The sequence below is a fragment of the Mytilus trossulus genome, chromosome 6 (assembly GCF_036588685.1).
Source record: "Mytilus trossulus isolate FHL-02 chromosome 6, PNRI_Mtr1.1.1.hap1, whole genome shotgun sequence".
NCBI lineage: Eukaryota > Metazoa > Mollusca > Bivalvia > Mytilida > Mytilidae > Mytilus > Mytilus trossulus.
This window is the reverse complement of record NC_086378.1, coordinates 3,081,268-3,184,318: the sequence shown is the minus strand read 5'-3', so window position 1 is coordinate 3,184,318 and position 103,051 is coordinate 3,081,268. Positions and strand designations below refer to the sequence as shown.

Sequence of the window (103,051 nt, the reverse complement as noted above, 5' to 3'; positions counted from 1 at the left end):
TATGTATAAGTCTATTATCCAAACAATCAATTGTTACTAAATGCACGAGATACCACAAATAATAAATTAACAATCCAAATATGTTACATTTTCCAAAATATGTAAATACAATGATGTTGTTTGTTTCCCCCTCTTTCTTAAATGCTAGACACCTCTAAAACAGACAAGGTGTTGGAATGTGCAAACATTTAAATTAAGGCAACAGTAGTATGTCCGCTGTTCGAAAGTCAAAAGTCGATTGAGAGAAAGCAATTCCGGGTTACGAACTAAAACTGAGGGAAAAACAAATATAAGAGGAGTACATCGAAACAACATAAACATTTACGTGCAACAACAAAAAAACAACAATGTTACACACAGTGAAACGAACTATAAGATAACAACTGTCATTGTCCTGACTTATAATACTGATACCCTTGATAACTATTGGTACAGGGCATTTTAAGAAAAAACAAACAATTGTGGGTTGAACCTGGTATTGTGGCTAGCTAAACATGGCGCTTTTATGGCAGTGTTAGATACAACACTAAAATGACAACATTACATGACAGGACTACAGTACAAATGAGCAATACAATATAATATTTCGACATGCTAAAAGTAATCAAAGATACCAGCCTTATGATTTAATACGCCAGACGCGCGTTTCATCTACATAAGACGCTCAGACCAAAAAAGTAAGAAATCCAAACAAGTACAAAGTTGAAGAGCATTATTGAGGATCCAAAATTCCAAAAAAATTGTGCCAAATACGGCTAGGGTAATCTATGCCTGGGATAAGAAAATCCTTAGGTTCTCGGAAAATTAAAAGTTTTGTTATCAGGAAGTTTAATAAAATGACCACATAATTGATATTCATGTTAACCCTAAGTATATGATAAAAACTGCCATATTCTTGACTTTGAACAGGACATTTAAAGAAGAAAATAGAATAAAAGTGCATATTAAATTTATGTTCACAGCTGTAAGGGTGGTAAAGGGACGTTTATCTTTCTTCAGACAATCTCTGTAAATGTCAGATTCCAAACTGTCTAAGAAGACTAAAGAATCGATGGACAACTGGGAAATATTTATTCTGGTCAGATCAAAGATGAACAATGTGAGATCTTTCGTTCATCAGACAACCATTCCACCTACAAAATGACGTTTACAGTCTACACCCAAACATTTATTTCAGTCTAAACGAAAGTGATTAATATGAATAAATACAAGAAGAGTAAAGGTACAGACAACAGTAAGGAGTATTACTGGAATGTTTACCATCTTTTGATTATCTAACACATAACAGGATAGAATGTTTTGAAAGATAGCCATGACTCATCATCACCAGCATCAGTACACAGCAGTAATAGTTTCTTTCTATGACTTTTAATAATCAGGTTGAACTACATTTTGTTCCTTGATCGGAACCTCCTATTCTTAAAAATAGTTCCACCTTTGTTTTATCGATGCGCATTCTTATTTGATGTAGTTTAATCCATTTATTACGATTTCAGTGGGTGTTTTTATTTCTAGACAGCCATTAAGTTTTATTTCTCCAACTTTTTGTTTGATTGTTTTTTAAGACAGATTAATTATATAGTTTTGCTAGTTATCATCCATCTTTAATGAAGAATGTTACGTCTGTTTGTTTGATAAGATGTCTGAAAGTGGAAATGAAAAATGGAATCATCCGCGAAGAGATTAATTCGCACTGTAAATAATACTTCTAAGGAAATTATTCCAAATCAATTAAAAAACAGAACATTGCAATCAGTATTTTTTTTTAAACACATTTCATAGAGAACATCAAACAGAGTCCGTGAAATAATACTGAGCATACAGTCATCATAAACCTAGGATTTGATCTAGATTTTAACGAATAAATGTTCGAAACCAACATCAGAACTTAAAACTTCAAAAAATAAATCAAAAACCATAAACAGAGATAGATAAATGTGACCTACCGAATAAGACTATTTACTGGATTTGATATCTCATAAGCCACACGATGGGTGTCACATGTGGAGCAGGATCTGCTTACCCTTTCCGCAGCACCTGATATCACCCCTAGTTTTTGGTGGGCATCGTGTTGTTTAGTTTTCTATGTTGTGTTGTGTGTACTATTGTTTGTCTGTTTGTCCTTTTCATTTTTAGTCATGGCGTTGTCACTTTATTTTCGATTTATGAGTTTGACTGTCCCTCTGGTATCTTTCGCCCCTCTTTTAGTAGATTAATGTTATATTATGAAATAAGAACAATAACGAAAATAAAATGCTCAGCATAATTGATTTTTTTCAAAATCTTTATTAAAGGGGCACTAGCTACGAGATATATAAAAAAATTCTAAAATGAGATATTTTTTGTTCAATCATTAACAAAAGTGAAATAGTGAAATATTTATTCGCTTTTATCAGCCAGTATAGGTTTTTTTTGTCAAAATAAGCCAAGAATCATTGATAATGATTATTCACTTGAAAGTGAATAATTCGACCTCATTAAATCTGTATTCATGTGATCTTCAATTTAATCCCTTTGCTAGTGATGGATAACACGTGATTTGTGTGTGTATAATGAATGAATGATGAATGAATATATTTTATTACAGAAGCAAACATAATGCTATAGTAAAATAACATAATATACAATTACAACAATGACAGTAAACAAACAGAGAACAACACAATATTGTCATAAGAAAAACATAATTACAACTGTTATGCAATGATTATTTGTGATCTTAACTTCCATGCCGCATTAAGAAATTCACACAATTGTATAGTTAATTAAAGGAAAAGAATGTCAACATTGAAAATTAAACAAAGGTAAATCATTTAATTGACTTTTTCGATCCCCAAAAACTCATTCTTATACAGATAAAAAGGATGATTAATTTATATCTTTAATCTTTAAATTAAATTTAACAAACATAGAAATATCCACTTACACGAGTTCGCTTTATCTATTTATATCTTTATTTATGTTTATATCACTTATATGGTCATCGGAAGTATTCGGAGGCTAACTTGATAATTGATTAGATAGCATCTAGACTAAAAGACACACGAAACAAAGCTTCATAGTCTCGACCCTATGCTATGTAAATTGCTTATCTTATATTTTTTATGATATGGATAAATGTTTTACATTGTTATTAATCAAATACTTGAATTTCAGTCAAATCGGTGACCATGAATTTGACAGCTAGTGACCATTTAAGGATTAATGCATTTTATTCTGTTTACTTATTATGAAAATTTGTTTTTAGACAGCATACATGTATTTACGAACTTAGCATCTGCTTACTATTTCATTAAAAAAAAAAAACAAGAACAAAAACAAAAACACAGAAAATACCAAAAACTAGATCAAGAAAAATAAAACCCGAAATCTTTTCTTTGGAACTTTTTTTTATTTCTATGTAGCAATGTTAGAAAACACCTTTATAATTAACTAAAGAATGTTTATTTTAGTAAACTTAGTTTTTTGATGTCATGACACGGGTTATGTTCTTTTCATATTTTCATGATGGTATAATACTAAACCCCAAACAGGAGGGATTGTGCCTGATATTCATATGATGAAGACATAATCTTTCAATCAGTTTAATTGAGGTCTGGAGCTGGCATGTCAGTAATTGCTAGTAATCTGTTGTTATTTATACATTATTGTCATTTTCTTAATTTTCTTTTGTTTCAGATTCTGTCATCAGACTCGGACTTCTCTTAACTGGGTTTTACTGTGCGAATTGTTGTGAGTTTTTTCTACATTGGCTAGAGGTATAGAGGAAGGTTGAGATCCTTTAAACATGTTTAACCCCGCCGCAATTTTTGCGCCTGTCCCAAGTCAGGAGCCTCTGGCCTTTGTTAGTCATGTATGATTTTTTATATCAGTTTCTTTTGTAAGAGTCGGAGTTTATTATGACGTCAATTATCACTGAACTAGGATAAGGCCGTTAGTTTTCTCGTTTGAATTGTTTTACATTGTCTTATCGGGGTCTTTTATAGCTGAATATGCAGTATGGGCTTTGCTCATTGCTGAAGGTCGTACGGTGACCTATAGTTGTTAATGTCTTTGTCATTTTGGTCTCTTGTGGACAGTTGTCTTATTGGCAATCGTACCACATCTTCTTTTTTTTTTTTTATAGAATACATATTTGTTAAGTGGCCAGCTGAATGACGCCTCCGTGTGCGGTAGTTTCCCATTGGTGGCCTTCAGTTGTTGTCTGCTCTATGGTCGGGTTGTAGTCTCTTTGACAGATTCACTATTTCAATTCTCAATTTTATTCTGTATAATTATCGATGTTCACTCTGTGCATTCTAGTACGAACGGCTTTGATTATGAACTTATGCTCTGTATCTTTAAATGTTACGTTTTTGCTGTTGGACCTGGTATTCGTGATGTTATGATTTATCTAGATGTTCATTTGTCTCTCTTCTATAATGATGGTATTAGAACATAAACCAGAACCTAATCTGACAACCATTCCTAGAAAACGTAAATTATTAATCAGCAAATGTCTGACAAAGGGAATTGAACACCATTAATTGTGTTGACATTATAATGACACTGTCTTCCTATGAATAGTATCTTCTTTTTGTTTAATTTATGTAAACACACACACCCACACATAGTGCATCATGGCATTTTATATTTTTATCGAGAGATTGTATTAGAACATATATTATCTGTACTGCTAGCTTGATTAAAATATATGACAGCCTTTCCAGGAGAATGTAATATTATTAATACAATTTGTCTGGTATAGGAAATAGTACTTGAGCAGACTATTAAATGTCTGACATCATTTACGTAATATGCCTCTTTACAGCATGCTTCAATGATACATCAATATTATTTCTGATTGATACCTACCCGTTTCATTTAACTTTAATTAGTCAAGAATCCAAACTTACAACACCATATGTCTTTTACCAATGTGCGAATTTACGTCATTTTCAATTAATTTGATAGTTTGTTCTTATATTGCACTGTTAAACATTTGGCCCATGTCAGCAAGAAGGGAGGGGGTGGCACTTCAAACATGATGTACATAGTCAAATTATGTATGTGTCTATCTCAAGTCAGGAGCATGTATATTGTGTTTGCCGTTATTTAATGTATATTATTTTTTTGTAAATTGATTTTATTATAATTAGTACCAGGATGATAATTTCATACGCCAGACGTGCGTTTCGTTTACATATAACTCACCAATGACGCTAAGGTCAGAATAGTTATTAAGCCAAACAGGTAAAAAGTTGAAGAGCATTTATGACCCAAATCCCCCAAAAATGTGCCAAATACGACTAAGGTAGTCTATGCCTGGGATAAGAAAATCCTTAGTAATTCGAAAAAATCATATTTTTATAAACAGGAAATTAAATAAGTCCGCTAGTTATATCATTTGAATTTTATCAAATTTTCATGTCATGTTCTTTTAAAGCCGACTATACGGTATGTTTTTGTTCATTTTTGAAGGTTGTACGGTTGCAAAGTATTTGCTACATTAACTTGATTTAAAATTAAGTGGATAGTTGTCTCATTGAAATCTCTTTTTTTTAAGAAAAACACTTCCCCTTTCCCACCTGATTTAATGATGCGATATTATTATGTTTCTCATATTTTTGTCCCCATGACATTGGGACATCAAGTTCCTTTGAAATATATCTAGTGATAGATAATTGGTTTTTATGTGGTTATTTCGATATCAGTGTAATATATTCTACATGTAGCCAACCAGAAAAGCTACAGGGCATGTGTATTTCCATTTTTTCATTTGAAGGTTAAGCACCAAACATTAATAAATCAATCAATCATAGATGTGAAAATTTAAAATTTGAATTATGTGATTATTATCACAACCAATCAGGCATAAACTTTACTTTTTTAAGGCTGAAGAAATTTGAGTGAATTTTTGATTTTGACGTATATGTGTTGGAAAATTGGATATGAAATCTGATTGGAATTAAGCCATACGTTAACACTGGTTAACATTATTACCAGCAATTATTTATTGTTTAAATGATGAACATTTGATGAGATGCTTTATCGAAATTTAAGATCACTCTCAGTTTTTGTCGGGGATTGTGTTGCTTAGTTTATAGCTAGTGTTCTATTTTTTTTGTCTTAGATATAGGAAGATGTGGTGTGAGTGCCAATGAAACAACTCTCCATCCAAATAACTATTTTAAAAAAGTAAACCATTATAGGTCAATGTACGGTGTTTACTACTGTTTTTCTATTTGACTGCTTAGTTTGTTGTCCTTTTAGCCACGGCTTTGTCGGTTTAGATTTCATCATTTACGAGTTTGAATGTCCTTTTGGTATCTTTCACCCCTCTTACTATTCATAAGGACATTCAATATGCATTAAAGTGAAACGTACTTGTTTTGTCTTATTTACCATACTTTGTATAGTATTATGACATAAATAGGCATCATTATACTAGAAATGATAGATAACTCTTAGAAAATCCGACCTAAACGTCTGAGTTTCCTCGCACTTAGAAAATATCACATGATTTTCAGATTAAAATCTATCTTGGTGGCTGTTTCACAGACTCAAATCATGTTCTCTTTGTCCTTTAAATTATACTCAACCAATCAATAACCTGCTATGCTGTGATCCCCAACCTCCTCCATAACACGTTTTGAAATTGCCATACTAATTGGGAGTTAAGCTAGCTTTAAAAACAGGTTCAATCCACCAATCTGTTTTTAAATGCCCTGTTTCACGTCAGGAATATGGCAATTGTTATCCCCTTTAAAAGTGTCCTGTACCAAGTCAGGAAAAATGGCCATTGTTATAATATTGTTCGTTTCTGTGTGTGTTGCATTTTAACGTCGAGTCGATTGTGTTTTCTCTTATTTTTGAGATATTGAGATAAGACGTGGCACAGTACTTGTCTATCCCAAATTCATGTATTTGGTTTTGATATTATATTTGTTATTCTCGTGGTGTTTTGTCTGTTGCTTGGTCCGTTTCTGTGTGTGTTGCGTTTCGGTGTTGTGTCGTTGTTCTCCTCTTATATTTAATGCGTTTCCCTCGGTTTTAGTTTAATTTGTTACCCCGATTTTGTTTTTTGTCCATGGATTTATGAGTTTTGAACAGCGGTATACTACTGTTGCCTTTATTTATCAAATACACCGTTTCTATGTATGATTTGTTTCTGTTGTTCTTCCATGTTTATGTTATTACGTTGTTTTCCTCTTATAGATGGCATGTTTCCATCGGATTTTCTTAGTAACCAAGAATTATTTTCTTAAATTCGATTTATTACGTTTGGGCAGCGGTATACTACTGTTGTCTTTATTAAGCAGCGGTTTACTACTGTTGCCTTGATTGAGTAGCGGTATACTACTGTTGCCTTGATTGGGCAGCGGTATACTACTGTTGCCTTTATTAAGCAGCGGTATACTACTGTTGCCTTGATTGGGCAGCGGTTTACTACTGTTGCCTTGATTGGGCAGCGGTATACTACTGTTGCATTTATTAAGCAGCGGTATACTACTGGTGCCTTTATTGAGCTGCGGTATACTACTGTTGCCTTTATTGAGCTGCGGTATACTACTGGTGCCTTTATTGAGCAGCGGTATACTACTGTTGCCTTTTTAAAGCTGTGATCTCTAACCTCCAACAAAACAAAATTGATGTTAAAAACTTTCTAAACAAACTGCTTTATTTCCGGATTATTATCATGTAGATATAAGAGGATTTTGTACTAGTTCCTGTAAAAGTCACGAATTTCATTGCTATATCTTTTTGTCCATTGGCAAATTTGATGTTGGTTTCTGATTTAATTTAGAAATGAGGCGATTTACCTCTTGATATATTTTATAGACTATCTATGATTATTCATGGGTTGAAAGGGTAATAATCATCCATGAGCACGGTGAACCTTAAGGATTTTCAGCATCGCGGGCATACATATGCATTTTATTCTGATCGCATGAAACCATACAAAATTAATCATAAATTCATGATTATTCTATCAAACAGTTTGACGTATGTCAGCTCAAAACGTCACCACAGCCAACATCTAGCAATTAAAATTAGTTTCAAAATTGAATTATAAAGTACACAGATGTTATGTACAATGCCTTTTCTCTCATTCTAATTAAAATACAGAACTCTAATTTCATTATAATCTACGAAATCAGAGAACTACGTTTAATTAGATTGACTCTATTAAATGAACAGGAAATATAGTTTAGGTCACGACTAGAACAAATTTAAAAGTAGAACTTTTTTATATCCTACATTACTATAGCTGCCGACGATAACTTTTCTATTATAATTTCTTTTAAAAGTAAGAATTTAAAATTGTATGACAAATCTGTTCAAATACTTGGAAAAAAGACAAAAGCGGTATGGGCTTTGCTCATTGTTGAAGGCCGTACGGTGACCTATAGTTGTTAATGTTTGTGTCATTTTGGTCTTTTGTGGATAGTTGTCTCATTGGCAATCATACCACATCTTCTTTTTTATAATTCATCTTTTTTTTCTTTTTTTTTGTAATTTGTTGCTTTCAGTCCTACAGTTGATTGTAGATAAATGCACATTGTGGTCTTAATGCCAAATATTAATAATTCTGGCTGATGGTATGATGTATTCGCAAGCTGATTACTACCAAAGGTCCTAACCGCAATTCCTACATAACCACTTTAAATTCGAAATCATGCCCCTGTATACTTAACACCAATCTGCAGCCATGACCGTAGTCATAACAGAGCCTGAAAAAGAGGATATTCGAGATACCGAACGTCCAAGACCCCCATTGGTCAAGGTCGTTAAGTTAAGTTGTTCTATCCGAGAAACCAACATTCTCTTCCATATCGCTACGCATTAGTTCGTCTTTAATATTTTACTCTATAAACATTATCAAGAATTATCTTATGTATGGTTTAAAAAAAGGTACAATCACAAAAATACTGAACTCCGAGGAAAATTCATAATTGAAAGTTCCTAATCAAATGTCAAAATCAAAAGCCCAAACACATCAAACGAATGGATAACAACTGTTATTTTCTGACTGGATTATTGGTAAGATATTTATTACTATTAAGTTTAAATAATACAGAGGTTTGTCCCATATTAACACATATAAATCTATCGAGGGAAGGGAGATAATAAAAACATATAGAAAACATTGATTCATTCGAGATAATTATAAAATAAAAAATTAATAAATAAAAGATATTAACGAGCATTTGAAAAAAAAAAAAGTGGACATTATACCGTTGTTATTTCCGTTTGAATGGTTTTACACTAGTAATTTTGGGGCCCTTTATAGCTTGTTGTTCGGTGTGAGCGTGTTGAAGACCGTACATTGACCTATAATGGTTTACATTTATGAATTGTTTTTTTTTTGGATGGAGAGTTGTTTCATTGGCACTCACACCACATCTCCCTATATCTAAGTATTGTTTTCAACAAGGAAAAAGTCAAAATGAAAATACAATTCATGGCCAATTGCATCCTTTGTTCAATTACTTCCAACATTCATAGCCGTTGTGTCTCAACTTTGAATGAAATAAAAAAAAAAGTGACAGTCTTTTCATGTGAAAGTCAGGTTTGTGCAGAAAAGAACGCTTTCTATTCTAAAGGAGTAGGTCTGGCAAGGATCGATTTTGGCCTCAAATTTTAGGTTTATCTGACGAAAAATTTTGACCACTTTACAAACACTAAAGTGTTTATTCGATTGTATTCAATTAGTTTATGTTGAAGATTTTAACTGATTAAGTCATTAAAAATTATCCGATTCAAGCTCAAATATGAAAAATATACATATCAAATATGCCGAAAAATGTCACTTTTCTGGTGTTTTTTGTCCAAAATGAAAGTGTTCATCCTCAACCTTTATATATGTTTTGTATTATCATCAACTACAACTAACCTTTCAATATTAAGGACGAACACGAATGCGGCCACTTTCGTTTGACACGAAAACCGTCTAAACTTTAACTAAAATGCTAGAATTTAGTAATTTATCATGACTTAATGGTGCAACTATCCGGTATATGTCCATTGTATTGTCAAAAACAGCCCATGTTTATGTAGCAGAAGCATTCCTCTGTCCAATAAATAACTAAATATTTACATTTTAACAACTTTGTAAAACTGCTATATTTTGGGGCCGAACAGGGGTCTTCTTGGACCTACTCCTTTGGGTTTTCTAATGAATTGAATGAAACGCAGAGTGCAATGTCCCGAATTGATATGCAAAAAAAATGATGTTCTTCAGGATTCGTAAAATTGAAATACATATATAATTTGAAAAAATAATTAACAGCTGATAATATGTTGTTTGCAAACAATCACTTTCTTTTCTTTATATAGCGTTTTCAGAAGCGATACACAGTGAATGAGTATTCCTTTAAAGAAGAAGGAGACTTTTCTTCCTTCTTTTTTTTTACCTTTAGATAAAAATTCCCCACCAATAATCAATTTAGATCTTGCCATGGGATACCGGTGTAGTCTATTGTTGTAGATTGACTGTTGAACTTTATATTAAATTTATGTTGATGCTTTGGGGTTCTCATTGACATGTTCTGTATATACAAACCATATAATGTATTATAAAAAATACAGTTTTTCATATTTTTATTTAGCTAAATTTAGATGAATTAATACAAAATAAATAAAGTGTAAAACTATACATTAACTCATCATAGATACCAGGATTAAAATTTCATATTAACGCCAGACGTGCATTTCGTCTACAAAAGCCTCATCAGTGACGCTCAAATCCAAAATGTTGAAAAGGTCAAATATAGTATGCACCTCTTTTCCATGTAAGGAGGAGGTTTCGGAGACATCTTACTCGTTGTAACCCGTCGCATTCAGTTGTGCCTGGCCCAAGTCAGGAGCCTGTAATTCAGTGGTTGTGGTTTGTAGCTTTCTGTCATATTTGTTTTTCGTTTATTATTTTTTTACACAAGTTAAAACGTCTGTTTCTCGTTTGAATAATTTTGCATTTGTCATTTCTGGGCTTTTGCTATTATGGTAATCATACCACATACCATTTATAATTTTGCAGGTTTTCTTTAAGATTGGTTTGAACGACATTTGTTTTGTTTATGTTAATCACTACTAAACGATAAAAAAAATAATAATAAAAATTCATTAGACATATCAAATTGTACTAAAAAGATAGAACAACGAGTACAAAACAGTTGAAATAGTGTGTGTTACTTCATAGCCTAAACTGCTTTTTAAACAAGAGTTTTTACTATTTTATGTTCACATATTTTCGTGACGAGGGCTCGTTTTTGTTATTATGATTAGCTATCTCTTGCTTTGGCTGTTGTAAGTTTACATAACCAGGATTAGTAAATGCGTTGGTGTCTTCTTGTTCTGAAGTACGGTAATGTACAACCGAGAAATAGCTAGTGGTTATATCATCATATAAATGTTCAACATTTTCGTGATCACCATTTTCTTGGATGTTTTTATGCTGCTGAACGATTGCTTTGCTTTGCTGTCGTTTTTTTCTACAGCAAAACCAACACGTGACTATACATATTAAGAACAGTGCTGCTCCTCCACCAGAAACTGCATACACTAAATAATCCATTGTTTCTGAAAAAAGTGAAGCCAATTATTAAAAACACTTGGATGATGCAAAACAGTGTGCTAAAATATAGAATTTCAAAACGAAAAGTCTATAAACAAATGGCAAAATCAAAATCTCAAACACACCAAACGAATTGATAACAGCTGTCATATTCCTGACTTGTTATAGGCTTTTGATGTAGAAAATGATGGAATAAACCGGTTTTTATAGCCAGCTATTCCTCTCACTTGCATGGCAGTCGTTTACAATTTCATTATATTGAGAACAATGTGTGAACAAGTAACAGACATAAAATGAGAAATATCTACATTTTTACTTTGATACTTAGGATATATGTATTAAATTTAATACTGCTTGCTTTTTGTTGTGATCGTTTCAAAGAGGGATTTGTTTAACGTTACATTCATTTCGACCTTTTGTGAGTTTGTCTTACTACTTTTGATTAGATTTGAATTAAATTGATACCCTGTTTCGACAATCGTGATATTTATTATTGTCATATGCATTCCCAAGATCAATCGACACCGCCCCCGAATATATCTATTAAATGGGAGTTTTCAAACAAATTTCAATAAAGGCAACAGTAGTATACCGCTGATCGAAATTCATTAATCGATTGAGAAAAAACCCAAATCAGGTTACAAACTACAACTGACGGAAACACAGCGCAAATACAAATTTAAACGTGTGTGGAAGAAGATGTCTACATTTGAATACTATATCCAGTATGCTTTGATCTGATAACCGGTTGTAATTTAAGTTCATCATCTTTAAATCAATCATTGTGATATGGTATTATTTTGTTTTTCGATGACTTCGACATACTATCTCTTCGAATTGTCATTCAATTATGTGTAAACTTTATTATGTCGCTTTAAACATTACTTGATTTATCAATTTTTTTATGCTTATCCCCAGGCATATTTAATTGCTTGCATACTAGTACCTGCAATTTCGTTTTATTATATTTACCGTTATTCTGTTTACCTTTTGGATGTAAAACGACATATTCTGTGATACATCCAATAGTGTTACAGATTTTTACTCCATACACTCCATAATCTAACAGCTGGTCAGCCTTTAAAACTGAAGTAAATTTGAATCTCAAATCCTCAACCTCTATCAGTTCCCATTGATTGCTGGTTCTGTTTACCCATGTGACGTTTGGTTTTGGATTAGATATCAAAGATAACTGCACAATCCATTCTTGTCCAAGTTTAGTATGTGTTTCGTTCGGAGCAATAAGAAGTTCTTTAGGCTTGCCTTTAAAATCAAGTTATTTTAATATCAGATAATTAACTATAACATTTTTGTTTTACTTCCAACAATTGCGCTTGAAACAATTGAATAATTGACATAAAGAAACGAACTCGCGTTAGTTAACCCTAGTCCTGTTAAGGAGAGAAAATCAGGTGCGCTGGAATAAAGTAACACAGTTAAAAATCCACCTAAGGTACACTTGAAACATTGGAGATAAGTCATCAATTGCACAGATATACATATGTTAAATGCTTTGAAAGAGAGAAAGGATAATAAAAACTTACACAATATAGTTAGTTGCACTGTCCTATTAGAACTCATACCAATACCATTGCTAGCTACTAATGTATAGTTTCCCGAGTTTTCACATGACATGCGAGGAAGTCCTAGTCTGTAATAACCTGATTCCCTGATTCTAGAACAATGTGCAGCTACCTGTATGTTAAGGTCTGAAGTGATTATTCGTATGCTGGATGTAGGATTGCTCTGGATGAAAACCAGAAAATTGAACTTGCCTTCCGGGAAGTTATAATTCCATGACATTGTAAAGTTAGCGTCAAATCGTATATAATCAGAGAAAGTCGGAGAATCTAACAAATAAAAATAAGTCATAGTTTGAAATCGTCTAATTTGTTGCTGAAATAAATATTTTACATTTGTTTTAAAAACAATTATCTTTCATGTCTAACATCATCATAGATATAAACAGGCATAAAAAAACGAACTCCGAGTCGAATACGAAAAGAGGGAAGATAGAAACGGACAAATGTATGATTAGGTTAAGAAACGTGTCCGGATAAAACATAAAGGAAGATATAGCTTTGCCTCTTCTATTTTGGTCCTACTGATTTTGATTTGCATACAAACTACTTAGTTATTTTTACAAATTGGCATACGTTTCCGTTATCTAACTGTTTCTGAAAGAAAAACTTATAACAGTTACTTCTGCATAAATGTTTTACTCACAGAGAACGTTTATAGTTATAGCTTTCACTTTAGTTTTTGTGGTTACTTCCCTGTGATTGGCGTGGCAACTGTACAGTCCACCGTTCACTCGTTTCACTTTGTTGAATTTAAGGTTACTCCATAGATAAGCTTTCTGCCATTTTTTGTTTGTCCAAGAAAATTTGCAACCTGGATTGCACTTTGCTGAACACACAAGAGAGAGTCTGTCATGTTCAGTAACATTGTAAACATCGCCTGTAGGAGATATCTGAACGTCTTCCGGTCCATCTGTAAATAAAGCATAAAACTTTATATAACAAATGGTAGGTTCTACTATAATTGATGTGTTGTTGCCACCCTGTTTATATTTTACAGTCGAAGCTAACGTATGGAAAGGGGATGGATATAGTTAACTCAGTAAAATAAACATTTAAAAACAAGATCAGTGCGTTAAAAGAGTGGCGAAAAATACCAGAGTGATATTCAAACTCATGGATAACAAATCAACTGCCAACGCCATGGCTAGAAAAGAAAAAGACAAACAGACAAATAATAGTACACAAGACAAAACATAGAAAACAAAAGACTAAGCAACCCGAACCCCACTAAAACTGTAATTCGTCATCTTGCCAGTTTTTGCAGGTTTATTTTTGTGAAAAAAAAACCCCTGACACATATTATTGACAATTTTATTGAAAATTCATTTCATATATGTTATATCGTCTGTGTTTTTTTAATAAGTTATTTTCGCTGTACGCTATTCTTTGATATGGACGATACAGAATTAAAAACTTAGTTTAATTAATTACGTTAGCAGGGAGTCTACTCAAGATTCATCATAGATGCTAGAATCAAAACAGGAAGGAGGTCAAACTGAATTACGTAGGACTTTTTGAATTCCGTTCACTGGATATTCTGATGATTTTTTTGCACGATGCACGTTTCATGCTTATCTTTTCAAAAATATTCATAAGAGAATGGTCCTTTGTCTTTTTATTCAATTTCTTCCTTTGTTAATCTATTTTTATCAATTAAAGATAATTATGGTACGGCGTGTGATAACACTTGTGTTTATATACTGATTACAGATACAAAATAGGAAGAGGTTCTCTAGTTTAATTTTCAACACACTTCCATAAGTACCAATATATGATAAGTAGATGTGGTGTAATTGCCAAATGAGACAACTATCCATAAAAGATCAAAGGAAGTGGTTGTCAAGTGTATATGATGGTCCTTCAATAATAAGTAAACATTTAACTGCATGTATTGTTTTATCAATGCAACATATTAATATATTAAACTTTTGCAATAATGAAAACCGGTAATTGTCATAGATACTAAAATCAAGTACAAACACACGACAAATAAAAGGTTATTGCCATAGATACTAAAATAAAGTACAAACACTCGACAAATAAAAAGAATGAACTGTAGATGTGTTTTGAATATTGAGGAATTTGGAGAAAAAAAATAATGTTCCTATGGCATGTTATCAGAATGGCATGAGGGGTTTTGGTTTCATGAAAAATATTTAAGCCTTATGATTGAAGAGACAGATCATACAGACCCTATTTTTTTGGATTCGAGCGTTACTGATGAGTCTTTTGTAGACGACATGTGCGACTGGCGTAAATACAAAATTTAGTCCTGGTATCTATGATGAGTTTATTTACAGACATTTAAAAACAATTTACCCATAATACTTATACTTTTTGTATCAGTGAATTATGATAAGGGCATACTTATGTGCAATCCTTTTTTTCTAAGAAGATTTTTTGAATGGTCCCATCCCTGACTTGGCACACATATAAACAAGAGGAAATGATATATTAAGCTCGTTTTGTATTGCAACCTTACTACCGAAACTTTAAGGTATAAATATCTATAACGACTGTGCAGTACGCATTTGCATTTATCAAGCATTATGGATAAACTCATCATAGATATCAGGATGAAATTATCCATGTTATATATTGTGATATATTAAACCAAAAATCAACATTCATATACAAATTAAAACTCACAATGTGGGTCTAATGTCAGCTCGTTACTGAAATTCGATTTTACGCCATTCCAATTAGTTGATTGGCAATATACTTTTCTTCCTTTATCCAAATGGGTGACATCTAAAAAGTTATCTCGAGAGTGTACATTTCCGTAGAAATAAGTATAAGTGTTGTTACTTTCATAAACTAAATTGCATTTAAAATGTACTCGCTCGCCAACAAACGGGTATTTGTCAAAAGATATCCTTGGTTTCAACAGTCGACCTGAAAACATAAAAAAATAATAGCACTTAAGATTAAGACTTTTTTATGACACTGAGAGAAAGTAAAATTACAAAATACAACACTGAGGAAGTATGATACTCAGGTTGTGAAAGGACAAATAATCTTCATTTGAGATTTACTAGTTATCAAAGGTACCAGGATTATAATTAACTACGCTAGACGCGCGTTTCGTCTACATAAGACTCATCAGTGACGCTCATATCAAAATATTTATAAAGCCAAACAAATACAAAGTTGAAGAGCATTGAGGATCCAAAATTCCAAAAAAGATGTGCCAAATACGGCTAAGGAAATCTTTGACTGGAATAAGAAAATCATTAGTTTTTCTAAAAATTCAAACTTTTGTAGACGCGCGTTTCGTCTACATAAGACTCATCGGTGACGCTCATATCAAAATATTTAACGATATATAAAGGTATTAATATAATAGTATTACACCGATGTTTACACGATAAATTGAGCCGACAGTATTTAACCGATGTTTAAAACTAGTAAATCAATTTGGACGAGATAAATAAAGTTAACAACACAAAGGCGGAATTCGTATTAACTCCATGTTCTCATCAGCGTAGTGGTCAGTATATCAGTACCGAAATAATTTGTGAAAAACCTTTAGAAATTTAAACAAAACGAAGGTTTCAAATCTCTCAGGTAAAATCAACCGTTGAGAAACTTGGTTTTTCCTGTAAGGTTCTTTTTGGTTATATAGCACTTCAACTGCTTTCGGTTCTTTTACATCATTCACTTTTGGCTTTTACCGTTCCTGATGAAAGTAAACTAAAAAAAAAAGCGCTTCGTATTTATGATATTGATTAAGTGTTGTTTTTATATTTTGTACGAGTTTTGGCTTTCGAATTGGTATCTACTGACTCTATTAATATTTCTGAATATATAAATACTTTTTCTATCTATCTTCAGCTTTGTTTGGTTTTCTTTTTTCTGCGATAGTGCATCTTGATGTTTTACAAATGCGATCTGATAACGTTAACTTTGTGCGTTACGATTGAAAATTTCCAAATGTAGAGACACTCTTTTGTTATTTTTCTTGTGTTCCTGATTTTCTTTGAGCAAAATTTGGTTTTGCAAGTAGTTACCAAACTAAAAAAAACAGTTTCTTGGGATTTTAAACTCTTGTCCTTTAGTTCCGTTTTTAGCTGTCAATTTTTTTATTAACTTTTTCTCTAACTTTGACGTTAATTCTTGTCAATAGTAGAAATAAATTTTCTATAATCAAATTTAGCTGTTTTAGAGCGTGGATATACTGATAGTTATCAAAAGTACCAGGATTATAATTTAATACGCCAGACGCGCGTTTCGTCTACATAAGACTCATCAGTGACGCTCAAATCAAAATAGTTAACAGTGCTTTAGAAACGCAACACTCATTTTGTTGATTTGTTTTACCAAATCTTTTTTAATCTCTTACAACTACTTTTTATGCTTATCATGCTTCTTTCTCCTTACAAAAAAACAAAATCTGACTTACCTGTGGTTATTGAACATACCGAATTTTTGAAGTCGCACAAATTTCTTAAAGCGAAATGTTGGTCCAATGAAAGATCGTTTCAGTTTTTTTCAATCCTTTGCCTTACTTACTTTTTTTTAAATGTTGCATCTCCATTTTGCCAAGTCTATGAAAAAAAAAACACAACAAAGAACTGAATTAGCCCTTAAGAATACTGCAAACATGAAAACATATATGTGCTCCAACCATACCGTATGACTTCAGAAACTCGTTATACTATCCTTCCGACAACGATACAAGAAGACAATATTTGTTGCTGGCCATCAATGAACAAATCAACAGTAGTAACAATGAAACATCAACAGAATTTGATTATGCAACGACATTTGCCAATCATGTTTACGGTCGCAACGTCAACTGCTTACCAAATTGCCGAATGCCATTGAGTACAGAGTCATGCCATACATGTTTCTCATGAACTGCATTGCCAAAGAACTGACTGAAGGAAAACCTGTAAAGCCCTCAAGTTCCAACCGCATAATTGCCAAAACCAATTAATGATTTGAACAAATGTAAAACAGAACCCCAAAAAATGTCAGACAGAATTTGTTGACCTTTCTGACAATCATTTTTGCGTTAGTACCAGGCAGTCATCGCTTTTGACGTTGACACATTCATTCAAAAATAACACAAAAATAATCTTGTGTTGCGTTTCTTAAGTCGATCAGTATATATAGATGCCTTTAAAAGTGTATGGTATTGAAATATAAGTTTCAAAAATTACGCACCTGAAACAAATGATTGAATCAGTAGAAATCCATGGACACCGATAAAAAATACCATCATGATGTTCATATTTTCTGATGTAAATCTTTGGTTATCTTTGTTTTTTTTTTTTTTTTTTTTACTTTAAATAAAGCTTATAGCTGTTTCTCAAGCAGGAAGCTTTTAGAAGTGGTCTCGTGTCATTTCTTTCCTACCATTTGTATTCAATGAAATTTAGAGGGTCCGCCCACTTACAAACCACTTGTTTGAACGATAATTGATTTCCGTTAAGTCATCTTTATCTTAGTTTTTTCTAAGTACATATGGATTGAAACTTGAACGAAAATAAACAACATACTGAAGCATTTGATAAACCTTTTTGTAAGTGGTCTTCAACTCTAGAAACCCATTTAAGAAAAATTTGAATTAAAAATCACGAAAGGCAAACCATTCGTAACCACACATCAGTGGTTGTCGTTTGTTTATGGCGTTCTAAAGTGTTTCTCGTTTCCAGGCTGATTTTTTAGATTTAGAAAACCATAACATTTAAGATATCAACAGATTCGTATAAACTGATAACTAATTAAATAATGGCCAGTTTTCATGAGCAATAGCTAAAATTGGTAATGCCAGCTAACTCCTAAGCGGAAATGTGTACTAGTTTAGAAAAAGTGAACGTCACTCTAAACTCCGAAAAGAACAAACAAAAACAAAATATAAGACTACCAAAGGCAAGAGATTCATGGCTTAAAACAGGCTCTAAAACATTGTGGGGTTTAAGAATTTAAATTTGTGTTCTACAAGAGAGATAAAATATGCCAAATATCTATCTTTCTGCTTACCCATATCGGTGGGGTTCTTGTTGCTTAGTCTTTAGTTTTCTATGTTGTGTCATCTGTATTATAATTATTTGTCTTTTTGTTTTTCTATTCTTAGCTATGGCGTTTTCAGTTAATTTTCAATCTATGAGTTTGACTGTCCACCTGCTATCTTTCATCCCTCTTTTATAAGTCGACAATAAAATAAAAACGCCGTGGCCATAAAGAAAAAAGACCAAAGGATACCCAACAGTAAACAAAAACCACCACAGGAACTAAACCTGTGGAACAGAAACCCTATCCAAATCCGAGGGTGATCACAGGGTGGTCAAGTAGTTAGTAAGAGTTCATAATAGACAAATCTATTCAATGACTTGAAAAAAAGACAATTCTTTTTTCTTTTTTTTTTAAATTTGATACTTTCAGTCCTACAGTAAATTGTAGGAGATAAATGCATATTGTGGTCTTAATGCCTTATATTAATAATTCTGGCTGATGTGTATGATGTATTCGCGAGATGATAACTTAAAAGGCTCCTCATGGAAACTCCGTCAAAGTCCTCTTTAAATCCGAAATCATATACTTAACATCAATCTGCAACCATGACCATAGTCGTAACACAGAGGATATTTGAGATACCGACCAAGACCCCCCATTGAGTTGTTCTAGCCTAGGAACAAACATTTTTTTCAGATCCCTACGCATGTGTTCGTCTTTGATATTTTACTTTATAAAAATTATCAGGAATTATCTTATATATGGTATAAAAAAGGTACAATCACAAAAATACTGAACTCCGAGGAAAATTCAAAAAGGAAAGCCTAATCAAATGTCAAAATCTAAAGCCCAAACACATCAAACGAATGGAAAACAAATGTCATATTCCTGACTTGATTATTTGTAAGATATGTATTAGTATATAGTTTAAATAATAGGTTTGTCCCATGTTAACACATAAAAATTTATCGAGGGAAGGGAGATAATAAAAACATAAAGAAAACATTGATTCATTCGAGATGATTATGAAATAAAAAATTAACAAAAAAAGATATTAACGAGGATTTTTAAACAAAAGTGGATATTCAACCGTTGGTTTTCGCGTTTGAATGGTTGTACTCTAGTAGCCCTTTATAGCTTGTTTGAGCCAAGGCTCCGTGTTGTAGGCTGTACATTGATCTATATTCTAATATGACGTTCTTCTTTAGCTGGTTACAAAGCCCTGTTCTAATTCGAAAAGAACATGGCCTGCACGTGATTGACGTCACAATTAAAATTGCAACGTCAGATGAATTTTAAACAACGACAGAGATCAAAATGGACATTTTTGTTGGTGTTGCTCGATAGCAAATTAAATAAAAACATTCTAAAAGAAAGTTTAAATGTTTCTGGGTTTCTTTTATTGATAAACTGCTGATTTCTATAATGTTTTTGGTTCATCAAATCCAAATGGCGACATTTCGAGCGTCTACTATAGATCCGATTCGAAGTGAAAAAGTTCAAATATTCCAATTAGAATCGAAATAATTCTATCCTGCCATGCTCTATGCTAATTTTAACATGGGTAGGCATTATATTTGTAAACAGATATTAACAATTGATATTAAAATGAGCATAGAGCATGGCAGGATAGAATTATTTCTTAAATATAGTTTACTTTTATAAATTGTTATTTGGAGGGAGAGTTGTCTCATTGGCACACACACCACATCTCCCTATATCAAAGTATAAGCCAGTACTTACTTTGTAATCAGCAAAAGAGGCCAATGCTTGGTATATAGAAATAGAAGCCAGTGCTTTATCTGTATATGGGAGTTTAAGCCAGTGCTTTATCTATATATAGAAGAAAAAGCCAGTGCATTCTGTATATAGAAGTAGAATCCAAGGCTCTGTGTTGAAGGCCGTACGTTGAATTATAATGGTTTACTTTTATAGATTGTTATTTGAATGGAGAGTTGTCCCATTGGCACTCACACCACATCTTCCTATATTTAAGTATTGTTTTCAACAAGGAAAATGTTAAAAGGAAAATACAATTCATGGCCAATTGCATCCTTTGTTCAATAATGCAACTGCCAACATACATAGCCGTTGTGTCTAAACTTTGAATAAACTAAAAAGCGACAGTCTTTTCATGTGAAATTCTGGTTTGTGGCAGAAATGAACGCCTTCTATTTTAAATTGTTTTTCTAATGATTTGAAAAAAAGGCAGATTGCAATGTCCCGAATAGTTATGGAAAAATTTGATGTACTTCAGGATTCGTAAAATTGAAATACATATATAATTGAAGAACATAATTAACAGCTGATTATATGTTGTATGCTAACAATCTCTTTCGTTTCTTTATATAGCGTTTTCAGAAGCGATAATCAGCGAATGAATTTTCCTTCAAAAAAGAAGGAGAGTTTTCTTCCTCCTTTTTTTTTTTTACCTTCAGATAAAAATTGGCCACCAATAATCAATTTAGATCTTGCCATGTGATACCGGTGTAGCCTATTGTTGTAGATTGAATGTTGAACTATATATTCATTTTATGTTGATGGTTTGGGGTTCTCTTAAACATGTTTTATATATACAAACCATATAAAAAGTAAAATCACAAACATACTGAACTCAGAGGAAAATCAATACGGAAAGTCCATAATCACATGGCAAAATCAAATAACAAATAATGTATAATATAAAAAATATTATTTTTCATATTTTTATTTAACTAAATTTAGATGAATTAATACAAAATAAATTAAGTGTAAAACTATACATAAACCCATCATAGATACCAGGATTAAAATTTCATATTAACGCCAGACGCGTTAATAGTTCATTTAGAATTAATAATATGTTGATGCACATCACAACTGGACAGTGATTTGTGTGCATCTTAAAAGTACTATCTATGTTTATTGCTATTGTTATATATATATATATATATTGATATACTAGTTTGTGTTTGATTGTATTTGAATTATCTCCCCTTGACTTAGGTTGACATTTATTATGTGACTCTGTCCAACATGTTGTCCAACATGTTATCTGTTAATGATCTCTGGTGCCCTCCCCTGGTACCTCTCATGTTCAACATCATTGTATAATCAGTGATGCATGTGGCTAGAGGAGAAGGCTGATGCAATCATTAACCTTATCAGCATATTCAGGTATTCTAATCCAGAGTGATAAAAGATGTGTATTAGCATAACTAACTGAATTAGACTGCTATTGAAAAACTTAATATGTAATTCTGTATCACAATATATACCTGGTGTATTCTCAGATGAAATAAAAATAAATTACAAAAAAACGCCAGACGCGCGTTTCATCTTCAAAAGACTCATCATTGACGTTCGAATCCAAAATGTTGAAAAGGCCAAATAAAGTATGCACCTCTTTTCCATGTAAGGAGGAGGTTTCGGAGCATTCAGTTGTGCCTGTCCCAAGTCAGGAGCCTTTAATTCAGTGGATGTGGTTTGTAGCTTTCTATCATATTTGTTTTTCGTTCATTATATTTTACACAAGTTAGACCGTCAGTTTTCTCATTTGAATCGTTTTGCATTTGTCATTTCTTGGCTTTTGATATTATGGCAATCATACCACATACCATTTGTAATTCTGTTTTCTTTCAGATTTGTTTGAACGACATTGTTTTGTCTTTTACATGTTAACTACTACTAAACGATGAAAAATAATAATAAATAAAATCATTAGACAAAACAAATTGTACAAAAAAAGATAGAAAAACGACTACAAAACAGTTGAAATAGTGTGTGTGACTTCATAGCTTAAACTGCTTTTTAAACAACGGGTTTTACTATTTTATGTTCACATATTTTCTTGACGATGGCTGGTTTTTGTTTTTATGATTAGCCATCTCTTGCTTTGGCTGTGGTATGTTTACATATCCAGGATGAGTTAATGCGTTGGTGTCTTCATTTTCTAAATTACGGTAATGTACATCCGAGAAATTGCTAGTGATTATATCATCGTATATATGTTCAACTTTTTTGTAATCACCATTCTCTGGGATGTTTTTAGGCTGCTGATAGATTGTTTTGTTTTTAGGCTTCTGATTGGTTGCTTTGTTTTTAGGCTTCTGATTGGTTGCTTTGTTTTTAGGCTTCTGATTTGTTGCTTTGTTTTTAGGCTGCTGATTGGTTGCTTGGTTTTTAGGCTGCTGATTGGTTGCTTGGGTTTGAGGTTGCTCATTTATTGCTTTGTTTTTAGGGCGCTGATTTGTTGCTTTGTTTTTAGGCTGCTGATTGGTTGCTTGGTTTTCAGGCTGCTGGTTGGTTGCTTTGTTTTTAGGCTGCTCATTTATTGCTTTGTTTTGCTGTCGTTTTTTTCTACAGTAAAACCAGCACGTGACTATACATATTAAGAACAGTGCTGCTCCACCACCAGAAACTGCATACACTAAATAATCCATCTTTTCTAAAAAAAGTGAAGCAAATTATCAAAAACACTTGAATAATGCTACAGTGTGCAAAAATTCCGAACTTCAAATCGAAAAGTCCAGAAACAAATGGCAAAATCAAAATCTCAAACACATCAAACGAATTGATAACAGCTGTCATATTCCTGACTTGGCTTTTTATGTAGACAATGATTGAATAAACCGGTTTTTATAGCCAGCTATTCCTCTCACTTGCATGGTAGTCGTTTAGAATTCCATTATTTTGAGAACAACGTGTGGACAAAACAAACAGACATACTATGTGAAATTTCTCGATTCTTACTTTGATACTTAGGATATATGTTGTAAAAGTTGGATCTTCCATCACTGTATTGGATACCTAAACTACATAAGTGTCCTTACAAACAACGGTATATTGCTGGGTCTTCCAAGTGCTCCACGAAACCCCTTTCTAAATTATTAACATCCATTTTATCAGCAATCAAAGACGGGCTTCAAAGTTATTGTGAAACTGCCTATTCTAGAGGTGGCGTGAATCAGATGTGGATACTTAAAAATTCCAAAGATCTTTTAGAGTACATACAATCTAACTCTTTTTCATCTTGTAACAGTATTAAAACATTTGACTTTTCTACTCTTTACACAAGTATTCAACATTCCAACTAAAAGAAAAATTAAAAGAGTTGGTATTCCTTTGCTTCATAAAAAAGAATGGCCAACGTAGATACAAGTATCTTGTCTTAGTGAGGGATAAATCCTACTTTGTAAAGAATCATTCTGATTCAAACAAAAAATTCTCTGAAACCGATATTATCAAGATGCTTGATTTCTTGATTGACAACATATTTGTTACGTTCGGAGGGCGTGTTTTTCAACAGACTGTCGGCATCCCAGTGGGAACAAACTGTGCCCCTCTACTTGCTGACTTGTTCCATTTATTATTATGAGGCTGACTTCATGCAGGAACTTCTTAGGAAGAAAGATAAGAAGTTAGCAATATCCTTTAACTCTACTTTCCGCTATATAGATGACGTTCTTTCACTAAACAATTCAAAATTTGGTGACTCTGTGGATCGCATCTATCCCATCGAATTGGAGATAAAGGATACTACAGATACCGTTAAGTCGGCTTCATATCTTGACTTACATCTAGAAATTGACAATGAGGGTCGGTTGAAGACAAAACTTTATGACAAAAGAGATGATTTCAGCTTTCCGATTGTAAACTTTCCATTTCTAAGTAGCAACATTCCAGCAGCACCTGCATACGGGGTATATATCTCCCAATTGATACGATATTCCCGTGCTTGCATTTCCTATCAGGATTTTCTTGATAGAGGGTTACTGCTCACAAAGAAGCTATTAAACCCAGAGTTCCAAATGGTGAAGTTGAAATCATCCCTTCGTAGATTTTACGGACGCCATTACGAGTTGGTTGACCGTTATGGAATAACCGTTTCACAAATGATATCGGATATGTTCCTTACGTCGTAACTACAATCCCCTTCCCTTTCATGCATTTGACCTACCGAATTAGACTATTTTCCGGATTTGTAATCACATAATCAACACGACGGGTGCCGCATGTGGAGCAGGATCTGCTTACCCTTCCGGAGCACCTGAGATCACCCCTGGTTTTTGGTGGGGTTCGTGTTGTTTATTCTTTAGTTTTCTATGTTGTGTCATGTGTACTATTGTTTTTCTGTTTGTCTTTTTCATTTTTAGCCATGGCGTTGTCAGTTTGTTTTAGATTTACGAGTTTGACTGTCCCTTTGGTATCTTTCGTCCCTCTTTTATTACTGTTTGCTCTTTTCGGGATCGCCTCAATGAGCGGACGACCATTATAATTTCGTTGGGAATGTTTTTTACGTATATTTATTTCCAGTTTATGTAAGTTTATCATAATATTTTTGCGCGGAGTTGAATTAAAAATTAATAAATGCTTTCGACAATCGTGATATTTTTTCATATTTATTATTATATAATATGCATTCCCTAAATCAATCTTCCCTGCCCCCCCAAATATATATATTAAATGGAAATTTTCAAACCAATTTAAACGTGCGCAGAAGAAGATGTATGAATTTGAATGTCATATCCAGGATCCTTTGATCTAATAACCGGTTGTAATTTGAGTTCATCTATAAATCAATCATTGTTATATGGTATAATTTTGTTTTTCGATGACTTCTACATATTATTCCTTTGAATTGTCATTTCTCTGGATCTAAACTTTATTATGTGGCTTTAAACACAACTCGATTTGATCAATTTTGTGATACTTATCCCCCGGCATATTTAATTGCATGCATACCTGAACTTTCGATTGTCTCTTTACCTTTTGGTTGTAAAATTACATATTCTGTGATACATCCAATAGTGTTACAGATTGTAACTTCATACACTCCGTAATCTGACAGCTGGCTAGCCTTTAACACTGAAGTAAATTTGAATCTGAAATCCTTCATCTCTATCAGTTCCCATAGATTGCTGGTACCGTTGACCCATGTGACGTTTGGTTTTGGATTAGATACAACAGATAACTGCACAATCAATTCTTGTCCAAGTTCAGTATGTTTATCGTCCGGAGCAATAATAAGTTCTTTAGGCTTGCCTTTAAAATCAAAATGAAATCAATATAAGATTTTTAACAAAACAGTTGTTTTTAGATCCAACAGTTGTCGCTTGAAACAATTAAAGCATTGATTAAAAAAGACAAACACGTATTAGTTACAAGACGTGTTTATAAAATATAAACATAAAGAGAATAAAATTGATTACAAAGAAAGACTGGGCAAAACGAACACAGGCGATGATTTCAGATGCTCAGGAAGAGTAAGCAGATACGCCGCAATAACTTGAATTTAAATTTGCATACCTTTTTGTTAGTTTTTAAGACAATTTTAGTTCAATCTAGGTCTCAGGGAAAGTTGTAATAGAACTGAATTAGTATTATTTATTATATAAGTATATTTTTATGATCTTTGAAAAGATATTTTTGAAATAAAATGTCTTAACAAATATATGTACTTAAACATTATAACTAGAATACATATCGGAAAGAGGAGATGAGCATGATACATAACCAAAGAATATAACTAGTCAAACAACATTCTACAAATCTTTAAAAACATAAAGAAGAAAAATGTACTTGTTAAGAAGAGAACCGCAGGTGAGACAGAATATTACATAGTTTTAAACCCGCTGAGATGAAACGGGTGGCATTATGATAACCAAATCTTTAAAAACTTAAAGTATTTGAATACTTGTAAGATTTAAAAACAGAAAATCAAAACGTTTTAACTTTCATGCGTTCGAAGCGCTTTTCTGGACTTATCTTCAAAAGAACCGTTCAAAGGCTTTTTTTTTATAAGATTATAAAAACCGAAACAGTCAAAGGAAGAACATAAAGAACAATCAAAAGAAGTCAAATCCGTCTTCGTTTGTTGAATTTCCCTAAAAGGAATGAAACCTCAGTTTCGTTATAATTGTATGAACGAGAATATTTAAAACGGTTGTCATAAATCATGTCAGTACCGAAGTGATACTCGTGGGAACTTTGAATAATGATAACTAGAACCCGTTTACGTTTACAATTGTTCGTTAATTAAGCTCATCTGTACTGATATCTATGAGTTTTAACAGTCAGTTTTATTTTCGTTCTATGAGTTTGAATGTCCCTCTAGTATCTTTCGCTCCTCTTTTTTTTAACTGGAATTCGAAATTACTTAAAAAGAATGCGTTTGTAGTACCATGGGAATTAGTTTTGACTGGAAGACCTATGTATAAAGATATGATTGTTTTTTTTTTATTATTAAAAAGGGATAACAAGGGACCAGCTGTAAAATAACCACAGAATACAAGTAAAAGAGGTACGAAATATACCATAGGGACAGTCAAACTCTTAAATCGAAAATAAACTGACAAAGCCATGGCTAAAAAAAAGACAAACTGACAAATAATAGTACAGACACACAACATAGAAAAGTACAGACTAAGCAACACGAACCCCACCACAAATTGAGGACTATCTCAGGTGTTCTGGAAGGGTAAGCACATCCTGCTTCACAGGGGATAAAAGGTGACAAGCTGTAAAATAACCACAGAATATCAGTGAGTCAGTAAGCGGTATGTCATTGCATGATCATGAGGAGTACAGGTTATGTGATAGCGGTATGTCATTGCATGATCATGAGGAGTACAGATTATGTGATAGCGGTATGTCATTGCATGATCATGAGGAGTACAGGTTATGTGATAGCGGTATGTCATTGCATGATCATGAGGAGAACAGGTTATGTGATAGCGGTATGTCATTGCATGATCATGAGGAGTACAGGTTATGTGATAGCGGTATGTCATTGCATGATCATGAGGAGTACAGGTTATGTGATAGCGGTATGTCATTGCATGATCATGAGGAGTACAGGTTATGTGATAGCAGTATGTCATTGCATGATCATGAGGAGTACAGGTTATGTGATAGCGGTATGTCATTGCATGATCATGAGGAGTACAGGTTATGTGATAGCGGTATGTCATTGCATGATCATGAGGAGTACAGGTTATGTGATAGCGGTATGTCATTGCATGATCATGAGGAGTACAGGTTATGTGATAGCGGTATGTCATTGCATGATCATGAGGAGTACAGGTTATGTGATATAAATTAAAAATGTTGTGGATGTATTGTATGTTATATGTTACAAATGCATTGAAAGTGAAAAGTGTCAATGTAAACTTACAGAGTATAGTTAGCTGTACTGTCATGTTGGAACTCATACCAATACCATTACTTGCTACTAATGTATAGTTGCCTGTGTTTTCACATGACATGTGGGGAACTCTTATGCTGTAATGGACCCCGTTGCTAGAGATTTTTGCAGCTGTCTTTGTGTTTAAGTCTGAACTGTACATTCCTATACAGGATTTAGGATTGCTCTCGATAATCACAGTAAATTTCAACGTGCCTTCCGTGAAGTTATATCTTTTTGACGTTGTATAGTTTAGTTTAAACATGATGTAATCATTGAATTTCGGTGAATCTGGAGACATTGATACAACTCGTAACATTATATATATATATTTTGTACAATACATGATACTAAAAGTAAAATAAATGGAGCACTGTTTCAGAAATGGCAATGAAATAACATCATGTTATATTTCTGTAAAGATATTTCTAATAAGATCGATGTTATAAAATCGAAAACAATGTACCGCTTAAAGGCTTTTTAATTGTTACTTGGATGGAGAGTTGTCTCATTGGCAATCACACCACATCTTCCTATATCTCTTTAGACATAATTACTGCTTAAATGTGTACCATACCTTTGTTTTAATACTAGATACAAAGAATGGTATCCCCCAGTACAAATTTATCATTCGATTGGTGGGGACATTAAATCGAGCGTATGATTTTGTCGTCCGGTCATGGACTTTCGCCTTTTACAAATTTACCTTAAAGTTATGTACAATTATTAATACTTTTTTATCATCTAGCTTTGTCTCTTTTATTTTGGTCCTATTGATTTTGATATTCGTACAAACTACTAATAGCGTCTACACAAGACTCATCAATGACTTATATATCAAAATAGTTGCCAAACAAGAATAAAGTTGAAGAGCATTGAATTCCAAAAGTAGTGCCAAATACGGTTTAGGTTATTTATGCGTAGGATAAGAAAACCCTTAACATTTCAAAAATTCATACTTTTGCAAACAGTTAATCTATTAATATGACCGTATACATGATATTCCTGTCAGACTTAAGTGTTTACTACTGTTAAGCCTTCTCAAATACTTGGTTCCTGATGAAGATAAGCTCTGCTCAAGAAATTTACAATAAAATTGGTTCTATTATTTGAATATATTTGAATCTGAAGGAGTAACGTTTGAAAAGTATTTCTGTTTAGTATATTAAAAGTCTTTACTCACAGAGAACGTTAATAGTAATATTTTTGACCTTAGTTTTTGTGGCTACGACCTCGTGATTGGCGTGGCATCCAAAAAGTCCACCGTTTTCTCGTTTCACTTGGTTGATAATAAGGTTATACTCTTGGGAAGTGTTCTGCCCTTGTTTGTCCGTCCAGTAAAAGTTGCAATCTGGATAGCACTTTGCTGAACAGCTAAGGAAGAGTCGGTCATGTTCAGTAACATTGTAAACATTGCCTGTAGGAAATATCTGAACGTCTTCGGGTCCATCTGTAAATAAAGCATAAAATTCTAGATAACCGATGGTAGGTTCTATTATATTTGTTTTGTTTTTGCCACCCTGTTTTTAATTGACAGTCGAAGTTAACATATAGTTTAAACATATTTTATTGTTCCAAAAAAGACAAATGGATTAGACACAATTTTTTCAACTTAGTAACGTCTTCTCCAAAACGTTATGAAAAGGGGATGGATGTAGTTAACTCATTATGATAAACATTGAAAAAAAACAAACAGGATCAGTGCTTTGGAAGAGGGGCGAAAAATACCAGAGGGACAATCAAACTCATGGATAAAAAATCAACTGACATCGTAATGGTTAAAAGAGAAACAGACCAATAGACAAATAATAGTAAACCAGTTAATGAGGTTTTTTTTGCGAAAAAAAATCACAAATATTATTAACGATTTTATTGAAAATTCATTTCATATAAGTTATATCGTCTGTGTTTTTTTAATGAGTCATTTTCGCTGTACGCTATTGTTTAATATGGACGAAACAGACTTAAAACATTTAGTACACTAGTTTTGTTAGCAAGGAGTCTACACACAATTCATCACAGATGCTAGAATCAAAATAAGAAGGAAGCCAAACTGAATTACGAGGGACTTCATTTGAGATTCTGATGTTTTTGCATGATTCACTTATCATGCTTATCTTTTCAAAACATCTTTTTTTTTCGTGAGAAGATGGTACTTTATCTTTTAATTCATTTTCTTCCTCTGTTAATCTATTTATATCAATTGTAGATTATTATGATACGGTAATAGATAGTGCGTGTGTTTATCATTCTGATCACAGATACAAAAGTGGTTAAAACAGGAAATGGTGCTCTAGTTTAATTTTCAACACACTTCCATAAGTACCAATATAAAATAAGTAGATGTGGTGTAATTGCCAATAGACAACAAATTTATCAAAGATCAAAGAAAGTGGATGTCAAGTCTCTCTGCTTGGCTTTCAATTTTAAGTAAACATTTAACTGTATTGTTTTATCGATGCATAAACTATAAACATTTGCAATAATGAAAACCGATTATTGTCATAGATACTTAAATCATTTACAAACATACCACAAATAAAAAGAAATGAAACGTAGATGTGTTTTGAAATTGGAAACTCTAAGACATAAATTTATCTAATGACTGCAGTGCGCATTTGCATTTATCAAGCATTGTGAAATTATATATATGTTATATATTGTGATATATTAACCTAAAAATTCAAATTTATATACAAATGAAAACTCACAATGTGGATCCAATGTTAGCACGTTACTGAAATCCGATTCTACGCCATACCGATTGGTTGATTGGCAAGATACTTTCCTTCCTTTATCCAAATGGGTGACATCTAAAAAGTTATCTCGAGAGTGTACATCTCCGTAGAAATAAGTATAACTGTTGTTACGTTCATTAACTAAATTACATTTAAAGTGTACTCTCTCGCCAACAAACGGGTATTTGTCAAAAGATATCTTTGGTTTCAACAGTCGACCTGTCAATATATAAAAATAATTGCTATTTATTATTAGCCTTTACAACTTTTTATGTCGATTTGAAATGTGAAAAATGCAAAAAAAAAACAACAAAAAAACCCAATAATTATTACATATAAAAAAGAAGATGTGGTATGAATGCCAATGAGACAACTATCCACAAAAGACCAACTATAAGTCACCGTACGGCCTTAATTATTCATTTTAATCTTTTGATGCTCATTATAATGGAATGGTTAAAACTAGGTTTAATCCATCATTGTCTTGATAAAAAAATGCCTGTACCAATTCAATAATTTGACAGTTGTTATCCATCTGTTTGATGTGTTTGAGATTTTGGTTAAGCAATGTAATTACGGAATTTCTGTTTTGAATTTTCCTCAGAGTTCGGTATTTTTGTAAGTATATTTTTTAAGACTTGTCATTATGATGTTGCTCTGTTCTCTATTTCATTTTCTTCCGATGTCAACACACAATTTATTTGTTATCAAAACCAATTATAATAACTGAACCCCTTTTTAGAAACAACTTGTTATTTTATCAGTCCATGATTAACATGCTCATAGATATGACAAGTCTTCCCTTTTTTTTTATGTTTAAACCATTTTTTTCAATTCAAATGATTTTTTTTTTATAAAACTCACAGTGATATATTTGTAATTACGAATTAAGTGCTGTTATCTAAAAAAAAAAAAAGATAAAAAACACCCGAAACATAAAAGAGAAATTAAATTTACGCAACTAGATATTTTATATTAAAAATGAAAACACCGACAGAATCTAAAACACAGATAATGAGGGAAATAGTATACCCATGTTTTAAAAGGATAAATAGTCTTGAGATGAGAAATACGATATAATAACCGGACAGTATTGTACCGATGTTTAAAACTCGTAAATCGATTTTGAAGAGACAAATAAAGGTCACAATCACAAATGAGGATCTCGTATATGGTCAAAGTTCGCATCAGCGCAGTGGTTAGTATATCAGTACCGACATAACGTTTGACACACCTGTATTTAACTGTCCGTTTATAAATTTCGAAATTATAACGAATCTAAAGTTTCAACTCACTCAGGTTAAGTTAAACGTTGAAGAATTTTGGTCATAAAGGTCTGCAACAGTTCCGATTCGTGAACATCATCATGATAATTGACTTTCAAATATTTTGCTTTATTCGTTCTTGATGGATGTAAACTCACAAAAGGGCTTAAGATTTATGACGTTAATACAGAATTGTTATTATTTTTTTACGAGTTTAATTAGTATCTAGGGACTGTTGTTTGTAAATATTGATTTATTAATTTTAAATATGTCGAAACATTTCTCTCTCTTGTTTAGTTTCGATTCGCTAAGTTTACTGTATTTCTGCATCTCAACTTCTAATAATTGTGATTTGATTACAATAACTTTGTGGGTAAAAATTGAAAATTGCCAAATATAGAGACAGTCTAGTTTTCTTGTACTCCTGATGTTTTAAACTAAAAATCAGTTCCTAGCATCTTCAAACACTTGTCCTTTAGTTCCTTTTTTCGTTGTCAATTTTTTTAATGACTTGTTCTTTTACTTTTATGCAATGTTTTGTCAATAGCAGCAATATATTTTCTAAAATCAAATTCCTATAGATGCCTTTTAAAGAGTATGGTATTGAAATACAAGGTTGCAAAATTTACCCACCTGAAACAAATGATAGAATCAGTAGCAATCCATGGATACCGATAAAATATACTTTCATGATGTTCATATCGTCTCATGATTTTTTTGGTATTTGTTTGTTTTTGTTTGTTTTTTCTTTAAATAAAGCTAATAACTGTTTTCCGAAGCAGGAAGTATATTATAAGTGGTCTCGTGTCGTTTCTTTCCTACCATATGTTTTCAATGTAAGTAGGTGGGTCCTCCCCTTTACAAACCACTTTGAACCAGAATTGATTTCCGTTTATTCAACTTTATCTTTATTTTTAAGTGCCTATCTATTGTAATTTGGACAAAATAAACAACATACTGAACCATATAAACCTTTTTGTAAGTGGTCCTTAACTCTATAGACTTATTTGAGAAAGAGTTAAAATAAAAATCACGAAAGGCAAATCATTCGTAACCACACATCAGTGGTTGTTGTTTGTTAATGGTGTTCATAAGTGTTTCGTTTCTATTTTATATGTATTAGACAGTGTTTTACTCGATTTATTTTAGGGTCCTTAATAGCTTGTTTTTTTTATGCAAACCAAGGCTCTGTGTTAAAGGCCGAACCTTAATTCATAATGGTTTTCTTTTTACAAAATGTGACTTGGATGGAGAGTTGTCCTATTGGTACTCATACCACATCTTTGAATATATAATATCTGTAAAATAACCATTAGTTTTAATGAATAAAAAAAGGACAGAGACTAAATTAACAACAATCCTTTTGATACAAAAAAAAAACCGAACTACTTTGAACAGTATGAACTAATGTACACATTAAGTTTGGACTGAAATGACAATTTTTATTCAAATATTGCGTTAACAGATAACTACAGTCTATCGAAAATATTTATAAACTAGAAAAGAGAGTTTCCTGGAAGACATATCTTATCACTTACTTATTGTTTTAAGATCGGAAAACAATGCGGAATAATAGGTACAACCTTCACCATTACTTGAAAAAATCTTATAAAATTACAACATAGAAAGACTCACTGTAAATTATCAATTGAAATGACAATTAACAAAAATAAGTGAAATAACACGGGACAAAATAATTTGATCTTTGACACAGTGTAAATGTATCTGTTTGTGTTGCTCACAAATTGATGTCTAAATAATATAATTATATGCGACTGTCATACAGTTCTTTTGCTAGCTATAAAACCGTGGATCTGCCCGAACCATGCCAGGAATATTCATTTTTATTCGATTGAGGTGTTTCAGCTTTAATGTTAGCCATTTAAAAAAGGCTATTACGTTTTAAATATTCCTTGGAGTTCGGTTTTAAATTAATTTTACTACAGTTGCTAATTCTTTAGTTTTCTATGTTGTGTCATGTTTACTATTGTTTGTCTGTCTTTTTCATTTTTACCCATGGCGTTGTTTATTTTCGATATATGAGTTTGACTGTCCCTCTGGTATCTTTCGTCCCTCTTTCACCACAATTTAGAGGATAATTTACTTCTACTTTCAATAATGTTAATCCGGACCGATTTTTTTTCAATCTAAAATTTGGAAATCCATAACAGATAAGATATCAACAGATTCGAATTAATTGATAAATAATTCAAGTATGGCCAGTTTTGATGATCGAAAGCTTAAAATTAGGAATGTCAGCTTTGTTTTCCATTTTTTTATACAAACTATTCATCTTGCAGTCATATAAAAAAACCAGATATACATATTCATGGCCTGTTGTTACAAATGCTTTATGTAAAGTGAATGTAAACATTATTTATTCAAATATGCAATATATTGCAAAAAGGTCAAGTAAAGGCAGAATATATAATACAGTTCATATGAAATAAAACTCAAAAATTGCACAATGTAAAAAAACATTTATTAGCAATTGACCTTATCCTTTCATGCATATTTCAGCAATATGATAAGTAAATATGTAAGACTGAGACCGACGTCATATCTCTAATCGACGTCCGTTCCTCAAATCGACGTCCAAATCTGACGTCACAATAAAATATCCTCCTAAATCTGACGTCACAATAAAATATCCTCCTAAATATGACGTCACAATAAGATATTCTCCAAAATCAACGGCCAATTTTATGTCCTTCTAATCCACGTCCATTATTTGGCTTCTCTAAACGACGTCCAACTTTAGCTTCTCTGATCAACGTTTGTTTAATTAAGACACAGGGTACAAAATTGACCAGAACCGACATCAGCTGAAACCTTGGAACCTTTGAAAAATATGGTATATGACAACAGTTGTTTAACAGCACAATATAAAAAAATAATGCCAAGTTCTTGCGTAGATGTTTCACTCCATGTGTAAAACTAAAAAAATTGTTAAAAAACTGTCCGAATTATTATACATGTAATACTAAAAAGTTAATTGGCTGTACTTCTTTATTTTGTCTACTGTTGAAGATTGAATAATGCCCTCTAGATGTCGTTCTTTTTTTTTTGTCGTTAGGCTGCTTTCTCCTTGACATACACCTACATGCATGTCGTCTATAACATGATTATGAATTACACACTACTATCTGGATCGATTCGATTAACTTTTTATCAAGATAAACTTAAATATGCATGATACCTATTTCGGGTTAAAATAAATCTATATGGAAAGTATGTATACATATACATGTTGGAACCTTACAAAACATGTTCAGGAATCTGATGTTCAGTGGTTGTCATCAGTTCATGTGGTACATAAGTGTTTCTTGTTTCTTGTTTTTATATAGATTATACCGTTGGTTTTCCCGTGTAAATGGTTTTACTCTAGTTATTTTAGGGCCCTTTATAGTTTGTTGTTCGGTGTGAGCTAATACTCGTTTTTGAAGGCCCTACTTTGACCTTTAATGGTTTACTTTGATAAATTGTTACTTGGATGGATAGTTGTCTCATTGAAACTCATACCACATCTTCCTATATCTACATTTATTAAGTGTAAACAATAAAGTCATGTAATTTTTTTTTTATATTTTACATCGATTTAAGAAGACTAAAATCAATCGGACGTCGTTTTTGCAATACATGCCGTCACATTGGACGTCGATTAGAGTTTTAAAGTATTGAACGTCGATTTTAGAATGTGACGTCAGATTTTGACGTCGATTTGATAAACGGCCGTAGATTTGAGGAACGGACGTCAATTAGAGGCCGGACGTCGATCTGAGTCTAACAAATACATGTTATCTATTATAGGAACTTTAAGCCAACTTCCTGATGGAAATTAGGTATCAAGACTACATGTGGTTCGCACCTGTCCTAAGTCAGGAATCTGATGTACAGTAGTTGTCGTTTGTTTATGTAATATATACGTGTTTCTTGTTTCTTTTTTTTATATAATGATTAGACCGATGTTTTTACCGTTTGAATTGTTTTACACTAGTAATTTTGGGGCCCTTTATAGCTTGCTGTTCGGTGTGAGCTAATACTCGTTTTTGAAGGCCGTACTTTGACCTATAATGGTTTACTTTGATAAATTGTTACTTGGATGGATAGTTGTCTCATTGAAACTCATACCAGATCTTCCTATATCTACATTTATTAAGTGTAAACAATAAAGTCATGTAATTAATTTTTTTATATTTGACATCGATTTAAGACGACTAAAATCAATCTGACGTCGTTTTGGCAATACATGCCGTCACATTGGACGTCGATTAGAGTATTAAAGTATTGGACGTCGATTTTAGAATGTGACGTCAGATGTTGACGTCGATTTGATAAACGGCCGTAGATTTGAGGAACGGACGTCAATTAGAGGTCGGACGTCGATCTGAGTCTAACAAATACATGTAATCTATTATAGGAACTTTTTTAAAAGTCAACTTCCTGGGGGAAATTAGGTATCAAGACTACATGTAGTCTAAGTCACTGTTTTCAAAATAAATGTGAGATTCATTTGGATTTATAGTATAACTAATCGCCATATTTGAAATCAAAAATAAGTCAACGCGTGACCGAACGACGCATGGATTAAACGAGTGCGCAGCACGAGTTTAATCCATAGCGGCGTTCGGTCACAAGTTGTCTTATTTTTGATATTCAAATACGCCAATTAGTTATTCTTTTTATTACATTGGCAAATGGCTTTTTTATGAAATTAATGTAGAAAATGTAAGGAACTATATGTTTTTCCTACGCGTTGACAATTTGTTTTGATTCGACGTTATCGAGGTAATTCATTGCAGCCAATGTAATAAACACTTATATTAACAGATTGTGTTGCCCTTTTGTTATTGACTGCAAAGATATGTTTACCGAAATATTTGATAACAAATATAACTAAACATTCAAAACAAATACCTCTTTATCAAATAAAATAACTATAAAAATATAATATCACTGGAACTATAAATACACAATAACGAATAAATTAAGTTATAGTTATTGACCAAACAAGTCGGTATATAGAAGTTAATCTGCACAGCTCAGGTGACTATTATTAACCCGAACGACGAAGGAGTTACACATATAACTTAGCATGATACATTTAAAATTTATACCTGATACGTGAAACATACAGGGTAAGAGTTAGTTGGAAAAGGGGCTCGTTGGTTGTGTACTAGTTGTCTTGTTCCTTAAACTTCTTTTGCCATTTGATAATAGTTATCAAAGGTGCCAGTATTATAATTTAGTACGCCAGACGCGCGTTTCATCTACATAAGACTCATCAGTGACGCTCATATCAAAATATTACAAAGCCTAACAAGTACAAAGTTGAAGAGCATTGAGAATCCAAAATACCAAAAAGTTGTTCCAAATATGGCTAAGGTTATCTATGCCTGGGATAAGTAAATCCTTAGTTTTTCGTAAAATTCAAAGATTTGTAAACAGGAAATTTATAAAAATGACCACATTATTGATATTCATGTCAACACCGAAGAATTAAAAACTGATAAGACTTGTATACATCAATAAAAGAAACGACCTCTTTATCAAACAAAATAACTATAAAAAGATCAAATCATTGGATCAACTAAAATACAAAATAACGAATAAATTTACAATATATAACATACACATGATACATCTAAATTATAATTTATACACGATACATGAAACATACAGATGATTCACAATATGGGTAAGAGTAAGTCGGAGTAGGGGCTCGTTGGTTGTGCACAAATTGTACCTAATACTTTTTTATATTTATAAAATTTAGTTCGTACAAAAAATTCCAATTCTGAACTATTGAGTTTTTTCCTTCCATTTTCTTCCTCTTTTATGTTTATTTTTGTCGTAAATTAGCATACTCCCCCTCGTTATGATAATTTTTGTCGTCCGTTAATTGTTCGTAGTTCTCGTATGAAGGTTGTTGTTCCACAGAGTGGTCATTTACTTTTAATGTATTTTTATTTTCATAGAACGGTTCGTCAGCTTCAACACTGGGGCATCTTGGTTTTCTTTTGTATTCGACATTAGGTGCCAGTTTGATGTTTCTATGACTTACATGCCTTTTCCTGTTACACAACAAACTGGTAACTAAAATGAGTATAAAAATCCCCGCTGCTATACCTGTTATAGGAACTATATAATTTAAAAGCCTGAAGCCATCTGGAAAAGAGTTAAGTTATAATTTATTCATTCAATCATTCGAAAGTTAAAATTATGGTTTTTTTTTCTGGCAGCGGTATTTTTTTTTTGAATCGATCTTTTCGTTGATTGATAACGTTTTTAATTGACTTTCCCTTTGGTAATTGCATTGGAGTTCGGTATTTTTTGTTTTACATTCTTATTTTTGTAGAGAACTAAATTTACAATTGTTAAAGGCTTGAAGATTACTATTCTTTCTTTCAGTTTATCGAAATCTTGAAAGAATCGTGGAAGCCGGGATAATAAAAAAAAATGATATTGACCTAAACTATCACTCCTATTGTAGTGTATGCAGTATCAACTGTTTTTCTTTCCACTTTATATGTACCTGTTTCTGAGTTTTGAGGTTGAAAGTATTCGTATAATGCTTTCAGATCCAAACGTGTGATACATAAACTTTATATAACATATTTGTTTCTACTATCAGGTAGACCTGTATCTTTACCGAACATATCAATTTTTTTATGAATTTTAAGGTTAGTTTTCTGGTTTGAATTCTTGGAAGAAGAATTAATTAACATTTATCGTATGCATGTTACAGCTTACTATGCGGTATGGATTTTGCCCGTTGTAATGCTGTACGTTGACTTATAATTACTAACTACTACGTGTTTGGCATGTGGTGGACATTTGTCTCATAGGCAAACATATCCCGTCTTAAAACTGTAGTGAACAATTTTTTTACCTGGATTTATCATTTGTTTCAACTGAATAAATTCTATTTTACAACAATTGTTGTTGCAGATCTGTACTCCATATGTGCCAAAGTCGGATAAATTCTCTGCCATTAAAAATGACATGTAGTTGTATTTCAAACTGTTCATCACCATTGTGCTCTCCCATGTATAACCAGTTCCGTTAATCCACGTTATGTTTGGTCCCACATCAGATACTACAGAAATATCTACGACCTCTTTCTTATTAAGTTTGGTAAATATTTCACCTTTCAAAACTGTCACCTGTTTTGCTGGTCGACCTTCAGACACAACAAGAATAAACAGTGTTAAATTCTATCACAGCACATGTCATAATTCGCCGTTTCAGAATCTAATGCATTCTAGGTAATATTTTCAAAAATGTACACCGAAACGTCGTGATTGGTTGAAAACGTCCAAACAATGGAAATTCAACCAATGTAGTGACGTTATTTTCATTTTGGGGGTACAAGCAATGAAATTAACAATAGTCCTTAGATTCTGAAATGGCCAATTACAGATTGAATATATAGATAGAATCAAATTTATAACAGTGTGGTCGACGGTAAAACGTTTATTAGTAATTCTACTGAAACATTTACCTATAACTAAGTAGAGCATTTGCATTAATCAAGTATTTGCTGGCGTATCCGTATCGACGTATCGTATAAGACGTATATGAGGAAATAACAAATTAAGGCTAGTTGGTCCCGATGAATATATTTTATAATGCATTCAATTTTAATTGAGATCAGGATAAAATCATTATTTTAAGCAAATCTGTTCGATACGTATACGTCGATCCGTGCACGTATCCTGATACGTATTTAATGCAAATGCTCTACTAGTAGAGCATTTGCATTAATCAAGTATTTGCTGGCGTATCCGTATCAACGTATCGTATAACACGTATATGAGGAAAGGATAAATTAAGTCAAGTTGATCCCGATAGAAAAATTGGCGACCTCGCATAATTAATTATCCAAACACATTTCTACCCTTGCGGGTTGGAGATGCGGGTTCATTCCAAAATAATAAGTTTCTAGATATTTTCATAGAAAGTTCTGGTGGAGCGGGAAATCATCGAAAACAATTCATTCAAATCTACATCAACAGGCGATGAAAAGTTTCGGAGCATTTCAAGGACTTGCAAAACGAAGTCCATACTGGCATCAATTCTAGAAGAAAATTGAAGAAGGAACCAAAATATAACAAATACAATTCTACGTTGATCCTAAAACTATCAGAAACATATAAATATGAATTATAAAGAAGTCTATAAAAAAACAAAAATAGCTTTTATTTTCTTAATTTCTCTGATCAAAATATATTTTAACTCACAAAGGTGAATGTTTTAAAAATAAATGGGTCATTTTAATTAAGTTTCATCATAACCTTTTGGCTAATATGGCCGTATTTACACCACAAATTTTACTCTGAGTACAGACAAACCTATTCAGCTGCAAAAGTTTTAAGGGATGGCAGGAACTAGATATATGAATTTTGCTTTCCAGGTTTTTTTTTCGTTCCTGCACAAGGTGCCAAAATAAACTAAGTCGAGAAAGAGGTTTGAGAATCTCCCCTCAGATAATACATGTTGTGAGTAGTGACAATAGATGGACAATTGACATCTGCAGACAATAGATGATTTAAACAGTGTAAATGAGTGGACCGTAACAAATGAAACTCGGGTGTCTGTTTATTTTGCTATCTTCTGCAGACTGGAAAAGTATGGATATCAAAATCCAGGTAGTTTAAAATTTTCTGAAACGTATACTTCATATAACTTTTATATATCTAGTTCCTGCCATGCCTTAAAACTTTCCTATATGTACCAGTTTCTCTGTACTCATAGGAAATTTTGAGGGGGTAAAAACGTCCATATTTTTAAATTCCTTAAGATGAACCTTAAAGATCATTTAACGTTTAGGATACGTTTTATGAATCGAGTACACCCCTCATTCTTAAATCAGATATGTGAGGCTCTGAATGTTTATTGTGTCTTTTTGTTTGAGTTGATCAATTTATATCAAAGAAGTAATAATAACCGACTTTATATCAAAAATATTATCTTAATTGAGATATATTCTCCAATTATTTTTTTTCCTGAAGAAAAGATCCTTGAGTAATGATAATGTTTGACTAAAGTTAGAAACTATCCTTGTGCGCCCATTTTACACGTATCCCCGTACGTATCACTCACAAACCGTTAGCACGAGTGCACCTTACAGATGTTGACAACTTAAAAACATGTCTAATAAAGCTATGATTATGTATTTTGTGTGTTTACTGTACTGTATCTACGATTTTAAGATGTATTATACTTGACCATATGGATGTAAATAGTATATACCATAATTGATGCTTAATACAGTTTCCAGTGAAGAAAATGTGTGCTGGATTTGATTGATACTCTCAGTTCGAAGCAATTGTGCAACCCTAACCCCTTTTATCGGCAACATGTATTTCATGTTTTGTTTTTATTTACATTGGCAGAGGGGGGTTGGAGCCTCCCTTTTTTTGGCCGATGAATGCATTTGAATGGGGACATATAGTTGGAACACCCCCTTTTTATCATGGATTGGGAACACCCACCCCCTTTTTAAAATGGTTGGATCCGCCCCTGTGGTAGTAAATCAACAAACATAACTTGTGTAGCAATTAAAGGTGGTCCAGATTTTTTGGAGATGGAGATGGGGATAGTCCCTCTTAATTTAACGGGTTTATAAGCAGTTTGATAATGGGTCTGGGACCATATTCTGTCAAAATTTAATGATAATTTTTAATTAAATCCTAGATAAGGGTCACTTATTCTCCCTCTTGACCCGCCTTGGGCAATAAACACACTTTTAAGTTTATAATGTACCCGTTAATGCTCGTAGACAAGGTGTGTTCGATTTGATCCTTTCATATATAAAATAATTTGTATATGAAAAAGATACACTTGGCACACACAGTTCTTAGATACAAAGCGTGTACTATGTTCTTGATCTGATAAAAGCAATGAGTATTTAGTGTTTTAACTATATATCATCAATATTTGGTTCATATTTTACATCTGTTTAGTTTAAATTGAGGTCGGGACTAAAACATTATTTTATACAAATCTGCCCGATACGTATACGTCGATCCGTGTACGTATATAGATACGTGAATAATGCAAATGCTCTACTAGAGCATTTGCATTAATCAAGTATTTGCTGGCGTATCCGTATCGATGTAGCGTATATCACGTATATGAGGAAAGGATAAATTACGTCAAGTTGGTCCCCATGAAAACATCTAATAATGCTTTTAATTTTTATTGATATCGGGGTGAAATCATTATTATAAACAAATCTGTTATATACGTATACGTCGATCCGTGTACGTTTCCTGATACGTGAATAATGCAAATGCTCTTCTTGTTTGTCGTTGGCGATGATTTTATGCTCACTCAGTCTATCGGAGGCCTTCAAGTGGGGATTTCAATAATCACTTGATAAACATTTTGATACATAAAATGAAACTTTCTTTTCACAAATCATTTAAGGAATTTGTTTTAAATAATTGTTATACCATCACTTACAACAGTTTCACTTTTAAGAATATTAATTTCAAGAGCTGATATCAATAAATAATAATAAAAAAAAAAGTTTATTCATGGTATAAAAAAAACAACTTTTAATTTAATGGGGACCCGCGTTATTTCAGAAAATATCCAATTGATTAAGAGAACAAAAACTTCTACGTTGTGATCATTTGAGAGTGGCCTACTATTTATTCAATGCTAACCATATGGGCCTTGTTTTGTTTTTTATACCATAACTCGGTTCGTTCATTCAGATATTTGTCAGTTTGCCTTGGCTCTTCAAGTCCAACACACAACTTTTCACGAAATTTGTATTTTTCTTACAAAAATTACATCCATGTGATGTATTCTTTTCATGGAGAATGAATGTTGCACCTTATTTTATTTGTTGTCGTTATTTTTTGTATTTTTTTGTATCATTGACGTATAATACAACCTGACTCTTCTTCATTCAAATTTAAAAACATACGAGATGGCAATTAATTTATGACACAAAATAATTGAATTAAACTTACAGCAGAAGAAAGATAATGAACATCGCTTTTATAGTCTACTAAATATCGAAGTCACAAAGTGGTCTTTTTAAAAATGATGTAAATTTATAAAAGAAACAACCAACAAAATAGTTCGAATATTTATATTGGAAAAAGAAACGGTGTGTAAATCATAACAATTATTTTATTTCAATGAAAATCTAAATGTTGAATTTTTCCGCTGCGAGCGAATTTTTAATTTTGGTCGCATTTTTAAAATCAATAAATCTTGTATTCTTGTAGGAAGTTGTAATGTGTAATTTATACTTTTTTTTTAATGCCACACAAATCCAACACAGACAACGAAAAAACGAAAATGGTAGGTTTAAGAAATAATTGATGCAAACTATACTTTATTGTAGTTTTAAAATGGGTAGGCATTATATTCGTGATTATTTTTGCCCGAGCGATATCGAAAAACTATTATAAAAAGTGTACTAGTTCAGTGAAAATGTATGTCATACTTAAATCCTAAACAAATAAATAAACAAAAATTAATAAACATACAAGACTACCAAAGGCCACAGACTCCTTACTTGTATGATTTTGTAAAAAAATGCATCTTTTTAAAATAGTCGAAAACAAAATTGTCTGTCCAATGGAAAAGTCGAAGCCCAAAAAAGATGAACGGTGCATTATAGAAACATAGAAGCTGGTTGCAAAAGTTGACGACAAGATCTATTTTATAACTTGAGTATGGCCTGATAGTATTAACCTGAAATAAATATATTTATAGCAATTCCCTTGATACGAAAGATCTACATGTTGCCTTGGGCTTTTTTTTTCTCTTTGGTTGGGTTGTTGTCTCAATGACAATTCAATTCTCATTTTTATCATAGATATAAGTGCATGTTAAAATAAGAATATGTAGATATGTAGTGTGATAGACAATCAGACAAATTCTTTCCAGGGACCAACAGGCGTTAGCAAGCTATTGGGCCCCGTATGGCATTCGGCCATTAGCAAAATACACACTTTATAGAATGAAATCTCCAAGAGGTCTTGGCATGAAAAAAACAAACACAAAAGTTGTGCAATGAAAAAAAAAGAATACCGCATGAAAATTGAAAAATGGTCCACAACATTACTTTAGTCAACTCACTAAGTTGAAATTAAATACCTGGCGAATTTAAGCCTTCAATGGATGTGCTGTATGTTTTAAAAAAAATCATGGTTTGTTTGGACATTTTTATAATTCAAGTCTTGGTTTTAAATTATTTGCAAGTAAGTTTAAAGTCATGAACAAATAATCACTCACAGAAAGATACGGTGGCAGAATGCGGCCATGAAAGAAAAAAAAAATTATGTCGTTCCCTCAAGGTACTATGTCGTTCCCTCAAGATGCTATGTCGTTCCCACAAGATAGCTATCTTGTTCCCTCAAGATACTGTGTCGTTCCCACAAGAAAGTTATCTCGTTACCTCAACATAGCAATTTCAATACAAAGATGATATGTCGTTCCCTCAAAATACTATGTCGTTCCCTCAAGATGGTATGTTGTTCCCTCAAGATACTATGTCGTTCCCACAAGATAGCTATCTCGTTCCCTCAAAATGATATGTCGTTTCCTCAAGATATCATGTCGTTCCCTCAAGATATTATGTCGTTCCCTCAAGATACTATGTTTTCCTCTCAAGATGATATGTCGTTCCCTCAAGATGATATGTCGTTTCCTCAAGATATCATGTCGTTCCCTCAAGATATTATGTCGTTCCCTCAAGATACTATGTTTCCCTCTCAAGATGATATGTCGTTCCCTCAAGATGCTATGTTGTTCCCTCAAGATAGTTATCTCGTTCCCTCAACATAGCAATATCAATGCAATTTTAAAACTATGTTGAGGGAACCACAAAGTATCTTGAGGGAACGACATAACATCTTGAGGGAACAACATAATATCTTGAGGGAACGACATATCATCTTGAGGGAACAACATAATATCTTGAGGGAACGACATATTATCTTGAGGGAACGAGATAACTATCTTGAGGGAACGAGATAACTATCTTGAGGGAACGAGATAACTATCTTGTGGGAACGACATAGTATCTTGTGGGAACGACATAGCATCTTTATTGAACGACATTGTATCTTGAGTGAACGACATATTATCTTGAGGGAACGAGATAACTATCTTGAGGAAACGAGATAATCATCTTGTGGGAACGACATAGTATCTGGAGGGAACGAGATAACTATCTTGTGGGAACGACATAGTATCTTGAGGGAACGAGATAATTATCTTGTGGGAACGACATAGTATCTGGAGGGAACGACATAGCATCTTGAGGGAACGAGATAGCTATCTTGTGGGAACGACATAGTATCTTGTGGGAACGACATAGCATCTTTATTGAACGACATTGTATCTTGAGTGAACGACATATTATCTTGAGGGAACGAGATAACTATCTTGAGGAAACGAGATAATCATCTTGTGGGAACGACATAGTATCTGGAGGGAACGAGATAACTATCTTGTGGGAACGACATAGTATCTTGAGGGAACGAGATAATTATCTTGTGGGAACGACATAGTATCTGGAGGGAACGACATAGCATCTTGAGGGAACGAGATAGCTATCTTGTGGGAACGACATAGCATCTTGAGGGAACGACATAAATTTTTTTTCTTTCATGGCCGCATTCTGCCACCGTAGAAAGACGTCAAATCCATCAACGAAAGAAAAATATAATAGACGACCGACAACGCACAGAATAGCATGTATGTGTTCCGGACCATATGAGTATTTGGACCTTACGCATATGTCATGACCATACGCGTATACTCATATGGTCCAAACATACACGTATGGTCCGACCGTACGCGTATGACGGGTATGGTCATGCGCGTATTGTCCAAATACTCAAAAGGTCCGGAACATATTTTATTTGCGATCACAAAATGCACGAAGACGTCCATTTCTATGTAAATTGGGTCGATTTTAATATAAATTTATAAGATGAATGCGTTTCTGTTGCCAAATGTTTTTCACAAGTATAGTAGCAGTATAGCAGAATAGTTTAAGTATCCTATATACACCAAATGATACATGTTGCCAATACAATAACGTAAATGCATGCAAATTTCACAAGGTTTAATCCAAATAGCTTTCTTACTATCCAATAAGTTTCAAGTACGAAAAAGACAGGGCAGAAGTATATTCTGTCTATATGTTTTGTATTTGCACAACTGCTTTTGAAAGTGGATTATGCATACGTTCTAAAATAAAATTAGACCAGATAGAAGTTAAAAGATGACATAATTCGAATTGTTAAATCGCTTTGACATCCGAAAAAGATAATCAATCAATACATGCATTGCAACTTTAAAAGCCAGTAAGTCATTCTTTTTTTCTGAAAGAACATGGCTTTGCGATGTCATATTATGAAAATTGATTGTCGAAACATAACAAACACACAAGTAAAGGACGTTTAATTAATCAATATAAATCAAAACACAAATTCCTGATTAGTATTTCGAATTATTTTATATAGGAGTTGAGAACCTTTGGTGACCCCACGGTTTACATGTCTATATTAAGGACGTCGTGATTAATAGGCGTTATAGACGAACGTTTTATATAATTTGAATTAATTTAATGAAATATCTAATTATTTGATATAATAGCATGTTAAAACATTTTGTTTATAAAGTCAATCCATATTTTCGAGGCCCCTAGGTAAACAAGTTCGAAGTTTAGCTACCTATTAAACCAGGTTGAATTCAACATTTTCTGCATAAGGAAGCCTGTCGTAGTCAATAATATATATGACAATTTTGATGTGTTTCAGCTTTCGGTTTTTGTCATTTGATAAGGGATTTTCCGTTTTGAATTTTCAGTAGAGTTCTTTTTTTTGTCGTTTTACTTTTTTCATTTATATTACATGTACATACAAATAAAAGTTAAACTCACACTGGACATTAATTATTCTGTCGATTCTTTGGAATCTTTGCGGGTCATTGATATGATCAGCACGGCATCTATATTCCCCAGCATGTGATCGATTAACATGTTGTATTGTTAGAATGCTGCCTGTTCTGTACTGTCTGAATATATCAGTGTTGTATTTCCATACATAGATGCATCCTGGATAACATTTTGCCGAGCAGATAAGCGAGACTGTTTCACCTTCAGTAACATCGTAAACGACACCTGCAGGCAATGTTTTGATGTCTTCAGGTCCATCTGTTGTAAAAGTGTAAAAAACGTTAAAAATATCAATCTATGAATAATTGCCTTTTTGGTCGGGATCGGTTATATATATATATATATATCTATATGAAGCCCAGGTGGTCGTGTGGTCTAGTGGGACGGCTACAGTACAGGCGATTTGGTGTCACGATATCTCAGTAGCATGGGTTCGAATCCCGGCGAGGGAAGAACAAAGCAAATTTACAGATCTAAGATTGTTTGGTTGATGTTTATACGAGTTGTATATATATATATATATGTATTATGTTGTAGAGTTGTCACTGGCTCAGACGTACTTATAAATATAATCATTTTCTGTGACTGTATCTTACATTAATGTGTAGCATCCTTTACTATAGATAATTTAGCTGATCTGTAAGAATAACATCTTCATGCCTTATATCATGTACTGTAGTACGACGCTACTTCATTTTTATGAAGCCAAGGTGGTCGTGTGGTCTAGCGGGACGGCTACAGTGCAGGCGATTTGGTGTCACGATATCTCAGTAGCATGGGTTTGAATCCCGGCGAGGGAAGAACAAAACATTTGCGAAAGCAAATTCACAGATCAAACATTGTTGGTTTGATGTTTAGACGAGTTGTATATATATATATATATATATATATTGAGGCCCTTTAAAGCTTGCTTTTCTGTGTGAGCCATGGCTGCGTGTTAAAGACCGTACTTTGACCTATAATGGTTTACTTTTACAAATTTTAACTTAGATAAAGAGCACTAGTTGTCTCATTTGAATTCATGCCACATCGTCTTATATCTATGAAGACAAGATGGTGTTTCCATACTTTCGATGTGTATTGAAATATAAAGGAAAGTATGCTAAGATATGAAGTCAAGAAGGTGTCTCCATACTTTCAGAGTGTAACAAAATATGAATGTTAATAAGAAGATGTGGTCTGATTGCCAATGATACAAGTTGGCAAATCTCCACAAGAGACCAAATGACACAGAAATTAAAAGTTGTTTCCGTACTTTCGAAGTGTATCAAGATATGAAGACAAAGAGGTTTTTCCATACTTTCGGAGTATATTAAGTTCAGTAGAGGAAACATTTTTTCCGTATGTATTGTTAAATTATTGGAATTTTTATCGTGCCATCTTATTTCTTATATAAACAAAAAAGATTGAAGATATCTTTAGAACAATAGTTTTAAACTTCCTTTGAAAAGGCGTTTTCTCTCTCTTTTTTCAATAATACAATAAATGTTATCAATAGGCATCCCCGATGAAACAGGAAAAGTGAATTTCCAACGGTAAAAATTTTCGGACAAAAATAGGATATTTTCCTTTTTTTTTTTTTTTATCCAGTGAATATTTGTAATTGTTCAATACATTAACGACAATTCTATTATTAACAGTGCTTCTTTTGTCCAAAAAATCAAAACGGCGCAATTGGCCTCGAGTAATAGTTGATATCTCAGGATTTGGGAGCGATTTTTATAAAAAAAAAAAAACTTCGACATTTTGTATATATTGTGTTTGTCCATTGACATGATTGATGAAGATTGTTGCCTTTTCATGAGATGATAACCTAAATATTTTCAATTAAATGTTAATACTCACAGTATGGATCAAGAGTTATGACGTTGCTGATGGGAGATAACTCTCCTATTTCATTGAACGCTTGGCAGGACACATGTTTGCCCTTTTCGGAATGGGTGATTTCCAGAAAAGAGTCCATAGAGTGTCTATAGTTGTAATTAAATTTATATCCAATGTTTTGCGATAAATTTGACGGAGCACCAATATATCTTGAGTAACAAGTAAACTTAATGCGCTCTCCAACAAAAGGTTGATTGTCGTAAGTGAGAACTGGTTTCGATAGTGTTCCTGCAATTAAAATAATTGGCTTTGTTTCTATATACAGTTTTTAAAACTTCACAGCCGAATTCGTAAGTTAAATCAAGTTTAATATTATAGAAAGGGATTCGAGGGCAACTGATATCCAAAATCATTGCATCAGTCTTAATTATTTTATATATTAAATGTTTGAATGAATCTATTTTTGTACAAATACAATAATTTTTGCCTTAGCATGTATGAGTTTGGAAAATATGTGTATTAAGGGATGTCAAATTCTGGGGAAAATATAAATCAAACCTTGAGTACAGTGTCCCTAGAGTAGACATTCGTGATCAAATTTCAAAATATAGACCTCACAGTTTCTTTTTTTTCACAATTTGGAATAATTATGATGTGTTAATTTTGTTTGTATATAACATTGTTCACATTCATCATTGCTCTGGCATTATTTTGGGCTTATTTAGACAAATAGAAACATCAATTCTCAACTGGATCGATAACCTGAAAAATAGTACCAACACTGATAATTTGGCTAGCCGGACAAATAGTCAAAGCACTATTCTTTCGGTTAACTGAACAAACAGTTTCTGCAGTACTTCCCGGTCAGCCAGAAAAATATTGCCAGGATAATTCATGCGACTAGCCGGAAAAATAGAAACTGTATTTATTTTAACATTGCATCCTTTTTAGACAGAATGTGTTGTATCATGTAAATATGAACCTTTTGAGTCTGAAAGATTATCTTATCTTATTTTATGATTTTATAATTTTATATCTCATTTATATATATGTGAGCAAATTCAGCATCCATTTCTGTAATCAAATCACTATGATTTGTTTTTACTACAGTTGTAAAACGAATCATTGTTAAAAATATTATTAGTTTACAAAATCCTAGATATTTTGCCATTTTGACTATTTTACTTCTACGAGCAAATCAAACCTATGTAATGTCTTGGTTTTGTGAGTCTTTGTTTCCTCCTTGGTTTTGATTGTTATTGTCTACTTCAATAAATCGGTAATACATTCTTTCAACTGATGTATTTCTGAATTTGTAACGATGATCAGTAGTACTGAATGTAATATTGTTACTGACCTACCTGACACAAAGTCGATCAAGAAACACACCAAAGAATCTAGAATAAAAACCACTGTAAACAAATATTTCATGTTGTACGGCTCCTATTTACACTTGTATATTTAACTTATCAATTAAAACATATAATGAGGAAGTTTAATTGTTGAAGTATTATAATGTAACACCACTTGTTAGAACACTTCTCTTTACACCTATGTTTCCGACTGAGTTTACATTAAAATTGATGATATAAGAAATTAATATAAAACAATGGCCGTAGTACAACGTGAGGAAGTAACGCCTGGAATTGTACATCGGCTGTTATATAATTTCAATGGGAACTTTTCCTCATTTTTTTTTAAACATTAGTCATTTGTCTGCCACATTTCATTCTCCGGCACAATTGATATGAGCAAATCAGCCCTAAAACGGATAAATCAGCATGTGCAATACTGATTACGTTGCCCTATTGATAAAAACCAAGAGCTGATATTGCTTTTCGGACAGGGCCTAAATACGAAAAAAAAGCCGTATTGGAGAATTGGAATGGAGAATGTTTCAAATAGACAACAAGCTGACAAAAGAGCATAAAGCAACCGAAAGCCACAATGGGTCTTCAACACAGCGATGAAAATCCTACACCTTCAGGCGTGCTTCAGATGGCTCCTACACAAAACAAGTGTACTTATTTAGTGATAATGGTGCCATACTAAACTCCAAACATATATAAGAACTATTGTGACCTATAGTTGTTAATGTCTGCGTCATTTTGGTCTCTTGTGATCAGTTGTCTCATTGGCAATCATACCACATCTTTTTTTTTTTATATAAACTAAAAAGTCATTCAAAGACTAACAAAGGCTATTATCGGCATGTATTAAAAAAACAACGTTTGAATTATATATATTTTTTAACTTATTATCATAAATTCTAACATGACGTCCTTCAAACGCTTTGAGTACACACCCGTGGTAAAATTTGAATATATTTCATGGGCTGTTCCGATCGTACTCCCACGTCATATGCTTTTTTATGAATGAGTTTCGCGACGTCATAATACGATGACGTTAGAATATGAGCATTTTACGGGAAAATACACGCTTGAAAAACCGAAAATCATCACAACATGGCAACGTAAACAAACGATGCTAAAATGTGTTATAAGCCATATTTGTTTAAACATTTAAGACATATAAGTAAATTATCATTTAAAATAATTCAAAACTATCTATATGCGTTATTTTAAATAGTTTAAGCATGTCACTAATTCAGTTTACTCCGTTCTTTTACGCCAATTTAATAGTGCGTTTATTTATGGGAATGGCAAATATTTGCCTCCACCTAGAGCGCTTCGATCCAAAAGAATTGCCGTATTTGACCTATTAGAATCGAAATAATTCATGGGGGCTTGAATATATCTAGATTTTACCACGGGTTGTCCCTTTATGCCGATATTTTACCCCTCGCTATCGCTCAGGGTAAAATATTTGTCATAAAGGGCCAACCCGTGGTAAAATCACGATATATTCAAGCCCCCATGAATTATTTCTTAAATAAAAAGTGTATACTTACAAATGAAACATAAATGAAGCATGGAGTATGAATTGAGATATGTAAACACCATACGAAGGAGAAGAAACGGGAAATTGATAATTAGGAATTTGAAATCATCCCGCTATAGATTGATTTACACCGCATCAACACAAAAAGGCTATATCCCGGCCATCCCGTTAAAGAGTATTCTTCACTGTTTACGAAACATTCTGCGCATCCTGTTTGAGTCTTGATCAATTTTTAGTTTTTTAACAACAAATACACAACTGCCACTAGATCGGGTAGTCTGCAACATATAGAAAGACCAAACCGCTTATGAAGCTAATGTACTACTAGTAATAAGCAAGTTGGAGATGAGTATCACTAACTATTTGAATGCCCGGCTTTTGCCCAAAACGCAATATATATTAACATTAATTTTACTGATAGACATATTGCAATCAAGTTTTTAGAACTAACTTCATGTAAACTAAAAGCTTTTCTTAAGAAACTTTGTATACCAAATGTTTCAATAATAGTGTTTGTCATGGCTTAGTTTTGTTGTATCAGATGTTATTTGCCAGTTTTGCCACTCTCGTCACTGTATTCATATTAAGATTAGTGTATATGTAATTGTTTTCTCTGTACTGATGTTATTATATAACTACAAGAATAAAAGATAGCATGTCATGTCATAGTATTACTGTTTGGGTCCTACTGTTTTATCCTATGCTCAAAACACAACAGAGACATATACACACACTCTGTAGACGAAACGCGCGTCTGGCGGTTCAAATTTTAAGCCTGATCCCTTCAATAATTGTTATAATAAACTGACGAAAGGAGAGGGACGTCAGAAAACACGTCATTTTCTGGTAAAAAACAACTTGAATATAACAGAGGGTGTCATTTAGCTCTTCATTTCAACTTTGTTTTGATTTATTACATAAATTTATAAATTACAAAGCATTTCAAACATGAACGACTGTTACTCACTCGACTTCATTATATCAACGGATATTTAAAAACGCATTTTGAAACTTTGGAGATTGTTACAGGGTCAATTCCATGATATTAACGATCAAAAGTATTTCACAACTTTGAGATTGTTTCCTAGTCAATTTCATATTGCTTTAATTGATAAAAAAAGTTTCTCAAAACTTGATCCTTTTGGCGTTCATGCAATGCCCCTGATTTTGTTATCTCTTTGATCGATTTATGCGATATGAAATACAGTAGACAACAGTTCTCTAACAGTACAACGGTGACACCAGAAATAATGCAAATGTGATAGTTTGTTTCTCAATACTAGAATTTTTGAATACTTTGGTACCGGAAATAATAAAATTGAGAATGCAAATGGGGAATGTATCAAAGAAACAACAACCCGACCAAAGAAAAAACAACAGCGGAAGGTCACCAACAGGTCTTCAATGTAACGAGAAATTCCCGCACCCGGAGGTGTCCTTCAGCTGGCCCCTAAACAAATATATACTAGTTCAGTGATAATGAACGCCATACTAATTTCCAAATTGTACACATTTTTTAAAATTAAAATAATACAAGACTAACAAAGGCCAGAGGCTTCTGACTTGGAACAGGCGCAACAATGCGGCGGGGTTAAACATGTTTATGAGATCTCAACCCTCCCCCTATACCTCTAGCCAATGTAGAAAAGTAAACGCATAACAATACGTACATTTGTAATTCAATTCAAGAGAAGTCCGAGTCTGATGTCAGAAGATGTAACCAAAGAAAATAAACAAAATGACAATCATACATAACAACATACTACTAGCAGTTAACTGCCATGCCAGCTCCAGACTTCAATTAAACTGATTGAAAGATTATGATTTCATCATATGAATATCAGGCATATTTGATATTCTAATATTTCATAGAATTACAAATAATTAAGCAGAATAACATATTTTATGTATTTATTCTATAAGTAAATATATTTAAGAGTTTACAGAGTATTAGCCAGCCACCTTTTTCCTCAGCATGCGTTGCACATATTCCTCGTACGACACCTTTGACCACGCAAAGGATGGATCGTTCAGTAGTTGTGGCAACATTTTGGTGTACGGATCGTAAAGATTGTATAACATTTCTCTCGTTGCATTTAACATTGGTTCATACTGCTTGCCTCCCTTTGTCTTGTTCCTGATTTTCGTTAACAACAATCCGTATTTCTTCATTTCTGCTGGTGACAACGTGGCTACAAAATAGTCGTTATAAATAATTACACGTTCAGAAATTCAGACGTTCAGAGTTCTAATATATAAGAAATATATATACAGCTTCTGATATAAGGTTAGCATGTACTTACCATCAAGTTTTACTTTGAGTATCATATATGACATATATATGCTTTTGTAATGTACTTTAACCTATAATGGTTTACTTTTTAAATTGTTATTTGGATGGAGAGTTGTCTCATTGGCACTCACACCACATCTTCCTATATCTATTATATAAGACCTGTTGGTGACCTTCTGTTGCTGTTTTTTCTATGGTCGGGTTGTTGTCTCTTTTTACACATTCCCCATTTCCATTGTCAATTTTATTTAATTCTTAGCTAAGTCCATGTTTATACAAGCTACATTTATGACACGAATACAGCTATAATTAATGCAAACAAATCTGGAATGTTCCAATGTCACCGCTCCATCAAAAAGCGAGAAAAATAGAAATGTTTGATGTCCTCGCATATCTAAGCTCTTCTGTTATTTTATAATTATATGGATCTTCTCTGTATACCAGCTTTGATTATTTGTAATATCTTCAATTTTTCACTTATTCTTACTACATTTGTATAAACTTCAAGACTTAAATTATTTTTTTAAAACAATTTTTTTTTTATGGTGAATATTGATCAATATTTTCGAAGGATTAAATATTTCTCAGTGGTGTCTTGCCATGACTTTGTTTGAACTTGTTTATTTGCTTTTTGGTCTTGAATGATTGTCTCTTATATTTTATTAACTCTGCATTTGCATTCAGATATCGCAGATCAAATTTATCCGTTCATTGTGTATTAATTTACATTTTTTGATTGAGTTAAGTCTGCCAATTGATATTTTATCGTGTGTTTTTCTATGTTGTGATGGTATGCTATTGTTTCAGAAAAAGGGAGAAGGTTTGGATCCTTTAAAACGTTTAATCCCGCTGCAAATGTTTGCACATGTCCTAAGTCAGGAATCTGATGTACAGTAGTTGTCGTTTGTTTATGTAATATGTACGTGTTTCTCGTTTTTCGTGTTTTTTTTTATATATAGATTAGACCGTTCGTTTTCCTGTTTGAATGGTTTTGCACTAGTAATTTTGGGGCCCTTTATAGCTTGTTGTTCGGTGTGAGCCAAGGCTCCGTGTTGATGGCCGTACATTGACCTATTATGGTTTACTTTTTTTTTTAAATTGTTATTTGGATGGAGAGTTGTCTCATTGGCACTCATACCACATCTTCCATTATCAATGTAAGCGTAAGCGTCCTCATTGAACATCTTTTAACGCGTCTGGCGTACTAAATAATAATCCTGGTACCTTTGATAACTATTTACACCACTGGGTCGATGCCACTGCTGGTGGACGTTTCGTCCCCGAGGGTATCACCAGCCCAGTAGTCAACACTGCGGTGTTGACATGATTATCAATAATGTGATCATTTCTTTAAATTTCCTGTTTACAAAACTAAGGATTTTCTTATCCCAGGAATAGATTTCCTTATCCGTATTTGGCACAACTTTTTTGGAATTTTTGATCCTCAATGCTCTTCAACTTTGTACTTGTTTGGCTTTAAACATATTTTGATTAGAGCGTCACGGATGAGTCTTATGTAGACGAAACGCGAGTCTGGCGAACTAAATAATGATCCTGGTACCTTTGATAACTATTTACAGTCACACCACTGGGTCGATGCCACTGCTGGTGGACGTTTCGTCCCCGAGGGTATAACCAGACCAGAAGTTCGGTGTTGACATGAATATCAATAATGTGATCATTTAATAAATTTCCTGTTTACAAAACTTTGATTTTTTCGAAAAACTAAGGATTTTCTTATCCCAGAAATAGATTTTCTTAGCCGTATTTGGCACAACTTTTTTGGAATTTTGGATCCTCAATGCTCTTCAACTTTGTACTTGTTTGGCTTTACATATTTTGATTTTAGCGTCACTGATGAGTCTTATGTAGACGAAACGCGTGTCTGGCGTACTAAATAATAATCCTGGTACCTTTGAGAACTATTTAATACATTTAGATTTGCTTGAAAATGATTGTTGACAAATAATGGGATCAATATCGTAATTAGCGTTTTCAATGGCGGATCCAGAAATTTCCATAAGTGGGGGCCCACTTACTGCTTAAGCCATGATGTGAGCTTCTCTGTTCACGCTTCAGTGATTCACTATATAATCAATATTTTTGCCAAAAAAGGTGTGGGCATGCCCCCTGCACCCCTCCCCCTTAATCCACCTCTGGTTTTCATTTTTTTTCGGTCCTTACCGTAGACCAAAAATTTAATATGTGGGATAGAAATAGTCTGGGTGTATAATTCCTCTTATTATCTTTCCTGCTGATAATGTGATATTTTGTGATGGTTGTATTTCACTGCCTCAAGGCTGACTCCCAACACAGGTTTACTCTCGATTTCAAACTAAATGAAATATTTGAATTTTACTCACACAGTCCAAGAAATTTGAATATTCTGTTCAATACTTCCTCTTTGTTGGTGACATATTCTTCCATTTTTATGAATATGAATTGCTCTCTTGGGAATACATCTAGCCATTCTTTGATGTATAAGTAATACATACTGTTCAGTAACCGCACCTGTAAAACAATTAGGTAGCATGTCATAACATGTCATAATACACAAGTTGTTTTTAATTATAATAACGATAGAATATGGTTTTTCGACCTTCAAAACACAGGCATGAATATATATTGTAAGTCATATCATATTGTTGCCGATACAGAAATAGAAGTATAATAGCAAACATAGGGATGCCCTTAATCCAAGAGAAAAACCAAAAGCTCAAACAAATTAAGCAAACGGAAAACAACTGTCATAGTCTTTGACTTGGTACAGCCATTTCCTTAATATTTAGTGGATTAACCTATTTTTTTTCAGCTTGCTAATTTTCTAGACCTCTATAGACCACATGAGTTAGAGTTCAAGACAATTCATCGAAGTATTTTGGTATAAATGTAGCACTAAGGTTACGATTGAGGGCACTTAACATGGGTCAGAGTTCAAGGCAATTCATCTTACCTTTGTAGATATTGTTGCACGGAGGTCAGGATCTAGGACACATTGTCTGTCACCTTTCATAGCTTTGCATTCCATGAATTTATCAATAGCAAAATTCATTGTCTCGTGGAAAGCAAACTTATCATACTTTTTATCTTTGTTGAAAAAATGGTAACTTGAATACATTCTGAAAGAAAATGATGATGGCAAACTTACAAAGTACATAATTTGATTTTGAATAAATGTCAATCATAGGCGTGCATTAAATGAAAAACAGAAAGAAGAATGCTATAAGGTATTTTTTCGTAAATTCAGGAAGTTAGACCTTAGTTCCTACTAGTTTTTTAATGCATTAAAGCACAATACACGGCTTGAAATTATACTAAATGATTTTGTATCATAGCTCCAAAAGTTTACCATACCTATTAGTTACATTTTGGCAAAAGCCTTATTTTATGTTTTTGTATACCTTTCTATTGGGTCCCGTAATGTGACAATGAATTTTGTCTTAGGAAGGACATGGCGAATAAGATGTGGAACCAACACTTTAGGTTTCGTTAGATAGGTATTTTGTGGGATACGGTTCCATAAATACAGCATCCATAAATAGGTCGGTGACCCCTCTCCTAAAAATAAACGAATAAAGTATATAAGTACAGTTGTAGAAATTGCACTCGTTTTGTTTTGGTTGAGCTGACCAATTGAATTAGAGCAACCTCGTGCAATTGGACTTTATCATGTTATTGTGTCATAGATCAAATGTATTCGTTCTGTGTTAATATATGTCTTTTGAAAGTACTGAACCATTTCAATTTGATAGTTAATAGTGTGTCTTTGTATGCTGTGTTGTTGAAGACCGTACCTGGACCTATAATGGTATAATACTAATGTTACATGACGGAGAGTTGTCTCATTGGCACTCATACGACATTTTGTTTTATATCTGCTCAAGGTTGTATAGAAAAACTTGTATATCTAAACCACAAAATAGAGCACGCAGGCAATCAAAAGTAGCACTTCATATAACCTGCAAAGACACTGTTAACTAAGTGCACTGAATGATGATACATATGTACGTATGTCGCCATGATGTTTTTGTTAGGTAACCTGCTACTTTAACACTGTTATATAGATGATATATAGATACGTATGTCGCCATGGTTTTTTTTTTGTAAGGTTACCTGTTAATTTTCCATGATATATAGATACATATTTCACCATGGTGTTTTTGTAAGGTTACCTGTTAATTTTCCATGATATATAGATACATATTTCACCATGGTGTTTTTTTTGTAAGGTTACCTGTTAATTTTCCATGATATATAGATACATATTTCGCCATGGTGTTTTTGTAAGGTTACCTGTTACTTTTCCGTGAAATCCGGTTTGGTCTTTATTCGACTCTATCACTTTGGCTGCATTTGAGAAATACTCTGAGTATTGTTTAAAGTTCTCACGCTTCCCTCCACTGTATGGCGGCTGCCACGTGCTACCTACGTAAATAATTAAATAAAAATAGAAATAAACGTTGTGTCTGATTTTGTACGTGCACTTTTGTTTTATGGAAATTAGTACGCCTGTAATGATTGATCGAATAAATTAAATTTGAACAGATGCGCATAAAATTACATTGCACATCTGATGTGTGGTATCAGCCAACGTAAGCATTGTTGAACACATGCTCAGTTAAAAATGTCAATATATTCATAAATGGTTTATATATTCATATTTATATGTAAAAGACAACACATATAGCATTTTACAAACGTTACAGTTATACAATTTCAAAATTTCAAATTTCATATCTAACTTTTATAGTTAAATTATAGACCGAAACTGGGAAAATTCGGTATATAATAAATATTTTCACAACTCAGCGAAAACGCTATCAATCATGGTAATGCAAAATGAAACACAACAGCAACAAAATGGTCAATAATGTAGAACTGTATTATCTAGAAACAGTTGAACATGGGATATTTTGATACTACAGTAAGCCTACTTCATCAGCCGAAGCACGCCACCGGGTGCGGGAGTTGCTCGCTTCAAGACCCATTGATGGCATTAAAGATGGTGTCTGCTCTTTTAAGGGGTTGTTATTTCTTAGGCATATTTCCCATTTCCATTCTCAATTTTATTTTATATTTGACCTTTATATCTTTCGGTATATATAATATCTTATATTGTGTTACTTAGCCTGGATCCTGATACACTGCATTGACCTTCCAAATTGAAGCAAATATTGGCACTGGGTCCTATGGTATAGTTGTGGACACCAAAATATAGTATCGGTACACTTGTTTCAATACTAATTACTAATACTCCAGACATTACCTGTTAACCGTAGGTTCCACCATGTGAGTGTTTGTTTTTACCATTAACACCACTTATAGGGATGCTATCAGGATGTGAAATCAATTCGACAAACTACTGGTAACACCCCTAGACATTACCTGTTAACCTCAGGTTCCACCATGTGATTGGTTTGTTTTTACTATTAACACCACTTATAGCGATGATATCAGGATGTGAAACCAATCCGACACACTACTAGTAACACCCCTAGACATTAACTGTTAACCTCAGGTTCCACCATGTGATTGATTTGTTTTTACCGTTAGCACCACTTAAAGGGATGATATCAGGATGTGATATCAATCTGCTGAACAAATCCGTTGTAGCACATTTAGACATTATTACCTGTTAACCTCAAGTTCTACCACGTGATTGATTTGTTTTTACCATTAACACCGCTTAAAGGGATGATATCAGGATGTGATATCAATCTGCTGAACAAATCCGTTGTAGCACATTTATACATTATTACCTGTTAACCTCAAGTTCCACCACGTGATTGATTTGTTTTAACCATTAACACCGCTTAAAGGGATGATATCAGGATGTGAAACCAATCCGACAAACTACTAGTAACACCCCTAGACTTTACCTGTTAATCTCAGGTTCCACCATGTGATTGATTTGTTTTTACCATTAACACCGCTTAAAGGGATGATATCAGGATGTGATATCAATCTGCTGAACAAATCTGTAGTAGCACATTTAGACATCCCGATCTGGAGGAAATACGGAAGACAAGACAGCTTGTCTGAATCATCGGGATACCAACATGGATTTCTGTAACTCGGAGAATAACGAGGTGGTTCCTGCAATTTATAACACTACATTTTATGTATTTTGATTATTTTAGTTGTATACCTGCTTTTTCATTGATGTACACTCTATGCCTGGTATATATAAACATAAGAAGATGTGGTATGCTTGCCAATAAAACCATTCTCAACCATAAAGGCAGTGGTGAAAACGTAGATTCCAGATTGCGCAACATTGAAGATGATGTTAACGAGCTAAAGTGGCGCTCAATAAAAACCAACTCTATCTTAACCCGGGGGGGGGGGGGGGGGGTACTGACTATCCTTTTGAATATAACTGAAAGAACTTGCCAAATCATACCCAGGCCTGTTCTAACAAGAAAACATTGAAAAACATACCCTGTTCTAGACACGCTCAGGAAATGTATACCCTGTTTTAGACTGTAGATGCTGTTCCAGACTCAGATTCTAGACTGTATCTTAATCAGTTAAAAAAGCGATCCTGTTCTTGACAAATCTCAAAGACATATACTTTAAAAATAAAAAAAAAAACAAAAAAAACTGTTATCACCAGCAGCGCATGAAAAAGCGAGCCTGTTCTAACCAACAGGGCATGAAAATGGACCCTGTTCTAACCAGCATGACAAGAAAAAGGGGCCCTGTTCTAACCAGCAGGGAATTAAAAAGCGAGCCTGTTTTGCGGCACACTCATATCACTAAAAATATAAGAAGTAACCCCCGGGATCTAGCATTTGACATTTAATTCCACTCGGCAGAAAACACAGGTGATACACTTAATTCAAAAACCCAAATGTCGTAAGACAAAATAATATTAATTTTATCTCAATTTACTTGATATAAAACTATTTGTTTACCAAGCAAACAAAATAGCAAAATAATGAATAAGAATGAAAACGCTATAAGAACTTAAAATCAACACATAAACAGGGTCTGAATAAGATTTTAACGGCCTTTGCGAATGATTATTCCTTTAAATCGCAAGACTAATAGACGGATTATTGCGTAATGTAAAAATATGTATTATAAGTAAACGGTATTTATATTAAGTAATGTAGAAAATCTCTTTTTAAAAATGACATTGGAAAAACATGTCATCCCTTAGTATTATTATATCACTGTATTCATATGTGTATGTCATGTTCATGATTTGTTTGAAATAAAATATTTTTAAAGAAAAGTCAAACCATGTAATGACCGTTTTAAGATTTTAATTCCATATGAAAACAACTTTTATTTGATTATATTGATTGTTTTCTGTTGTTATAATGTCTTTGATCAGATCATACATGATTTCCTTAGCTGTTATGATTCTATTGATTGTTTACTGTTGTTATAATGTCTTTTAACAAATCATACATGATTTCCTAAGCTGTTATGCAATGACAAAGATTTGTTCAGTTCGACAGAATGTCAAATTCAAAATAAAACAATGATTTTAGTGAAAAATATGCAAAACTCATCGTTCAAAAACAGATTGGTGTATGAATAGTTTGATGAAACAAATCAAGTTAGGACTGAATTAATATGAATGACAGCAAGTCTTTGAATCTCCCTCCCCCGCATAAAACAAACAAGAGAGAGAGGGTATTTAAAGACCTCGATATTACACGAGGGGTTTGCATTGTGTGGTAAATGTGCTTTTACATTACTGTGGATTTACATAATGTTCTAATACGTTAGTCTGGACGTACAAAGTGTACTTATACGTTACACTGTAAAAAAAAGGAGTAGGTCCGGTAAGGCCCCTTTTTGGCCCAAAAATATAACTGTTTTAAAAAATTGTTAAAATGTAAACTTTTAGTTATTTATTGGACAGTTGAATGCTTCTGCTACATAAATATGGGCTGTTTTTGGCAATACAATGCACATATATTGGTTTGTTACACCATTAAGTCATGCTAAATTACTGAAGTCTTCAAAATTCTATCATTTTAGTTAAATTTTTGACGGTTTCCGTGTAAAACGAAAGTGGCCGCATTCGTGTTTGACAAAATACATCTGAAAAATGACGTTTTTTGGATTATTTGAGAGATTTTTCATATCTGAGCTTCAATCGGATCGTTTTTAATGACTTAATCAGTTAAAATCTTTCACATAAACTAATTGAATCAAGTGAAATAGACACTTATGTGTTTAAAAAGTGGTCAAAATCTTTCGTCAGATGAAACTGAAATTTGAGGCCAAAATGGGTCCTTACCGGACCTTCTCCTTTGGGTCCAGAATTATAAAGGAAAGTAGTGATTTGGTCCAGGTGAAAAGGTTGAAAAATAGTACTTCGGAAGCTGTCAAAAGATTTCAAGACGCCCTAAAGATAAAATTGTCCATATTTTGAGTTATTTCTATTAATTTTGATATAATTTGTCCCAAAAGTAGTACAACACACTGTAAAAGTTTCTTTGAGAAAGCGCAGGTGGGAATTTTTTTATTTTCATTTATGTTCTAAAAGAAATGCACTACGAAATAATTGTGTTCTCGGACCCTATGCTGGAAAGAGATTCAGGGGGTTTGTGAACATTGAGTATTTATAAAAATACACACCATGCAAATTATATTTTCAGTTAGAAAGATAACTACTCACCATGCATAATATATCTTCAGTTGGAAAGACCGGTTTTTTCTCTGGACATATAAGTGTAACCCCTGTATCATTACTTATATGAACCTGTGTCTGGGTAAAACGTTCTGTGTCTGACTTGGAGTTTATCCATGTTATCCTGGGAAGACTGTTAAAGTTTAATATTTTAGAGCAACAAATAACAGAAGACTGCTTAGCAAGATACACATATACGCATGTGCGCTTTGAATGAAAAGAACTTAATAAAATTAACGGTACCAATTTTCTTGCACCAGATGCGCATTTCGACAATACATGTCTCTTCAGTGATGCTCGTGCCCAAAATATTTGCAATCCAAAGCTTAGATAAAAGATGAAGAGCTATAATCAAAAGGTCCAAAAAGTATAGCCAAATCCGTGAAAGGAATCAGAGCTTTGCATGAGGGAGATACATTCCTTACTTTTTAATAATTTCTTATATTTTGTAACAGCAAATTTTAATAACAAAATAAATCCGTATTTTCATGCCAGTACCAAAGTACTGGCTACTGGGCTGGTGATACCCTCGGGGACTAATAGTCCACCTGCAGAGGCATCGACCCAGTGGTAAATTGTTTTTCATTTGGTCCTTTTATAGCTGACTATGCAGTATAGGCTTTGCTCACTGTTGAAGAGACCCTACGGTGATTATAGTTGTTAATGTCTGTGTTATTTTGGGCACTTGTGGACAGTTATCTCATTGGTAATCATACCACATCTTCTTTTTTATATATACACACGCGCGCTTTTTATTTAAAAATGAAAAGAACATCAGTATAAGTTCGTGTTGCTCTGTTTTCTATGTTGGGTTTTGTGTACTTTGTCTGATGGTCTGTTTCTTTTATGGTAATGGCGTTGTCAATAGATATAGGAAGATGTGGCGTGAGTGCCAATGAGACAACTCTCCATCAAAATAACAATTTAAAAATAAGTAAACCATTATAGGTCAATATACGGCCTTCAACACGGAGCATTGGCTCACACCGAACAACAAGCTATAAAGGGCCCCAAAATTACTGGTGTAAAACCATTCAAACGGGAAATTTATTTTCAAATTATGATTTTGAAAGTCTCTCTGATTTCTGTCGCCTATCATCTAATAAAACTAACGGTACCAATTTTACTGAACATATTAAATAGTTTTCATTTCAAACCCATCTGATTAATATACAGGTCCTGTGTTTAATATAAAAATAAGCAGATGTGGTATGATTGCCAATTAGACATTTATTCTACAAAGCTCAACCGAAGCGGATGTAAAGCAATTACAGGCAAACATAAGGACTTTAACAATAAGAAAAACCCTTATTGTATGGTCGGCTATGAAAGTATGGAACAATTTAAACGAGAAAACTAACTGCATAATTTACAACAAATATTTAACGAAAAACAATTATGATAAGCATGAACAACAACCACTAAACTACAGGCTCCTTAATTGGGACAAGCACATAAAGATGTGTCGGGATTAAATATGTCTGTGAGCGCTCCCCCCCCCCCCCAAACTAAACTGGGACAGCGGTGTAATATTAAAACATAACAGTAAACTATCTGCGTCAGGAATGTTATGTTCAGTAGTTGTCGTTTGTTGATGTGGTTTATAAGTGTTTCTGGTTCCTCGTTTTTCATTTCGATTAGACCGTTTTTTTCCCCATTTGAATGGTTTTACACTAGTAATTTTGGGGGGTCCTTTATAGCTTGCAGTTCGGTGTGAGCCAAGGCTCCGTGTTGAAGACTCTACTTTGACTTATACTTGTTTAGTTTTATAAGTTGTATCTTCGATGGAGATTTGTCTAATTGGCACTCATACCAGTCATTCCACAAAAGTACACAAACTACAGATCTGAGAGAATTCGCAGTTACTGACTGATCATTTAAAGCTATTTATAAATAAAGAAAAAAAAGATGTATCTATGACTAAAACATCAATCAGCACACATCCAACATCCAATGGATTTAGTTTTCTCGTTTGAATTGTTTTACATTGTCATATCGGGGCCTTTCATAGCTGACTATGCGGTATGGGCTTTGCTCATTGTTGAAGGCCGCACAGTGACATAGTTGTTAATGTCTGTGTCATTTTGGTTTCGTGTAGAGAGTTGTTTCATTGGCACTCATATCACATCTTTTTTTATATGTATATATAAATGTCATTTCTTACCTTACGGTAGCTGGCACAGTCTCTACTCTGATCGGTAGTTCCCGGAAAACAAAAATAACCAATAGAAAGAGAAATATTGTCAATGCATAGATGATGTTCTTCTTCTGCATCGCTACTTGTATTTCAAATATTCAAACTTGGTGTACGTTTTGATTTCTGGTTAGATCTTTTAAATAAAGCCGAAAAGTCAACATCGATGTTAAAGAATTAGGCGGATTTTTAAAATCACACAAAAGGATAGTATGTTGCTTAAATCTAATAAAAATAAATAAATATTGTTAATTGTGTATCTGGATTGTTGTGTACAATATTAATTCCAAATAATAACATTTAAACCAAAACTTAATGTCAATAAGTTTCCTTTTTGAACAGGTTGGATCTTCCCTAATTGTAAATGTAAATTATTTGTATATTTGTATGTATAGTAGAAGAACTATCTAAGTATTTCACTGGAAAATTGAAACTAATTATTTAGTTTTGATCCTCATAATAAGCTGAAGTCCAAATAGGTGTTTCAATACGTCAATGCTAAAAACGAATTAAAAGTATTTTACAGTTACATTAATATTAGAAACATTAATTTGACCATCAAATCGACGGTTCTCGTTAAATGCGCACTTAAAATAATTCTACTCCTCCTTTGGCCATATACTGACCACCTTTATCAAATTGAAGATTTTGTTACACGAAGATTACTTACAATAACACAAAGACTTACCTTTGGTACAAATGTGTATACTAAAACTATGTTACGCAAGTATAAAAAAAAACACCTAAAGAATGATAAAGAGTGTAACAAAGCAAAAAATAGTTAAGAAAATCACAAAGACTTTATAAACACTTTGGATCAAATAAATTGCATTTGACTTTTATATACATTGTATCTAGTAGACGCCATGAAGGAGAATGATAAATAATGAAAATAAATTCATATCGCATAAATCGATGTTTTGAGAAACTTTTTTTTATCAATTAAAGCAATATAATAAAATGAAAAATTAATACATATTTTTAATAACGGGAAAACCAACTGTCTAATCTATATAAAAATGGAGAAACACTTATGAACCACTTAAACCTGTATGATTTTTATAAAAAAAAAAATGGTTTCCCATTTGAATGGTTTTATACTTGTAATTTTTGGGCCCTTTATAGCTTGCTGTTCGGTATGAGCCAACTTGAAGGCTCCATGTTGAAGACCGTTATTTGACCTATAACCAGTATGGTTTACTTTTATAAGGAGTCTTCTCCTTGACACTCATATCACATCTTCTTATATCTATTTGACCTATAATGGTTTATTTCTATAAATTGAGACTTGGATGGAGAGTTGTCTCATTAGCATTTATGCCACTCTATTTTAGAAAAATCTTCTTCTAAAAACATCGTAAGTTACAATTCAAAGAAGACATATGGCAAAACAAATATCTTTTCATGTATGGTTTATCGTCATGTTTTCAAAGAATGAAATATCATTTTAATGACAAAAGAGAATTTATTTATAGAAATATTTATTTTAGATGTATATATCCATACAATTAGAAACACGGCTGTTTGACAATAACGGCGTTGTCATGGTTAATAAAAAGCATAAAGAATTATGAGTTGAATTTTGCAGTTATTTAAAAGAACGATTTTTTTTATATTTTTAATTCATTGAACCTTGGGTTGAGAGAGAGTAACTACGAGGACTTTCAGATTTTTTGTTGTTGTTGGGATGTAAAAAGTTATTCTGACCTGTTGACTATGTGGTTTGGAATTTCATTTGTTTCTATCTAATGAGTTAATATAAAAAAGAAGATGTGTTGTGATTGCCAATGATATAACTCTCCACAAGCCTTTTTCAACTGATTTTTAAAGTGTGTTCTTATGTTGGAGTGTTACACCACTATCCTAGGTTAGGGTAGTATTTTGAGCCCGCTAACATGTTTTACCCCACCACATTGAGTATGACTTTTTCTGAGTCTGTCTCAAGTTAGGACCCTGAAATTCAGCGTTTGTCGTTTGTTAATGTGCATTGCTATTTTTGTTTTGTTTATAATTTAACTCATTGTTAAAGACCTTGCGGTGATCCATAGTTGTTATTTTCCGTGTCATTTGGTCTTTTGTGGAGAGTTGTTTCAATGGCAATCATTCCACATCTTCTTATTTTTTATATGAAATGTTTGAGACCCCTCCTTCCCTTAAAAAAATATAACACAAACAAACGAACGAACAAACAAACAAACAAAAAACACAAAGAAATGTGGATCAAATGGGACATTCGAGTGGTCAGTGCCAAAAGCAGTTATGTGAAATGGAGAACTTTTTTATTTGGATTTATAGGTTAAAAACGAACGATTTGAAATTATTGCAAGGATGCATCTACGTAATTCAAAGCGAGTAAAGTTCCTGCAATAACTGCTTTAGACTGTAAAAAAGCGTTTGTTAACGTAAGATAAACCATCTTTACTTCATAGTAGGGAATTTTTGATATGCCTGATTTATGGTTATGAATGAACATTAATGAGACCTCTCCCGTTTTCATTTTTCTATTGTGTGTTCTGTAGGCTGCTGTTTGTCTCTTTGTTGGTTTTCGTTTTATCCATGGCATTGTTATTTTGTCTTTTAAAGTACAGCTCTTTGTAAGAACCAGGCAGAGTGTGATACATGAAGGTTTCAGATTTTTTCTATAATTGGTCTAGTAGAAGCAATAAATGAAAAATGCTCAAAAAATTATTTTGAGTGGGAAAATATGAGTGGTTGCCATGGTAACGGACACTCTATTTTGTGGCTGTTAAGCATGGTAAAATCTTTCAAAAATCAGCTAAATCACCACAATTCAGAGCCTGATTATGAATCAAATCGTGCATTTTTCTTTAATTTTCATATGTAACATTGATAGAACTTGGTTTAAGCTTCATTTTAGTGAAGATTGTATGTCAATCAAATCTGTAATTTTTTTGTAACATTTTGTGAAAAAATGCATTTTTTCAACTTTTCTGAAAATGGGATTTTTGTTGAATTACCCCATTTTCTCTGGTGTTTTTCAGAAAAGTGCAAATGTGTACAGAATAGTTAGCACTGTAGTTATGAAGTTTGGATACTACTTTACCAAATTTAATAGAAAAATGTGTGGGATTTTTTTTAGTTTTATCACCATAGCAACCGATTTTTTCCTTGGAAACGGAGTTTTCATTTGCAGAATATTGCAGTTTAAGAGCTTAAATGTCCTGATTTTTTCATAACTGATAAGAAAAATACATCAAAGCTTACGCAAACTTTAAACTACAATCGTTAAGTGTTGTTGACTTCAATAGTTACCACGAACAGACATATTATCCATAGCAACATCCACTAAAAAACTGCATAAATAGAAATTTATGTGAAAAAAATAGATAAATAAAAGGTTCAAATTGGAAAATGACTTCATTCTTTGCTTCACTCACAGTCTTGTCTGGGATTTTTTCTTCAGATTGTTCAATAAATGTAATATGTCATAAAACATTAGGGTTGAAAGGGGTGGGCTTGGAAAAAGGGGGGAGGGGGTAAGTTGATTTTTTCAAATGTTGCATACAAGTAGATACTTGAAAAGATAATTGAGTTTCGTCGTCCGAAAAAACATTGGTTTTCGCACTTTAACTTTATTCGTAAGTTAATAGAAATCTATGAAATTTTAACACACGGTTATTTACCTCAAAAAGAAGGTTGTGATTGTGAGAGTTTTGGTCCCTATAGTTTAGGAATTAGGGGCCAAACAAGGGCCCAGTTAGACATTTTTTTTTGGTTTACACAAAATAACTTCAGTATAAGTGAATAGAAATTTATAAAATTCAAACACAATGTTCAAGAACACAAAAGAAAGGTTGGGATTGATTTTGGGAGTTTTAGTCCAAAAAGTTTAGGAATTAGGGACCAAAAAGAGGCCCAATTAAGCATTTTTCTTGGTTTTTGCACCATAACTTTAGTATAAGTAAATAGAAATCTATGAAATTTTAACACAAGGTTTATGACCATAAAGGAAGTTTAGGATTTATTTAGGGAGTTTTGGTCCCAACAGTTTAGTAATTTGGTACTTTTGCCGGTAATAGCATAATTATTCTACCATGATTAACACAATTCCAACTTAGCAGATGTATTCTATTTGTCTATCTCAGAGATCCTAAATATCAATTGCGGGATAGTCTAACTGGGCCCTTGTTTGGCCCCTAATTCCTAAACTATAGGGACCAAAACTCTCACAATCACAACCTTCTTTTTGAGGTAAATAACGGTTACCGTGTGTTAAAATTTCATAGATTTCTATTAACTTACGAATAAAGTTAAAGTGCGAAAACCAATGTTTTTTCGGACGACGAAACTCAATTATCTTTTCAAGTATCTACTTGTATGCAACATTTGAAAAAATCAACTTACCCCCTCCCCCCTTTTTCCAAGCCCCCCCCTTTCAACCCTAATGTTTTATGACATATTACATTTATTGAACAATCTGAAGAAAAAATCCCAGACAAGACTGTGAGTGAAGCAAAGAATGAAGTCATTTTCCAATTTGAACCCTTTATTTATCTATTTTTTTCACATAAATTTCTATTTATGCAGTTTTTTAGTGGATGTTGCTATGGATAATATGTCTGTTCGTGGTAACTATTGAAGTCAACAACACTTAACGATTGTAGTTTAAAGTTTGCGTTAGCTTTTATGTATTTTTTTTATAAGTTATGAAAAATTCAGGACATTTAAGCTCTTAAACTGCAATATTCTGCAAATGAAAACTCCGTTTCCAAGGAAAAATCGGTTGCTATGGTGATAAAACTAAAAAAAATCCCACACATTTTTCTATTAAATTTGGTAAAGTAGTATCCAAACTTCATAACTACAGTGCTAACTATTCTGTACACATTTGCACTTTTCTGAAAAACACCAGAGAAAATGGGGTAATTCAGCAAAAATCACATTTTTAGAAAAGTTGAAAAAATGCATTTTTTCACAAAATTTTACAAAAAAAATACAAATTTGGTTGTCATGCAATTTTCACTAAAATGAAGCTTAAACCAAGTTCTATCAATGTAACATTTGAAAATTAATGAAAAATGCATTATTCTATTCATAATCAGGCTCTGAAATGTGGTGATTTAGTTGATTTTTGAAAGATTTTACAACGCTTAACAACCAAATGTGTGTCCGTTACCATGGCAACCACTCATAATTTCCCACTCAAAATTATTTTTTGAGCATTTTTCATATATTGCTTCTACTAGGCCAATTATAGATAAAATCTGAAACCCCCCATGTATCACATGTATATGGCACACTGCCTGGTTCTTATAAAGAGCTGTACTTAAATTGTGAGTTCAAGCATTGGACATCCACAACGTGTTACTTGTAGCACTGAATGTCATCGCTCCACCCATTGGACATCTAAAACGTGTTACTTGTAGCACTGAATGACAACGCTCCACCGTCTGTTCAATTATAATGATTTAATGTAGTAATACTATATATAGGAAAATATTTTTATAATAAATAGATTTGAAATTAATGATTGCACAAATATAGTAAGCTTATATTCTATTGTGTGGTTTGCCAGTCGAGTAAACACAACAAGGTGTAATTTACAACCATGCAGAAAATGAACATCATGTTTTACATCACAAATTATCATTTAAAGTTTAGTTCATAGAGTGGGAGAATTACACTATTAGTGTAGCCGTCCGTCCGTCTGTTCATTTGTGAAAGTACGAAATAAAATCACTGGACAGCGATGAGTTGTATGCGTAGAACATACCGTCTTTAGTGTTTCCGATTCTGACTATGGCTAATACTCAACCCGAAACTAATATTAATAGAGTGCAGTAAACCTCTCCGATGCCATACGAAACCCGCATCTGATTTAAAGAAAAAAGTTTATGTCCCTGGTTTCGAAACCTCATACATCAAGATTGACGCCTTCCTGCTCTACCTTTGGTGTAATTCTCTGGTGGAACGCTATCTCATTAGACCTCATACCACCTCTTTTTATTATGTTTCTATGTTGTTTGGGGGATGCTAGACATGTATTGTATTTTTTTTTAAAGATAACATGGTTATAACTGCATTTTTCGCAATACATATAAAATATCCACGGTACATATTCTACTTTGAAAATCACTCAAAGGTCAAACAAATAAATCACAAAAGAACGTGTTATGACGTTTATTTTCATGAAAACGATATTCACAGACTATACTTTGATCTTGTGCGCGTGTACCAGCTTGTCACATGTTAGTGTATTATTGTGTATTCAAACTCAAGCATATGTTATCCAATGGATATTTATGAATGTAATTTTTAACTAGAAATGAAACCTTTTTTATAAAGCGGTTAGGTATGATGTGGACAATGGATGACTTTATTTCTAGATCAAATCGCTATGAATGAACATCAGTTCTTTTTTTTTCTTTTTTTTGTTTGGCAATGTATGCAATCGTTAATCGATGTCTTATCAATCAAGCAGTATATCACGGTGAACGCTTTTGACTGATTTTAAAGTTCTGCTATTATTGTTCTTTATAGATATTTGGCAGCACAAGTACAGAGAACTTGAGATTTAATCTGTGCATTTCGTAGAACTATTTTCCTCTCTCTGGATATCTTCGTAACTCGCTCTACCACCTATGTAAATTGTCGGAACTAGTACTGTATTTGTGTATTTCCCTGTTCAAAGTTATGTTAACCGTTGGTTAAAAGATATTATTATTTTTTAGTACTGTATGTATTATTACAGATTGACTTTCCAACTTTTTCACTATAAACTCTATGTTTGTAACTAAAACAATAACACATATCTAACCCAAAATTTCACTTCAATTGTTTCATTTCACAAGTATTTTTGATATGATGTCAAGTTTTTTGTCTATAGAATCTAAACGTAGTTCAAGGGAAGCAACCCTGTTATTAACTCCATCGGTTTTACTAGCATTTCGTACTATGATATCCTCTATTTTGCTAACCTCGTGTGCAATATCTACCATTCCTACAGCCTCGTCACCAATATGGTATTTATCACCCATAGCTGTCCTCATTTCCTTTAGACGCTGTTTAAGCTTGTCTTCGTAATTTCGAATTTCTTTGATATAATCTTTTCCGTATTTTTTCAAAATAGATATTCTTAAAAGTGCTTTTATTGCATTGGCCGCTGCGGTTTTCTTTTTATTTTCGTTTTGCAGTCTATTAACGAAATTAAAGACATATCGTTCTGCCCTTGTTTGTTCCAATTTTCGTGTAATAATAGCAACAAGTAAAGCAGTTGTTATAACGCCCATGATTCCAGTTACAATGGAAATGTATCTTCCACAATAACTCTGTGGAGTCCTGTCACCATACCCTATCGTCAGGAATGTTATTGCCACCAGCCACATGATCTCAAGATAACTATTCTTTTCACTATTCTTTTCATAATATAGTTCACATGTTCGCATTGCCCAACTGTTACACAAAAAGGTACAGACCATCACCAACATAAGAAGTATTCCGGGTTTTTTGGACATGGCAGCTTTAAATACAAACATTGTATTAATCTTAACTCGGCTTAAAGCTCCAATGCTGGTTGTGGATGTGTCTGTCAAAAGCATGCTGTGTACAACAGCAAACTTCGCCACTAAATAAAGTCTTGTCAACATAAGAATTGAAGCAACTGCATCAATACTTACTTTCCTTTTTACACCGTAAGGTGATTTGTAGTTCGATTTTATGTCTCCCGGAAATGGATGTATTGCACATAAAAACAGTTCAAACGCCAGAGCACACCATGTATAGGTAGTCATAACTGACAACCAGTTTTTAACTCCTGCATCTACTGATCGTATCTGTGCTCCAAGATAATAACCAATCCATATGGCAATAAGAAGGCAAGCAGTACTTATAGATATAATAAGTTTAATGTAGAACGAGACAACACCAGCTTTACTTATGTGATCGGCGATATATAATTCAGTTTCTATTATCATTAACAGAATGCCAAATAGAGCTAAGGCAAATTGCATATCTATAATCCATCGCCGCCATTGAATCAATTTCTTTCGACGGATTAATCTCCTGCCTAGTTTACCAATCGTTTTAATATCATCATTACTTGAGGATAAATCACCCATTTCGACACTTCCGGTATCAACGTATTTCCGGGCCCGCTTATTTCTTAGAAATAAAGGTGTTTTCGCATTGTCTATTGCAAAGTCTGTAATGCTCATATCCTCCCTAAAAATAAAAGAAAAAATCGTCATTACACGAGAGACTAAGATACTGGTACATAGCGTTTAGCGGGTTATTTTTACGGGGTGTAAATTTTCTTTTATTTTCGCGGATAGTACAAAGTCGCCAAAATAATTTCCGCCAATTTAAATGTGCACATGCAAAGGTAATGATAAAAGTTGAATCCGCCAAAATAATAACCGCCAAAGTATTTCGTATACCTAATCCGCTAAAAATCGGAAATTTTACACCCGCTAAAATAACCTGCTATAAGGTAAATCGGAAGTGCATGTTAGATAATATGGTGTTAAGGCCTTTGCATCGGAACTAAACACATTTATTCTAAAAACAGTTGTTGGCATGACACGGGTTATGTTCTTAGCATATATCTTATGATGGTATAAAACTAAACCCCTAACGGGAAGGATTGTGCCTCAGATGTTCATATGATGAAATCATAATCTTTCAGTCAGTTTAATTGAAGTCTGGAGCTGGCATGTCAGTTAACTGCTAGTAGTCTGTTGTTATTTATGTATTATTGTCATTTTGTTTATTTTCTTTGGTTACATCTTCTGACATCAGACTCGGACTTCTTTTGAACTGAATTTTAATGTGCGTGTTGTTATGCGTTTACTTTTCTACATTGGTTAGAGGTATAGGGGGCGGGTTGAGATCTCACAAACATGTTTAACCCCGCCGCATTTTTTCGCCTGTCCCAAGTCAGGAGCCTCTGGCCTTTGTTAGTCTTGTATTATTTTACTTTTGGTTTCTTGTGTACAATTTGGATATTAGTATGTCGTTCATTATCTCTGAACTAGTATATATTTGTTTAGGGGCCAGCTGAAGGACGCCTCCGGGTGCGGGAATTTCTCGCTACATTGAAGACCTGTAGATGACCTTCTGCTGTTGTTTTTTATTTGGTCGGGTTGTTGTCTCTTTGACACATTCCCCATTTCCATTCTCAATTTTATTCATCATATTTTTTGTTTCTGTAGCTAAAATCCTAGAATAAAAGTTCGGTGTTTTGTATTCTTGAGTTGTGCAATGTAATGCCTTTTCATCTAAATCATTCTTTAACCGAGATGACCAGTATTTATTTCACTCCTATGGTCAAAAAAGAAAAAAAAATGGTAAAAATAACGTCACAAACCTCATCAAATATACCTGGCTTATTTTCAAGAGTCTAAACGATAAACATCAGTGTAATCTGAATGTTACAGCAATTCAGATATCAAAAGATCCCTTTGAAAATAGCAAAATGATAACCAAGTGTTGCGAAATGTTGCCGTTTAATTGTTAATTGTTCTGTTGAAGCTCTTTATTTTAAAAATCTGACTGAACTGAACTTCAATGTTCTAAAATATTTTTGAAAGAAAAAATAAAAATTGTGAAATTTAATACACCAAGTAAATTTTCAAACTGAAGTTTTGCTTCAAACAAGTACGATTTAAAATACAATAGAGTGTTCTCATAAGTATATAACAATTTCTAAAATGCATAACATTATTTAAGATTTACCTCTGGTACCTACATTGAATCCAGGAGAGGCGATATAAAGTGTCTCATAAGTCTATTCTAAGGCTGGATATTTGATCTTTGTTTGTATTATGAATTGTTGTATATATATATTGTCTGATCAAATATGTGACACTATAATAAACTAATTATTTATTTTATTATTTTATTATTTTTATTTTATATAACGGCCAAATTATCCTATCTTGTATATTTGTTAATCTATTTCCGTCAACATTTTTAAGTAGTCCCCATTTTTTTCTTTATATTTATATAAAAAAAGGATATATGATATGATTACCAATAAGACATTTGTTCACACAAGTTCAAATGAAAAAGAATGTAAGAAAATATCGGCAACCACATGACCTTCAAAAATGAGAAAACCCTATACAGTATAGTCGGATACAAAAGTCCGGATATAAAATAGGAAACAATTAAATTGAGAAAACTAACAGCCTAATTGACAACAAAACAAATAACAAAAAAACAAATAAATGTAACAGACATGAACCAACGACAACAACAGGTTCCTGACTAAAAACAGGCACATGCAAATGTTTTTTGTACATTAATTAGGTCATTAATTTTCTCATTTATATTGTTTTATATTTGTCATTTCAGTGTCTTTTATAGCTGACTATAAAGTATGGGCTTTGAACTTTGTTGAAGGCAGAACGTTGACATTTAGTTGTCTATTTCTGTGTCATTTTTAGTCTCTTGTGAATAGTTGTCTCATTGAAAATCATATCACATCGTCTTTTTTTAGTATTTACAGATATATACAAAGCAGACACATCAAGCAAATACACAGACTGGATGTGAACGAAATCATATAAAATAATGACACGTCACTTGAACGTGGAATGATTGTTAATAAGACAACTATTCATCAGAGACCAATTAACGTAGAGGTTGGCAAATATAGGTCGACGTACGGCCTTCAACAATGAGTAAAACCCATATCGAATATAGTTATAATGAAATGTAAATCATGTTAATGTCCGTTCATCGTTTCGGTAAAGCTTTTTTTGTGATACTGGTGTATACAACTCCATTAATAAGAAAATATTATTATTGAAATCATCCAAGAATCAAAGGAGAAGGGCATATAATTCCAATAATTATCCAATAACTATTGAAATCTTCCAAGAAATCGGGGGAGTGGAATACCATTCAAATTATCAGATAATCTGACTGGAAATCGTCCCAATATGTATAACAGTGATTTGACGTTTGGTGTAAACTTTGACATTATCAAAATCTCAAGGTCTATGAATATTCTTTTTAGTATTATACATTAATCCTACCTGATGTATTTTGATATATCTGATTATTTTAACACGATTCTAACAGAATTATAATATATTATTTATAATTGGACAAAAAAGACTTACCTGCATTTTGATCAAAACATTTCTCGTCAATCCCTATCTACTGAACATAAATTATCTTTAAGGTTTTTTACATGGCAATTTATGTATTTAATCAGAATAACAGCCTTGATAATACGATATATTATATTTGAACAATTTATTTGATTATGAAATATTAATTTTTCGTAAGTAAAATCTGTTTCATTTAATTGATTATAAGTTTGATTGGTCTTCCCTCACATTCACCTCATCATAAGGACATCTGTTGCAATATTGATATTTTTGTCAAATTCCGTAAAGAAGGCTTAATATTTTTATAATACTGACGTATACAAAGTTTGCGTTTCTTTTCATCCATTTCGTACGATAGATTTTTCTATAAAACGGCTATAAAGATTAAATCAATTTATTTTATTCTTTTAATTATTTTGTTTCCGATTGACCTATACTAATCTCATTTACATAAATAAACATGGTTATACTGTAACAATCAGATATGACAATTCAGTTTGTACTGTAACAATCAATGATAATTCAGTAAAACAGATTTCATGGAAAATTGAATATTTATATTGTAATATTCATATTGATATAATATAAAAAACTTATTAATAGTCACTTCGGGTTCACAGATGTTAGATATCTAGTTGTGATCATTTACTTTTATCATTTTTTTTAAAGCTGATATAAAATTGAGAATGGAAATGAGGAATGCGTCAAAAATACAACCACCCGATCAAAGGACAGAAAAGAATGGAAATGAGGAATGCGTCAAAAAAACAACAACCCGACCAAAGGACAGAAACCAGCCAAAGTCCACCAATTAATGGGTTTTCAGCATAGAGATAAAATACCGCATCCGGAGGCGGGCTCCAGCTGGCCTTTAAACAAAGCGTATTTTAGTTCAGTGAAAATGGACGTCACACTGAACTCAAAAACATATGATAGAACTAAAATTAAAAAAAACCCACACAAGACTAACAAAGGCAAAAAACTCTTGACTTGGGACATGTGCAAAAGTTCGGCGGGGTTATTCATGTTTTGTGGGGTCTCAAAGATATGTGTATATGAGAAAATAGTTGTCTATACATGTTATTTGAAAATAGACAATTACAGATTATATGACATTCTCTACATTCCTTACTGTATATGTTATGGGAGAATTGATAGAGAATATCACAGACAAGCCATCTAACCTGTTCCTTTTTATGAGAAAAAAGCTAATAAAGATAATTAAAGACAAACACTGACATGGGACAGTCCGATACAGACGTGATGCTAAACAAAAATCAGATAAGGAGATGTTGGTTTGATTCCCAATGACACAACTAGCTACGATTGAGCAAAGTACCAGGATTTAAACAACTATAGGCCAACGTACAGTTATTAACAACGGCATCGGAATAACAAAATAAAGAATAATTCAGAAGAATACCGTAACGCGTTGATGACTTGATCTAATTACACTAAACGAAAAACACTAATAGAAGCCGACAACCAACGTCAACCTTAGCACTAGTACTACAGACTTCAGGAACACAAAAAATTTGGTGGGGTTAAATTTGTTTTGTGAGATTTCAAAGATATGTTTATACTAGAATAGAGGAGATGATATATACAGCAATATGATAGCTAACCCAAAATGATTTTGAGTGGTGTACACACATTATTTGACAATAGACAAGTAAAGTCTATGTGCCAGACTTTACATTACATATAGTCTATAATAGTTATAGGTGAATTGAAAGAGACTATACAGAAAAACCAATTAACTTAAAAAAAAAAAAAAATTGTTTCTGTGTCTGAACATATCCTGAACATATTTGGTTGTCTCGACTCTGAAAATATGATGAAAATATGACTGTACGGGATGCGTTAAGTACAGTTATCAGGATGACATCTTTGAGAAAACTCACTAAATTGTATGTTTTATTTACCTTTCAATATGTTTGTGAGAGCAGTTAAAGGAATATTTTGTCTTAATTTCTAAACTTAAATGATATGAATAATCACTTTCAAGTCATGATTTAATCTTTAAACAATTTATATTACAATACAAACATACAACAACTGTTTACATATTCTCATCGAATCATTAAAGTATATGAAAGAATACGACGTGTAATAATTGATTGCTAATGACATAGACGCAACGTCAGATATTGCTACCATTTAGTGTAACATAAAAATGACGTTAAATTGGAAATGCGCATTATCTAATTCTTCCTGCTTTCCTTTTTGGGTAAATGAAAATTATGACAGACATGTATAAATACCGTGAGAATCCAATCCAGTATGATTTTATATATTTAACATAGGATATTCAATTTTACTGTTAGTAATTATGTGTTTTTGGAGGAATATTGCTGCATTATATATTCAACCCGAGTATGATTTTATACAAGCAGTGACATACAATAGCCTATACTTATGATACTGAAGTTTTCTTACTTTTTGACAGACTTATAGATATGTATTTTTGTAATGTGCGCATCATTTCTTTTTTTTTAAAGCAGGACATTAATATTTAGTGGAGGAAAGAACACGCAGTGCATGCCGTCCCTAGCATATTACGCTTGTAGCGACGTCAAATTATGATTACGGACAAACTTGCAAGACATTTTCATTAATCCGTAGTTTTTATAGATAACCCTGTTATATAAATGTTATTTGGTGTACCAACTTCAACTTTGAAAGTACTTTTTATTGGTATAGTTATCAAGGCCGAAAAATAATCTTCATGAAATCAAATCTCCGGGGTTTTTTTCCGTAAAAGTTTTGTGAAGGCATGCAAGTTGAACTCAGACATTTCCGCAAGACATTGCAAATCTATTGTTTTGAATATATTATGTAGTTCAATTTATTTTTCAATTCGAATTTCGGGAGCAAACACTTAGTACAAAACGATCGTGCATACAATTCAATGAATTATCTTGTCAAAATTTTTTTTTTGAACTGAAATGTTTTAAGTTTCCAAATTAAATTTCCGGTCGGACATTTCCGTACATCATATTCTTTTGAAAATATGTATGAAAATTTTAAATGGAGTCAGCCATGTTAACCAATACTGAAATATATCACGTCATAGAATGTTCATGCAAAATTTCGAAGAGTTGCGTGCACATTTCGCGAATTGTTCGAGCTTTATGTTTCGAGTTTGTTACATGGGACAACGCTAAGTAAACGTTTTTTCGGATAATCTGTGTCTTCCTAAGCCTATGAATATTATATTTTTATTCTTTTTCTATCGTAATGTGAAAATTTAAGAATCAATCTTTATTTTCATGTATAATTTGAAATATTTATTTCAGCAATTCCATAAAAAAATTCCCGTCAAATATTTACTTGACGCTATTTTTCGCAGTGGTAGCAATGTCTAACGTTGCGTCATAACAAATCAACAAAGAGAAAAGGACCAAGATGTGAACAACTTCAGATTCCTGTACAGCCTTCAACAATGATCAAACACCAATACCGTATAGTAAACCATCAGCTATAACTGGAACTGTGAGAACAAAATATGAAATGATATATAAACGGAAACGAACATATGAAAATGTAGAGGTGTTACTGTGTCCTTACAACCCTGAGGAAATATTTATTGTCGAAATGTGCAGCTAGTGCAGTAGCATTGATACCATAAGCGACATCCCGTCATGTATTTATTCATTTCTTTGTTATCAGCTCAAGAAACATTGATACCGTAAGCGACATCACGTCATGTATGTATTCATTTCTATGCTATCAGCTCACGAAACAATGTTATCAGCTGAGGGTTCAGAAAAACTGGCAACTATGTTAGAAAATTTAAGGACTATGTACGTAATGTAACAAAAATTGCAATTCTTTTTACATATAAATTACAAAAACCGTAAAAGTTATTAGATAATGTCTACCAGAACTGGTATACTGGTATGGGTAAATCTACCAGAGTTTTTTTTTCTTTTAACACGATAATTGAAAATGTGATTTAAATACTGTTTTCTTTAATAGTACTGAAAATATCTTTCATTGAAATTTAAGGGATCACTGCTAAGTCGCACCTATGTAACTAAATATAATCATCAATCAGGTAAGGAAAATTAACAAAAGGAGAGTCCCGTATTATATAGATATTTATATGAAACTTACCATGATAATTTGTATATCAAGGTCTGAAAATGGACAAGGATCACTGTTACCGTATTATCAAATATGAATCAAGTATGTGTTTTTGTAAAGCCTTTTAAAAGTTGTAACAATTGATTAAATATTATATAAGACTAATAAAATCAACTAATGTGTCCGTTGTATCAATCTTTGATCACGTGACCATTCGCCGTATACGATCATGAAATTTGTACATAACTCAAACAGTTGTACGTAAATACACAGATGTGATAACAATTATTGTTAAAAATATGACATATTACTTACAATTTCCTATATTTTCTATATTTTGTAAATTTCTTTCTAATTGTATCTACTTTTACTAATTCCATCACCTTTAAGTTATAAACTTACGAAGACGACATTTTTATTTGGATGTAATGGTTTCCGTCATCCAATAGTTAAACCTATCAATTTATTGATTACAAACCATATGTTGAACGTAATTTCTATAATCCACTATTATAACAAATACTTCAGTCTAGTAAGTCTAAAAATTGTGGGATTTCTAAGGTCAATAGAATGCATTGCACACAAATAAAAGGTAAAAGTGGTGTACTTGAAAGGTTGTGAATAAATTCAACTCTCGGAAGATCCCCAATCATTTGATCGACAAAATCCTTAGGTATGACAGCCAACTGACAAGATTCTTTTTAAACATAACAAACTGGCATTTAGATGGTCACCTTTGACTGTCCCTTTGGTATCTTTCGTCCCCCTTTTACAGATAAATGAATTCATTGGCTCAACATCCTGCCATTTTTGGATCAACTTTTACATAAGCTAGACTTGATATAGAGTTCCATAATGTCTCGAGTATGGTTAGTTCGACCTTGGTTTAGGCTTTCAACCTTGGATCGTGGCGTCGCAAGATTTGCAGCTTGACCCGAAAATATATCACTTTATTCTTTTAAATAATCTTGTAATAGGAGTATTTCTATTGCTAATGAATACTTCGACGACATCAAATCGTTTCATACCGGTATCATTACCATGTTCCGAACTTTTAGAATGTAATATTAATCTTATGTATTGTAAACTTTCAGCTTGTTAATAATGACGGATTTCTCTTTGAACACGTGATGTGTGTGCTACGAAGAGTTATCGTCAAACTATAATTTACGATGACGAGGACGAGATGGGCATTTTACCGGGGCACTCGTGTTTATTTCCAAGATTACTGAATATCAAGAAAAGAAAGGAAATGTTATGTGTATGGCCATTAGCAGGCATCAATATTTACATTTTATATGAAAGTACACGAGATTGTTTCAAGTACACATTTAGCTAACAACGATCATCTATCACAACTTTCTGTTCTTTAATGGCCACCACAGGGGAGACGTTAATTGACTTTGGTTGTCATTAAAAGCACTGTATAAAGCCATTAATATCTGATTCCTAAATTAGAAAATTAACTAACGCCTTTACAAGGTGAGTATGCTAAATATATTTCTTAATGGTTCATTCCTGTGTAGATTTATGTGCCTTCACTGGCTAAATATTTGCATCCCTGCATACATGTATAAAATCTAACATTTATTTTAATGATCGTTTTGATTATCTAAAAATAACGTCATTTACTTGCTATTGTTTGGTATCGGCAAGTAAACAGCTTGCCAAGAACTAGTTAAACCAAAAATATACCGAACTGCCAGGAAATTCTAGAGAAAAATTTCTTTTACAAAATGGCCAAATTAAAAGCTGCAACACATCGAGCCAACAACAAAAAGACAAACATCATACAAGTAAAGACAACAACGGTAATATGCCGCTGTTCAATGGTCATAAATCAATTCAGCTAAAACAAATACGGCTCACATACCAAAACCACAGCAAGGTCATAAACATGATTTGGAACACGCATTTCTTTAAGAAGAAAGTGTTTAATTAAATGTGTTTTATAGCTAACAAAACATTTTACTTTTATGAAAAAGAAGATGTGGTATGATTGCCAATGAGACAACTATCCACAAAAGACCAAAATGACACAAACATTAACAACTATAGGTAACCGTAAGGCCTTCAACAATGATCAAAGCCCATACCGCATAGTCAGCTATAAAAGGCCCCGATAAGGCAATGTAAAACAATTCAAACGAGAAAACTAACGGCCTTATTTATGTAAAAAAAAAAAATGAACGAAAAACAAATATGTAACACATAAACAAACGACAACGGCTCCTGACTTATGACGGTCGCATAGAATTCCATTACATTGGAAACAATGTGTTAGCAAGAGAAACAGACATGATAGGTACAATTGTAACAAAATTGGGATACATCATTCAACATCGTGTTCTAATCTTAGTCACTACAATAAATATTTCAACAAATAAAACTAAACGACCTTTAGACGCTCTAAATTATCCTTATTTTTGACAATTTTAACTTTCATGTCTGTTTGTTTAGTTTAGATAGTTATAATCTACATAAGAAAATGCCTGTACCAAGTCGAGAATATGAAAAATGGTGTCCAGTCGTTTCGTGTGTTTTAGCTTTTGATTTTGCATTAGGTTAGGGAATTTTCAGTATTTTTGTGATTTTACTTTATACATATGCAAAAATAAAAGATAAAAATACCGACCCACGTCCAAAGTATATAATAAAAAATAGTATAAACAATAAAGGTTAAAATATATAACTGAAATAAAACAAAAGACACTGTAAATAAAGACAACAGTAGTTTACTGGTGTTCAAAAGTCATTTATCGATTGAGAGAAATCACATCCGGGTTACAAACTAAAAACAGAGGGAAACACATCAACTATAAGAGGTACACAAATGAACAACAGTAACACTGTAAAATGTTATTAAGATGGCAGATAACCTCACTACCTAGCATCTACACCTCAAGACCATCATGAAGTTGATACGGAATATTTATCAACAAGGTCTTGGTATCTTCGAATAACTTTTTTTTAGAAAAAGGATGAGATGTTTCTTGACAAAGATCTGGTTTATTTTCTTTTAGCACAGACACTGCTGCTGTTGAGACGTTTCTTGGCATAGATCTGGTTTATTTTCTTTTAGCACAGACACTGCTGCTGTTTTGTAAGTCTGCGTAGCAGCTGCAAGCTTTTGAATACCAAATAAGTTGGGGAAATGTATTCTCAAATCTTGATGCTTATTCTTTAGTTTTCTACCTTGTGTCATGTGTTCTATTGTTTGTCTATTTGACTTCTTTCATTTTTAGCCAGGCGTTGTCATTTTTTTTTTGGATTTATGAGTTTGACTGTATCTCTGGTATCTTTCTCCCCTCTTTCACAGGTTAAGTTGGTTTATTACTGTGAAGGGGATATTTATAATTTCAAAATAATGATCGTCACATCTAAAGTCCATAACCAACGATTAAGAGTCATAATAGAAGGGCATCAAGTGTTGTTTTAATATCTTTTAAAATACATTTTCACCACCGACCTTTTATATTTGATCAATCTTTACATTGGTAGAATCATCCGATTTGTAATTGAACATAGAAATATAACCATTGTATTAACGTTCTAGGGCAATGACTTTAGCCAAGACAAAATATTGTCTTTTTGCAGGATTCCAATAGTAACAACGTCAATACCTATCTACTATGCTGAAATCAAACAGTACCTGAATTGGTATGTTCGAAATCTTAATCTAATTAGAAATTAAATGTACCTAAGGGGTTGGTGTACATGATACTAAACCCTAAACAGGAGTTATTGTGCTTGATTTTTATATGATGAAAACATTATCTTTTATCAGTTTAATTGAGATCTTCAGCTGACATATCAGTTTCTACTTATTTTCTTTTGTTAACTTTTGAACTATAGTCTAACCAAGCCGCGTGTTTGCGCCTATCTCAAGTCAGGAGCTCTTGGCATTTGTTAATCATGTATTTTTTTTAATTTTTATTTCAATTTAGTTTATTAACCAGTTCAGATTAAAAGAACTGACATGATATAATTTCATTTTTTTCTTACAAATTCTTTTTGGTTCATATCTCAAACAATAATGCACTGTTTGTGTTAGGGATTAAAAAAATATGAAAATCATAGCCTTTATCTCGGTATTATAAAATATTCACAAAAAGACCAACAGTGATCAATTTGTAATTTTTCCCTTTAACGATACTCTAAAATAATATTATTTGGCCAAATATCTTACTTATTGACGTAAAATGTAGCGTGGTCAATACAATAGTTCGTAATAACTCACTGTCTTCATCCCACACTTCTACCTGTGTCCTCAAAGGCAATTAAATGGATTCAAATAGATAATTGATATTATTTCCAGTATGCTTCAGTCTTCATTATGTTTCAGACTTAATTAATAATATTGACTATAAAAAGAGACGTCTTATAATTCGTTACTAAGATACATACAATCCGTATGAAGAGAAATCAACAGTAGTCCATCAAATATCTTGCATTTAACAAAAGCTGCTGAACAGATTTGACTCCTCTTGGTTCTATTTTGGCTATCTGATCTCTTAGTACACTAACAAGATGTCGAATAAGTAAAGGCAACAGTAGTATACCGCTGTTCGAAATTCATAAATCGATAGAGAAAAAACAAATCCGAGTTACAAACTAAAACTGAGGGAGAACTACGACACAACAGAAACACAACATTAAAATGAAACACACAGAGGAACGAACTATAATATAACAATGGCCATTTACCTGACAGGGCATTTTAAGATAAAAGTAGTTGGTTGCACCTGGTTTTATGGCATGCCAACCTCCTGCTATATAGATAACGTTCTTTCACTAAACAATTAAAAATTTGGTGACTATGTGGAACGCATCTATCCCATCGAATTGGAGATAAAGGATACTACAGATACAGTTAAGTCGGCTTCATATCTTTACTTACATCTAGAAATTGACAATGAGGGTCGGTTGAAGACAAAACTTTACGACAAAAGAGATGATTTCAGCTTTCCAATTGTGAACTTTCCATTTCTAAGTAGCAACATTCCAGCAGCACCTGCATACGGAGTATTTATCTTCCAATTGGTACGATATTCCCGTGCTTGCATTTCCTATCATGATTTTCTTGATAGAGGGTTACTGCTCACAATGAGGCTATTAAACCAAAAGTTCCAAATGGTGAAGTTGAAATCATCCCTTCGTAAATTTTACGGACGCCATCACGAGTTGGTTGACCGTTATGGAATAACCGTTTCACAAATGATATCGGATATGTTCCTTACGTCGTAACTACAATCCCCTTCCCTTTCATGAATTTGACCTACCGAATAGACTATTTACCGGATTTGTAATCACATAAGCAACACGACGGGTGCCGCATGTGGTGCAGGATCTGCTTACTCTTCCGGAGAATCTGAGATCCCCCCTAGTTTTTGGTGGGGTTCGTGTTGTTTATTCTTTTGTTTTCTATGTTGTGTCATGTGTACTGTTGTTTTTCTGTTTGTCTTTTTCATTTTTAGCCATGTCGTTGTCAGTTTGTTTTAGATTTATGAGTTTGACTGTCTTTTTGGTATCTTTCGTCCCTCTTTTAAATGGCAATGTTAATTATAACATAAAAATGACAACATTAAATGACAGGACTACAAAACAAATTAAGGGGAGAAAATAAAGGACAGAAAAACAAACGATTAATAACCAGCAAAAGGTACCTGGTTAAAAATTTAATACACCAGACACACGCCACGTCAACACTTATCCTATCAAACACTTATCCAAAGGGGTTACTCGTATTTCGCCTGGTAAGGAAACATTTTCTTCTCATTTCTATCCGGAACAGTACTCAATAATAAAATTAAAGCCACCAAATGTCCCATTATTGTCGACTTTCCCAAACAGCTTGAACTCAATTTAATGTGGTTTGTGAATTCGTTGAACAAGCAACGAACGATGCTTTTGTGATATCCGACTCAAATGATCTTGGTTGAAAATCGAAAAAAAATTATAAATTTAATTAGAAATTTTTTTAATTACAAGGCAACTTTAATTTAGTTTAATAAATAATCGTAATCCATTAATCCCTAAAGTGATTTATATTCGTGGGTACCAATTTCCGTGGTTTTAGGAAATCTAACATATTCGTTGACCAATTCAATTTGTATTTCTCCTGTACCTACGACATCAACGAAAATTGGTATCCAACGAATATTAATGAATCAACAGTAGTTAGCTTCTTCAGCAATTCTTCATCATGTAATCTATTGGAAATGTAATTTCTGTAGATCGTCACCATAGGCTGTGATGGATTGAAGGTGAACAATTTTAGACCTATACATTTTTTACCCGGTGAAATTCCATTGATTCGATTTAAACATATAAGAAAAAAGTAATATGTTGGTGTCTGAAAATAAAGGCAGCTGTATTTCCCATACAGAGGAATTGTGTTAATCATTTTAAATCCTATATTCAATAATACAGATGTTACATTCAAAATGTATATAGAACAGGAATATATCATGACAAACTGTTAAACTGTTTTTCATGACAAGATCATTTTTGGAGAGATTTTTTGTAATAAGGTGTGAAATTAATAATTACGAGAGTAGTAATGTTTAAATAATTAATTCAGAGAGTAAAAAGTTGTAAAGGTGATATTTAAGAGAGTGTTGACACTTAAACAAGTTCTCTTTTTTCCAACAACATCTGTATATTTTCTATTTGTTACAATGACCTTCCTTTGGTTAAATATGCTAACAGCATGGGCGTCATTCATTTGTCCTTTGATAAGGTGACAATGTCACCATTGTTGATGTTCGTAAGTAAGGTCAGTTGTTAATTCATCCTAATAAACAACAAACAGGTGATAAAATATATTATAGATATAGATATAGGGGTTTCGCTAGCTTTTATACTAGGTTCTACCCACAATTTTTCCTTGGTAAATGCCTGCTCTTATCACGTTTATGACAACGTGTTTCCGAAAAGAGACGCGAAAGATTCAAGAGGGACCTTGAAACTCATAAGTCGAAAACTTGAGTGTTGTCAACTTTAATGGACTATTGAATCTTTGAGTTCTGCTTTAAAAATACCTTCCTCTGACAATTTAAAAGATTTTGTTTTAATGACACAAATTTAGTTACCCTCTTAAAATTGGTTGTTGTTTGTCTTCTTTTAACACCGGTCTGTTATTTCCACCGAAAGTTTGTTCGAATCTAATAGTTAAACTTATCCTTGTATAATTATGAAATTGTTTTAAATGTGTGTCATAAAAACAAATTAATATAAAATGTCAGAGGAAATTATGCATTATGGTCTGTAACCAATAACTTGTATTTTGATCGTGTTGCTATGTCAAGCTACGAATATTGTGCTGTACTTATATTTGTGGTTTTCTTCCCATGTAGTTTATTAAATTTCTTAAGAATGTAGTTTTTTAATGAATTGAAATAAGTACTTTCACAATTGAATTAAAATAAAATTGATACTTTTAGTAATTTAAAAATATTAAAAAGATATTGAGCTCTCTTCAAAAGTTGTATTAGTACTATTTTGATCTCAAATAGTAAGAAAAGAAATCGAGCATATGCATATATTTTGTTAATGAACTTTTATGAGCTGTTGAAGTCTTAAATTAAAAGCTATATGGTTCATATGATTATTTTACCCTGTATCGTAATAAACAAACCAATAAGTCCGATATTTGGTCCGATTTCACTGTTATTTCGTAGTGCATTTCTTTTAGAACATAAATGAAAATTAAAAAAATCCCACCTGCGCTTTCTCAATAATATTATTAAAGTGTGTGGACAAATTATACCAAAATTATAGAAAACTTCATCAGCTCTAACTCAGAATATGGACAATTTTATGTTAAAGGGGTCTTGAAATCTTTTGACAAGTGCTAACTTTTGACCTTTTTCAGCTGGACCTTATCATTACTGTACATTAATATTTATGACCCAAATTTTTTTACAGTGTCATTTCACCCTCAACTTGCTATATGAGGCATAAAACATGGAGAAATAAATTTGGAAGGGGTATAACAAAAATTGACAAGTAACACACTGTCCACACTAAGGACTATATTCGTGGACAACGAAAATCAAAGGACGATAACTGTGTACTCGGACCTAATAGGATAGAAAAAGTTGACCAATCTTAATAAAACTTGGTATGACTGAAGCTTTATATAATTCAAGACTGCAGACAAAGTTTCATAGAAATAGGATATACATTATAGACATTATGATTCATTCTATATTCAACTTTGCGTGTTAAATTTAGACGTTAAAATTGAGAAATTTCAACCATCAACATTTGGGACCTTTAAAATTCAAATATTTCAAAAAATACTTTCAAAATGCCTAAATATATAATATTTCATGTATTTAAAGCAATAGGGTACTCATTTCATATATCAGACTGAGCATAATTATTCAAAAGTCAAATTTATATGAGCCTATGACTAAAACTGGAGGTTTTCCAATGAAGGGGGGGCCTTATATGAAGATGTAATATTTTCCAGCAATTTTAGATTTGTGAAGCTTTTTGATTATAAATAATCCTTATATATGTATTTAATGCACTTAAATGGAAAGAAAACTTACAAATAACATATCATATTAGTTTAAAAGGGTCTTAGGCCAAGTAAGACTAAAAATCATTTAGGGTCAATTTAGGCCGAAGTACATATTTACATTTAAAAATGCATATTGAAGCTATAGGAAATAAAAATGTGTGTCTTTTCTATCATTTCTATACTCAGGTGACAGGATACAATACATCTGAGCACAAAAAGGTTCTTACATTCAACTTTTTTAGCAGACAGTATGGTCTTATACAAAGATTTTTCACTTTTTAGTGAAAAACTTGCATTCAATTTTAGTCACAACAGGGTTATATTTGAACCACATGCTATCCTACAGAAATAAAGAAAAAGATATTATGTGAAATGAAACAGGTACAAAAGACATTGTTAAGTGCTTTTTATACATATTTAGTGATATCTTTATTATGGACTTCAACTTTTATGTGCCATGCTCCTCACATTTAACTTGATCCAAACAGGGCGTTAGACGAGGGTCATTTATAAAACACATTTTGCTCATATTGTCTGAAATACTCTTCTTTTCTGTAGATTCAGAGTTCACAAATGAGTAGTACAACTGGATTAAAGCATAGAAACACAAAAAATGACACATAAAACATGTCAGATAGGAAGTCAGAATGCCACTTATGCATCAAAATTGAAAAAGCTATGAAATGCTTATTTTGACCATATAAAGCCAAAATTGGTCAATTTTTGTAGAAATTCTATCAAATAATAGTTTAAATGCTTTAGTTTTATGCTATTTGACAAATTGACACCATCAAATCATTTAGGGAAGTTGCCAAAGTACAGATTCTATATTTTTTCTGATTTCACCTCTTAGGTCCGAGAACACATGTATTTCGTAGTGTATTTCTTTTAGACAATAAATGAAAATTAAAAAAATCCCACCTGCGCTTTCTCAATAATATTTTTACAGTGTGTTGTTCTACTTTTGGGACAAATTATATCAAAATTTAAGAAAACGTCATCAGCTCTAACTCAAAATATGGACTATTTTATGTTAAGGGGGTCTTGAAATCTTTTGACAGCTTCCGAAGTGCTAATTTTTTTACCTTTTTCAGCTGGACCTTATCACTGCTTTACATTAATATTTATGACCCAAATTTTTTTACAGTGTCATTTCATCCCCAACTTGCTATATGAGGCATAAAACATGGAGAAAAAAATTTGGAAGGGGTATAACAAAAATTGACAAGTAACACACTGTCCACACTAAGGACTATATTCGTGGACAACAAAAATCAAAGGACGATAACTGTGTACTCGGACCATTTGATAAAAAATCCTAATTCCTAATTACCAATGTACGACTTTGAAATAAAATTAAAAAAAAACAATACCCAATAATACAACGACAATAAAACCACATTCACATATATAAAACAGACATTTGGAAAATAATAAGGAAGCATAAAGAACTAGACAATTTGAAATTTAAATTGTTATCTTTCTAGGATTAAATCTAAAATATAAAATTTCAACTATGTGATATTACTGAGGTTTTTAATGTTTTGAGTCAATTAAGATTTTGCAACATTTAAAAAAGGAACGAAAGATACCAAAGGGACAGTCAAACTCATAAATCTAAAACAAACTGACAACGCCATGGCTAAAATCGAAAAAGACAAACAGACAAAAATAATACACATGACACAACATAGAAAACAAAAGAATAAACAACACGAACCCCACCAAAAACTAGGGGGGATCTCAGGTGCTAGCATACACTCAATATAAAATAACACGTTGTATATAGCTTTTGTAAGACAACAAAATAGAGGCGATTATAAAATGTAAATAGATTTGATAGATAAAGGCAACAGTAGTATACCGCTGTTCAGGCATATCTATCGCCTGGTTTCAAATCAAAAGACTGCACAGCTTTAAAGTTTCTCAGTAAAAGCCTTTATAGATTATTTTGGTGACTCCTTCTGTATAACGGATCCCGGTAGACCATACATCCATCTTAGCTAATAAAAAAATAAACTTTGTTTAACATGGCAGTATTTTCGAACATCAATTCGTTTCATTTAGCAGCAAGAAGGCGGCGTCGTTTTGGAAATCACTGTTTAACTATAATTCTCGTACATTTTAGCATGGGGTGGACAACTTCAGCCGATGAAGGCAAGAACGATAAAACCAATAAATCTAAAAAAAAAAAAACAAAAAAAAAACGTATAAACTTTTTTATCATTAAACCCTACTTTCTCCATTCATTTTCAGCTCAACTCGGATGAGGGGTCAGTGTCAGTATACACGTTCTGACTGGGTGTGAGGGTTATAGCAAGTTTGTTTTCCCTGAGATACTAACTATTGTTCTAGGCAAAACCGAGAGCTTGATATCGGAGTTTTTGGGCTGATACCAGGGCTAGTATTGAAAATGCCATATACCAGTGTTGTAATAATTCATGTATATAGCAAAATACAATGTATATAACTTAATTTAAAAAAAAAATGTTCTTTCTTGATATTGATATGTACGGTCTTATCAAAAAGTAAAATCACAAAAATACCGAACTGATCGGAAAATCTAATAGGAAAGTCCATAATCACATAGTAATATCATATAACAAAACACATCAAAAACTAATAGACATGAACTGTCATATTCCTGACTTGGTACATGCATTTTCAAATGAAGAAAATGGTTGATTAGACCTAGTTTTATAGCGCGAACCATCTCTTTGATGACAGTCTCATCAAATCCCCAAAACAGACTATAGTGCAATATAGAAAATGGCGGCGTTATTTTGAAAAATCAACGAGTTACTGTAATTCACTTACATTTTTACATGGGGTGAACAAAGTCAGCCGATTAAGGCAAGAAAGATCAAAGCAAGAAATCTTTAAAAAAAAACATAAAAAAAACCCCACACCATATAAACATTTATTGTTAGTCTTTTATTATTTTAATTTTAGTTTCTTGTGTACAATTTGGAAATTAGTATGGCGTTCATTATCACTGAACTAGTATATATTTGTTTAGGGGCCAGCTGAAGGACGCCTCCGGATGCGGGAATTTCTCGCTACATTGAAGACCTGTTGGTGACCTTCTGCTGTTGTTTTTTTATTTGGTCGGGTTGTTGTCTCTTTGACACATTCCCCATTTCCATTCTCAATTTTATTGTACATCTGTTATCATTAAAACTTTAGTTTCTCCATTTATTTTCAAAACTTGACCATAGTCCGTCTTAAAGTATATAGGTTAACAAAATATTGAAAGGTTAAACGATACAAGGATTTGATAAATCAATGCCCGCAAAACACTTTATATTTTTGTTTTATTTGATGAATTTTTATGCAAACTGAACAGGTAGGGTACAGGCTCGTTAGAGCCTCATGAAAATATCTTTAAATAATATCAAAACAGTGTTGTTTTAATTCATTTATAAAGAATTCAGTATTATGTATTATTCTTCATATATGTTGTACATGTAACGAATAAAACCAATTAATTGCTACATGACAGAATACAAAAAGAGCATCTTTAACCCCCCGTGTTGATCTTTCTGTTGATTACAGCAGTGATTTATAAGGATGTTGATATAACAGGTCATGCAAACTTATATTTAAGAGACAGATTGCTCTACTTCTTGGTAATGATGAAATCGGCTGTAAGGCCAATGTTGTTCATTAAAAAAGTATAATATATTGTATCCATTATAACGATAAATATGTTTGTACTTTTCTATGGGCTCCTCTTAAAAAATATTTCATAATATTATCAAATTGTATATATGTAGTTCTGTTCTTTAGAATCATGTTAACTGGTAAACATTCGATTCAATTTTTGGTGCAAAATTTTAATGTGATAGAACTAATAAGATAAAAATCCGAGATGAACTTATTTTCTCGTAGTTCAGTATTTTTCTGATTTTACTTTTTATTGCCTGAAACGGAATAGAATTGTGATCCTTCACACTAAACAGTTAAGATGGTAGTACATGTTTAGAAACTTCATATTTTTTTCAAGGAAACATTTCAACGAATTACATACTAGTATTGTTTAATATATCTTTTTACGCAGGACACGACATATGTTGCAAAAGAAAAAGGAATATTGTTCGGTAAAAACAAAACTATTTGTAATCTTATGCACATTAACGCAATAAATATTTTATGTTTTCTTTTAAGTATTGGATGAAGTGCAACATTCTGTAAACGGTATGCAAACCAATTACATTAGAAAATATGTCTAAACATAGCAAGGTGGATCTGTATTACCATAAGAGGTTAATATATGCCTGTTTATAATGATTTCCTTGATAGAGGGTTACTGATCACAAGAAAGCTATTGAACCAAGAATTCCTAATGGTGAAGTTGAAATCATGCCTTCGTAAATTTTACAGACGCCATCACGAGTTGGTTGAACGTTATGGAATAACCGTTCCACAGATGATATCGGATATGTTCTTATGTCGTAACTACAATCCCCTTCCCTTTTCACGAATATGACCTACCGAATGAGACTTTTCACTGGGTTTGTAATAAATGGAACAAAATGATGGTGCAACCTGTGGATCAGGATCTGCTTACCCTACCGCAGTACATGAGATCACCCCAGGTTGTTTTGGTGGGGTTCATGTTGCTTAGTCTTTAGTTTTCTATGTTGTGTAGCGTATTCTATAATTTGTCTGTCTGTCTTTTTCTCTTTTAACCACGTCATTGTCATTCTATTTTCGATCAATAAGTTTAACAGTTCCTCTGGTATTTTTCGCCCCTCCTGTATATTGTCTCATACATTTCAAGCTGTGTTGACAAGAATTATCATTACTGTCATACTTATATCAATGTCTGAACAAACGATTGATGGGTCAGGGTCATGTTTAAGAGTGTCTCGTCAATTCCATATAAAAAAATCAGACGAAATTCAGTCATTTTTTCCTTTTTATTTTTATTTGTCTTTTTGCTTTTTATGGATTTTCCCGTTTTGGATTTACCTTGTATTTTTGATCTTTTTATAGCTTTTTAATTTAAAACTTCGAAATAATAATAATATTCTATCCTCAGGAAAAGAATGCCTCAGCTAGATTTGACAAAAACATTCTGGTTTTTTAGTCGTCAATGCTATTAAACTTTATACATTATTTGGCCTTATTTGATTTTAATTCGAGAAACACTGATTACTCTTTTGATCGTTTTTCGCATTCTTGTCTTTCGTTTTTGCTTTTATGTTATATCTATAGGACATTTTTAACCCTTTCTTGACATATTTAATTGGTTTGTTTTAGTGAATAAGATTAGAACACAATGTTGACTGTTGTATCCCTATTTTTAACTACTTTTTACCTAGTATGTGTGTTTGTTATGCTTGCACATTATTGTCAACATAATGGAATTGTAAGCGACTGTCGTACACGTGAGAGGTATAACTACCTATAAAACCAGGTTCAAATCACCATTTTCTAGATAAGGATATGCTTATATTTATTCAGGAATATGAAAGTTGCTTTTCATTGGTATGATTGTTTGAGCTTTTGATTGTGCCCATTTATAAAGCACTTTCTGATTTGAATTTTGCTTTGGATTTCGGTTGTTTTTACCTATTGTGTAGACGCAACGCGAGTCTGGTTGATTTATATTATGATAAATATGTCTCAAATCTTAAAAAAAAGCCCATTCTGAACTTAGTTTTATTGCTTGTAAAATCTGATATTAGAAGATCTAATCTCGATCAAGAAGCGTTATATACCGGTCTAAATCTACCAGAATTGCCAGTTTTCTGCATAAGGTTTGTGTTTATGCTTCCTGTACCATTACAACATCCGCCATTCTATAGTAAAGTGGGCACATAGTAGCTTGGAGCACCAAACTATCTTTTCAAGATCATAAATACCTCCACTTTACCTTCCTCTTGAACATAAACCCGAATAAAAAAAAAAAAGTTTGAAAAAATCAAATAACGAAAATCATGTCTATTCATTTTGATCTAAGAGCCAAATGATATTTCAGATAAAGATTTCCATAATAAAGGGTTTGCTCCTTACAAGGAAGTTTTGAATCCAAAAGTTTCAAGTGGTGCGGTTGATAGACGACATCACGAATTGGGTTACCGTTATGGAATATCACAGAGGATTGCGGATATGTTCCCTATGTCGTTAATATAATCCCGTTCCCTTTTCCCGAAAATGACCAACCGAATTAGACTTATTACCTCTTATGCTTTCTTCTTAAAGTTGATGTGGGTTTTTTTCGGTTTAAGTTATTTCAAACGATTTAGGACCTTTGTATGCAGTATAAAACTGTTGCCTCCATATCTGTTGTAACAAGACATGTAACACATATCTCTGATCCCGAGTCGACCAATGTGTGCTTTTACTAAAGTTTTCATTTACCTTCGTGTATGTCTTTAGTTTAAAGAAAAACATCACAATAGTATGGTGTCAAATATTTGTTCAGTTGAAGTTGTGTTTCAGAATTTTGATACCCGTGTAAAAAATTGAATAAGCATCTTCATTCAAGCAGGAAGTAAAAAAAAGACTATTATTTTTTTTTATCTTTTTTTTATATCTGAAAAACGGGACGGGTGATGTTCCTTATTTCTAATTTAATTTGTTTTTTTCTACTGGAAAATTATCAATGTCATTTGCTTAATTAAGTGTAAGTTTTCAAAGAATCAAGTGACTAATCTTAGAATAGACCAAACTGGTAAGGCGACAACAACAATGATATATGATATCCACACTAGGAGGTCAAGTGATAATATAATATGATTAAATAAATTTTTCTTTCAACACTCCTACTTAATTATATGTCTTGACTTGGTGGATAGTGGGCGGCGAATTCATACCGAATTATGATATACATTTATCCTTGTATGTTTTAATTTGTTTTGTTGCAGTTCAGTGTTTCTGTTGTTCGCTTTTTCTGTTATAATTGATACGCTTTCCCCGATTTTAGTTTGTTACCCGAAAGATGTTTTTCGTGTTATCGATTTATGACTATTGAACAGCTGTATACTACTGTTGCCTTTAAATCTATACAACAGGGTGGTTTAAAGTACCTACAAACAAGTATAAGCTGTCTAAGTTTATGTTATATCGGTAATTCGTATATTTTCCCTTTGATCTTACTGCCTAATATTTTCGAGTATCAACGTACTAGCTGTATCACTGAAAATGTTAGGCAATACATTGCGTGACGTCATAACATTGCGTGACGTCATAATTACCGATAAACAGAATAATAGGTAGTTTCGTTTTTGATACTGATTATATCATGTTGAATATCTTAACTCGCCCTAACGGGCTCGTCTAGATATTCCACATGATATAGTGAGTATCAAAAACTCAACTACCTATTATTCTATATATATGTTACAGTAAATAGGTGAAATTATGAATTACATGTAATTACTAATATTTAGGAATTACATGTAATCCCCAATGCACTTAGTAAATACAAGTTATTCCTGAAACGTGAATGTTTACACATATTTACTATCTGTTAAAATGATGTTGTATTATATGGTCAGCTGATCAAAAGTTATGGTAATACCAACTATAGAACATCAGTGAGTACTCTTAAAAAGTGATTAGCCTAAAATATACCTTTTTGTTATAGGAGCATAAGCTACGAGATATATACAAAAAATAAAATATGATTTTTTTTGTTCAATCATTAATGAAAATGATATAGTGAAATTATATTGTAGCAGTCAATCTGGTACTAGGGTACTTGCAAGTGAATAATTGGACCTCAATGAATACGAATGCATGTGACCTACAATTCAACCCCTAACTGGAGATATATTACTGATGTATTCAGAATTAAAATTGTAAATTTTCGTGGAACCAGTATCTCGCTTACTTTTGCTGTTAGTCGCAGGCTCAACAAAAATGGGAAAAAATATTAAAATTTTCCTCCAGAAACTATCTTTTGACAAGTAGTGTAAGAAGCTTCTGTCCAAATTTGGTTAAAATCCAGGATGGTTTATGAAATCTTATAAATATTTAAAAAAAAAATGCAGAGTTTATGTTATATTAACTGGGAAAAAAACGAAGTCCATTTTTAAGGAATATATGAAAAAGGATTTTTTTACAAACTTTTCTTATGGGTATACATAGACAAGCTTCTGTCCAAGCTTGGTAGAAATCATGGATATTTTGAGAAATTCTAAAAATTCTAAAAACTTCAACCACAGTGTGCATGTTATGTTATAACTGACATAAAACTAAGTCCAATTATAAGTAAAATACGGAAAAATTAATTTTATTTTTACAAAATTTACTTCTTGAAAATTATCTTATGATCATAAACAAGCTTCTGTTCAAGTTTAGTAGAAATCCATGATAATTTAAGAAAGTTTTCAAAATGTGAACAACCTTTAAACCACATAGTGAATATGTGTGGAAGCTACTGACGACAGAATGGTTTGCTATGTCTCGCTTTTGCAGTTTCGACAAAAAGAAACAGAATGACAACATTGAAAGTAAAACAAAAGACATGGACCAATTAGTTGACTTATACAATCCACAAAAAGATGATTCTTATGCAAGTAAAAACGATGATCAAATTTTGTTGCTGGTTTATAAGCTTTAGTTTGGAGGTCTTGAAAAACTAATAAAAAAGGGAAACACAGAAATATTAAATGTGACTATTAACACCATCAAAGTGTATAAATTTGTTTGTGAAGAATGCCAGCTTCATGGCAACAGCCTGACAAAAGAAGTCTTAAATAAACCTATTTTGTAAAAGGAATTTAACTTGTATCATTGGGCAAGTATGCCTGATGGAGATTTAGATTTAAAGAAATTATGAGATTTTAAGAACTATCAAGATTTTTCAACCAAATTTAGCATTATCGAATGTCTATATCAGCAAAAAGAGGTGACGAAGTTGCCTATATACTTCTTACAATTTAATGCATTTCTCAAAAGTGGATTGATATCATTGTCTAGCATGCTGAAAATGATTTTTAGGGAGTTTCAAAACTGTTAAAACAGTCATTTTCCAGTTTCAGTTCATAAACACTAAATAATATGCACTTTTGATGTGCCTTATATTCCTTAATCCTTAATCAAGTTAGCCCTAAAATACCTACCCTTACTTTCTTAATTGGTTTCTTGAATTATATCTTTAATTTTATAACAAAAATATCAAGTTAGTAAATAGCTGTAAAAATGACCAAAAAAATCAGTGAATACCAGTAATCACTGAAACAACTAGTAAATACATGTAATTACTAAATTGACTAGTAATTACAGGTATTTACTGAAATGTTAAGTAATTACCTGTAATTCCTAATTTCACCTATTTACTGTAACATATACATAGTTATGCAATACTATCTTGTGGTACAATATTTCATAGGACAATATATTTAATGAATCTCATCAGTAGAGTTGTTTTTTGCGAAAATTTTATTTTATTCTATCATTTTTACATTATGGTTCTTTTGGGGTACTTGATCACTGTTAAAAATCATATGATGACGCACACCTGACCTCCATAAGTCAACTGTTAGTGAACATTTGAATTGCTGTCCTCTGTATCTTTAATTGTATAGGATTTCAAACATAATTTCTATAACTGCATGTGGTGCATCATGTTAATTTAGGTAATTTTCTTATAAACAATCATTGTAAGCCAAAACTAATCTCACAGATGATTATCAAAATAGTGATGTCACAATGTGATGTTTGAGTCTTTGTTTCTCCTCGGTTTTCATTGTTTATGTCTTGAAAGTACAGAGAATGAATACGTTATTCAATATTAACAAATATATATTCTTTATCAATTTACTAAAAAAAAACATATACAAAAACAAAGGTTTCGAAGACTATTCGTGATCTTCATCTTTAAACAGTTCCGATAATGTGCTTTTTTTATTGGCACTTTATTTTATATTTGTAAACCAAAGAACATTCAAGTTTCTCCGACATTTTTTTGCAGGTAATTTTATTTACTAAAGAGATACAAGATGTAACATTTCCAAACAAGGATAAAAAAAAAAACATAAGTAGAAAAGAATCATTAAAAGAACAATACCATTATTTTATATGTAAATGATTTGTTATGTTTTTTATTTCCTAAAATATTTGCATTCTGTTCATCTCGAGGCGATCATAAAATATATTAATTTTCCATCATATGAAATAATGTCATACATTTTAAAATAAATTTAAAGGTTGCTAACATTTCTTTTTCTCTGAACATTAAATATCAATAAACATGATTTGCCGTTAAAGGTAAAACACAATATAGACTGTCAGGAAATATAAAATCATATGGTATGATTGTTCATTAAATTTCACAAACGCATCAAAAAGCCACATGTAGATGTTATGATTATCGTTACACTTACAAATAAACATTCAATCATCAATGTTTGATACAGCTAGTGTCTTAGATATATATAACAAACGCTTATACATGCAATATATATGTTGATTTGAATTAAAAACATCGAAAGAGTAAGTTTTATGGATTTTGTTAAATTCAAATATACCCTTTTCAAGTGTCTTATCGCATAGAAAAAAAACGTCCACCGGGACTATGGATTTAATATTTTATGCATAAAAGACCATTATATTTGATTTTTAACTATTCAAAATATACAAATACAGATTTACTTGGCACTAAGTACATAAATAATTAATACGATCAACGATTACAAGTCATTAACTACTCAGTTACTTCAGGAAACCCTAGGGACTAGTTATATTCATTGAATGAAAACTTCTTAAATAATTGATAACACCGAGAGAGAAAAAAACACATTTGATGATTGACGGTTTATCAAGAACAAAAGACATAGAATATAAAAAAAATATGACCCAAAAAGATGAATGCTGAATTTCGCCATCCGCCAACTCGGAGAGGTACATAATGATATTTGTATTACAGGTATATGTATATGGTTTTCTAATTTATTATAATAAAAATGACCAGAAACATAGGAAGACTCCATTAATATCCACTTTGAATGTTCAATTTCTCATGTGGGAAAAGGAGAGAGGGAGGGATATATACTTTAGCAATAAAACGCAACACCGAGATATAGCATATTATTTAGATTGATTTGAATTGTGTTGCTACAAATTCCCATAATATCATATGTTGATCATAATTTTCTGAAAAACGAATATTTAAAGCAAAAATAACGAACTTCATGGAAAATTCATAACAGAATGGCAAAATAAAAAGCTCGAACAACTCAAAAGAAGGGAAAACAACATTCTTTCCGACTTAGTCAAACATTTCTATTTGTAGAAACATGCTACAGTTAAGACAAATGATCCAGAAGATGTGAATCGTGATGACACACCTATGCTTATTTTAAGGTTCGTACATTTCACTTATTTTTTGTCTGCTACTATGATTTGTCTATCTTAAACTTAAAATAGATTTGAGCATCCATAAAATAGGTTCGTTTTTAATATTTAAATAATTTTGGTATTATAGTTATCAAAAGTACCAGGATAATAATTTCATACGCCAGACGCGCGTTTCGTCTACATAAGACTCATCAGTGACGCTCAGATCAAAATAGTTCAAAAAGCCAAAAAATACAAAGTTGAAGAGCATTGAGGAACCAAAATTCCAAAAAGTTGTGCCAAATACGGCTAAGGTAATCTACTCCATGGGTAAGAAAATCCTTAGTTTTTCGAATTAATCTATGATCGGGATCGCAAACTGGTATCTATGCAATAGGGGTATTACAATAGGCGGGATTTTGTAGCAATTCTTAAGAACCAACAGAAGATGAGAAGGTTTACTTACTTTGGTTTGCTTTGTCCAAGATATTTGATTTTTTTTATATTATAGCTTAGGTACACAGTCTTTATTTTGCTTATTTATGATCTGTTTAAGTAAAGGTCGCTAATGCAAATGCATAAACCTTCAAGCAATGCCAAAAAGAAGCAAAAATATTTTATTCTTAGTATTACTGCTAATGTACAATTGCTTTCCACAATAGTACATTTGTACTATTCGATATAATTTCACAAAACATTTTGAATAACTCTAGAGTTAAGTACATGGGCTATTTCAAAATCCATCAAATATAAAGTCAGGTATGTTATCTTTCAAATTCTAAAAATTGCAAATATGTTGTTTTCTATATCAGGAATAGATTACTAATAAGCAGTTTGGCAAACTCTTTTGGATTTTTTTAATCCTCAAAGCTCTTGTTTTGCCATTTGATTAGGAACTTTCCTTTTTAAATTTTCCTCGGAGCTCAGTAATTGTGTGATTCTACTTTTTTCCCCTTTATTTTGCCGATTAACTTTTTCAGTTCGAGCGTCACTGATGGGTCTTGTTGGTGTGGTGTACCAAATTACAAGCCGGGTATCTTTGAATTTTTTTTTTTATATATTTATATTTACGAAGGTGCCATCTAAATTTGAAGGTGTAACCAAAATGTTGGAGAAGAAAATGTTTATCTTGACATGGGGCTCCACAATTTCAGCTGCTGTATTTGCCTTACTTCCGTTGACATTCAGACTTAATTTTTTTTTATCATTATATATATTCTTCCTAGTACATATATTCTTATTTGCTCTAAAGAAGTCTTATCGCAGCTGTTTTGTATAAATATGTAATATGAGCTTCGAAAAATCCTCACCCGTTATTTTCCTATATGCATTTATATTCTCGCTTGTTTAATAAACGAATTTAGTATAAAAGGTCAGTTTGATCTTCACATTATGTGAAAAGTCAGAACAATAAAGTGCTAAGTTATGTTCAATCGTATAATACATTTCAAGATTTATCGACTGTAGTAAATAATTCAGGACTGTTCACTAAATTCACTTAAAGTTAAAGTCAGCACTATTTGATAGCTTTCAGACAACTAAGTTAACATGCACGGGTACAAAATGTATATAACAATTATAAAAAAAAAATCGTGAAAAACACGGATTTTGTGTTATTAAATTCAGCTGTTACAAAACGTTTGAAAGTCTATAAAATGAAGGAATTTATCTTCCTCATGCAAAGCTATGGTTCCCTGCTTGGCTTTCGCAATACCTCTTTTGTCTTTTTAGTTGATAGCTTTTCACATTTTTTAAAACTTTAGACTTTCAAATAGTTTGGCCTCGCGCATCACTGAAGAGACATTGTTTGTTGAAATGGCATCTAGTATTTGGCACAACGTTTTGGAAACTTGGATCCTCAATGCTCTTCAACTTTGTAATTGTTTGGCTTTATAAATATTTTGATATGAGCGTCACTGATGAGTCTTATGTAGACGAAACGCGCGTCTGGCGTACTAAATTATAATCCTGGTACCTTTGATAACTAACTACATACATAAACATTGATACCACTTAGGTAATTAAAAGTTTTAACACAGGCTTAACTTAATGACTGCAATCTACTAGTTTAAACCGTACTGAAAAACTTAAAAGCTCTTAGCAATGTATTGTTCATAAGTTTAATAGCAGGTCAGGCAAAAATAACTTTTTAGACTAAAATTGATTTACTAGAGTTTGTTTTTACGATTCAGAATTATTTTTTGTCTTGTGAACAATTGTCTTCATTTCTACACATAATTCATGGTCCTGGTGGTAATGAAGACTCGACTGATTTAAATTTGATTTTTAAATATTAAAAATATACTGATACAGATGTACTAAGAAATTAAATAAATAATTGATACGATTAACGATTACAAGTCATTAACATTTACTCCGTTACTTCAGGAAACCCAGGGGAGTAGCTATTTTCATTGAATGAAAACGTCTAAACAATTGATAACACCGAGAGAAAAATTCTTTCTAGATTAACAGTTTATCCAGAACTTCTCAAAACATAGAATATAAAAATACGTTCCAAAATGATGAATGATGAATTTCAATATCTGTCAACTCGGACAGGCATATAATGAAATTTGTATTATAAGTATAAAATGTCAAATTACAAAAATACTAAACTACGAGGAAAATCCAAAAATGAAAGTCCCTAATCAAATGGCAAAATTAAAATCTCAAACACATCAAACGAATGGATAAAAATGTGATCTTCCTGACCAGGTGCAAGCATGATCTCATATCTATAGAAACATTGGAAAACTTTATTAGCATCCACTTTGAATGTACAACACAGCATATTGCAAAAAATGAAAAAGGAGGGATATGTAACTTTTCGATTAAGATGTAATACCACCATTGATTTTCCCCTATTAGTCTTTGTTAAATTTGCACTTTTCAAAAAAATTGTGCAGAATTTATCTTTGTTTCAAAAAAAAGAAATACTTGGCATGAGTAAAGTTTTATCCTGTCAAGTTCTATAGAATTTTTTTTC

At 32.5% G+C, this 103,051-nt stretch overlaps 5 protein-coding genes across 8 annotated transcripts; all 5 read right to left on the bottom strand.

The window, feature by feature from the left end:
- Positions 1-11,054: 11,054 nt before the first annotated feature.
- On the bottom strand, positions 11,055-18,446 carry LOC134720602 (uncharacterized). The gene is made up of 6 exons (XM_063582945.1): positions 18,310-18,446; positions 15,790-16,035; positions 13,784-14,050; positions 13,102-13,407; positions 12,545-12,820; positions 11,055-11,562 (listed from the first exon to the last, which is right to left on the bottom strand). Exons 1-6 carry the CDS (start codon positions 18,374-18,376, stop codon positions 11,213-11,215), a joined length of 1,512 nt encoding a protein of 503 aa, XP_063439015.1. The 5' UTR covers positions 18,377-18,446; the 3' UTR covers positions 11,055-11,212.
- Positions 18,447-21,821: 3,375 nt separating this feature from the next.
- LOC134720600 (uncharacterized) lies at positions 21,822-33,036 on the bottom strand. Its single transcript, XM_063582944.1, has 6 exons — positions 32,901-33,036; positions 30,976-31,221; positions 29,448-29,714; positions 28,256-28,555; positions 25,849-26,124; positions 21,822-23,527 (listed from the first exon to the last, which is right to left on the bottom strand). Exons 1-6 carry the CDS (start codon positions 32,965-32,967, stop codon positions 22,908-22,910), a joined length of 1,776 nt encoding a protein of 591 aa, XP_063439014.1. The 5' UTR covers positions 32,968-33,036; the 3' UTR covers positions 21,822-22,907.
- Positions 33,037-36,829: 3,793 nt separating this feature from the next.
- On the bottom strand, positions 36,830-50,537 carry LOC134720599 (uncharacterized). The gene is made up of 5 exons (XM_063582943.1): positions 50,391-50,537; positions 49,051-49,317; positions 47,191-47,463; positions 39,160-39,450; positions 36,830-38,435 (listed from the first exon to the last, which is right to left on the bottom strand). Exons 1-5 carry the CDS (start codon positions 50,458-50,460, stop codon positions 38,110-38,112), a joined length of 1,227 nt encoding a protein of 408 aa, XP_063439013.1. The 5' UTR covers positions 50,461-50,537; the 3' UTR covers positions 36,830-38,109.
- A 3,287-nt stretch (positions 50,538-53,824) lies between these two features.
- Positions 53,825-65,489, bottom strand: LOC134723138 (carbohydrate sulfotransferase 15-like). Of its 2 annotated transcripts, none has more exons than XM_063586778.1 (8): positions 65,041-65,489; positions 62,865-63,000; positions 60,103-60,319; positions 58,517-58,648; positions 57,625-57,781; positions 57,177-57,342; positions 56,587-56,734; positions 53,825-54,122 (listed from the first exon to the last, which is right to left on the bottom strand). In XM_063586778.1, the coding sequence occupies exons 1-8, from the start codon at positions 65,148-65,150 to the stop codon at positions 53,881-53,883; spliced, it is 1,308 nt and encodes a 435-aa protein (XP_063442848.1). In that variant the 5' UTR covers positions 65,151-65,489; the 3' UTR covers positions 53,825-53,880. The 2 variants fall into 2 exon arrangements, with proteins under 2 accessions (XP_063442848.1, XP_063442847.1); XM_063586777.1 differs by having other exon boundaries at positions 62,865-63,009; positions 65,041-65,484.
- A 5,725-nt stretch (positions 65,490-71,214) lies between these two features.
- LOC134720598 (small conductance calcium-activated potassium channel protein 2-like) lies at positions 71,215-80,648 on the bottom strand. Of its 3 annotated transcripts, none has more exons than XM_063582940.1 (2): positions 80,553-80,648; positions 71,215-73,251 (listed from the first exon to the last, which is right to left on the bottom strand). In XM_063582940.1, the coding sequence occupies exons 1-2, from the start codon at positions 80,615-80,617 to the stop codon at positions 71,871-71,873; spliced, it is 1,446 nt and encodes a 481-aa protein (XP_063439010.1). In that variant the 5' UTR covers positions 80,618-80,648; the 3' UTR covers positions 71,215-71,870. The 3 variants fall into 3 exon arrangements, with proteins under 3 accessions (XP_063439010.1, XP_063439012.1, XP_063439011.1); XM_063582942.1 differs by lacking the exon at positions 80,553-80,648 and adding an exon at positions 80,268-80,387; XM_063582941.1 differs by lacking the exon at positions 80,553-80,648 and adding an exon at positions 76,158-76,249.
- Positions 80,649-103,051: the final 22,403 nt, after the last annotated feature.

Excerpts from the sequence above, each read along its gene's own strand:
- LOC134720602 (XM_063582945.1), bottom strand. The coding sequence starts at position 18,376 with ATGAACATCATGATGGTATTTTTTATCGGTGTCCATGGATTTCTACTG. Across the intron at positions 12,821-13,101 it reads AGTGCAACTAACTATATTGT|GCAAGCCTAAAGAACTTCTT; the intron begins GTAAGTTTTTAT and ends TTGATTTTAAAG. Across the intron at positions 11,563-12,544 it reads TGTCGTTTTACATCCAAAAG|AAACAATGGATTATTTAGTG; the intron begins GTAAACAGAATA and ends CACTTTTTTCAG.
- LOC134720598 (XM_063582940.1), bottom strand. The coding sequence starts at position 80,617 with ATGGAATTAGTAAAAGTAGATACAATTAGAAAGAAATTTACAAAATAT. Across the intron at positions 73,252-80,552 it reads TATAGAAAATATAGGAAATT|GGAGGATATGAGCATTACAG; the intron begins GTAAGTAATATG and ends TTTTATTTTTAG.
- LOC134720599 (XM_063582943.1), bottom strand. The coding sequence starts at position 50,460 with ATGAAATATTTGTTTACAGTGGTTTTTATTCTAGATTCTTTGGTGTGT. Across the intron at positions 47,464-49,050 it reads CATAACTCTTGATCCATACT|ATGGACCTGAAGACATCAAA; the intron begins GTGAGTATTAAC and ends CTTTTACAACAG. Across the intron at positions 38,436-39,159 it reads GAAACAAATGATAAATCCAG|ATGGCTTCAGGCTTTTAAAT; the intron begins GTAAAAAAATTG and ends ACTCTTTTCCAG.
- LOC134723138 (XM_063586777.1), bottom strand. The coding sequence starts at position 65,150 with ATGCAGAAGAAGAACATCATCTATGCATTGACAATATTTCTCTTTCTA. Across the intron at positions 63,010-65,040 it reads ACTGTGCCAGCTACCGTAAG|TCTTCCCAGGATAACATGGA; the intron begins GTAAGAAATGAC and ends AAACTTTAACAG. Across the intron at positions 58,649-60,102 it reads GTGGAACCTGAGATTAACAG|GTAGCACGTGGCAGCCGCCA; the intron begins GTAAAGTCTAGG and ends TTATTTACGTAG.
- LOC134720600 (XM_063582944.1), bottom strand. The coding sequence starts at position 32,967 with ATGAACATCATGAAAGTATATTTTATCGGTATCCATGGATTGCTACTG. Across the intron at positions 28,556-29,447 it reads TATTACTATTAACGTTCTCT|ATTCACCGAAATTCAATGAT; the intron begins GTGAGTAAAGAC and ends CAATGTCTCCAG. Across the intron at positions 26,125-28,255 it reads AGTACAGCTAACTATACTCT|GCAAGCCTAAAGAACTTATT; the intron begins GTAAGTTTACAT and ends TTGATTTTAAAG.